Source organism: Anomaloglossus baeobatrachus, chromosome 2, assembly GCF_048569485.1.
Source record: "Anomaloglossus baeobatrachus isolate aAnoBae1 chromosome 2, aAnoBae1.hap1, whole genome shotgun sequence".
Taxonomy (NCBI): Eukaryota; Metazoa; Chordata; class Amphibia; order Anura; family Aromobatidae; genus Anomaloglossus; species Anomaloglossus baeobatrachus.
In genome coordinates, this window is record NC_134354.1 from 799,516,139 (window position 1) to 799,660,317 (window position 144,179).

Consider the following 144,179-nt stretch of genomic DNA (forward strand, 5'->3'; position numbering starts at 1 on the left):
ATTCCAGGTGGGTCTGACCAGGGCAGAATATAAGAAAATAACAACCTCCCTTGATCTAGATTCAATGCTGGTCTTGATACATCCCAGCATTTTTTTTTTTCCTTTTTAGCTGCAGCACCGCACTGCTGGCTCCTTGTTCAATCTGGGATCTACTATTATGCTCCAGTCCTTTTCCCCAGTGGTATCACTTAATTTTATGCCCCGGTCCTTTGCCCTGATGCGATTGTTGAGTCAGACCTTAAGAGACCCATTGTAGTCTCACCTCAACACGATCACTTAGTTTTATTCCGCAGTCCTTTTCCTGGTGCTGTTGGTTAGTTTTATCCTCCAGTAATTTTCCCTGGTGTAATTAGTTTTATGCTCCGGTCCTTTTCCCTGGTGTTATCACTTAGTTTTATATCCCAGTCCTTTTCCCGGTGCTAACTCTTAAGGGTGCTTTACACGCTGCGACATCGCTAGCGATGTCGAGCGCGATTGCACCCGCCCCCGTCATTCGAGCGACATTTGTTGCTCGCTGCCATAGCGAACATCATCGCTACGGCAGCGTCACACGCACATACCTGTGTAGCGACGTCGCTGTGACCGCCGAACAATCCCTCCCTCAAGGGGGAGGTGCGTTCGGCGTCAAAGTGACGTCACTGCGGCGTCACTAAGCGGCCGGCCAATAGCAGCGGAGGGCGGAGATGAGCGGGACGTAACATCCCGCCCACCTCCTATCTTCCGCATTGCCGGTGGACGCAGGTAAGGAGATGTTCGTTGTTCCTGCGGTGTCAAACACAGTGATGTGTGGTGCTGCAGGACTGACGAACAACATTGTACCTGTGGCAGCAGCGATATTAAGGAAAGGAGTGACGTGTCAACGATCACCGTTTTTGAACGATTTTGCGATCGTTGATCGTTGCTCCTTGGTGACACACGCTGCGATGCCGCTACCGGCGCCGGATGTGCGTTACTAACGACGTGACCCCGACAATATATCGGTAGCGATGTCGCAGCGTGTAAAGCACCCTTTAGTTTTATGCTCCAGTCCTTTTCTCAGATGCTATCTCTTAGTTTTATGCTCGGGTCCTTTTCCCTGGTGCTCTCCCTTAGTTTTATGCTCCGGTCCCTTTCCTGGTGCTCTCCCTTAGTTTTATGCTCCGGTCCTTTTCTCTGGTGCTCTCTCTTAGTTTTATACCGCTTAGTTTTATGCTCTAGTCCTTTTCCCCGGTGCCATCTTTTAGTGTTATGCTCCAGTCCTTTTCCCCGGTGCCATCTTTTAGTTTTATGCTCCAGTCCTTTTCCCCGATGCCATCTTTTAGTTTTATGCTCCAGTCCTTTTCTCCGGTGCTATCTATTCGTTTTATGCCCCAGTCCTTTTCCATGGTGCTATCGCCTAGTTTAATGCTGCAGTCGTTTTCCCCGGTGCTCTTAGTTTTATGCTCCAGTACCTTTCCCCGGTGCCATCTTTATGTTCCAGTCCTTTTCTCCGGTGCTATCTCTTAGTTTTATGCTCCAGTCCTTTTCCCTGGTGCCATCTTTTAGTTTTATGCTCCAGTCCTTTGCTCCAGTGCCATCTCTTAAGGCTGCTTTACACCAGACAATCTATCGTGCGATAGATCGTCGGGGTCACGGTTTTTGTGACGCACATCCGGCATCGCTGGCGATGCCGGCCTGTGTGACACCTCCTAGCGACGCAGTATCGCTCACAAATCGTGAGTCATGTACTGCTCGCTAGGTTCCATAATATCGTTTAATTTAGTTGTTCATCATTTCCGGGGTAGCACACGCCGCTCCGTGTGACACCCCGGGAACGATGAACAGCAGCTCACCTGCGTCACGCGGCCGCCGCTGGCTATGTGAAGGAAGGAGGTGGGCGGGATGTTTACGTCCCGCTTATCTCCGCCCCTCCGCTTCCATTGGCCGGCGGCCGTGTGACGTCGCTGTGACGCCGAACGTCCCTCCCACGCCAGGAAGTGGACGTTCGACGCCCACAGCGTGGTCGCACGAGAGGTAAGTACGTGTGACGGGGGTTACCGACTTTGTGCGCCACGGGCAGCGATTTGCCCGTGACGCAAAAAAGACGGGGGCGGGTACGATCGATTGTGGAATTGCACAATCGGTCGTAACGTGTAAAGCCCCCTTTAGTGTTATGCTCTAGTCCTTTTCCCCGTGCCATCTTTATGTTCCAGTCCTTTTCCCCGGTGCTATCTATTCGTTTTATGCCCCAGTCCTTTTCCATGGTGCTATCGCCTAGTTTCATGCTGCAGTCGTTTTCCCCAGTGCTCTTAGTTTTATGCTGTTGTTGTGCAGGATTTCCTTATGGAAGATTTTCCATCCTTCTTGTGCAGTTTTGTGGTTAAACTTTAGATGCCATGGATTTCTACCAACCCATGCCTTTAGGGTCTTGAAGTCGCTCTGCTAAAATTGAGCTTTGAAATTTGTGTCTTCTCAGATCTTCCTCCTCTTAGAACCCCAAATTCAAGGATAGCATGATCGCTGAGTCCCACTGTCCCTGCTAGCCTGAAGGCCGCTTTACACACTGCGATATCGATACTGATATCGCCAGCGTGCGTACCCGCCCCCATCGGTTGTGCGTCACGGGCAAATCGCTGCCCGTGTTGCACAACATCGCCCAGAGCCGTCACACATACTTACCTTCCCTGCGACGTCGCTGTGACTGGCGAACCGCCTCCTTTCTAATGGGGCAGTTTGTTCAGCGTCACAGCGACGTCACAGCAGCGTCACTGAACCACCGCCCAATAGAAGCGGAGGGGCGGAGATGAGCGGGACGTAACATCCCGCCCACCTCCTTCCTTCCGCATTGCGGGCAAGAGGCAGGTAAGGGGAGCTTCCTCGTTCCTGCGGTATCACACGGATTGATGTTTGCTGCCGCAGGAACGAGGAACAACTTCGTTACTGCTGCAGTAACGATAATTGAGAATGGACCCCCATGTCACCGATGAGCGATTTTGCACGTTTTTGCGACGATGCAAAATCGCTCATCGGTGTCACATGCAACAACATCGCTAATGCGGCCGGATGTGCGGCACAAATTCCGTGACCCCCAACGACTCCGCATTAGCGATGTCGTACTGTGTAAAGCCCCCTTTAGTCCCTTATCCATACCCTCGTTGTTTGTTAGTACTAGGTCCAAGATGGTTGTTCCCCTCATAATTTCTTCTATCAGTTGGGAGATGAAGTTGCCTACAAGGGAGGATAAAAATTGGATGGAGCCTTTCCTCTTACCTGTGAGGGTTTCCCAATGAATGTCTGGGTAGGTGAAATCTCCATGATCTCCATGATCACTCTTTCATGTTTTCTTGAGAATCTGGCCATATGATGTGAAATAATCTCCTCCATCTCCTCTGTGTGACCAGCTGGTCTTTACTAAACACCTATCATCATATTCTTTCTGTTGATTTCTTCATTAATTCTTAACCAAATATCTTCTTAAAGATTCTCCTTCTCTGAAACTTTAATTTCTGTGGAAATGTGTTCTTTTTTTAACATACATCACCAAGGCCCCGCCACATTACACTGTAGTTGTGATGGTGGGATATTGTGGGTCATGTACCATTTTGTGTGGTTTCATGTTTTGGGCGTGGTGGTCTGTCTATTCGATGTATTGTTTATCCTGCCTGCATGGTTATAACACCTTGAAGCACTTCTGTCCCTAGGTGTGGGGGAGGGGGCCTGGGATCCACCAAAACTCTCTGCTTACCTGAAGAATAGGGCAGTCTGTTTGAGAACTTGAAGAGAGAAGGAAGAAGATTGATCCTCTGGAAGGGAAAAGCTGAGGTTGCGGCAAGCATGCCAGAGAGACTGTGAGAAAACCCCATTTGCCTGGAAAAGGGCTGCTGGAGATTGTGACTGATCCCCTGGGACATTTATGCCATTACTGGACAATTTTTACCCTTCGCATGGTGGATTATTTGATGAACATTCTGGATTGTATGGAATAAATATTCTTTGGATGGTTCATCCATCTCTCGCTCTGTTGATTGTGTGATATTGGAGAAGGACCCCGTCACAGTAGTCATCACTGAGCCCCAGCCATGATTCACTGTAGGTAATAACGAGCCCCCGTATGCTTCTCTGTAGGCATCACCAACCCCTCACCATGCTATACTGTAGACATCAGAGAGCCACTGATATGCTTCACTGTAGATATCAGAGTACTGCCATGCCTAACTGTAGATATCACCAAGTCTCTACCGTACTTCACTTGACATCACTGAGCTCCTGCTATGCTTCACAGTAGACAATGAGCTCCCACCTTTAGCATCACCAAGACTTCACTGTGCTTCACTGTAGGATCACCAAGTGCCCTTCTTGCTTCACTGTAAATATCCCTGTGCCCCCGCCACACTTCAATGTAGACATCACAGAGCCCCCGCCATGATTCACTGTAGACATCAACGAGCCATCACCATGCTTCTCTGTAGACATCAAGTTCCCATTGTGCTTAACTGTAGATATCACCGAGCCCCTGTCGTGCTTCACTGTAGACATCACCAAGTCCCCACCATGCTCCACTGTAGACATTGAGTCCCCTCCATGCTTCACTCTAGATATCACAGAGCCCCCGCCATGCTTCACTGTAGACATCCCTAAGCTCCCATCAAGCTTCACTGTAGAGATCACTGAGCCCCCACCATACTTCAGTGTAGACCTCACCGAACCCCCACCGTACTTCAGAGTAGTCATCACCAAGCCCACGATGTGGTTCACTATAGATATCTCCAAGCCCCTGCTACACTTCACTTTAGATATCACTGAGCCCCCACCATGCTTCACTTTAGACAGCAAAGCACCTAAGGTGCTTCACTGTAGACATCACCGAGCCGCTGTCATACTTCATTGTAGATATCACACAGCTCCACTATTGATATCTGCAAGCCCCTGCTACACTTCACTTTAATCATCATTGAGCCCTCACCATGCTACGCTGTAGACAACAGAGCCCCTAAGATGATTCACTGTAGATATTACCGAGCCTACACCGGGCCTCAATGTAGGCATAGTGCAAACTGAAACCTCAGCGCCCACTGCCACCAAATCTTCTGCAATCACTTGAGGATTCTTGAGCACTTGTCTGCTCAGGAATCGGGCGGCAGCCGGTGACATCTTCCTCCTTCAGCCACATCCAAGTAGTGTAGTCAGTGTTCCTGTAACTGAACTTGTGACCTTACTTCCAGCTGATTCTCTAGGATATTCAATGCCTTTGGATGATTTTGTATCCGATTTAACTGTTAAGCATTTCCTGACAATCCAAGAATATTAGTGACTTGGAGGCAATTGCCCATGTGGACTGGGCCAAGATTGATCGGGAGCTGCCAGAAGCCGGTGTCTGGTAATGCATCACGTCTGCAGCAGATTACAACAGCAAGAAGAGCTCTGCGAAGTGAAAAGAGGCTGCGTATGAAAGGGGGAATATTCAAACAGCAGTCAATAAGTGGCACGTCGAGCTAAATTTGAAGAAACTGTTATATTAGTTGTTATATTAGTTGTGTTCAGTTCTTTTATTCTTCTTATGTCATTGGTTGAGGGATCTCAATGGAGGTGTATATTGTGAATTCAGCTGTATCTGTGTCAAGCATTAGTATGTGTGTATATACTGTACATGTACATACTGTACACTACTTACAAAAAGCTGGGAATATTTGGCTCTCGGGTGAAATCTATGGAAAACATAAAAAGTTCACGGTACAGTGATATTTTATCATGAAAGTAGGGTTATTGAAGTAGAAGCAGCAATGGAGATTTCCTCATCTCAGACAATATATTGAAATAAAAGGTAACACCAGTGGTGGGTATACCCCCACCCCCCCAAAAATGTCACTGTCTCAATAACTTGTCCTGTGGCCTTGAGCATCAATTCCAGCTGACAACGGCGCTTCCTGCTGGTCACCAGTGGAGTTATTGTGTGTGGAGGCGGCGTCCCACTCTTCTGGAAGGGCGGCCATCAGGTCATTGAGGTTCTGGGGTACAGAGTTACGGCCTCTACCTGGCGACTTAGCTGATCCCATAGATTTTTTGTGGGCTTTAGGTCTGGAGAAAGTGCAGCTGTGACGCCCTGGCAAAACCAGGTGGTCACAAAAGTTGTCCACCCTCTTTGTTACCACCAAAAACCCACACCCAGTTACAACACACAGCCATTAAAGCCTAGCCACCCCCTCATGATAATAAGGACACACCAGTGGGCGGGACCAGGCGGATGGGAGCGCCCACCTAGGGGTCCTGAGGTGTCAGGGGAGGGAACCAGTTAATAAAGTGGAGGAGGTGAAAGATCAGTTTTGACAGTAGTCAAGTGTAGACCGTTGACAGCAGTGGAGTCAGGGATAGGGGCCCCTGGACTACCCGGCTAGGTGGCAGACAGTGAACAGGGCCACAGGTGACGGAGATCAGTCGCGGGAGACCTTACGTGGACCAGGGCAGGATCGTAGCCCGCCGGTGCCGACAGCGAGAATCTGGTCCAGAGGCCGTGCACAGACGGGTTGCCTGGACCCTAGGACGAGGAAGGTTGCATGCCCCTTGTTAATCAACCAGCAGAGGACGAGGTTTCAGGCCTTGTTCTCCAGGAGCCCAGAGAGCGAAACGGAAGCCCAACGCAGGGGATAGGGTGTCCGTCAGAAGCCACAGAAATCCCAAGGGTCAGATTTCATGGGGCACAGCTCCCAAACACAAACAGTACCGGGAGTGGACTTCTCCGTTCCATGCAAAGTCGTCCGACAGAAGAGACAAACACAGAGTGCAGGAGGAAGGGACACCTGTTCACTAACCCGGGTGTGGGACCCGAATACACCCTCCAACGGCAGCCGGTCACTGGCAACTTGGTTTACCACTGGACTTGTGTGAGATTACTGAACTGTGAGTACACCATTGACCCCCGGTCAAACCCTGCGCGCCACCTCCAGCAGCCATTACTCCCGTGTACCGACCTCGGGCCCTGGGACTACGCCTCCCCTACCCGTGGAGGGGATCCCATCTTGCTGCCTCACTACACCAGCCCCGGGCGCCCCATCACCAGGCAGCGGCAGTGTCACCATTCCTCACCGCAACCCACGGGTGGCGTCACCGACACAACAAACCCCCTGTAAATATTCCCCCTTTCCGACGGTTGTGAGGACAGACGGCTGTGCGAGCCCGGGTCCGGTCACCACTCGAGCCACAGTAGCGAACCTGGATCCAAGCGGGCCCCCGAGAGAGAGAAGCTGCAGCGGCCCCCGCCTACAACACAGCCACTCTATTTAAGATCCCCCAGTCTCAAGCAGCCGTTCTCTAATGATGCGACCTCCTTGAGCTGGAGCATTGTCATCCATGAAGATGAAATTAGGCTGCTGCTGCTCGTCCAGAGGCACAATGACTGCATTAATGATGTTATTCCAGTAGTAGGGACTGTCACTGTACCAGTCACATACTGTAGGGCCATTCTGTACTGACCAGACACACCAGCCCACACTAACACCTCAATCATCTGGTGACAGCAGTGGCTGATGCACAGCGCTCTCCTGGATGTCTCCAGCAATCATTTCTGCTGAGTGTGAATCAACTTTCATCAGTGACCAGCACAGAGGCCACTGGTCCGTCGTCCAGAATAGATGAGGCCTGTCCCTGGTGGTGCGGTCAGGTACCTTGCAGGTCGTTTAGCACGCAGACAAAGCTGATATAAATGGATTTGAACAGTCTCATGTGACACTTTGGCACCTCCTTACATGTGCCTGGAGATGTGTGGTGTCCCGCCCCAGGGTAGCCGGGTTGCTCAGATCCAGACGGTCCGTGGCTCGAGGGGTTCCGGATCCGGGGACACCGTCGGCCAGTTTTAAATTAAAAAAAAATAAATAAAAATATAGTCCGACTACACCACTAGTGATGTGTGACCTGGGATGGTAGGGCAGCCATTGCGGGTTCCCGTTGGGGATGATGGATGGGGGCAGCGTGGATGGTGGAGCCCTCCGCGAGCAGGGCTTTCCCCAGGAGCAGGTGAAGGGTTAATGTGGAGGCGCACGGCAATAAATCAGTCCAGACAGGGAGTGCAGTTTGGTTGTCTTTAAGTACTGGCTTCACGCCCAGGGGATGTACTGGATCTCAGGTGCGCTCGTGTCCCTGATGGCTGTGCCTGCCAGCCTGGTGCCACTCTCCCACCGATGCACTCTGGTGTATTTGTTGGTCCTCCCTGGTGTGGAGCTCCTGGAGTTTAGTCTGGTGTCTGGGTCCTGCCGCAGGCAGCTTGGACTATTTAAGGGAGTATGTCCCAGTCCTCCCTTTGTTGCTGCTGCCTTGGACGTTAGTGGTGGCAGATGAGTCCTGGAAACCCACCCGCCTGGCAGAGTTACCAGATGGCTTGAAGTCCTGGTCTGTTCTGAGATCTGCACCCAGTGCATGCAAAGTACTGGGAGCCCTGGATGTCCGCCCCACAGGATCCCTCTGTCCTTGGAGCTTGCTGTCTCGCTCTCCAGCTACTTTCTTCTCTGAATGGCTGATCTTTCTCCCCAGGACTTTGCGTGGTCTTTGCTACTTTCACTGTGTCTCAAGATTCTGTTGTCTGTCTTGACACCTGTATTTTTACTACTGCTCACTTCTCACTCCTTTCCCTCTCACTGACGTCCGTTGACTAGCCACACTTCCCAGGTACCTCGCTCCTCCCCCAGGTCTGGTCCCTCCCGACCCAGTTCGCTGCCTGTTAGCTCACAGTGCCCAGCCTTGTCACCTGGTTATAAGGGGGGTCTCCCCCCTGGTTGTGAGTGTATGTGTCCTGGTGTACTAGTGTGTGTTCTGAGTGGCACAGTCATGTAGGACCCAAGCTGTTACCTTATTATTGTGACACCTGGTTACCACAGGGGCGTTACATTCCCCCTTAGTTAAACCCAGCACGTCCGCGAGCTTCAATTCAAACAGGTCATACTGCAGTTTTTACATGCATAACTAACATTTTCAAACATTTCTTCCCTTGCAGGAGGCACATTTCCTTAAATGTTGCAACCTGGTTTCACCTTCCTTACCACCCGCCACCCAGAGTCTCTAGCACAACTGCTCAGTGGTTTCCCACCCAAAGTCCCTGGTGCTCTTTTGTTCCTGGATAAACAAACAAGTGGTAAAGTCCTGGTAGAGCGTCACTGGTTCCTGTGGTGACGGGGTCCTGGCCTGCTCCGCCACGGACCCTTCCTGTGCCTGCCACTCTTCTGGGAACAGTCCTGTACAGCAGGCTGCAGGCTTAACCAGGTTTAGCACACAATAGTGCAACTTATTTACATTGAAAGTTTGTGTCACTTCCAGTCCTGTGATTCCGTTCCATAATTAACTTTTTCAAAGCATAACCTTTGCAAAATATCTCGAAGTTCAATGCATTTGGCAAAATTTTGACTTTTCAAAGCATTAAAACATTTTACTGAAAACATTAACTGATAACTGGAACAGGTTGCAGTCACTGAAATAACTGGACACAGTTACCTTATTGTGGTGTTGCTGAAGGGTTTGCGGGGCTGGGTGCTTCTTCAACAAGCCTAGCTGGTTGCGGCTCTACATCTAGAGCATAGCAGCCCCGCTCCCAAGGGTGCCTGGTATAGGACACCACGTCGCCCACTTTTAGGTCTCGACCAGGGTGGTCCCTGGGAAGGTGGTGTGGAGACACGGGGATCAGTGGGTGGTCTCGTCCGCTGGCCCAGCCGCCTTTAGAAAGACAGCATGGCCCAGGGCTCATACTAACTGAACGCCCAACCTCCTTAACCGTTGATGGAACACTACTCAGACAACACAGGGTGAGGGAATCAAAATATTAAGACTTTATTGGATCCCCAAACAATTAACGGCACATAACACATAACCAGCAAAACACACAAATGTAACAGGCAACAGTCTCTCACCCTTCCGCTGGCTCACCAGGGATTTAGAATGTCCGTGTCTCAGAGCGTCCAAGGCTACTTACTCCAATCCAGCAGCACCCCACTTTCAGCCGGCACCCACCGAGAATGGAATAACGCCAGATTTAGGAAGCTGGCTGAGGACTGCAAAGTCTGTAGCCAGGTGACCAAATTGTCCCAACCTGGGTTTCTTCCTTAAGTAGTCTCTGGTATAATGATATGATATAATCCTGGCAGCCAGAGTCGAAATCCCTAGACTGTGGTTATGGTCTCCAATCGGAATCGGAGTCCCTAGATTGAAGCCATGCAGCCAAGTGATCCTCTAGTCGGAGCCAAAGTCCCTAGACCGAGTCCACAAGGCATCCTGGTTCTGATCCCCTAGCCAGCTCCTAAGAGCTTAGACTGAATCATGCAAAATCCATCAACCACCTGGTGACTCCAAGAAGTCACCTTTTATAGCCATAGCCTTCCCTTAGTATATACTGTGCCCTTATCGGATTGGTTGTACAAGGTTGCTTCTCTTATTGGATGAATTTCAAGCTGCATGGATAATGTTCATATAAATGATGTGGACAGAAAGACTGAGGATATTTACATGTAGTCTGCAATCCACAGACTAGACAATGGCCACTGAGGTAATTTACATTAGATTAGCAATACACAACTACATTACAATGAATGCTCAGAAGGGTCTGGCAGAAACAATAGTTTAGCAAGCATGAGTTAACACACAGAAGAACAATACGTCTGGCTAATGTAAGAAATTTAACCCACGACACACATTGAAAAAGTTCGTGTCGTCACAGGTGTTTCCTCACGTCTCGCCGGGACATAAACATGCCCACACTATGGCCCGGTTCAGAAATTAATCCCAAACCTTTCTTTTGGTGGAACCAGTCCAGTACTCCCATGTAGCGGGCCCCACAGGCTCCCCAAGTGGCTAGCCAGAGGGTCTGCTTTTCTTGCAGGTCACGAGCCTCCGTTTGGGCCCTCCGGGTCTCCCTTTCCTCCCGCTACTGGGACAGCTTTAAAGCCATGGCCTGGCATGCCTCTTCAGCCTCCAGTGACAGGGCAGCACCCAAGCCAGCTGCCTGGACAATCCGAGGCAAGGAACGGGTCGGGATCCCGGGCAGGGCAAGTTGGCTCACCTCCGGGAGTTCCGTTGCCAGGGCCCCAGCAACGGCAACTGATAGGGCCTCCAAGGCAGGATCGGCAGCATCTTTCTCCTCCATGATGACAGGTGAGGTTGTCACAGGTGGGGCATCAGGAGTCTTTGTAGCGTCCTCGGCTGGTGAAGGCAGCGGTGCGGCCTCGTCTGGTCTGGCCGTTGGGACTGGGGTTGCAGCCTGGTCCGCGGCTGAGGTAGGCATCAGGTCACTGCTAGTGGTCAGCTCCAACTGGTGCTCTCTGGTGGTGTGGCACTCTCGCTCCACCTCCACCTCAAGCAGCATCAGCAAAGGGGTCTGGGTAGCTACCTCCCGGAGCCGCACTGGTCGAGCGGCTCGGCGTTCATGGGCCCGCACCGCCACAGCTAAGTTCCGCAGCTCTGCACGCTACTCTATCAGTTGCCATTGTGACTGCGTCCGGACACAGAACTGGGTTAGCTGCCAGTCCAGCCAGGCGGCAGTGCCTGGTTCCAGGCCGTCGGACTCCTGCTCCCCTGGGCAGACATCCTTTCCCTATGGCATTCAGAAAACTTGTTTTTGCAGAGTTCCGGTGTCTCTGCCTTGGGCCGTCCTCTTACATCTTGGACACACCCTAGGGGCGGAGAGTTCAGGTTTCGCGCCTTTTACTGATGGAGCAGCAGTTTTACAGTCCAGAAAATGGCGGCAAGTTGAAATTTTGGCAGTAAAGTCCAAAAAGGCGCGCTTGTCACCAGTTTTGGCAGGTCTAGTCTGAATGCTGCCAACTACGCCAGTTTTTAAAAGCTGTCGAGCCCCGGGGCAGCCGGGCTGCTCTGATCCGGACGGTCTGTGTCTCGAGGGGTTCCAGATCCGGGGGCACCATCAACCAGTTTTAAATAAAATGAAAGTAAAAATATAGTCTGACTACGATACTCGCGGTGTGCGGCCAGAGACGGTAGGGCCGCCGCTGCGGGTTCCCGCTGGGGATGATAGATGGGGGCAGCGTGGATGGTGGAGCCCTCCGCGAGCAGGGCTTTCCCCAGGGGCAGGTGAAGGGTTAACGTGGAGGCGCATGGCAATAAATCAGTCCAGACAGAGAGTCCAGTTTTGTTGTCTTTACTTACTGGGTTCGCATCCTGGAGACGTGCTGGATCCCAGATGCGCCCGAGTCCTCTATAGCTGTGCCAGCCAACCTGGTACCACTCTCCCACCGATGTACTCTGCTATATTTGTCGGTCCTCCCTGGCGTGGAGCTCCTGGAGGTCAGTCTGGTGTCTGGGTCCTGCCGCAGGCAGCTTGGACTATTTAAGGGAATATGTCCCGGTCTTCCCTTTGCTGCTGTTGCCTTGGATGTTAGTGGTGGCAGATGAGTCCTGGAAACCCACCCGCCTTGCAGAGTTAACAGATGGCTTGAAGTCCTGGTCTGTTCTGCTAAGATCTGCAGCCCGTGCGTGCAAAGTACTGGGAGCCCTGGATGTCCATCCCACAGGATCCCTCTGTCCTTGGAGCTTGCTCTCTCGCTCTCCAGCTACTTTTCTCCTCTGAGTGGCTGATCTTTCTCCTCAGGTCTTTGCTACTTTCACTGTGTCTCAAGATTCCGTTGTCTGTCTTAACATCTGTCCTTTTACTACTGCTCACTTCTCACTCCTTTCTCACTGTCTTCCGCTGACTAGCCACACTTCCCAGGTCACTCTCTCCTCCCCCAGGTCTGGTCCCTCCTTTCCCAGTTGGCTGCCTGTTAGCTCACAGTGCCCAGCCCTGTCACCTGGTTCTAAGGGGGTCTCCCACCCTGGTTGTGAGTGTAAATGTCCTGGTGTGCTAGTGTGTGTGTTTACTGACTCAGAGTCATGTGGGACCCGAGCGGTTACCTTGTTGTTACCTTGCTTTTGTGACACCTGGTTGCCGCAGGGGCGTCACACGTGATATTCATCATTCTGCTCCGCAGGGCATTGTTCACAATGAAGTGGTCATCAGTGTAGGATGTGGCAGAAGATGTCCACTTCTCTGCCTTTGTGTGACTCTTCCAGTCTCTCTGTACATCCTGCTAGCGACATTCTATGATGCTCTTAGCTCAGGGGCCACTTCTCTGCCGTTCTGTGACTCTTCCAGTCTCTCTGTATCTCTGTACAACCTGTTGGTGACACTTTGTGACACTCTAAGCTCAGTGGTCTCTTCTGTCTGAGAACTTCCTGCTTGAAGCCTCACAATGGAACGGTGCTGCTGATCACTTGTTAGGTGTCGTCTTGGTCTCATGAGGAGGTTTACTACCAATTCTAACTGAACCTCGAAATGTATTGGGCAATTGACTCGCTCACCCCAGGGACACCTGGTGTCGGGCCGGACTAGTCTGGGGGTAGTCAGTGGTGGCGGGGCCCGACTCCGTGACCCTGGCGGGGTCAACTAATATGGCAGTGATGGTGGTGGTGATGTTAATTAAAGTTTGTGGGAATATTCGTGACGCCACCTGTGGATTGCGGCTATGGAGCCACCACTGCTGGATGGGACCCCCGGGGCTGATGGATTGGCAGCTGGGATGGTTCTGCTCCCCACAGGTGGAGCGGGGCCCCGGAGCAACCGTTGGTGCTTATTAAAGTCTATGGTGCTTTTGTGGATGGTGCAGTGCAGGGCAGAATAAAGGAGGCAACAGCAGGGGGTGCAGTTTCAAGATGTTTACTCACAGTTCCAGGGCTGCAGCACACTGGTGCCTTTGGATTGCTGAAATTCACTGTCAGGGACCTCCGCCGCTCCCGGGTAGTTCTTAAGGCAAATGCCGGAGCACCCTTGGTTGTGTCTCTTTCCTAGTCTGACTTCAAAGCCTTGACCTTTACAGATAAACTCGTCTCGGCCTCCACCATAGGTTCTGGTCAAGAAGGCTTGCCTGGCTGGAATCTTGCCTTCTTCCCAGGGGATCTACGGTGGGTTGTGGCCCTGGGCGCTTGCAACTACCCTGGGCCTTCGGTGTTTACTTTTGGAAATGTTTTTCTTTCCTTAGTTTCTAGGGACTGTCCCTGGATGCAGTCTGATCCCTCCACCCGATGTTCTAGTGGAACAGCCCACGAGCTTGAAAGCCTTTCGTGGCCCTGGAATCCTTTCTTCACAGTCTGTGGTGTCACCTGGGCCTAGCTAGGCCCCAGGGTCTCCACCAGGAAGCTTCACTCTGTCACTTTTCTGAGGTATCAACCTCTCTCTCCTTCTCCAACTCCTCACTCTCCAACTCTCCACTTCAAACTAAACTTGACCTTCCTGTAGCTGCTCTCACTTTCTGTTGGCTCCTCCCACTTTCCCAGTTGCTAGGCCCCACCCTATGGGAGAAGAGATGGGTCTTACGGCCCCCAGCATGCAGCATGGGGGTAGCTGCCACTATCTCCGGTCCCAATATATGCCTAACAATAGGTGTAGTGTGAATTTGCCTGTGCACCGGCATGTACCCTTGTCCTTACCCAGGATGGGACATGACACCTCTGGCTGAGGTGCAATGTCTCTGTGGCGACGGAAGCCTCAAGGGCGCCACACAATTCATGGATCAAACACCTGCTGTTAATTTTCCCAGTAATCTCTTTGTTGGAGAATACTAAGTTGTACAAAAAGTTTGGAAACATTGACCAGTTGGAGTTGCTTTTTAAGAGCATTAAAAAGTTTAGAAAAGGTCACATTAAGGTCACCTGAAAGGTCAGAGGGCATTGTAAGGTCATCCTGAAATATCATCTGAAAGCCAAGCATCCCTAACTTTTGTGAGTAGAGTAGTTGTATGAATGTGCACATTAGCCCGTCTATAGGCAATGTCTTATGTCTACACAGAAGGTTATTTCCTTTATGTGTATTGGAACAACACAAAAAAACTGAGAAAAAGATAAATTGGACAGAATTTCACACAAAAATCCAAAAATGTTCCGGACAGAATTGTTGTCCCCTCCTCTTAATATTTGGTTGCGTCCTTTACCCTCTGGAATAAATCCCTTCCATCAGTCGCCTCCTATCCCCGTCCACAGCTTCCTCCTCCTCTCACCTGGAGTCTCGGACTCTTCGTCTTTATAAATGTCTCCAGGTCTCTCATATCTGAAGGCGTCTTCTCTTCTCCCAATCTTCAGGACTCTGCAGCACTTTGTTTCCATCCATTTCTGGAGCTTCTTGAAGTCATTGTCCTGCTGGAGACCCCGACCTAGGACTATACCCAGCTTTCTGACACCGTTCACTACATTGCCACCCAGAATCCTCTGGTAATCTTCAGCCTTTATGATGCCGTGCACACAGTTGTAGCAGGTGGTCGCGCCTTCCCCACACTGTTTTATGCCATTTGTCTGTGTTCTGTAGATGATGTGTTTCAGGTACCCAGTACGCTGTTAATGTATTTAGTGAAATTACTGATGCTACTGAAGTGTGGGTCCCCAATGTAGCAGAGCCGGGACCGTGTAGCAGAGCCGGGACCGTGTAGCAGACGGTGCCCCCTAGTGGTCTGGCTAGAGCAGTAGTAGATTAGATGTTAGATAAGATGGAGGAGGAGTGACACATGGCCAGTGGGTTGGTTAGAGAGACGGGCCTGCTGAGGGAAGATCTGCAGAAGGGTTTGAGGAGTAAAGATGTGGCACTGTGTCAGGACCAAATCAGGGAACCTCGAGGTAATCTCAAAGGTTCGGAACCTACGGCTCACCCTGGCGGGCTCAGGGAAGCCATGAGACTAGAGAGCTGTCAGCGCCCACAAGCGGACAGCAGTGAGAAGAAGAGTGGGGGGAATGGAGACACAGGTGCCTTGCGGACTAGATCCAAGATAGCGGGGATAGGTGGAGTGAGAGTACCCCAAAAATATATCAACCACAGAACCATCAGAAGTGACGCCATGTCTGTCATAGTGTGGAAAGAATAAACTATTCAAGCTTTTATTTGCCCAGAGATCTCTGTGTCACCGACTGTAGGGTGATCAATGCCAACCAGAAGAAAACCGTAAGTGTCACACACCCCACCCGCAGTCACACACATCTTGTCTCATCTGTCCACACGACACTTTCCCAGAAGGATTTTGGTTGCTCGCGTACATTGTGGCTTTTCTCTGTCTGTGTCAGCAGTGGGGTCTCTTGGGTCTCCATGTAGACAGATAGCGCTGACACTGATGCCCCCTGAGCCTGCAGGACAGCTTGAATTTCAATGGGATTGGAATGGGGTGGCTTATCTTATTTTTCAACAATTTTGGTTCTTAAGTCGTCAGACAGTTCTCTTCTCAACTTTCTGTTCTTCATGCTTAGTGCGACACATACAACTTCTCCCCTTTTTATCTGGTTTCTGGTGTTATTTCCATATTGCCCACGCCTGTTACTTGCCACAGGACAGTTTGAACGAGCATCACATGCTGGAAACAGAGCTGTTTACCAACAATTTTGAAAAGGTGCCAACAATTTTATCCGGACCATTTTTGGAGTTTTGAGTGAAATTACGTGCAATTTGTCTTTTTTCTCTGTTTTTTTTTTTGTGTTGTTCCAATACACACAGAGGAAATAAACGTGTGTATAACAAAGCGAGTAATTGTGATGACTTTCTGGGAGAAATGCTTAATTGTCTGGAACAATTTCAAGGGTGCTAACACTTTCGTCCATGACTGTAGATGTAATTGTGTGTGTATTGTCATTGTGTGTGTATTGTCATTGTGTGTGTGCACAGCGGCTCCTGTTCCACAGTGGCGCTCATATGTGTGTTGCAGGTTTGTATAGAGCTGTATGTGTGCGCACAGGAGCCCCTCTCTACAGACGTGTGTGTCAGTGCACAGGCAGGGTCTCTCCCCCAGTTTCCATGTTGTGAGCTGGGTCTGGTCCTGGAATTCAGCATAAATTACCAGATGAGAAGAGAGGGGGGGGCACACTAGTGGAAGGGGGCGCAACGGTGAAGGGGGATGCACTAGTGGAGGGGTTTGCATTGGTGGAGGGGGGCACACTGGTGGAGTGGGGTACACTGGTGGAGGGGGGCGCACTGGTGGAGGGGGGCGCACTGGTGGAGGGGGGATACACTGATGCAGAGGGTGCACTGGTAGAGGGGGTGCATTGGCGGAGGAGGGGGCACTGGTGGAGGAGGTGTGTGGGGGCTGATGCTGGAGGAGGAGGTAGAGGAGAGTCATGTTTCAGTCCAGGCTCTCAGTCCTTCTGAGCCCAGGGTTGGCTGCGCTCTCTCTCACATCCACAGCTGTCTCAATCCATTGTCCCAGTCAGAGAGACAGAGTGAGACTGCAGGGAGTGCGCACAGAGCTGAGGGCCAGCATCCTGGAGAGAGCGCGCTCCCATAGACTGCACTCAGGAAAAGAGACATCCATCTGACACAGAACAATAGCAGACCCTGCGCAGAGGGACCGCCCTGAATATCTGCACAAAGGGGATGAAAGAGACAGCCCAGGGATGAGAACAAAGCGGTGAGACTGCCGGCCTGAGAGAAGAGACCGGGGGAGAGACTACCGGGGAGAGACTGCCGGACTGAGGGAAGAGAGAGGAGAGACTGCCAGCCTGAGAAGAGACCGGGGAGAGACTACCGGCCTGAGGGAAGAGACCGGGGAGAGACTGCCGGACTGAGGGAAGAGACCGGGGAGAGACTGCCGGCCTGAGAGAAGAGACCGGGGAGAGACTGCCGGCCTGAGAGAAGAGACCGGGGAGAGACTGCCGGACTGAGGGAAGAGACCGGGGAGAGACTGCCGGACTGAGGGAAGAGACCGGGGAGAGACTGCCGGCCTGAGAAGAGACCGGGGAGAGACTACCGGCCTGAGAGAAGAGACCTGGGAGAGACTGCCGGACTGAGGGAAGAGACTGCCGGCCTGAGAGAAGAGACAGGGGAGAGACTGCCGGACTGAGGGAAGAGACTGCCGGCCTGAGAGAAGAGACAGGGGAGAGACTGCCGGCTTGAGAGAAGAGACCTGGGAGAGACTGCCGGACTGAGGGAAGAGACTGCCGGCCTGAGGAAAGAGACAGCGGAGAGACTGCCGGCGTGAGAAGAGACAGGGGAGAGACTGCCGGCCTGAGAGAAGAGACAGGGGAGAGACTGCCGGCCTTAGAGAAGAGACTGGGGAGAGACTACCGGGGAGAGACTGCCGGACTGAGGGAAGAGAGAGGAGAGACTGCCAGCCTGAGAAGAGACCGGGGAGAGACTACCGGCCTGAGAGAAGAGACCTGGGAGAGACTGCCGGACTGAGGGAAGAGACTGCCGGCCTGAGAGAAGAGACAGGGGAGAGACTGCCGGCCTGAGAGAAGAGACCTGGGAGAGACTGCCGGACTGAGGGAAGAGACTGCCGGCCTGAGGAAAGAGACAGCGGAGAGACTGCCGGCGTGAGAAGAGACAGGGGAGAGACTGCCGGCCTGAGAGAAGAGACAGAGGAGAGACTGCCGGACTGAGAGAAGAGACAGAGGAGAGACTGTCAGAGATCGGCCTAAGCCTGGAGCGAGAAGAATGGAAAGAGGATTAACACCAAGTGTGACCGACGAGCGGCCGAGACAGCGGTCACCTGAGCTGACAATCGAATGGTGAGTGGACTACGTGTCTGCGAGACCGCCAATAACCACCGCATTATATGGGGAGACCTCAGCTGACGCTCTAATTTCACCATTAACCATTTCATGACCCCACGGATCCATCCGTACCACACAGCTGACGCTCTAATTTCACCATTAACCATTTCATGACCCCACGGATCCATCCGTACCACACAGCTGACGCTCTAATTTCACCAGTAACCATTTCATGACCCCACGGATCCATCTGTACCACACAGCTGACGCTCTATTTTCACCATTAACCATTTCATGACCCCACGGGTCCATCCGTACCACACAGCTGACGCTCTAATTTCACCATTAACCATTTCATGACCCCACGGATCCATCCGTACCACACAGCTGACGCTCTAATTTCACCAGTAACCATTTCATGACCCCACGGATCCATCCGTACCACACAGCTGACGCTCTATTTTCACCATTAACCATTTCATGACCCCACGGGTCCATCCGTACCACACAGCTGACGCTCTAATTTCACCATTAACCATTTCATGACCCCACGGATCCATCCGTACCACACAGCTGACGCTCTAATTTCACCATTAACCATTTCATGACCCCACGGATCCATCCGTACCACACAGCTGACGCTCTAATTTCACCAGTAACCATTTCATGACCCCACGGATCCATCCGTACCACACAGCTGACGCTCTAATTTCACCAGTAACCATTTCATGACCCCACGGGTCCATCCGTACCACACAGCTGACACTCTATTTTCACCATTAACCATTTCATGACCCCACGGATCCATCCGTACCACACAGCTGACGCTCTAATTTCACCAGTAACCATTTCATGACCCCACGGATCCATCCGTACCACACAGCTGACGCTCTATTTTCACCATTAACCATTTCATGACCCCACGGATCCATCCGTGCCACACAGCTGACGCTCTAATTTCACCATTAACCATTTCATGACCCCACGGATCCATCCGTGCCACACAGCTGACACTCTAATTTCACCATTAACCATTTCATGACACCACGGATCCATCCGTACCACAGAGCTGATGCTCTACATTCACCATTAACCATTTCATGACTGGACAGATCTCTCCATACCACAGGGCTGACGCTCTAATTTCGCCATTAACCATTTCATGACATCTCAGATGTAGCTATACCACAGATCTGGCGCTCTAATCGTGGCATTAGCTAGCCATGACCTTTCAGAACTCTCTGACCACAGAGCTGACGCTCTATCACAGCCATTAACCATTTGGTGACATCCTAGATTTGCTGTTTGTAAACACTTCCATGTTCCACACTGGACATTGGACACTCGTCCGTCCTGCAGGAAGGATGTGGGGGCTGGGCTGGGGATAGGAGGGTCTCAGCCACACTTATCTGACGCCTTTCCAGACTTTCTAGCAGCTGTAAATGACCCTTAGCTGGATCCAGTCACCAGGGAATCTTCCAGATAAACATCCCATAACCAAATGCTTCCTAGAAGGAAGATGCGGAGAGGACAGGGACATGACCCAGGGTCTGACAGGCGGGAGCCCGGGGGCCCACATACCACAGCCTGGGCCCCTGAATCCGGCTGACCAGAAGCAAACCATGGATGATAAGTACCATGGATGATCATCTGCTCTTCTCACATCTTGTGTTATATGATAAATGTACATTACAGAAACTGATAACCCAACAGTCTGATGATTACAGGAGATCCTGACAGGTCCCAGTACATGGTCCATGGATCCTCGGAATCTGCTCCTGACAGGTCCCAGTACATGGTCCATGGGTCCTCGGAATCTGCTCCTGACAGGTCAATAGTAAATAGTCTATGGATCCTCAGAATCTGCTCCCGACAGGTCCCAGTTGATAGTCCATGGATCCTCGGAATCTGCTCCTGACAGGTCCCAGTACATGGTCCATGGGTCCTCGGAATCTGCTCCTGACAGGTCAATAGTAAATAGTCTATGGATCCTCAGAATCTGCTCCCGACAGGTCCCAGTTGATAGTCCATGGATCCTCGGAATCTGCTCCTGACAGGTCCCAGTACATGGTCCATGGGTCCTCGGAATCTGCTCCTGACAGGTCAATAGTAAATAGTCTATGGATCCTCAGAATCTGCTCCCAACAGGTCCCAGTTGATAGTCCATGGATCCTCGGAATCTGCTCCTGACAGGTCCCAGTACATGGTCCATGGATCCTCAGAATCTGCTCCCGACAGGTCCCAGTACATGGTCCATGGATCCTCGGAATCTGCTCCTGACAGGTCCCAGTACATGGTCCATGGATCCTCGGAATCTGCTCCTGACAGGTCCCAGTACATGGTCCATGGATCCTCAGAATCTGCTCCTGACAGGTCCCAGTACATGGTCCATGGATCCTCAGAATCTGCTCCCGACAGGTCCCAGTACATGGTCCATGGATCCTCGGAATCTGCTCCTGACAGGTCCCAGTACATGGTCCATGGATCCTCGGAATCTGCTCCTGACAGGTCATAGTAAATAGTCCATGGATCCTCAGAATCTGCTCCTGACAGGTCCCAGTACATGGTCCATGGATCCTCAGAATCTGCTCCTGACAGGTCCCAGTACATGGTCCATGGATCCTCGGAATCTGCTCCTGACAGGTCATAGTAAATAGTCCATGGATCCTCAGAATCTGCTCCTGACAGGTCATAGTAAATAGTCCATGGATCCTCAGAATCTCCTCCCGATAGGTCCCAGTACATGGTCCATGGATCCTCGGAATCTGCTCCTGACAGGTCCCAGTACATGGTCCATGGATCCTCGGAATCTGCTCCTGACAGGTCCCAGTACATGGTCCATAGATCCTCGGACTCTGCTCCTGACAGTTCATAGTAAATAGACCACGGATCCTCAGAATCTGCTCCCAACAGGTCCCAGTGCATGGTCCATGGATCCTCGAAATCTGCTCCTGAGAGGTCATAGTAAATAGTCCATGGATCCTCGGAATCTGCTCCAGACAGGTCCCAGTAGACAGTCCATGGATCCTCAGAATCTGCTCCTGACAGGTACCAGTAGATGGTCCATGGATCCTCAAAATCTGCTCCTGACAGTTCATAGTAAATAGTCCACGGATCCTCGGAATCTGCTCCCGACAGGTCCCAGTACATGTCCATGGATCCTCGAAATCTGCTCCTGAGAGGTCATAGTAAATAGTCCATGGATCCTCGGAATCTGCTCCCGACAGGTCCCAGTAGATAGTCCATGGATCCTCGAAATCTGCTCCTGAGAGGTCATAGTAAATAGTCCATGGATCCTCGGAATCTGCTCCTGACAGTTCATAGTAAATAGTCCACGGATCCTCGGAATCTGCTCCAGACAGGTCCCAGTAGATAGTCCATGGATCCTCAGAATCTGCTCCTGACAGGTACCAGTACATGGTCCATGGATCCTCAAAATCTGCTCCTGACAGTTCATAGTAAATAGTCCACGGATCCTCGGAATCTGCTCCCGACAGGTCCCAGTACATGTCCATGGATCCTCGAAATCTGCTCCTGAGAGGTCATAGTAAATAGTCCATGGATCCTCGGAATCTGCTCCCGACAGGTCCCAGTAGATAGTCCATGGATCCTCGAAATCTGCTCCTGAGAGGTCATAGTAAATAGTCCATGGATCCTCGGAATCTGCTCCAGACAGGTCCCAGTAGATAGTCCATGGATCCTCGGAATCTGCTCCTGACAGGTCCCAGTACATGGTCTATGGATCCTCGGAATCTGCTCCCGACAGGTCCCAGTACATGGTCCATGGATCCTCGGAATCTGCTCCAGACAGGTCCCAGTAGATAGTCCATGGATCCTCAGAATCTGCTCCTGACAGGTCATAGTAAATTGTCCACGGATCCTCAGAATCTGCTCCCGACAGGTCCCAGTACATGGTCCATGGATCCTCAGAATCTGCTCCTGACAGGTCATAGTAAATAGTCCACGGATCCTCGGAATCTGGTCCCGACAGGTCCCAGTACATGGTCCATGGATCCTCAGAATCTGCTCCCGACAGGTCCCAGTAGATAGTTCATGGATCCTCAGAATCTGCTCCTGACAGGTCATAGTAAATAGTCCATGAGTCTTGGTAATCTGCTTCTAATAGTCTATGGATCCTTGGAATCTGCTCCTGACAAATACAAGTAGATAGTCTATGGGTCCTGATAATCTGCTAGATGCAACACAGACTGAGGGGGAGGAGCCAGAGGCAACACATACTGAGGGGGAGGAGCCAGAGGCAACACATACTGAGGGGGAGGAGCCAGAGGCAACACATACTGAGGGGGAGGAGCCAGAGGCAACACATACTGAGGGGGAGGAGCCAGAGGCAACACATACTGAGGGGGAGGAGCCAGAGGCAACACAGACTGAGGGGGAGGAGCCAGAGGCAACACATACTGAGGGGGAGGAGCCAGAGGCAACACATACTGAGGGGGAGGAGCCAGAGGCAACACAGACTGAGGGGGAGGAGCCAGAGGCAACACAGACTGAGGGGGAGGAGCCAGAGGCAACACAGACTGAGGGGGAGGAGCCAGACGCAACACAGGCAGGGGGAGGAGCCAGAGGCAACACAGGTGGAGGAGCCAGAGGCAAAACAGACAGAGGGAAAGGAGCTAGAGGCAACATGAGGAGCTAGATGCAACGCAGAGGAGGAGGAGCTAGAGGCAAACCACAGGGGGAGCTAGAAGCAACACAGACAGAGGTGGAGGAGCTAGAGGCCCATTCCCACATCTCATCCAGATCCTTCTGTAATATTGTATCACGGTCAGTATTTAATATCCTACATAGTTTGGTGTCATCAACAAAGACTGACACTTTGGTCCCCACTGCTCCCAGTACAGACCCCTGCGGCCCCCACTGCTCCCAGTACAGATCCCTGCGGCCCCCACTGCTCCCAGTACAGATCCCTGCGGCCCCCACTGCTCCCAGTACAGATCCCTGCGGCCCCCACTGCTGACTGTTGCCCATTTAGAGAATGTACCCTTTATGACGACTCTTTGTTTCCTATCTTTTAGCCAATTCCTTACCCAGTTGCATATAGTTTCCCCCAGTCCTTGCTTCTGGAGCTTTAGTATAAGGCTATTGTGTGGTACTGGAGCAAATGCCTTTACAAAGTCCAAATAAATCCCATCAGCTGCATTCCCAATATCCAGATCTGCACTTACCCCCTCATAGAACCCCAACAGGTTGGTCAGATACGACTTATCTTTCATGAATCCATGCTGTCTGTCAGTTATTAGATTATTCTCTCTAATATATCGCTGCAGGTCAGCTCTTAAAACGCCCTCAGACACCTCGCACACCCCTGATGTCAGACTTACCAAATGGTAGTTGAATGGATCCACCCTCTTACCTTTTCTTAAATATCGGTACCATACATGACTTGTTGTACCCTCTAGATCAGAGCTCCCAGTAGATGATACATGGCTTGTGGTACCCTCTAGATCACAGCTCCCAGTAGATTATACATGGCTTTTAGTACCCTCTAGATCAGAGCTCCCAGTAGATGATACATGGCTTGTGGTACCCTCTAGATCAGAGCTCCCAGTAGATGATACATGGCTTTTAGTACCCTCTAGATCAGAGCTCCCAGTAGATGATACATGGCTTGTGGTACCCTCTAGATCAGAACTCCCAGTAGATGATACATGGCTTTTAGTACCCTCTAGATCAGAGCTCCCAGTAGATGATACATGGCTTGTGGTACCCTCTAGATCAGAACTCCCAGTAGATGATACATGGCTTGTGGTATCTTCTAGATCAGAGCTCCCAGTAGATTATACATGGCTTTTAGTACCCTCTAGATCAGAGCTCCCAGTAGATGATACATGGCTTGTGGTACCCTCTAGATCAGAACTCCCAGTAGATGATACATGGTTTGTGGTACCCTCTAGATCAGAGCTCCCAGTAGATGATACATGGCTTGTGGTATCTTCTAGATCAGAGCTCCCAGTAGATTATACATGGTCTTGTGGTATCTTCTAGATCAGAGCTCCCAGTAGATGATACATGGCTTGTGGTATCTTCTAGATCAGAGCTCCCAGTAGATGATACATGGCTTGTGGTATCTTCTAGATCAGAGCTCCCAGTAGATGATACATGGCTTGTGGTACCCTCTAGATCAGAGCTCCCAGTAGATGATACATGGTTTGTGGTACCCTCTAGATCAGAGCTCCCAGTAGATGATACATGGTTTGTGGTACCCTCTAGATCAGAGCTCCCAGTAGATGATACATGGCTTGTGGTATCTTCTAGATCAGAGCTCCCAGTAGATGATACATAGCTTGTGGTATCTTCTAGATCAGAGCTCCCAGTAGATGATACATGGCTTGTGGTACCCTCTACATCAGAGCTCCCAGTAGATGATACATGGATTTTAGTACCCTCTAGAGCTCCCAGTAAATGATACATTGCTTGTGGTACCCTCTAGATCAGAGCTCCCAGTAGATGATACATGGTTTGTGGTACCCTCTAGATCAGAGCTCCCAGTAGATGATACATGGTTTGTGGTACCCTCTAGATCAGAGCTCCCAGTAGATGATACATGGTTTGTGGTACCCTCTAGATCAGAGCTCCCAGTAGATGATACATGGCTTGTGGTACCCTCTAGATCAGAGCTCCCAGTAGATGATACATGGCTTGTGGTATCTTCTAGATCAGAGCTCCCAGTAGATGATACATGGCTTGTGGTATTGTCTAGATCAGATCTCCCAGTAGATAATACATGACTTTTAGTACCCTCTAGATCAGAGCTCCCAGTAAATGATACATGGCTTGTGGTACCCTCTAGATCAGAGCTCCCAGTAGATGATACATGGCTTGTGGTACCCTCTAGATCAGAGCTCCCAGTAGATGATACATGGCTTGTGGTATCTTCTAGATCAGAGCTCCCAGTAGATGATACATGGCTTGTGGTATCTTCTAGATCAGAGCTCCCAGTAGATGATACATGGCTTGTGGTATCTTCTAGATCAGAGCTCCCAGTAGATGATACATGGCTTGTGGTACCCTCTAGATCAGAGCTCCCAGTAGATGATACATGGCTTGTGGTATCTTCTAGATCAGAGCTCCCAGTAGATGATACATGGCTTGTGGTATCTTCTAGATCAGAGCTCCCAGTAGATGATACATGGCTTGTGGTATCTTCTAGATCAGAGCTCCCAGTAGATGATACATGGCTTGTGGTATCTTCTAGATCAGAGCTCCCAGTAGATGATACATGGCTTGTGGAATTGTCTAGATCAGAGCTCCCAGTAGATGATACATGGCTTGTGGTATCTTCTAGATCAGAGCTCTCATAGATGATACATGGCTTGTGGTATCTTCTAGATCAGAGCTCCCAGTAGATGATACATGGGCTTGTGGTACCCTCTAGATCAGAGCTCCCAGTAGATGATACATGGCTTGTGGTATCTTCTAGATCAGAGCTCCCAGTAGATGATACATGGCTTGTGGTATTGTCTAGATCAGAGCTCCCAGTAGATGATACATGGCTTGTGGTATCGTCTAGATCAGAGCTCCCAGTAGATGATACATGGCTTGTGGTATCGTCTAGATCAGAGCTCCCAGTAGATGATACATGGCTTGTGGTACCCTCTAGATCAGAGCTCCCAGTAGATGATACATGGCTTGTGGTATCGTCTAGATCAGAGCTCCCAGTAGATGATACATGGCTTGTGGTACCCTCTAGATCAGAGCTCCCAGTAGATGATACATGGTTTGTGGTATCGTCTAGATCAGAGCTCGCAGTAGATGATACATGGCTTGTGGTATCGTCTAGCTCAGAGCTCCCAGTAGATGATACATGGCTTGTGGTACCCTCTAGATCAGAGCTCCCAGTAGATGATACATGGCTTGTGGTATTGTCTAGATCAGAGCTCCCAGTAGATGATACATGGCTTGTGGTATTGTCTAGATCAGAGCTCCCAGTAGATGATACATGGCTTGTGGTATCGTCTAGATCAGAGCTCCCAGTAGATGATACATGGCTTGTGGTATCGTCTAGATCAGAGCTCCCAGTAGATGATACATGGCTTGTGGTACCCTCTAGATCAGAGCTCCCAGTAGATGATACATGGCTTGTGGTATCCTCTAGATTAGAGCTCCCAGTAGATGATACATGGCTTGTGGTATCCTCTAGATCAGAGCTACCAGTAGATAATGCAGAGATTGTGGTACCTTCTAGGTTAGACCTACCAGGAACTGTAGGATATTTCCACTGTTACATGGCTCATGGATCCCAGTACATAATAAAGGTTTGTGATACTTAGTTGTAGCCCTAAAACTTGTATTTCAGCCGCAGCTTTTGCAAGATTTCGGTCTGCTTTTTCAGTGTTGGCCATTTGAGGACTTGGTTCTGACCAGTGACTAGCTTAGTTGCACTGGCTGATGATGTCTGACATCTGAGGTGGATCTTTCTAATCATCCCAGGCATAGGTGGCTGTTCTATTCTCCTTAATACTTTACATTGCATCTCTGCTCGCCTGGCGTAGATAGTTGAGTAGATGCGCAGGTCCTACCAGCTGCTCACCAAGATGTTTGCACATAGAAAGTTTACAGCAATGACAGAATAATTATGAACTGTCAGTAACTAAGACACCAGAGCGCCCCATGGAGGCGTCTGCAGGACCTGCAGCATGTGTTGGGCTGCAGTATTTTCTTCTTTTGAGTTCAGTTGGTGTGAAGGGGTTAACAATGGCAGATGTAAAGCGTGGAGAGTAGGAGTTACTACATTAGGCGCAGTAATTCTATCAGGACGAGGACAAAAAATAGAAAATGTTTTTTCTTTACACATCTAGAAAAAGCAGCTGCAAACCGAAGATAGCTAAGACTATGCAGTCCTCCGGAGGAATGCGGCTCCCAAACCTCCAGAGGAACCATAGGGTCACCTCATCCAGTCCAGAGGCAAAGAATCTATGATGTAACGGGTCTACGTCAACCAGAGTGGGGCACAACCAATAGTAGCATGAACTATTGAGATGGTCCATCAGCTCTAAAGTGGTCACCGCAGGAGGACGTCCTCATGAAGGATTGCTTATTGGTGTAAAGGGGGCTTTACACGCTACTATATCGCTAATGCGGAGTCGTTGGGGTCACGGAATTGGTGACGCACATCCGGCCGCATTAGCGATGTTGCTGCGTGTGACACCGATGAGCGATTTTGCATCGTTGCAAAAACGTGCAAAATCGCTCATCGGTGACATGGGGGTCCATTCTCGATTATCGTTACTGCAGCAGTAACGATGTAGTTTGTCGCTCCTGCGGCAGCACACATCGCTATGTGTGACGCCGCAGGAACGAGGAACCTCTCCTTACCTGCCTCCCGGCCGCTATGAGGAAGGAAGGAGGTGGGCGGGATGTTCCGGCCGCTCATCTCCGCCCCTCCGCTTCTATTGGGCGGTCGCTCAGTAACGTCGCTGTGACGCCGCACGGACCGCCCCCTTAGAAAGGAGGCGGTTCGCTGGTCACAGCGACGCCGCAGGGCAGGTAAGTATGTGTGACGGGTCTGCGCGATGTTGTGCGGCACGGGCAGCGATTTGCCCGTGTCGCACAACAGATGGGGCGGGTACCCACGCTAGCGATATCGGGACCAATATCGCAGCATGTAAAGTAGCCTTAACTTGTTCTCTCTTTTCTCTGCAGAGTGAAGAGCTGTAACCGACAGCTGTGGATGCAGGAAGGATGCTGCCGCTGGGGGTCTACCTGCCGCTGGGGGTCTACCTGCTGCTTGCTTGTTCCCCATCTTATGCCTCTCTGGGGACACTGGAGCTCCATATTGATGAAGAGCAGCCAGCTGGAACCATCATTGGGGATATCAGTGCAGGTCTTCCACCAGACTCCTCTGGGCACATGTTCTTTATTTCGGCACAGGAGGGGAGCGGAGTAACTAGTGATTTAGAGATAGATGAGCATACCGGAATAATTAAAACTGCTCGAATCCTTGATCGGGAGCAGAGGAACCATTATAGCTTCATAGCAGTAACTCCAGAAGGTGTTACTGTGGAAGTGGATATTCATGTGGATGATATCAATGACCACACACCTACATTTGCTAAAGGTCGTGTAGAAATTGGCATTCCAGAGCACACGCCCCGAGGTACGAGTTACCCTCTAGAGCCAGCGGTTGATTTGGACAGCGGAGCATTGGGCACTCAAGGTTATCTTATCAAAAGGGGGGATCCCATGCAAGCATTCCAACTAGAAACTCGCCATGCGTCCAGTGGTACATTGTCTGTAGAACTAGTAGTCAATGCCGATCTAGACCGAGAGAATCGCTCGTCATATTCTTTAACTTTGGAGGCATATGATGGGGGATCTCCAAGTCGTAGCTCTCAGATGAAACTGGACATAGCTATCCTGGACATCAACGACCACGCTCCGGCATTCAATCAGAGCCGCTACCAGGCACTAATTTCAGAAAGTCTGTTGCCAGGATCTAGTGTCCTTCAGGTCTATGCCACCGATGCCGATCTGGGTCATAATGGGGACATCACTTATGAGATCAACCGCAGGCAAAGTGACCCAGAGGGTTTCTTTGCCATCAATCCGCATTCTGGACTTATACAGCTTAGCAAACCATTGGATTACGAGACTCGGAAAGCTCATGAACTGGTTGTGCAAGCAAAGGATGGAGCCGCTCAGCCAGAGGTGGGCACAGCATTTGTGTCCATACAGGTACGAGACTCCAATGACAACCAGCCCAGCATGACCATTATCTTTCTTAGTGAGGATGGGGCCCCTAAAGTGTCAGAGGGGGCCACACCAGGCCAATATGTAGCTCGAATCTCCGTATCTGATCCGGACTATGGCGAGCACCCTGATGTGGATGTGACTCTGGAGGGTGGGGAGGGAAAGTTTGCTTTGACCACAAAAGATAGCATCATCTACCTCATTTGTGTGGACAAGTTACTAGACCGCGAGGAGCGAGATTCTTATCGCCTGAGGGTTCTGGCTACAGATTCGGGGACTCCTCCATTAAGGGCAGAATCTTCATTTGTTCTTGAAGTTACGGATATAAATGATAACCCTCCAGTCTTTGACCGTCAAGAGTACAGCCACAGTGTACCAGAGGCTGTCCATCCCGGGAGCTTCCTTCTCCAAGTCACAGCTCGGGATAAAGATCAAGGTGTTAATGGAGAAATTAGATACAGTCTTCTAGAAACACCATGGTTCCATATCCATCCAGAGACCGGGGTCATCACCACAGCTGCCCCACTAGATTATGAGAAAGACCCACTGCCACACATGACAGTGGTGGCTTCAGACCGTGGCACGCCACCACTGACCTCCACCGCTATTGTAAGAGTCCAACTGCTGGATGTTAATGACAATGATCCCGTCTTTGCCAGTGCAATTTACAATGCCACGCTGAGTGAAGGCTCTCCACGGGGCATCTGCTTCCTAAAGGTGAGAAACATTTTCTAAACCTACAATTTACTGTAAAATTGTGAACGGCTCATCTCTCCACAAATCTTGCGTACACATTAAATGGGCATCAGGACCACTGCACACACATAGGACCCCCACATATCTGGGCATACCAAGAATCACCTTACAAATGAGTATACCAAAAGGACCATCGCACACATAGGGGCATACCACACCAAACTCTATAATTTTAAGTAAAGTAAGCTTGTACAATCCTACAACAAGGACCTACTGCTATAGATGGAGGGAGGCAGTTTTTTCCTAGAGCACAGACCTACTGCTCCCTACAATTGGTAGAAGGTACTGATTGCCTGTAACAGAAATACAGAGAGTAGCTGGACTTCAGTCACAGGGTTCCTTGGTTATGCATGGCCTCCACAGAGTCAGGAGAGGAGTTGGACACTAGTTGAAGGCAGTTATTAGTCATCCATGAACTTCACAGAGTCAGGAGAGGAGATTGACTCCAGTCACAGGGGTCATTGGTTCTCCATGGCCTCTGCAGTGTCAGGAGAGCAACTGGCTCCAGTCGCAAAGGTCATTGCTCACCCATGGCCTCCGCAGTCAGGAAAGAAGCTGGAGACTATTTGAAGGCAGCCATTGGTTATCCACGGCCTACATAGTGTCAGAAGACAAGCTGGACTCCACTTACAGGGATCATTGGTCATCCATGACCTCCGCAAAGTCAGGAGAGCAGCTGGACTCTACTGTAGTTGGAGAGGGTAATTAGTAATCCATGGCCTCCACAGTCAGGAGAGGAGCTGGACTCCAGTCATAGGGGTCATTGGTCATCCATGGCCTCCACAGAGTCAGGAGAGTAGCTGGACACTAGTTGAAGGCAGTCATTGGTCATCCATGGCCTCTGCAGTGTCAGGAAAACAGCTTGACTCTAGTTGAAGGGGGTCATTTGTAATCCATGGCCTACAAAGTGTCAGGAGAGGAGCTGGACTCCAGTCACAGGGGTCATTGGTCATCCATGGCTTCCACAGAGTCAGCAGAAGAGCTGGACTCCAGTTGGAGGGTTCAATGGTTCTCCATGGTTCTCCATCGCCTCTGCTGTGTCAGGAGAGCAGTTGGACTACTTTCATAGGTCTAATTGGTTACTGGGGTGCACATACTTCCTGGCCTGCAGTCTCCTGTGGATACTAGTCCATATATCTCTGTAGTTCAGTATACACCTGGTTCTTATTTGTCCATTGCCACATTATCTGGTGGGGGAGGGGGAGCCCAAGGCCCAAGACAGGAGGGAGCGAACACTGTGAGTGTGAGTCCAAGAAGATGAGTGTAGCATTAGGCGCCATGTCTGCACAGTGTGACTCACATAGGCGAACACCAGGGGAAAGCTGGATCCTGTGCAATGAGCCAGACAGACGGATTACATGGAGGCAGAAAGATTATTACAATATTACCAGCCCTACCTGAGACTATCATGAAAGCCCCAGGGCATCCTCTAATAATCCCTATACAAGAATTACCTGGGATTACAATGCATCATCGTGACCCCGGGAAACAATCTCTGGTGGTTCTTGCCCCTATTATAGTCCCTATACTGTATATACTAGAATAATCTGCATACGACTGTACCTGAGATTAAAATAGTTCCATCTTCATATCCCTTATAGGTGACCTGAGATTGTAATGAGTCGGTGATCAGGACCCTACTGCACATACAGTGGGGAAAAAAGTCACTAGTCAGCCCCCAATGGTGCAAGTTCTCCCACCTAAAAAGAGGAGGTCGGCCTATAACTGACATCATAGGTGACCATAACTTTGAGAGACAAAATGAGAAAACAAATCCAGAAAATCATCTAGTCTGATTTGGAAGATTTTATTTGCAAATTCTGGTGGAAAATAAGTATTTGGTCAACAACAAATATTGATCTCAATATTTTGTTCTATATCCTTTGTTGGCAATGACAGAGGTCAGATGTTTTCTGTCTTTACAAGGTTGGCACACACTGTTGGTGGTATGTTGGCCCATTCCTCCGGTTGGAACACACTGTTGGTGGTATCTTGGACCATTCTTCCATGCAGATCTCCTCTAGAGCAGTGATGTTTCGGGCCTGTCGCTGGACAACACAGACTTTCATCTCCCTCCAAAGGATTTCTATTGGGTTGAGATCTGGAGACTGGCTAGGCCAGTCCAGTCCAGGACCTTCGTATGTTTCTTATGAAGCCACTCCTTTGTTGCCTTGGCGGTGTGCTTGGGATCATTATCATGCTGAAAGACCCAGCCACGTTTCATCTTCAATGCCCTTGCTGATGGAAGGAGGTTTGCACTAAAAATCTCACGATACATGGCCCCATTCATTCTTCCATGTACACGGATCAGTCATCCTGGTCCCTTTGCAGAGAAAAAGGCCCAAAGCATGATGTTGCTACCCCCATGCTTCACAGTAGGAATGTTGTTCTTTGGATGCAACTCAGCATTCTGTCTCCTCCAAACACAACAAGTTGTGTTTCTACCAAACATTTCTACTTTGGTTTCATCAGACCATATGACATTCTCCCAATACTCTTCTGGATAATCCAAATGCTCTATAGCAAACTTCAGATGAGCCCAGACATGTACTGGTTTAAGCAGTGGGACAGTCTGGCACTGCAGGATCTGCGGCGTAGTGTGTTAAGGATGTAGCCTTTGTTATAGTAGTCCCAGCTCTATGCAGGTCATTCACGAGGTCCCCCCGTGTGGTTCTGGGATTTTTGCTCACTGTTGCGGTGATCATTTTAACCCCACGGTGTGAGATCTTGTGTGGAGCTCCAGATTGAGAGAGATTATCAGTGGTCTTGTATGTCTTCCATTTTCTTATTATTGCTCCCACAGTTGATTTCATCACACCAAGCTGCTTGCCTACTGCAGATTCAGTCTTCCCAGCTTGGTGCAGGGCTACAATTTTGTTTCTGGTGTCCTTCGACAGCTCTTTGGTTTTCATCATAGTGGAGTTTGGAGTTTGACTGTTTGAGATTGTGGACAGGTGTCTTTTATACTGATAAGTTACAACAGGTGCCATTACTACAGGTAATGAGTGGAGGACAGAGGAGCCTCTTAAAGAATAAGTTACATGTCTGTGAGAGCCAGAAATCTTGCATGTTTTTAGGTGACTAAATACTTATTTTCCACCATAAATTGCAAAACAAATCTTCGAAATCAGACGCGGTGATTTTCTGGACTTGTTTTCTCATTTTGTCTCTCATAGTTGTGGTCACCTATGATGGCAATTACAGGCCAACCTCATCTTTATAAGGGGGAGAACTTGCACAATTGGGGGCTGACAATACTTTTTTTCCCCACTGTACTACTATAATCCCTATACAAAACCTACAGACTATTATAATCTGCCTACATGAAAATTATCCCTAAACAAGACCCAATCTCTGTAAGCCCCTGATCACACCACAATAAACCACTGCCCATCAGGGCGATCAGTATTTTATTAAATCCTGTCCCTAGATTAAAAATTATCAGCTAATAATCCCTGTTCACATTAGGATATTTTATGGAGCCACCATGATAATCCAGGACGATAAGAATCCCTATAACAACTGTGTGGGTTCTTCAGTATCAGTTTCTGGAGCGATCCAGAGCAGTCTAGTTTTTTCCATCTGTGACAGTGTCAGAGTGCTCCATCAGTGCAGCACTTACCTCTGGAGCAGTGTAGTTTTTTCCATCTGTGACGGTGTCAGAGTTTTCCGTCAGTGCAGCACTTAGTGTCCGTGACTTGTAGCCGTGTATTCCGTTTCTGTATCTGGGACGGACTTATTACTGGAGTACTAGCGTTGGCGTCTGGTTTTTGTGTCCCGTGTAATGATCAGTATTGGTCGGGAGCAGCTCCAGGTTTCCGCTGGCCCTCGGGTCACACAGCTTCAGGGGCCCCTGCTTCTCTTAGGATTTTCCTCCTTGCCCTCCATGAGTTATGAGATTTTCACTTTCTGAATGCCATTTTTGGGTTTCTACGACCTTTTGGCCTTTTTTGTTACGATTTTTGGAAAGGCAAGTCACTAAACAATTATTTTCCCATGCCAATGTTTTTCTCATTTTGGCGTTGATCATATGGGACAAATATCAGATTTTATTAGTCTGGACAGTTATGAATGCAGGGATACTTTGTTTTGCAGATTTTATTTACTTTTGGGAAAATGAACGATTTAAACTTTTATATGTATAGATTTTTTTTCTAAATTTAGCCTTCAGTATGGCCCTGGGCACTGCCATCAGCAGCCCAAAATTGCACTTCAGGGACACGCACCCTTATTTTTAGCCTCTGGACCCCGCTGTCAGAATTACCAGCGGCATCTGAGAGCCTGGAGCTAGCTGTGGGCGCAGCAATTAGACTCCTGTGCCAGCTGTATTGCACAGCCGGTATCTGTGCTGTATGGTGCATGTTCAGGTACTCTATACGCTCCACATATCAAGTGCATACAGATGGCACGTAGTGGGTCCCTCAGGCTCAGTGCCCCCTGACTGATGGCCCACCAGGTTCAGCGGCCCCCCAGGCAGAGTGACCTCACAGGCTCAGTGGTCACTCAGTTTTTCCATCTGTGTCTCTTGCAGAGAGCTCCACCTGTGTAATGATGGTTATCCGTGTCCAGCGATTACAGGATTTTCGTTTTTTCCATCTGTGACTGGCAGAGAGCTCCACCTTTGCAATGATGGGTATTCGTGTTTGGTAATTATAGGATTCTAGGTTTTTCCATCTGTGACTGGCAGAGAGCTCCACCTGGGTAATGATGGTTATCCGTGTCTGGTGATTATAGGATTCTGATTCTAGGTTTTTCCATCTATGTCTCTGGCAGAGTGCTCCACCTGTGTAATGATGGTTATCCATGTCCAGTGATTACAGGAGTCTAGGTTTTTCCATCTGTGTCTCTACACAGGTGGCGCACTCTGCCAATGATGGTTATCCGTGTCTGGTGAGTACAGTGTTCTAGGTTTTTCCATCTGTGACTCTGGCAGAGAGCTCCACCTGGGTAATGATGGTTATCCGTGTCTGGTGATTACAGGATTCTAGGTTTTTCCATCTGTGTCTCTGGCAGAGAGCTCCACCTGGGTAATGATGGTTATCCGTGTCTGGTGATTATAGGAGTCTAGGTTTTTCCATCTGTGTCTCTGGCAGAGAGCTCCACCTGGGTAATGATGATTATCCGTGTCTGGTGATTACAGGATTCTCGGTTTTGCCATCTGTGTCTCTGGCAGAGAGCTCCACCTGTGTAATGATGGTTATCCGTGTCTGGTGATTACAGGATTCTAGGTTTTCCATCTGTGTCTCTGGCAGAGAGCTCCACCTGTGTAATGATGGTTATCCGTGTCTGGTGATTACAGGATTCTAGGTTTTTCCATCTGTGTCTCTGGCAGAGAGCGCCACCTGGGTAATGATGGTTATCCGTGTCTGGTGATTATAGTATTCTGATTCTAGGTTTTTCCATCTATGTCTCTGGCAGAGTGCTCCCCCTGTGTAATGATGGTTATCCATATCCAGTGATTACAGGAGTCTAGGTTTTTCCATCTGTGTCTCTACACAGGTGGCGCACTCTGCCAATGATGGTTATCCATGTCTGGTGAGTACAGTATTCTAGGTTTTTCCATCTGTGACTCTGGCAGAGAGCTCCACCTGGGTAATGATGGTTATCCGTGTCTGGTGATTACAGGATTCTAGGTTTTCCATCTGTGTCTCTGGCAGAGAGCTCCACCTGGGTAATGATGGTTATCCGTGTCTGGTGATTACAGGATTCTAGGTTTTTCCATCTGTGTCTCTGGCAGAGAGCGCCACCTGGGTAATGATGGTTATCCGTGTCTGGTGATTATAGGATTCTGATTCTAGGTTTTTCCATCTATGTCTCTGGCAGAGTGCTCCCCCTGTATAATGATGGTTATCCATGTCCAGTGATTACAGGAGTCTAGGTTTTTCCATCTGTGTCTCTACACAGGTGGCGCACTCTGCCAATGATGGTTATCCGTGTCTGGTGAGTACAGTATTCTAGGTTTTTCCATCTGTGACTCTGGCAGAGAGCTCCACCTGGGTAATGATGGTTATCCGTGTCTGGTGATTACAGGATTCTAGGTTTTTCCATCTGTGTCTCTGGCAGAGAGCTCCACCTTGGTAATGATGGTTATCCGTGTCTGGTGATTACAGGATTCTCGGTTTTTCCATCTGTGTCTCTGGCAGAGAGCTCCACCTGGGTAATGATGGTTATCCGTGTCTGGTGATTACAGGATTCTAGGTTTTGCCATCTGTGTCTCTGGCAGAGAGCTCCACCTGGGTAATGATGGTTATCCGTGTCTGGTGATTACAGGATTCTCGGTTTTGCCATCTGTGTCTCTGGCAGAGAGCTCCACCTGTGTAATGATGGTTATCCGTGTCTGGTGATTACAGGATTCTAGGTTTTGCCATCCGTGACATAAGTTGTGTCATTATAACATGATCTCCACAGCTTCCTCCTCTACATGCTTTTTTGAGCTGCCTCAGAATATGCATTACGATTTTGGGGATTTGGTGCCACCTCACACACTGGCGGGCAGTCAGACGGGAATGTAGGGTGTGGTGGCAGAAGGAAATGAATTGAAGAGGATTTGTAAATTCCAACACCAAAGGAATGTAAAACCAAGAAGATTTATTCAATTACTTACAATTCATGGCGGACTCCAGTTACGCGTTTTGAGCCGTGCTGATGTTTTCTCATTTCTTTGACTAACTATAATCAGTCATGACTAAGCCAGAATGGCTGAAAACCAGCAGATTACTATAAGGTGTTGTGCTTTTACGCTTCTAGTGCAGCTTCCTACATCTTCGGCCTCCACTTATACAGTGGGGGGAAAAAAGTATTTAGTCATCCCCCAATTGTTCACGTTCTACCACTTAAAAAGATGAGCTTTGCCTGTAATTGACGTCATAGGTGACCACAACTATGAGACAAAGTGAGAAAACAAATCCAGAAAATCACCGCGTCTGATTTGGAAGATTTTATTTGAAAATGAAGGTGGAAAATAAGTATTTAGTCACCTAAAAACATGTAAGATTTCTGTCTCTCACAGACCTGTAACTTCTTCTTTAAGAGGCTCCTCTGTCCTCCACTCATTACCTGTAGTAATGGCACCTGTTGTAACTTATCAGTATAAAAGACACCTGTCCACAACCTCAAACAGTCACACTCCATACTCCACTATGGTGAAGACCAAAGAGCTGTCGAAGGACACCACAAACAAAATTGTAGCCCTGCACCAGGCTTGGAAGACCAAACCTCCAATAGGCAAGCAGCTTGGTGTGATGATTGTTGTGTTTGGAGGAGACAATGCTGAGTTGCATCCAAAGAACACCATACCTACTGTGAAGCATGGAGGTGGCAACATCATGCTTTTGGACTGTTTCTCTACAAAGTATCGTGAGATTTTGAGTGCAAACCCCCTTCCATCAGCAACGGCATTGAAGATGAAATGTAGTTGGGTTTTTTAGCATGATAATGAACCCAAGCGCACCGCCAGGGCAATGAAGGAGTGGCTTCATAAGAAGCATATGAAGGTCCTGGAGTGGCCTAGCCATAGAAAACCTTTGGAGGGAGTTGAAAGTCCATGTTGTCCAGAGACAGGCCCAAAACATCACTGCTCTAGAGGAGATCTGCATGGAGGAATGGGCCAACACACCAACAGTGTGTGCCAACCGGAGGAATGGGCCATTACACCACCAACAGTGTGTGCCAACCTTGTGAAGACAGAAAACGTCTGACCTCTGTCATTGCCAACAAAGGATATAGAACAAAATATTGAGATGAACTTCTATTATTGACCAAATAATTATTTTCCACCAGAATGTGCAAATAAAATCTTGTAAATCAGACGCGGTGATTTTCTGGATTTTCTTGTTTTGTCTCATAGTTGTGGTCACCTATGATGTCAGTTACAGGCAAATCTCATCTTTATGGGGAGAACCAGCACAATTGGGGGCTGACTATATACTTTTTTTCCTTACTGTAAATACCGGGCTCAGGGGAGCTGTGGGGGCAGATTCATGGCATTCACTCCAGGTGGAGGATCCTACAATCCTGCTTTCCGGTTACATTATGAGGACTATGAAGAGAAGCATGGATTTCTCCATCAGTGGAGCATCAAGACAGACGGGTCAACTTGTGTTGTATCTTCTGAGGCGTCTGGCGCTGCTGCCATTTATCTTCCGCACACACCCAAATAGTCCATAAGGTGGACAATACCCTCATTACAGTGGGGAAAATAAGTATTTGGTCCTCTGCCGATTTTGCAGTTTCCCCCTACACAGAATGGAGAGATCTGTAATTCTTATCGTAGGTACTGTAACTTCACCTGTGACAGAAATTATATATATATATATATATATATATATATATATATATATATATATATATATATATATATATATATATAAAAATCCCATTGTATTGTTTATAAATAAACAATTTGCATTTTATTGCATGAAATGTGTTTTATCACTGACCGACCAGCAGGAATTCTGCTCACAGACCTGGTAATTTCTCCTACTCTGCTTTCATTACCTGGATTACTTGCTCCTGTTTGACCTCATTACCTGTATAATAGACACCTAAATCACACTCCAACCTGTCCATCATGGCCAAAACCAAAGAGCTGTCTAAGGACACCAGGCACAACATTGTAGACCTGCACAAGCCTGGCTGGGATGAGCTACAGGACAATAGGCAAGAAGCTTGTGAAAAGGCAACAACTGTTTGTACAATTATTAGAAAATGGAAGAAACACAAGATGACTCAATCTTGCTCAGTCTGGGGCTCCATGCAAGATCTCGCCTCGTGGGGTTAGGATGATTCTGAGAAAGGTCAGGAATCAGCCCAGAACTACACAGGAGGACCTGGTCAATGATCTGAAGAGAGCTGGGACCACAGTCTCAAATATTACCATTAGTAACACACTACGCTGTCATGGATAAAAATCTCGCAGAGCATGTAAGGTCCCCCTGCTCACACCAGCACATGTCCGGGCCCATTTAAAGTTCGCCAATGACCATCTGGATGATCCAGAGGAGGCATAGGAGAAGGTCATGTGGTCAGGCGAGACCAAAATAGAACCTTTTGGTGTCAACTCCATTCACAATCTTTGGCAGAAGGACGAGTACAACGCAAAGAACACTGTCCCAACCGTGAAGCATGGGGGTGGAATCATCATACTTTGGGGGTGAGTTTCTGCCAAGGGGACAGGACGACTGCACCATATTGAAGGGAGGACGGATGGGGTCATGTATCGCGAGCAATGAAGATGGGTCGTGGCTGGGTCTTCCAGCATGACAATGACCCGAACCACACAGCCAGGGCAACTAATGAGTGGCTCTGTAAGAAGTATTTCAAGGTCTTGGAGTGGCCAAGCCAGTCTCGAGACCCGAGCCCAATAGAAAATCTCCGGAGGAGCTGAAACTCAATGTTGTCCGGTGACAGCCCCGAAACTTGAAAGATCTGGAAAAGATCTGTATGGTGGAGTGACCTGAAAGATCTGGAGAAGATCTGTATGGAGGAGTGACCTGAAAGATCTGGAGAAGATCTGTATGGAGGAGTGACCTGAAAGATCTGGAGAAGATCTGTATGGAGGAGTGACCTGAAAGATCTGGAGAAGATCTGTATGGAGGAGTGACCTGAAAGATCTGGAGAAGATCTGTATGGAGGAGTGACCTGAAAGATCTGGAGAAGATCTGTATGGAAGAGTGACCTGAAAGATCTGGAGAAGATCTGTATAGAGGAGTGACCTGAAAGATCTGGAGATCTGTATGTAGGAGTGACCTGAAAGATCTGGAGAAGATCTGTATGGAGGAGTGACCTGAAAGATCTGGAGAAGATCTGTATGGAGGAGTGACCTGAAAGATCTGGAGAAGATCTGTATGGAGGAGTGGGCAGAAATCCCTGCTTCTTTGTGTGCGAACCCGTTCAAGATCTACGAGAAACGTCCGACCTCTGTAACTGCAAACAAAGTTTCTACCAAATATTAAATTCTGTTTTTCTATTGTATAAATACTTATTTCATCCAATAAAATGCAAATTATTTATAAATCATACAATGGGATTTTGTGGATTTTTTTATTCTGTCACAGGTGCAGATCTCTCCATTCTGTGTAGGAGGGAAAACTACAAAATCAGCAGAGGATCAAATCCTTATTTTCTCCCGCTGTATATGTATTAATGGCATGATATCCTGGGCTCTGACTGAGTCACCTCTCACCTGTCATCCTGGTGATTTGAGCTCACCTGGTGAGGAGGCACACAGGAGCTGCAGAGGCATCTTTATACTGTAGAGATGGAAGTACAGTTATTCATGGACAGCAGTACAGACAAGACACTCGGACCTTGGCTGCACTTGAATTGGACAATACGTGGGTAGATTCCAGGATAGCATGTGATGGTGGTAGTATGCACTATTACCTGAACAATCAGGGAGCACACAGCTGCCTGAGATGACCTTAAAAAGCCGTGGATGATGACATCAGAGGGAAACTCCTTATATGGATAGGTATCTGCAATAAGAGCCCTGATCAGACTGCAGCACTGGTTCTGCAGAAGGTATCCCGCTCAGTTTAGAAGCCATAGAACAAGCTACCCAGGGAAAAGTCACCCGAGACCCACAGAGAAGGTGGCTCTTATTGACCATGTTGCAGAGATGTTTTGTTGTAGGCGCCGATAGCTCTGAATCGGGAGCCAGGGCTCATGATTGTCCTCTGCTGTTTTCCAGGTCTCGGCATCAGATGCAGATAGCGGGTCTCTGGGACATGTGTTGTACTCTCTCAGCCCCACATCTCCTCCACAGTTCCAGATCCACTCAGAGAGCGGAGAGATCTGCCTCTCCGACACCCTGGACAGCGATGATGGAGAGCGCTTCTTCCTGCTTCATGTGACAGCTACAGATGGGGTGAGACCTCACAATTCAGAAATGTACAAATGTCTATTAGCATGTAATCCTACCAGAAAAAAAAACAACCCTGCACCTCAGTCCCAGGATCTAGAGGGAGAGATCAGCAGTCGCGGGATCTAGAGGGAGGGATCAGCAGTCGCGGGATCTAGAGGAAGAGATCATCAGTCACGGGATCTAGAGGGAGAGATCATCAGTCGAGGGATCTAGAGGGAGAGATCATCAGTCGCGGGATCTAGAGGGAGAGATCAGTCGCGGGATCTAGAGGGAGAGATCATCAGTCGCGGGATCTAGAGGGAAAGATCATCAGTCGCGGGATCTAGAGGGAGAGATCATCAGTCGCAGGATCTAGAGGGAGAGATCATCAGTCGCAGGATCTAGAGGGAGAGATCATCAGTCAAGGGATCTAAAGGGAGAGATCATCAGTCGAGGGATCTAGAGGGAGAGATCATCAGTAGAGGGATCTAGAGTGAGAGATCATCAGTTGCGGGATCTAGAGGGAGAGATCATCAATCGCAGGATCTAGAGGGAGAGATCAGTCTTATTACTGTGAAGGTTGCAGAAATCAATTAGAACAGAGTTTAGAATCCTCCATCAGTGCTGAGACTGATCCATTTCAGGATCTAGAAATGTAAAGTTTCCATCAGTCACTGAAGGGTAGACTCTCCGGAGGGCAGGAGTCGGGATATGTGGACGGTGGGATCCGGAGCTCGCAGTGTGAGAGGAGAATAGCAGGAAACCTCTCAATCCACCCTTCCTCTGTTCCCACAGGGAGGCCTGAGCTCTGGTTGCCTCGTCCGGGTCTCGGTAGAAGATGTGAATGATAACCGACCGGTCTTTTATCCTTTGGAGTATGGCGCTAGTGTGAGTGCCCTCAGCCCACCAGGAACACCCATCATTAGTGTGACTGCCCGAGATAAGGACGACGGGCTGCACGGCACCCTGACCTACCACATATTGTCAGGAAACAGCCCTCCGCTTCTGCGTATCCAGCCCGACACAGGTAAGCCCACCCAACAACAACACAAGGGGCATGAGACCACCCTCCCATCAAACAGCACCCACATACGTTTAATGATCCTCAACCATTGTATGAACCAGCAGGAAAGACGGAAAAGACAATGCAAGGTCTGCAGGAAAGGACGGCCAATACCGGGGAGCGGTATTCATGGTATAGTAGGGTGGCGGCACCTCATTCAACCTATGGTGGTGGTAGTAATCTGTTTCCTTAGAGCCTATGGTGGTGGTAGTCATCTGTTTCCTTAGAGCCTATGGTGGTGGTAGTCGTGTGTTTCCTTAGAGCCTATGGTGGTGGTAGTCGTGTGTTTCCTTAGAGCCTATGGTGGTGGTAGTCATGTGTTTCCTTAGAGCCTATGGTGGTGGTAGTCAGCACTGGAGTGCGATGAACACTTACTAGAGACCAGCAGCTACATGGAAGACATTATACAGCAGTACTGAACAATGAATCTGTGATTATAATTAAAGGTAACATCTATACAGAATTTAGCTCAATCAGATCACAGCACATGCCCGTTACACTCAGCCCAATCTGAGAGCATGGATCTCTCTTCTTTTATTTCCTATGGTCCCTGTGCTTGCAGTAAAATTATTCTCTAAATGCTGAAAATAGTGGCTTAGGAAAGATGTCCGCCCATCATCATCATCATCATCATGGGGGAAGAGAATAAATAATTATGTACACAAATAAAAGTATCCATGTCTGGTGCTGTTTAACGGGAACCTGATATGTGATACCTGATCCGACCCACGAGCCACACATATCAGGCAGCGGCTGGATGATCTCAGGTCTGCTGCAGATGGTAGCATGGCCGCCTGGGAGTGAGACGCAGACTCATCGGACAAGTGGGTCCCCGGCGTGAGGCCTGCTACATTGCTCCATTACGTGTAGGAGATACATTCCCTTTGTGATGTGGTGGTCGTGTATTTTGAGGATCTGGTGGTGAATCTATGTTCTGTAACTTGCTCCTGCTCTTGTAGGTACCCTGTTGGTGGCCCGTTCTATGTCGGCCCGGGCCGGCTCTGTGCTCCATCTTGAGGTGGGAGCACAGGATGGTGGTGGGGTCAGAGCGGAGTTGAACGCCTGGGTAAACGTCAGCATCTTAGCGAGCTCGGCCCACATCCCAACGTTTCTCCAGCCTCAGTATGACTTTGTGGTGCCTGAAGACACTCCACCGGGGACTATGGTGGGCAGTGTGAAGGCAAACAACCCCCTAGGTATGTTCGACACATCAGACCACTCTGTCACTGCATGTCCAGGCCGGTATCGGTCATGGTTTTAACAGTGAGAGTGTATTGTGATGGTTGTTTTTTCTTCTAGGTGCCCCTGGCATAATCATTTACTCCTTGGCATATGGAGACCCCCGTGGACTTTTATCCCTGGACCCTCATTCTGGGACATTGTCCACATGCCGGCAGCTGGATCGGGAGCAGGACTCCGAGCTTCTCCTGGAGGTTCAGGCCCGTAGTGGGTCTCCCCCAGCCTACACACGAGCGGGAGTCACTCTGCGAATCACAGATGTGAATGATAATCCCCCCACGTTCTTGTCATCTTCACACACCCTGAGAATCCAGGGGTCCACCCCCACCGACTCTATCATATTCACTGCTAAGGCAGTAGACCCCGATCTAGGTGCCAATGGTCACGTGCATTACCAGCTGGTTTCTCAGGGGCCCTTCAGCATTGACAATTCAGGACAGATCCAGATCAACGGGGCCCTGAGCCAGGAGAGCTACGAGCTCCGTGTGCTGGCGCTTGATGCCGGCTTCCCACAGCTTTCGTCGGAGTTAGAGATCACTGTCCTCGTCATGGAGCAGGACTCTGAGCCGGCGTGTGGAGCCTCTGATTATCGTGTGGAGGTCCGGGAAGGAAGCCCTCCGATGAGTAGACTATTACAGGTCCAGGCATTACTCCCTGGTGGGAAGGAGAACCCCTTACGTTACCGGCTGAGAACAGACGCAGATGCAGTAGGATTTAGTGTGGAACCGGACACAGGATGGTTGTACGTCCGAGGGGCACTGGACAGGGAAAGCCGAGAGGTGTATGTCCTGGCAGTGCTGGCATCAGGGGGTTCAGGCAGCCGCACTGCTACATGCACCGTACGTGTCCGGGTCACTGATGAGAATGACAATGCTCCGCGACTGAGCGAGGAGAGGTACTTCATGAGCATCTCTGAGAACCGACCACCGGGGGAGATGGTGGGAAGAGTCAGCGCCAGCGACCGAGACGCAGGGCAGAATGGACGCATTACATACAGATTGCCCGTACAAGAAAACGACTTCACCATACATCCACACACAGGTAAACCCCGATATCACCGTGCAACCACATACGAGACCCCGGCACCACCGTACATCCCCACACAGGATCCCAGCATCCCTGTGCATCCACACACGGGACCCCAACATCACTGTACATCCACATATTGGACCCCAATATCACTGTACACCCAAACATGGGATCCAGACATCACAAAACAACCACACCCAGCACTCTGGTATCTCTTTTTATCCACACATGGGAACCCAGCATCACCTTACAGCGGTTCACAGTGATGACATACATGTGATGTGATGTTATTCTAGACATTGGGTCCACCTCATGTTATTCTCTGTAGGGGAGTTATCAGTAAGACGGAGTTTGGACCGAGAGCTTCAGGCCACATATCAGCTACTGGTCATAGCTCAGGATGGCGGAGCACCTCCCCGCAGTGTGACTGGCACCATCCACATCTCTGTGCTGGATGAGAATGACAACCATCCAGTGTTCCTACACCCCGGCCCTGGGAGGGAGACGACGGTGCAGGTAATTGAGAAGAGGATTCCTCTGCCTCCACCTCCTTCTCCATCTTCTCTTCCACCTTGTCTGTCCTCTCCACATTGTTCACTGCTTTCTATTTATCCTCTTCCACCTTTTCTGTCCTCTGGTCATTGTCCACCTCCTTCTCTTACATCTTGTCCATCTTGTCCACTTCCTTCTCTATGTTCTCTTGCACCTTGTCAATCCTCTCCACATTGTTCACTGCCTTCTAATTTTCCTCCCACCATGTCCGTCCGCTCATTGTCCACCTCCTTCTCTTACATCTGGTCCGTCTTCTCCACAATGATCACCTCCTTCTTTTTCTCTTCCACCTTGTCCATCCTCTCTATATTGTCCACCTATGTCTCAATCTTCTCTTGCAACTTGTCTGTCCCTTCTACATTGTCTACCGGCTTCTCCTTTTTCTCTTCCACGTTGTCAGTCTTCTCCATGTTGTCCACCTCCATCTCCATCTTCTCTTGCACCTTGTCCATCCTCTACATTTTCCACCACCTTCTCCTTTTTCTCTTTAACGTTGTCCGTCCTCTCCACATTGTCCACTTCCTTCCCTTTCTCAGAGTCCTCAGCTACTTCTTATTTCCGATGTTGTCTATATCTCTTCTCCTACAGATCATGGAAGGGAAACTCTCCGGGGCCTTTGTGACGTCCATCTCAGCCAAAGATGCTGATGAAGGCGAGAACGGGACAGTGAGTTACAGTCTGTCAGGTACAACCACGTGCAGCTCATAGAAGTTGCAGAGAATATAGAGGAGTATTGCTGTGCGCACCATGGGCATATCGTGAGATTGATTGCTGTAACCAATGACTGGGGATGCATGTTAAGGACATTATGGAGGTTAGAGAGCTGGTAGCTCAGGGATGATTAATAGAAAACTGGGTGATTGATGAGAACATGGCCATCTGATGATACTGGGTGTGATCAATGGGTGATTGATAATGTTGCAGATGACTGATAACATGGTTTATAAATGACAGATGAGTGATGATGATGTTGCAGATGATCAATGACATCATGAGCTGAGATCATGTTTTGTATTTGTGGCTTTATCAGAGTCATAATGTCTGTGAAGATCTGACCTTGTGGGTTGTATTCATCACCTAGGCAGGTAGCCATGCAATTATTTTTATTTCTTCCATCCACGGTCTTACAGCAATTTTGGGTAGATGGTCAAAACGAGATGCCCACACTCCATGAGATCCCAAACCAGGACTGGTCGCTCCATGACCCCGTACCAGGCGATACCCACTGTTATAAAATCTGTGGGCCAACCAAACTTTGTGAATGTCCCTCAGGCACGGTCTGCAGTCTCAGCCTTTGCTCCTCCAGCGATGGCTAGCACGACTGTAGCGCGAGTATCCAGTTCCAGCATGTGAGACCCCATGTGGTGATGGCCCACTGGGTTTACCATCACCATCCACACAATGGGACTAGTGGCTGGAGAACAATGGATTAATTGAGGCCCCTGTGACACTAACAAGAGTAATGGAATGATTTCTTTATTCTAATTACCAATCTCGTGCCTGGTCTTCTGTGTTATACTGACAAGCAACAAAATATCTAATAAAACACAACATTGAGAACATCAATAAGATCTACATTAACTGCGCTCCGCGCTGGAAAACGTCTGCATCCCATAGAGCTGTGACCTCCGCTCTACGTCCAATGGTCCATTAGTGTTTAGTCCGCAGCCAGCTCCTCACACTGACGTGGAGAGCACATCTCAATGGCGCAGGATCGACGTAGACTTGTATAGTAAGTTGTGATGTCAGGACATGGACATTAGACAGCTGTAGACTGAATCATTCGGGGACAGCCATCTCCTCACACTGACGTGGAGAGCACATCTCAATGGCGCAGGATCGACGTAGACTTGTATAGTAAGTTGTGATGTCAGGACATGGACATTAGACAGCTGTAGACTGAATCATTCGGGGACAGCCATCTCCTCACACTGACGTGGAGAGCACATCTCAATGGCGCAGGATCGACGTAGACTTGTATAGTAAGTTGTGATGTCAGGACATGGACATTAGACAGCTGTAGACTGAATCATTCGGGGACAGCCATCTCCTCACACTGACGTGGAGAGCACATCTCAATGGCGCAGGATCGACGTAGACATGCATAGTAAGTTGTGATGTCAGGACATGGATGACACTTTGGCTGACCATGCACATTAGACAGCTGTGGACTGAATCATTCGGGGACAGCCATCTCCTCCAATCCTCCGGTGTTCTCTATGATAAAGCTGCCGGCTGACATGCACAATGCGATCGACAGTCTGAAATCAGTCTTGCCCCCATACACATTAGCTGTTTGGTTAAACACATCAACATCGGCAGGTTCAGTCAGGATTCTAATGTGTATGGGGGCTTATGTCTACATGGCACCAGGTCCATGGCAAAACTAGAACAAAACATCTGCCTATCCCGGCCTATTGCCACATTCCTGGCTTACAGAATATAAACCCTACGGCATGAGCACCCCTACTAAACCCAGATCACCCCAATATTTTGCGTAGTGACTTTCACAGTGTAGTTTACATCTTTCTATGATCCTGGGGTCTGATGTAATTGGTACCCCCATCTTGGCAGGTCCATGGGCAGAGCGGTTCACCCTGCACCCTCACACCGGAGAGCTGCGTACTGCTGCCCCTATACACCACATAGAGCGATCCCTCTACACAATGACCATCCAGGCCCGGGATTCTGGATCTTCTCCCAAAAGTGCAGAGGCCACGCTCCGCATACAGGTATGGGCTATATACAGGGGGTCTTCTCTGTTACATTAAAGGTCCAGTGTGCGAATCATATATGTGTGAAATATTTTACAGATTTTACCATCCGCCAGATACCCAGCAAAGCCAAACCCCAGTGCTCTCATCCTTACACCAATGGAGGGATTACCCCCGGGATCACTTCTGGGCACTGTTTCCTCCAAGACTTCTCATAGCTCAGCAATCTACACCCTACAGGATGACCCAAATGGGACCTTTATGGTGGATGGACGGACCGGTAACATCTTCCTGGTGAAAGACCTGGACTTTGAATCTCAGCCCCGGCACAGCCTGCGGGTGAGCGTAGAGGAGGCGAGAGAAGTGACTGGCTTGTATTTACCTCCTCGAGTAATACAAGTCGAGATTGAGGTCCAGGACAGAAATGATCACTCCCCGGTGTTTCCTGAGGACCCGCTGACATTAGTGGTGGCAGAGGATGCTCAGGTGGGTTCTTCAGTGTTCACTTTCGAAGCTTTGGACCGAGATGGACCAGGACCGAACAGTCAGGTCCGATACTCCTTACTACATCAGGAGCCAGAGCTGGCAGACCGTATATTTCGCCTGGATGCAGAAACGGGTGTAATGAGTATTGCTCAGCAGCTGGATCGGGAAAAAGTGTCTTCATATCTGCTGATGGTGGAGGCCCGAGACTGTGCACTGAATGCCAGTCAGCGCCGCTCCACCTCTGTGACTGCCAGAATCTTCCTCAGTGATCGCAACGATAATTCACCCAATTTCATCACACCCTCCATCATATGGTTGTCGGAGGACCTTCCGATAGGATCTACAGCCCTCTATCTGGTGGCACAAGACCCAGACCTGGGAGAGAACGGGCGGATCGGTTATCAACTCACTGGGGGCAATGAAGAGGGCAGATTCCAGATACATCCGAGCACAGGTAAGCGATGGTGTACGGGGACAGGGCACATGACGGAGGGAAGGCTGCTGCCGCGTACGGGGACAGGGCACATGGCGGAGGGAAGGCTGCGGCCGCGTACGGGGACAGGGCACATGGTGGAGGGAAGGCTGCGTACGGGGACAGGGCACATGGCGGAGGGAAGGCTGCGTCCGCATACGGGGACAGGGCACATGGCGGAGGGAAGGCCGCGTACGGGGACAGGGCACATGGCGGAGGGAAGGCCGCGTACGGGGACAGGGCACATGGCGGAGGGAAGGCCGCGTACGGGGACAGGGCACATGGCGGAGGGAAGGCCGCGTACGGGGACAGGGCACATGGCGGAGGGAAGGCCGCGTACGGGGACAGGGCACATGGCGGAGGGAAGGCCGCGTACGGGGACAGGGCACATGGCGGAGGGAAGGCCGCGTACGGGGACAGGGCACATGGCGGAGGGAAGGCCGCGTACGGGGACAGGGCACATGGCGGAGGGAAGGCTGCGTACGGGGACAGGGCACATGGCGGAGGGAAGGCTGCGTACGGGGACAGGGCACATGGCGGAGGGAAGGCTGCGTACGGGGACAGGGCACATGGCGGAGAGAAGGCCGCGTACGGGGACAGGGCACATGGCGGAGAGAAGGCCGCGTACGGGGACAGGGCACATGGCGGAGAGAAGGCCGTGTACAGGGAGAGGGCACATGGCGGAGTGAAGGCTGCGGCCGCGTACGGGGACAGGGCACATGGCGGAGGGAAGGCTGTGTACGGGGACAGGGCACATGACGGAGGGAAGGCTGTGGCTGTGTACAGGGAGAGGGCACATGACGGAGGGAAGGCTGCGGCTGTGTACAGGGAGAGGGCACATGACGGAGGGAAGGCTGTGGCTGTGTACGGGGACAGGGCACATGGCGGAGGGAAGGCTGCGTACGGGGACAGGGCACATGGCGGAGGGAAGGCTGCGTACGGGGACAGGGCACATGGCGGAGGGAAGGCTGCGTACGGGGACAGGGCACATGGCGGAGAGAAGGCCGCGTACGGGGACAGGGCACATGGCGGAGAGAAGGCCGCGTACGGGGACAGGGCACATGGCGGAGAGAAGGCCGTGTACAGGGAGAGGGCACATGGCGGAGTGAAGGCTGCGGCCGCGTACGGGGACAGGGCACATGGCGGAGGGAAGGCTGTGTACGGGGACAGGGCACATGACGGAGGGAAGGCTGTGGCTGTGTACAGGGAGAGGGCACATGACGGAGGGAAGGCTGCGGCTGTGTACAGGGAGAGGGCACATGACGGAGGGAAGGCTGTGGCTGTGTACGGGGACAGGGCACATGGCGGAGGGAAGGCTGTGTACAGGGAGAGGGCACATGACGGAGGGAAGGCTGCGGCTGTGTACAGGGAGAGGGCACATGACGGAGGGAAGGCTGTGGCTGTGTACGGGGACAGGGCACATGGCGGAGGGAAGGCTGTGTACAGGGAGAGGGCACATGACGGAGGGAAGGCTGTGTACGGGGACAGGGCACATGACGGAGGGAAGGCTGTGGCTGTGTACAGGGAGAGGGCACATGACAGAGGAAAGGCTGCAGCCGTGTACGGGGATAGGGCACATGGCGGAGGGAAGGCTGCGGCTGTGTACGGGGACAGGGCACAAGGCGGAGGGAAGGTGTAAACCTTGTACGCAGTTGTATGCCTGCCCCTCCCCCTCCATAGGGTCCTGTGCAGGAATATATCTGCCCCTTCCCCAATTTGTCTGCCCACGCTCAGTCTTCCAGTCTCATACTGGGAGGTGCTGGCTTTCTGCAGCTGTTTCCAATAATTGCTCAGGTTTTTAGCTTAGTTTATCCCAGTGCACTGCCGGTCTTCGCATTCTGCTCAGTGGTGCTTGCTCTTGTATCTGTGTTCTGGGAATTGTTCTTTTGCCTTGTCCCTCTGCTCTGCTGCCTCCAGGTTCTGTCTCCGGACTGTGACCTGACTACGCCTCTGTCTATCCACTTACTCTTGACTATTCTGGTACCTGACCCCAAAAGTTTGACTATTCTGCGACTGGTCCTGTAGGGACTAGCATCATAATTACATACCGCAGCCCCCCGCACTGACACCGCCACCCGCCGCACTGAACCCCAGGCTTCACTCCATGAAGCAGCGATGTTCTGGGTCTACCGGCGCCCGGTTTCTGGGGGTCAGAAGCTGCCATGGTGGTGAAGCACGATGCTGGTCTGCATCTGACATCCTGTCACAGGGTAGTCCGGCTCCGCACAGGTGCGGACCCCCGAGAATGTGCCTGGAACCCAGGACTGACCAGACGTAACAAGCAGCAAATATATCTAAATGACCCCACCCCCAATATTACATATACTGCGTAACATATACACACTGTCATGCACACTATATACCACTATATAAGGTTAGCTTGGGGGCTCAGTGGTCACCACCAAACGGTGGCTCAGTGGTCAGCACTTTGGCTTTGTAGCACTGGGGTCCTAGATACAAACCCTTCCAAGGACAACATCTGCCTGTTCTCATGTCCTCCCCGTGTTTTCTGGCCTTCGGTTTCCTCCCACACGCCAAAGACTGAAGGAAATGTAGATTGTGAGCCCCAATGGGGACAGTGATGATGTCTGTACAGCGCCGCGGAATATGATGGTGCTACATAAGCAATACGTAATAAATATACTCTATACTGTGCACACACACTAAATACTACAGATACGCACCATTATATATATACACACACACACTGTAAACACATTATACACTGTATACTACATATACACAGTATTATGCACACTATATACACTATATATTACATATACACTATATACCATATACACATTATACACCATATACACACTATATACTACATATGCACAGTATTATGCACACTATATACACTATATATTACATATACACTATATACCATATACACATTATACACCATATACACACTATATACTACATATGCACAGTATTATGCACACTATATACACTATATATTACATATACACTATATACCATATACACATTATACACCATATACACACTATATACTACATATGCACAGTATTATGCACACTATATACACTATATATTACATATACACTATATACCATATACACATTATACACCATATACACACTATATACTACATATGCACAGTATTGTACACACTATATACCATATACAAACATCACTATAGAGTAGACCACAGACACTATATACTACAGATACGCACCATTTTTTATATTATATACACACACACACACACACTGTAAACACCAATGTATACATTATACACTGTATACTACATATACACATTATATACACTGTATACTACATATACCGTATACACACTATATACTACATATACACAATATATACACTGTATACTACATATACACACTATATACTACATATACACAATATTGTGCACACTATATACTACATATACACATTATATACACTGTATACACCATATACAGTATACACACTATATACACATCATTATACACCATATACAGTATACACACTATATACACTGATGTCCGCACCTTCTCTGACCCCCGGCTCCGGACACTGAGGCCTCCGCCATTTGCCCCATCCAGGGCCGCAGCCGTGAGGAGAGGGAAATGGAGTAGAGAAGCCTCTGCCGCCGGCTCTGCAGACACCACAGCCGCCATGTCCTCCTCCCTCTCCTCTCCATCCCGACTGCCTCCCTCCACTAGGGACAACAGGACGGAAGGGAGAGGAAGGGCTGGATACAGCAGCAGTGGGGGAGGGACAGACAAGGCCTTCATGGCGGGGAGGAGGGGCTGTATGCTCAGGAGCTGGGGCCCCTTCCTGCACCCCCATACTGCAGGCAGCTGTGGAGGAGGGACAGGGCTATCCTGGTGGTGGGGGCTGTGTAATCTGGAGCTGGGGCCCCTTCCTGCACCCCCATACTACAGGCAGCTGTGGAGGAAGGACAGGGCTATACTGGTGGTGGGGGGCTGTGTACTCTGGAGCTGGGGCCCCTTCCTGCACCCCCATACTGCAGGCAGCTGTGGAGGAGGGACAGGGCTATACTGGTGGTGGGGGGGCTGTGTACTCTGGAGCTGGGGCCCCTTCCTGCACCCCCATACTACAGGCAGCTGTGGAGGAAGGACAGGGCTATACTGGTGGTGGGGGGGTCTGTGTACTCTGGAGCTGGGGCCCCTTCCTGCACCCCCATACTGCAGGCAGCTGTGGAGGAGGGACAGGGCTATACTGGTGGTGGGGGGCTGTGTACTCTGGAGCTGGGGCCCCTTCCTGCACCCCCATACTGCAGGCAGCTGTGGAGGAGGGACAGGGCTACACTGGTGGTGGGGGGGTCTGTGTACTCTGGAGCTGGGGCCCCTTCCTGCACCCCCATACTGCAGGCAGCTGTGGAGGAAGGACAGGGCTATCCTGGTGGTGGGGGGCTGTGTACTCTGGAGCTGGGGCCCCTTCCTGCACCCCCATACTGCAGGCAGCTGTGGAGGAGGGACAGGGCTATACTGGTGGTGGGGGGCTGTGTACTCTGGAGCTGGGGCCCCTTCCTGCACCCCCATACTGCAGGCAGCTGTGGAGGAAGGACAGGGCTATCCTGGTGGTGGGGGGCTGTGTACTCTGGAGCTGGGGCCCCTTCCTGCACCCCCATACTGCAGGCAGCTGTGGAGGAGGGACAGGGCTACACTGGTGGTGGGGGGCTGTGTACTCTGGAGCTGGGGCCCCTTCCTGCACCCCCATACTGCAGGCAGCTGTGGAGGAAGGACAGGGCTATACTGGTGGTGGGGGGCTGTGTACTCTGGAGCTGGGGCCCCTTCCTGCACCCCCATACTGCAGGCAGCTGTGGAGGAGGGACAGGGCTACACTGGTGGTGGGGGGCTGTGTAATCTGGAGCTGGGGCCCCTTCCTGCACCCCCATACTGCAGGCAGCTGTGGAGGAGGGACAGGGCTATACTGGTGGTGGGGGGCTGTGTACTCTGGAGCTGGGGCCCCTTCCTGCACCCCCATACTGCAGGCAGCTGTGGAGGAGGGACAGGGCTATACTGGTGGTGGGGGGCTGTGTACTCTGGAGCTGGGGCCCCTTCCTGCACCCCCATACTGCAGGCAGCTGTGGAGGAGGGACAGGGCTATACTGGTGGTGGGGGCTGTGTACTCTGGAGCTGGGGCCCCTTCCTGCACCCCCATACTGCAGGCAGCTGTGGAGGAGGGACAGGGCTATACTGGTGGTGGGGGGCTGTGTACTCAGGAGCTGGGGCCCCTTCCTGCACCCCCATACTGCAGGCAGCTGTGGAGGAAGGACAGGGCTACACTGGTGGTGGGGGGTCTGTGTACTCTGGAGCTGGGGCCCCTTCCTGCACCCCCATACTGCAGGCAGCTGTGGAGGAAGGACAGGGCTACACTGGTGGTGGGGGGCTGTGTACTCTGGAGCTGGGGCCCCTTCCTGCACCCCATACTGCAGGCAGCTGTGGAGGAGGGACAGGGCTATACTGGTGGTGGGAGGCTGTATGCTCAGGAGCTGGGGCCCCTTCCTGCACCCCCATACTGCAGGCAGCTGTGGAGGAGGGACAGGGCTACACTGGTGGTGGGGGCTGTGTACTCTGGAGCTGGGGCCCCTTCCTGCACCCCCATACTGCAGGCAGCTGTGGAGGAGGGACAGGGCTATCCTGGTGGTGGGGGCTGTGTACTCTGGAGCTGGGGCCCCTTCCTGCACCCCCATACTGCAGGCAGCTGTGGAGGAGGGACAGGGCTATCCTGGTGGTGGGGGCCTGTGTACTCAGGAGCTGGGGCCCCTTCCTGCACCCCCATACTGCAGGCAGCTGTGGAGGAGGGACAGGGCTATCCTGGTGGTGGGGGGCTGTGTACTCTGGAGCTGGGGCCCCTTCCTGCACCCCCATACTGCAGGCAGCTGTGGAGGAGGGACAGGGCTATCCTGGTGGTGGGGGCTGTATGCTCAGGAGCTGGGGCCCCTTCCTGCACCCCCATACTGCAGGCAGCTGTGGAGGAGGGACAGGGCTATCCTGGTGGTGGGGGGCTGTGTACTCTGGAGCTGGGGCCCCTTCCTGCACCCCCATACTGCAGGCAGCTGTGGAGGAGGGACAGGGCTATCCTGGTGGTGGGAGGCTGTATGCTCAGGAGCTGGGGCCCCTTCCTGCCCCCCATACTGCAGGCAGCTGTGGAGGAGGGACAGGGCTATCCTGGTGGTGGGGGCTGTGTACTCTGGAGCTGGGGCCCCTTCCTGCACCCCCATACTGCAGGCAGCTGTGGAGGAGGGACAGGGCTATACTGGTGGTGGGGGGCTGTGTACTCTGGAGCTGGGGCCCCTTCCTGCACCCCCATACTGCAGGCAGCTGTGGAGGAGGGACAGGGCTATCCTGGTGGTGGGGGGCTGTATGCTCAGGAGCTGGGGCCCCTTCCTGCACCCCCATACTGCAGGCAGCTGTGGAGGAGGGACAGGGCTATCCTGGTGGTGGGGGGCTGTGTACTCTGGAGCTGGGGCCCCTTCCTGCACCCCCATACTGCAGGCAGCTGTGGAGGAGGGACAGGGCTACACTGGTGGTGGGGGGCCTGTGTACTCTGGAGCTGAGGCCCCTTCCTGCACCCCCATACTGCAGGCAGCTGTGGAGGAGGGACAGGGCTATCCTGGTGGTGGGGGCTGTGTACTCTGGAGCTGGGGCCCCTTCCTGCACCCCCATACTGCAGGCAGCTGTGGAGGAGGGACAGGGCTATACTGGTGGTGGGGGGCTGTGTACTCTGGAGCTGGGGCCCCTTCCTGCACCCCCATACTGCAGGCAGCTGTGGAGGAGGGACAGGGCTATCCTGGTGGTGGGGGGCTGTATGCTCAGGAGCTGGGGCCCCTTCCTGCACCCCCATACTGCAGGCAGCTGTGGAGGAGGGACAGGGCTATACTGGTGGTGGGGGCTGTGTACTCTGGAGCTGGGGCCCCTTCCTGCACCCCCATACTGCAGGCAGCTGTGGAGGAGGGACAGGGCTACACTGGTGGTGGGGGAGCCTGTGTACTCTGGAGCTGGGGCCCCTTCCTGCACCCCCATACTGCAGGCAGCTGTGGAGGAGGGACAGGGCTATCCTGGTGGTGGGGGCTGTATAATCAGGAGCTGGGGCCCCTTCCTGCACCCCCATACTGCAGGCAGCTGTGGAGGAGGGACAGGGCTACACTGGTGGTGGGGGGGGCTGTGTACTCTGGAGCTGGGGCCCCTTCCTGCACCCCCATACTGCAGGCAGCTGTGGAGGAGGGACAGGGCTATACTGGTGGTGGGGGGGCTGTGTACTCTGGAGCTGGGGCCCCTTCCTGCACCCCCATACTGCAGGCAGCTGTGGAGGAGGGACAGGGTTATCCTGGTGGGGGGGGGGGGCTGTGTACTCTGGAGCTGGGACCCCTTCCTGCACCCCCATACTGCAGGCAGCTGTGGAGGAGGGACAGGGCTACACTGGTGGTGGGGGGCTGTGTAATCTGGAGCTGGGGCCCCTTCCTGCACCCCCATACTGCAGGCAGCTGTGGAGGAGGGACAGGGTTATCCTGGTGGGGGGGGGGCTGTGTACTCTGGAGCTGGGACCCCTTCCTGCACCCCCATACTGCAGGCAGCTGTGGAGGAGGGACAGGGCTACACTGGTGGTGGGGGGCTGTGTAATCTGGAGCTGGGGCCCCTTCCTGCACCCCCATACTGCAGGCAGCTGTGGAGGAGGGACAGGGCTACACTGGTGGTGGGGGGGCTGTGTACTCTGGAGCTGGGACCCCTTCCTGCACCCCCATACTGCAGGCAGCTGTGGAGGAGGGACAGGGCTACACTGGTGGTGGGGGGCTGTGTACTCTGGAGCTGGGGCCCCTTCCTGCACCCCCATACTGCAGGCAGCTGTGGAGGAGGGACAGGGCTATACTGGTGGTGGGGGGGCTGTGTACTCTGGAGCTGGGGCCGCTTCCTGCACCCCCATACTGCAGGCAGCTGTGGAGGAGGGACAGGGCTACACTGGTGGTGGGGGGGCTGTGTACTCTGGAGCTGGGACCCCTTCCTGCACCCCCATACTGCAGGCAGCTGTGGAGGAGGGACAGGGCTACACTGGTGGTGGGGGGCTGTGTACTCTGGAGCTGGGGCCCCTTCCTGCACCCCCATACTGCAGGCAGCTGTGGAGGAGGGACAGGGCTATACTGGTGGTGGGGGGCTGTGTACTCTGGAGCTGAGGCCCCTTCCTGCACCCCCATACTGCAGGCAGCTCTGGAGGAGGGACAGGGCTACACTGGTGGTGGGGGCTGTGTACTCTGGAGCTGGGGCCCCTTCCTGCCCCCCATACTGCAGGCAGCTGTGGAGGAAGGACAGGGCTATCCTGGTGGTGGGGGCTGTGTAATCAGGAGCTGGGGCCCCTTCCTGCCCCCCATACTGCAGGCAGCTGTGGAGGAGGGACAGGGATATACTGGTGGTGGGGGGCTGTGTAATCAGGAGCTGGGGCCCCTTCCTGCACCCCCATACTGCAGGCAGCTGTGGAGGAGGACAGGGCTACACTGGTGGTGGGGGGCTGTGTACTCTGGAGCTGGGACCCCTTCCTGCACCCCCATACTGCAGGCAGCTGTGGAGGAAGGACAGGGCTACACTGGTGGTGGGGGGGGCTGTGTACTCTGGAGCTGGGGCCCCTTCCTGCACCCCCATACTACAGGCAGCTGTGGAGGAGGGACAGGGCTATACTGGTGGTGGAGGGACTGTGTGCTCTGGAGCTGGGGCCCCTTCCTGCACCCCCATACTGCAGGCAGCTGTGGAGGAGGGACAGGGCTACACTGGTGGTGGGGGGCTGTGTAATCTGGAGCTGGGGCCCCTTCCTGCACCCCCATACTGCAGGCAGCTGTGGAGGAGGGACAGGGCTATCCTGGTGGTGGGGGGCTGTGTACTCAGGAGCTGGGGCCCCTTCATGCACCCCCATACTGCAGGCAGCTGTGGAGGAGGGACAGGGCTACACTGGTGGTGGGGGGCTGTGTACTCTGGAGCTGGGGCCCCTTCCTGCACCCCCATACTGCAGGCAGCTGTGGAGGAGGGACAGGGCTACACTGGTGGTGGGGGGAGCCTGTGTACTCTGGAGCTGGGGCCCCTTCCTGCACCCCCATACTACAGGCAGCTGTGGAGGAGGGACAGGGCTATACTGGTGGTGGGGGGCTGTGTACTCTGGAGCTGAGGCCCCTTCCTGCACCCCCATACTGCAGGCAGCTGTGGAGGAGGGACAGGGCTATACTGGTGGGGGGGGGGCTGTGTACTCTGGAGCTGGGGCCCCTTCCTGCACCCCCATACTGCAGGCAGCTGTGGAGGAAGGACAGGGCTATACTGGTGGTGGGGGGCCTGTGTACTCTGGAGCTGGGGCCCCTTCCTGCACCCCCATACTGCAGGCAGCTGTGGAGGAAGGACAGGGCTACACTGGTGGTGGGGGGCTGTGTAATCTGGAGCTGGGGCCCCTTCCTGCACCCCCATACTGCAGGCAGCTGTGGAGGAGGGACAGGGCTACACTGGTGGTGGGGGGCTGTGTACTCTGGAGCTGGGGCCCCTTCCTGCACCCCCATACTGCAGGCAGCTGTGGAGGAGGGACAGGGCTATCCTGGTGGTGGGGGGGCTGTGTACTCTGGAGCTGGGGCCCCTTCCTGCACCCCCATACTGCAGGCAGCTGTGGAGGAGGGACAGGGCTATACTGGTGGTGGGGGGCTGTGTACTCTGGAGCTGGGGCCCCTTCCTGCACCCCCATACTACAGGCAGCTGTGGAGGAGGGACAGGGCTATACTGGTGGTGGGGGCTGTGTACTCTGGAGCTGGGGCCCCTTCCTGCACCCCCATACTGCAGGCAGCTGTGGAGGAGGGACAGGGCTATACTGGTGGTGGGGGGGCCTGTGTACTCTGGAGCTGGGGCCCCTTCCTGCACCCCCATACTGCAGGCAGCTGTGGAGGAGGGACAGGGCTACACTGGTGGTGGGGGCTGTGTACTCAGGAGCTGGGACCCCTTCCTGCACCCCCATACTGCAGGCAGCTGTGGAGGAGGGACAGGGCTACACTGGTGGTGGGGGTCTGTGTACTCTGGAGCTGGGGCCCCTTCCTGCACCCCCATACTGCAGGCAGCTGTGGAGGAGGGACAGGGCTACACTGGTGGTGGGGGCTGTGTACTCAGGAGCTGGGGCCCCTTCCTGCCCCCCCATACTACAGGCAGCTGTGGAGGAGGGACAGGGCTATCCTGGTGGTGGGGGCCTGTGTACTCTGGAGCTGGGGCCCCTTCCTGCACCCCCATACTGCAGGCAGCTGTGGAGGAGGGACAGGGATATACTGGTGGTGGGGGGCTGTGTACTCAGGAGCTGGGGCCCCTTCCTGCACCCCCATACTGCAGGCAGCTGTGGAGGAGGGACAGGACTATCCTGGTGGTGGGGGCTGTGTACTCAGGAGCTGGGGCCCCTTCCTGCACCCCCATACTGCAGGCAGCTGTGGAGGAGGGACAGGGCTATACTGGTGGTGGGGGCTGTGTACTCAGGAGCTGGGGCCCCCTCCTGCACCCCCATACTGCAGGCAGCTGTGGAGGAGGGACAGGGCTACACTGGTGGTGGGGGGCTGTGTACTCAGGAGCTGGGGCCCCTTCCTGCACCCCCATACTGCAGGCAGCTGTGGAGGAGGGACAGGGCTACACTGGTGGTGGGGGCTGTGTAATCTGGAGCTGGGGCCCCTTCCTGCACCCCCATACTGCAGGCAGCTGTGGAGGAGGGACAGGGCTATACTGGTGGTGGGGGCTGTGTACTCTGGAGCTGGGGCCCCTTCCTGCACCCCCATACTGCAGGCAGCTGTGGAGGAGGGACAGGGCTACACTGGTGGTGGGGGGCTGTGTACTCTGGAGCTGGGGTCCCTTCCTGCACCCCCATACTGCAGGCAGCTGTGGAGGAAGGACAGGGCTATACTGGTGGTGGGGGGGCTGTGTACTCTGGAGCTGGGCCCTTCCTGCACCCCCATACTGCAGGCAGCTGTGGAGGAAGGACAGGGCTATACTGGTGGGGGGGTTGTGTACTCTGGAGCTGGGGCCCTTCCTGCACCCCCATACTGCAGGCAGCTGTGGAGGAGGGACAGGGCTATACTGGTGGTGGGGGGTCTGTGTACTCTGGAGCTGGGGCCCCTTCCTGCCCCCCATACTGCAGGCAGCTGTGGAGGAGGGACAGGGCTACACTGGTGGTGGGGGGTCTGTGTACTCTGGAGCTGGGGCCCCTTCCTGCACCCCCATACTGCAGGCAGCTGTGGAGGAAGGACAGGGCTATACTGGTGGTGGGGGCTGTGTACTCTGGAGCTGGGGCCCCTTCCTGCCCCCCCATACTGCAGGCAGCTGTGGAGGAGGGACAGGGCTACACTGGTGGTGGGGGGTCTGTGTACTCTGGAGCTGGGGCCCCTTCCTGCCCCCCCATACTGCAGGCAGCTGTGGAGGAGGGACAGGGCTATACTGGTGGTGGGGGGGGCTGTGTACTCTGGAGCTGGGGCCCCTTCCTGCACCCCCATACTGCAGGCAGCTGTGGAGGAGGGACAGGGCTACACTGGTGGAGGGGGCTGTGTACTCAGGAGCTGGGGCCCCTTCCTGCACCCCCATACTGCAGGCAGCTGTGGAGGAGGGACAGGGCTATACTGGTGGTGGGGGGCCTGTGTACTCAGGAGCTGGGACCCCTTCCTGCACCCCCATACTGCAGGCAGCTGTGGAGGAGGGACAGGGCTATACTGGTGGTGGGGGCTGTGTACTCTGGAGCTGGGGCCCCTTCCTGCCCCCCCATACTGCAGGCAGCTGTGGAGGAGGGACAGGGCTATACTGGTGGTGGGGGGGGCTGTGTACTCTGGAGCTGGGGCCCCTTCCTGCACCCCCATACTGCAGGCAGCTGTGGAGGAGGGACAGGGCTACACTGGTGGTGGGGGGCTGTGTACTCTGGAGCTGGGGCCCCTTCCTGCACCCCCATACTGCAGGCAGCTGTGGAGGAGGGACAGGGCTATCCTGGTGGTGGGGGGGGGGGCCTGTGTGCTCAGGAGCTGGGGCCCCTTCCTGCCCCCCCATACTGCAGGCAGCTGTGGAGGAGGGACAGGGCTATACTGGTGGTGGGGGGGGCTGTGTACTCTGGAGCTGGGGCCCCTTCCTGCACCCCCATACTGCAGGCAGCAGTGGAGGAGGGACAGGGCTACACTGGTGGTGGGGGGCTGTGTACTCAGGAGCTGGGACCCCTTCCTGCACCCCCATACTGCAGGCAGCTGTGGAGGAGGGACAGGGCTACACTGGTGGTGGGGGGCTGTGTACTCTGGAGCTGGGGCCCCTTCCTGCACCCCCATACTGCAGGCAGCTGTGGAGGAGGGACAGGGCTATACTGGTGGTGGGGGGCTGTGTACTCTGGAGCTGGGGCCCCTTCCTGCCCCCCCATACTACAGGCAGCTGTGGAGGAGGGACAGGGCTACACTGGTGGTGGGGGGTCTGTGTACTCAGGAGCTGGGGCCCCTTCCTGCACCCCCATACTGCAGGCAGCTGTGGAGGAGGGACAGGGCTATACTGGTGGTGGGGGGCCTGTGTACTCAGGAGCTGGGACCCCTTCCTGCACCCCCATACTGCAGGCAGCTGTGGAGGAGGGACAGGGCTATACTGGTGGTGGGGGCTGTGTACTCTGGAGCTGGGGCCCCTTCCTGCCCCCCCATACTGCAGGCAGCTGTGGAGGAGGGACAGGGCTATACTGGTGGTGGGGGCTGTGTACTCTGGAGCTGGGGCCCCTTCCTGCACCCCCATACTGCAGGCAGCTGTGGAGGAAGGACAGGGCTACACTGGTGGTGGGGGGTCTGTGTACTCTGGAGCTGGGGCCCCTTCCTGCACCCCCATACTGCAGGCAGCTGTGGAGGAGGGACAGGGCTACACTGGTGGTGGGGGGCTGTGTACTCTGGAGCTGGGACCCCTTCCTGCACCCCCATACTGCAGGCAGCTGTGGAGGAGGGACAAGGCTATACTGGTGGTGGGGGGCCTGTGTAATCAGGAGCTGGGGCCCCTTCCTGCACCCCCATACTGCAGACAGCTGTGGAGGAGGGACAGGGCTACACTGGTGGTGGGGGGTCTGTGTACTCTGGAGCTGGGGCCCCTTCCTGCACCCCCATACTGCAGGCAGCTGTGGAGGAGGGACAGGGCTACACTGGTGGTGGGGGGTCTGTGTACTCAGGAGCTGGGGCCCCTTCCTGCCCCCCCATACTGCAGGCAGCTGTGGAGGAGGGACAGGGATATACTGGTGGTGGGGGGCTGTGTACTCTGGAGCTGGGGCGCCTTCCTGCACCCCCATACTGCAGGCAGCAGTGGAGGAGGGACAGGGCTACACTGGTGGTGGAGGGGGCTGTGTACTCAGGAGCTGGGGCCCCTTCCTGCCCCCCCATACTGCAGGCAGCTGTGGAGGAGGGACAGGGCTATCCTGGTGGTGGGGGCTGTGTACTCTGGAGCTGGGGCCCCTTCCTGCACCCCCATACTGCAGGCAGCTGTGGAGGAGGGACAGAGCTATACTGGTGGGGGGGGGGGGGGGCTGTGTAATCTGGAGCTGGGGCCCCTTCCTGCACCCCCATACTGCAGGCAGCTGTGGAGGAAGGACAGGGCTATACTGGTGGGGGGGGGGGGGCTGTGTACTCTGGAGCTGGGGCCCCTTCCTGCACCCCCATACTGCAGGCAGCTGTGGAGGAGGGACAGGGCTATACTGGTGGGGGGGTTGTGTACTCTGGAGCTGGGGTCCCTTCCTGCACCCCCATACTGCAGGCAGCTGTGGAGGAGGGACAGGGATATACTGGTGGTGGGGGGCTGTGTACTCTGGAGCTGGGGCCCCTTCCTGCACCCCCATACTGCAGGCAGCTGTGGAGGAGGGACAGGGCTATACTGGTGGTGGGGGCTGTATAATCAGGAGCTGGGGCCCCTTCCTGCACCCCCATACTGCAGGCAGCTGTGGAGGAGGGACAGGGCTATACTGGTGGTGGAGGGGGCTGTGTACTCAGGAGCTGGGGCCCCTTCCTGCCCCCCCATACTGCAGGCAGCTGTGGAGGAGGGACAGGGCTACACTGGTGGTGGGGGCTGTGTACTCTGGAGCTGGGGCCCCTTCCTGCACCCCCATACTGCAGGCAGCTGTGGAGGAGGGACAGGGCTATCCTGGGGGGGGGGGGGCTGTGTACTCTGGAGCTGGGGCCCCTTCCTGCACCCCCATACTGCAGGCAGCAGTGGAGGAGGGACAGGGCTATCCTGGTGGGGGGGGGGGCCTGTGTACTCTGGAGCTGGGGCCCCTTCCTGCACCCCCATACTGCAGGCAGCTGTGGAGGAGGGACAGGGCTATACTGGTGGTGGGGGCTGTGTACTCTGGAGCTGGGGCCCCTTCCTGCCCCCCATACTGCAGGCAGCTGTGGAGGAGGGACAGGGCTATACTGGTGGTGGGGGCTGTATAATCAGGAGCTGGGGCCCCTTCCTGCACCCCCATACTGCAGGCAGCTGTGGAGGAGGGACAGGGCTATCCTGGTGGTGGAGGGACTGTGTGCTCAGGAGCTGGGGCCCCTTCCTGCACCCCCATACTGCAGGCAGCTGTGGAGGAGGGACAGGGCTATACTGGTGGGGGGGGGCTGTGTACTCAGGAGCTGGGACCCCTTCCTGCACCCCCATACTGCAGGCAGCAGTGGAGGAGGGACAGGGCTATACTGGTGGTGGGGGGGTCTGTGTACTCAGGAGCTGGGGCCCCTTCCTGCACCCCCATACTGCAGGCAGCTGTGGAGGAGGGACAGGGCTACACTGGTGGTGGGGGGCTGTGTACTCTGGAGCTGGGGCCCCTTCCTGCACCCCCATACTGCAGGCAGCAGTGGAGGAGGGACAGGGCTATACTGGTGGTGGGGGGGTCTGTGTACTCAGGAGCTGGGGCCCCTTCATGCACCCCCATACTGCAGGCAGCTGTGGAGGAGGGACAGGGCTATACTGGTGGTGGGGGGGGCTGTGTACTCAGGAGCTGGGGCCCCTTCATGCACCCCCATACTGCAGGCAGCTGTGGAGGAGGGACAGGGCTACACTGGTGGTGGGGGCTGTGTACTCTGGAGCTGGGGCCCCTTCCTGCACCCCCATACTGCAGGCAGCTGTGGAGGAGGGACAGGGCTATCCTGGTGGTGGGGGGCTGTGTGCTCAGGAGCTGGGGCCCCTTCCTGCACCCCCATACTGCAGGCAGCTGTGGAGGAGGGACAGGGCTATACTGGTGGTGGGGGCTGTGTACTCAGGAGCTGGGACCCCTTCCTGCACCCCCATACTGCAGGCAGCTGTGGAGGAGGGATAGGGCTACACTGGTGGTGGGGGGCTGTGTACTCTGGAGCTGGGACCCCTTCCTGCACCCCCATACTGCAGGCAGCTGTGGAGGAGGGACAGGGCTATCCTGGTGGTGGGGGCTGTGTAATCAGGAGCTGGGGCCCCTTCCTGCCCCCCCATACTGCAGGCAGCTGTGGAGGAGGGACAGGGCTACACTGGTGGTGGGGGGTCTGTGTACTCTGGAGCTGGGGCCCCTTCCTGCACCCCCATACTACAGGCAGCTGTGGAGGAGGGACAGGGCTACACTGGTGGTGGGGGCTGTGTACTCTGGAGCTAGGGCCCCTTCCTGCACCCCCATACTGCAGGCAGCTGTGGAGGAGGGATAGGGCTACACTGGTGGTGGGGGGCTGTGTGCTCAGGAGCTGGGGCCCCTTCCTGCACCCCCATACTGCAGGCAGCTGTGGAGGAGGGACAGGGCTATACTGGTGGGGGGGTTGTGTACTCTGGAGCTGGGGCCCTTCCTGCACCCCCATACTGCAGGCAGCTGTGGAGGAGGGACAGGGCTACACTGGTGGGGGGGGGCCTGTGTACTCTGGAGCTGGGGCCCCTTCCTGCACCCCCATACTGCAGGCAGCTGTGGAGGAGGGACAGGGCTATCCTGGTGGTGGAGGGACTGTGTGCTCAGGAGCTGAGGCCCCTTCCTGCACCCCCATACTGCAGGCAGCTGTGGAGGAGGGACAGGGCTATACTGGTGGTGGGGGGCTGTGTACTCTGGAGCTGGGGCCCCTTCCTGCACCCCCATACTGCAGGCAGCTGTGGAGGAAGGACAGGGCTATACTGGTGGTGGGGGGCTGTGTGCTCAGGAGCTGGGGCCCCTTCCTGCACCCCCATACTGCAGGCAGCTGTGGGGGAGGGACAGGGCTATACTGGTGGTGGGGGCTGTGTACTCAGGAGCTGGGACCCCTTCCTGCACCCCCATACTGCAGGCAGCTGTGGAGGAGGGACAGGGCTATACTGGTGGTGGGGGCCTGTGTACTCAGGAGCTGGGGCCCCTTCCTGCACCCCCATACTGCAGGCAGCAGTGGAGGAGGGACAGGGCTATCCTGGTGGTGGGGGCCTGTGTACTATGGAGCTGGGGCCCCCTCCTGCACCCCCATACTGCAGGCAGCTGTGGAGGAGGGACAGGGCTATACTGGTGGTGGGGGTCTGTGTACTCTGGAGCTGGGGCCCCTTCCTGCACCCCCATACTACAGGCAGCTGTGGAGGAGGGACAGGGCTATCCTGGTGGTGGGGGCCTGTGTACTATGGAGCTGGGGCCCCTTCCTGCACCCCCATACTGCAGGCAGCTGTGGAGGAGGGACAGGGCTATCCTGGTGGTGGGGGGGCTGTGTACTCTGGAGCTGGGGCCCCTTCCTGCCCCCCCATACTACAGGCAGCTGTGGGGGAGGGACAGGGATATACTGGTGGTGGGGGGCTGTGTAATCTGGAGCTGGGGCCCCTTCCTGCACCCCCATACTGCAGGCAGCAGTGGAGGAGGGACAGGGCTATCCTGGTGGTGGGGGCCTGTGTACTCTGGAGCTGGGGCCCCTTCCTGCCCCCCATACTGCAGGCAGCTGTGGAGGAGGGACAGGGCTATACTGGTGGTGGGGGGGCTGTGTACTCTGGAGCTGGGGCCCCTTCCTGCACCCCCATACTGCAGGCAGCTGTGGAGGAGGGACAGGGCTACACTGGTGGTGGGGGGGGGGCTGTGTACTCTGGAGCTGGGGCCCCTTCCTGCACCCCCATACTGCAGGCAGCTGTGGAGGAGGGACAGGGCTACACTGGTGGTGGGGGGTCTGTGTACTCTGGAGCTGGGGCCCCTTCCTGCACCCCCATACTACAGGCAGCTGTGGAGGAGGGACAGGGCTATCCTGGTGGTGGGGGCTGTGTACTCTGGAGCTGGGACCCCTTCCTGCCCCCCCATACTGCAGGCAGCTGTGGAGGAGGGACAGGGCTACACTGGTGGTGGGGGCTGTGTACTCTGGAGCTGGGGCCCCTTCCTGCACCCCCATACTGCAGGCAGCTGTGGAGGAGGGACAGGGCTATCCTGGTGGTGGGGGTTGTGTACTCTGGAGCTGGGGCCCCTTCCTGCACCCCCATACTGCAGGCAGCTGTGGAGGAGGGACAGGGCTATACTGGTGGTGGGGGGCTGTGTACTCTGGAGCTGAGACCCCTTCCTGCACCCCCATACTGCAGGCAGCTGTGGAGGAGGGACAGGGCTATACTGGTGGTGGGGGCTGTGTACTCTGGAGCTGGGGCCCCTTCCTGCACCCCCATACTGCAGGCAGCTGTGGAGGAGGGACAGGGCTACACTGGTGGTGGGGGCTGTGTACTCTGGAGCTGGGGCCCCTTCCTGCACCCCCATACTGCAGGCAGCTGTGGAGGAGGGACAGGGCTACACTGGTGGTGGGGGCTGTGTACTCTGGAGCTGGGGCCCCTTCCTGCCCCCCATACTGCAGGCAGCTGTGGAGGAGGGACAGGGCTACACTGGTGGTGGGGGGTCTGTGTACTCTGGAGCTGGGGCCCCTTCCTGCCCCCCATACTGCAGGCAGCTGTGGAGGAGGGACAGGGCTACACTGGTGGTGGGGGCTGTGTACTCTGGAGCTGGGGCCCCTTCCTGCACCCCCATACTGCAGGCAGCTGTGGAGGAGGGACAGGGCTACACTGGTGGTGGGGGCCTGTGTACTATGGAGCTGGGGCCCCTTCCTGCCCCCCATACTGCAGGCAGCTGTGGAGGAAGGACAGGGCTATACTGGTGGGGGGGGCCTGTGTACTCTGGAGCTGGGCCCTTCCTGCACCCCCATACTGCAGGCAGCTGTGGAGGAGGGACAGGGCTATCCTGGTGGTGGGGGGCTGTGTACTCTGGAGCTGGGGCCCCTTCCTGCACCCCCATACTGCAGGCAGCTGTGGAGGAGGGACAGGGCTACACTGGTGGTGGGGGCTGTGTACTCTGGAGCTGGGGCCCCTTCCTGCACCCCCATACTGCAGGCAGCTGTGGAGGAGGGACAGGGCTATACTGGTGGTGGGGGGCTGTGTACTCTGGAGCTGGGGCCCCTTCCTGCACCCCCATACTGCAGGCAGCTGTGGAGGAAGGACAGGGCTATACTGGTGGTGGAGGGGGCTGTGTACTCTGGAGCTGGGACCCCTTCCTGCACCCCCATACTGCAGGCAGCTGTGGAGGAGGGACAGGGCTATACTGGTGGTGGGGGCTGTGTAATCAGGAGCTGGGGCCCCTTCCTGCACCCCCATACTGCAGGCAGCTGTGGAGGAGGGACAGGGCTATCCTGGTGGTGGGGGGCTGTGTGCTCAGGAGCTGGGGCCCCTTCCTGCACCCCCATACTGCAGGCAGCTGTGGAGGAGGGACAGGGCTATCCTGGTGGGGGGGGGGCTGTGTAATCTGGAGCTGGGGCCCCTTCCTGCACCCCCATACTGCAGGCAGCTGTGGAGGAGGGACAGGGCTATCCTGGTGGGGGGGGGGCTGTGTAATCTGGAGCTGGGGCCCCTTCCTGCACCCCCATACTGCAGGCAGCTGTGGAGGAGGGACAGGGCTATCCTGGTGGTGGGGGGGGGCCTGTGTGCTCAGGAGCTGGGGCCCCTTCCTGCACCCCCATACTGTAGGCAGCTGTGGAGGAGGGACAGAGCTATACTGGTGGTGGGGGGGGCTGTGTACTCTGGAGCTGGGGCCCCTTCCTGCACCCCCATACTGCAGGCAGCTGTGGAGGAGGGACAGGGCTATACTGGTGGTGGGGGGCTGTGTACTCTGGAGCTGGGGCCCCTTCCTGCACCCCCATACTGCAGGCAGCTGTGGAGGAGGGACAGGGCTATACTGGTGGTGGGGGGCCTGTGTACTCTGGAGCTGGGGCCCCTTCCTGCACCCCCATACTGCAGGCAGCTGTGGAGGAGGGACAGGGCTATCCTGGTGGTGGGGGGGGCTGTGTGCTCAGGAGCTGGGGCCCCTTCCTGCACCCCCATACTGCAGGCAGCTGTGGAGGAGGGACAGGGCTATCCTGGTGGGGGGGGGCTGTGTAATCTGGAGCTGGGGCCCCTTCCTGCACCCCCATACTGCAGGCAGCTGTGGAGGAGGGACAGGGCTATCCTGGTGGGGGGGGGGGGGGCTGTGTAATCTGGAGCTGGGGCCCCTTCCTGCACCCCCATACTGCAGGCAGCTGTGGAGGAGGGACAGGGCTATCCTGGTGGTGGGGGGGGCCTGTGTGCTCAGGAGCTGGGGCCCCTTACTGCACCCCCATACTGTAGGCAGCTGTGGAGGAGGGACAGAGCTATACTGGTGGTGGGGGGGGCTGTGTACTCTGGAGCTGGGGCCCCTTCCTGCACCCCCATACTGCAGGCAGCTGTGGAGGAGGGACAGGGCTATCCTGGTGGTGGGAGGCTGTATGCTCAGGAGCTGGGGCCCCTTCCTGCACCCCCATACTGCAGGCAGCTGTGGAGGAGGGACAGGGCTATCCTGGTGGTGGGGGCTGTGTAATCAGGAGCTGGGGCCCCTTCCTGCACCCCCATACTGCAGGCAGCTGTGGAGGAGGGACAGGGTTATACTGGTGGTGGGGGGCCTGTGTACTCTGGAGCTGGGGCCCCTTCCTGCACCCCCATACTGCAGGCAGCTGTGGAGGAGGGACAGGGCTATCCTGGTGGTGGGAGGCTGTATGCTCAGGAGCTGGGGCCCCTTCCTGCACCCCCATACTGCAGGCAGCTGTGGAGGAGGGACAGGGCTATCCTGGTGGTGGGGGCTGTGTAATCAGGAGCTGGGGCCCCTTCCTGCACCCCCATACTGCAGGCAGCTGTGGAGGAGGGACAGGGCTATACTGGTGGTGGGGGGCCTGTGTACTCTGGAGCTGGGGCCCCTTCCTGCACCCCCATACTGCAGGCAGCTGTGGAGGAAGGACAGGGCTACACTGGTGGTGGGGGGCTGTGTACTCTGGAGCTGGGGCCCCTTCCTGCACCCCCATACTGCAGGCAGCTGTGGAGGAGGGACAGGGCTATACTAGTGGTGGGGGGCCTGTGTACTCTGGAGCTGGGGCCCCTTCCTGCACCCCCATACTGCAGGCAGCTGTGGAGGAAGGACAGGGCTACACTGGTGGTGGGGGGCCTGTGTACTCTGGAGCTGGGGCCCCTTCCTGCACCCCCATACTGCAGGCAGCTGTGGAGGAGGGACAGGGCTATACTGGTGGTGGGGGGCTGTGTACTCTGGAGCTGGGGCCCCTTCCTGCCCCCCATACTGCAGGCAGCTGTGGAGGAGGGACAGGGCTATACTGGTGGTGGGGGGCTGTGTACTCTGGAGCTGGGGCCCCTTCCTGCACCCCCATACTGCAGGCAGCTGTGGAGGAGGGACAGGGCTATACTGGTGGTGGAGGGGTTGTGTGCTCAGGAGCTGGGGCCCCTTCCTGCACCCCCATACTGCAGGCAGCTGTGGAGGAAGGACAGGGCTATACTGGTGGTGGGGGGCCTGTGTACTCTGGAGCTGGGGCCCCTTCCTGCCCCCCATACTGCAGGCAGCTGTGGAGGAGGGACAGGGCTATACTGGTGGGGGGGGCCTGTGTACTCTGGAGCTGGGGCCCCTTCCTGCACCCCCATACTGCAGGCAGCTGTGGAGGAGGGACAGGGCTATACTGGTGGTGGGGGCTGTGTACTCAGGAGCTGGGGCCCCTTCCTGCACCCCCATACTGCAGGCAGCTGTGGAGGAGGGACAGGGCTATACTGGTGGTGGGGGGCTGTGTAATCAGGAGCTGGGGCCCTTCCTGCACCCCCATACTGCAGGCAGCTGTGGGGGAGGGACAGGGCTACACTGGTGGTGGGGGGCTGTGTAATCTGGAGCTGGGGCCCCTTCCTGCACCCCCATACTGCAGGCAGCTGTGGAGGAGGGACAGGGCTACACTGGTGGTGGGGGCTGTGTACTCAGGAGCTGGGACCCCTTCCTGCACCCCCATACTGCAGGCAGCTGTGGGGGAGGGACAGGGCTACACTGGTGGTGGGGGGCTGTGTAATCTGGAGCTGGGGCCCCTTCCTGCACCCCCATACTGCAGGCAGCAGTGGAGGAGGGACAGGGCTACACTGGTGGTGGGGGGCTGTGTAATCTGGAGCTGGGGCCCCTTCCTGCACCCCCATACTGCAGGCAGCTGTGGGGGAGGGACAGGGCTACACTGGTGGTGGGGGGCTGTGTAATCTGGAGCTGGGGCCCCTTCCTGCACCCCCATACTACAGGCAGCTGTGGGGGAGGGACAGGGCTACACTGGTGGTGGGGGGCTGTGTAATCTGGAGCTGGGGCCCCTTCCTGCACCCCCATACTGCAGGCAGCTGTGGAGGAAGGACAGGGCTATACTGGTGGTGGGGGGGGCTGTGTACTCAGGAGCTGGTGCCCCTTCCTGCACCCCCATACTGCAGGCAGCTGTGGAGGAGGGACAGGGCTATCCTGGTGGGGGGGGGCTGTGTAATCAGGAGCTGGGGCCCCTTCATGCACCCCCATACTGCAGGCAGCTGTGGAGGAGGGACAGGGCTATACTGGTGGGGGGAGCCTGTGTACTCTGGAGCTGGGGCCCCTTCCTGCACCCCCATACTGTAGGCAGCTGTGGAGGAGGGACAGGGCTACACTGGTGGTGGGGGGGCTGTGTACTCAGGAGCTGGGGCCCCTTCCTGCACCCCCATACTGCAGACAGATGTGGAGGAGGGACAGGGCTATCCTGGGGGGGGGGGGGTCTGTGTACTCAGGAGATGGTGCCCCTTCCTGCACCCCCATACTGCAGGCAGCTGTGGAAAAGGGACAGGGCTATCCTGGTGGTGGGGGCCTGTGTACTCTGGAGCTGGGGCCCCTTCCTGCACCCCCATACTGTAGGCAGCTGTGGAGGAGGGACAGAGCTATACTGGTGGTGGGGGGCTGTGTACTCAGGAGCTGGGCCCCCTTCCTGCACCCCCATACTGCAGGCAGCTGTGGAGGAGGGACAGGGTTATCCTGGTGGGGGGTCTGTGTACTCAGGAGCTGGGGCCCTTCCTGCACCCCTATACTGCAGGCAGCTGTGGAGGAGGGACAGGGCTATCCTGGTGGGGGGGGGGCTGTGTAATCAGGAGCTGGGGCCCCTTCCTGCACCCCCATACTGCAGGCAGCTGTGGAGGAGGGACAGGGCTATCCTGGTGGGGGGGGGGGGCTGTGTAATCAGGAGCTGGGGCCCCTTCCTGCAGCCCCCATACTGCAGGCAGCTGTGGAGGAGGGACAGGACTATCCTGGGGGGGGTGGCTGTGTGCTCTGGAGCTGGGGCCCCTTCCTGCACCCCCATACTGCAGGCAGCAGTGGGGGAGGGACAGGGCTATCCTGGTGGTGGGGGCCTGTGTACTCTGGAGCTGGGGCCCCTTCCTGCACCCCCATATTGCAGGCAGCTGTGGAGGAGGGACAGGGCTATCCTGGAGGAGGGGGGGGCTGTGTGCTCTGGAGCCGGGGCTCCTTCCTGCACCCCCATACTGCAGGCAGCTGTGGAGGAGGGACAGGGCTATCCTGGGGGAGGGGGGGGCTGTGTGCTCTGGAGCCGGGGCTCCTTCCTGCACCCCCATACTGCAGGCAGCAGTGGGGGAGGGACAGGGCTATCCGGGTGGGGGGGGCTGTGTGCTCAGGGGCACCAATATGGCCCTAATTACGGTGTTCTGTGCCTCATGATGAGGGGTGCTACTTTTCTGGATAGTGGGTGCCACGTGTGTGTGCTCGGGTGGAGCGCAGATCTCCGGTGAGCGGTACTGTAAGTCACCAGGCACGCCGCAGGATTCTCCGTGGAAGACGTGTCTGGACATGCGCACTCTGTGGCACTGTGCTCCAGCGTGGATTGCCGGCCTGTGCACATGCGCGGTGTTCATCCAGCGCTACATGGCGACCTCTACAGGCTGTGGCGAAAGCGCCCATTATCCGCTTAGGCACCTGTGACTATTGGAGGTAATGGGGGGGGCGCGCTAACAAGGGGAACTGGCGCTGGATTTGAATGCAGCCGCCATCTTGCTACATCACATACCATCAGGCTGTGACCATCAGCTGTAACCGCCCGTCTTGCTGCTATACCCTGATGATATTTATATTGGCCTCCTGAGGAAGCGTATGAATGGAAACGCATCGAGGCGAAACGTTAGGTGAGACACCAGACATCCGAAAAGGAGGGTGATACGTGCAATGACTGACGTCTGCTCTGCAGCTGCCGGGGAGTGCTGTCGTGTGCACGCTGCACTTTATCTTATTAGGCACTAGCACTTTTTCTGGCAGGGCCACGCATTGCATTAGAGGTCCACGCAGTGCAGTACAGGGCCACGCAGCGCAGTACAGGGCCACGCATTGCATTAGAGGGCCACGCAGCGCAGTACAGGGCCACGCAGCGCAGTACAGGGCCACGCAGCGCAGTACAGGGCCACGCAGCGCAGTACAGGGCCACGCAGCGCAGTGCCACGCAGCGCAGTACAGGTCCACGCAGCGCAGTACAGGGCCACGCAGCGCAGTACAGGGCCACGCAGTACAGGGCCACGCAGTACAGGGCCATGCAGTACAGGTCCACGCAGCACAGTACAGGTCCACGCAGCGCAGTACAGGTCCACGCAGCGCAGTACAGGTCCACGCAGCACAGTACAGGTCCACGCAGCACAGTACAGGTCCACGCAGCGCAGTACAGGTCCACGCAGCGCAGTACAGGGCCACGCAGCGCAGTACAGGGCCACGCAGCGCATTACAGGGCCACGCAGCGCATTACAGGGCCACGCAGCACAGTACAGGGCCACGCAGCACATTAGAGGTCCACGCAGCTCAGTACAGGGCCACACAGTACAGGGCCACACAGTACAGGGCCATGCAGCTCGGTACAGGGTCACGCAGCGCATTAGAGGTCCACACAGCTAAGTACAGGGCCACGAGGGGGCGCCATAACACAGGGCAGAACAGGGCCAGGGCGGCGGTGAGTGTGGGCTCCATAAAGCTGCGCAGTACAGGGCCAGGCGATGGTGAGTGGGGGCGCCATAACACAGCGCAGTATAGGGCCAGGCGGCGGTGAGTGGAGGTGCCATAAGCAGCGCAGTACAGGGCCAGGCGACGGTGAGTGGAGGCTCCATAAGCAGCGCAGTACAGGGCCAGGCGGCGGTGAGTGGAGGCGCCATAACACAGCTCAGTACAGGGCCAGGCAACGGTGAGTGGAGGCGCCATAATGCAGCGCAGTACAGGGCCAGGCGACGGTGAGTGGAGGCGCCATAACAGCGCAGTACAGGGCCAGGTGACGGTGAGTGGGGGCGCCATAACACAGCGCAGTACAGGGCCAGGCAACGGTGAGTGGAGGCGCCATAATGCAGCGCAGTACAGGGCCAGGCAGCGGTGAGTGGAGGCTCCATAACACAGCGTAGTACAGGGCCAGATGGCGGTGAGTGGGGGTACCATAACGCAGCGCAGTACAGGGCCAGGCGACGGTGAGTGGAGGCGCCATAACAGCGCAGTACAGGGCCAGGTGACGGTGAGTGGGGGCGCCATAACACAGCGCAGTACAGGGCCAGGCGACGGTGAGTGGAGGCGCCATAACGCAGCAGAGTACAGGGCCAGGCGACGGTGAGTGGGGGCTCCATAATGCAGCGCACTACAGGGCCAGGTGGCGGTGAGTGGGGGCGTCATAACACAGCGCAGTACAGGGCCAGGCGACGGTGAGTGGAGGCGCCATAATGCAGCGCAGTACAGGGCCAGGCGGCGGTGAGTGGGGGCGCCATAATGCAGTGCAGTAGAGGGCCAGCCGGCGGTGAGTGGGGGTTCCATAACGCAGCGCAGTACAGGGCCAGGCGGCGGTGAGTGGGGGCGCCATAACACAGCGCAGTACAGGGCCAGGCGGCGGTGAGTGGGGGTGCCATAACGCAGCGCAGTACAGGGCCAGGCGACGGTGAGTGGGGGCTCCATAACACAGGGCAGAACAGGGCCAGGCAGCGGTGAGTGGGGGAGCCATAACGCAGCGCAGTACAGGGCCAGGCGGCAGTGAGTGGGGGTGCCATAAAGCTGCGCAGTACAGGGCTAGGCGACGGTGAGTGGGGGAGCCATAACGCAGCGCAGTACAGGGCTAGGCGGCAGTGAGTGGGGGCGCCATAACCCAGCGCAGTACAGGGCTAGGCGTCAGTGAGTGGGGGCGCCATAACGCAGCGCAGTACAGGGCCAGGCGACGGTGAGTGGGGGCGCCATAACGCAGCGCAGTACAAGGCTAGGCGGCGGTGAGTGGGGGCGCCATAACACAGCGCAGTACAGGGCCAGGCGGCGGTGAGTGGGGGTGCCATAACGCAGCGCAGTACAGGGCCAGGCGACGGTGAGTGGGGGCTCCATAACACAGGGCAGAACAGGGCCAGGCAGCGGTGAGTGGGGGAGCCATAACGCAGCGCAGTACAGGGCCAGGCGGCAGTGAGTGGGGGTGCCATAAAGCTGCGCAGTACAGGGCCAGGCGGCGGTGAGTGGGGGCGCCATAACGCAGCGCAGTACAGGGCCAGGCGGCGGTGAGTGGGGGTGCCATAACGCAGCGCAGTACAGGGCCAGGCGACGGTGAGTGTGGGCTCCATAACACAGGGCAGAACAGGGCCAGGCAGCGGTGAGTGGGGGAGCCATAACGCAGCGCAGTACAGGGCCAGGCGGCAGTGAGTGGGGGTGCCATAAAGCTGCGCAGTACAGGGCTAGGCGACGGTGAGTGGGTGAGCCATAACACAGCGCAGTACAGGGCCAGGCGGCGGTGAGTGGGGGTGCCATAAAGCTGCGCAGTACAGGGCCAGGCGGCGGTGAGTGGGGGCGCCATAACGCAGCGCAGTACAGGGCTAGGCGGCAGTGAGTGGGGGCGCCATAACACAGCGCAGTACAGGGCCAGGCGACGGTGAGTGGGGGCGCCATAACGCAGCGCAGTACAAGGCTAGGCGGCGGTGAGTGGGGGCGCCATAACACAGCGCAGTACAGGGCCAGGCGACGGTGAGTGGGGGCGCCATAACGCAGCGCAGTACAGGGCTAGGCGGCAGTGAGTGGGGGTGCCATAACACAGCGCAGTACAGGGCTAGGCGGCGGTGAGTGGGGGCGCCATAACACAGTGCAGTACAGGGCCAGGTGGCGGTGAGTGGGGGTGTCATAACGCAGCGCAGTACAGGGCTAGGCGGCGGTGAGTGGGGGCGCCATAACACAGCGCAGCACAGGGCCAGGTGGCGGTGAGTGGGGGTGCCATAACGCAGCTCAGTACAGGGCCAGGCGACGGTGAGTGGGGGCGCCATAACGCAGCGCAGTACAGGGCCAGGCGACGGTGAGTGGGGGTGCCATAACGCAGCGCAGTACAGGGCCAGGTGGCGGTGAGTGGGGGTGCCATAACGCAGCGCAGTACAGGGCCAGGCGACGGTGAATGGGGGCGCCATAACGCAGCGCAGTACAGGGCCAGGTGGCGGTGAGTGGGGGTGCCATAACACAGCGCAGTACAGGGCCAGGTGGCGGTGAGTGGGGGTGCCATAACGCAGCGCAGTACAGGGCTAGGCGGCGGTGAGTGGGGGTGCCATAACGCAGCGCAGTACAGGGCCAGGCGACGGTGAATGGGGGCGCCATAACGCAGCGCAGTACAGGGCCAGGTGGCGGTGAGTGGGGGTGCCATAACACAGCGCAGTACAGGGCCAGGTGGCGGTGAGTGGGGGTGCCATAACGCAGCGCAGTACAGGGCCAGGCGACGGTGAGTGGGGGTGCCATAACGCAGCGCAGTACAGGGCCAGGCGACGGTGAGTGGGGGCGCCATAACACAGCACAGTACAGGGCCAGGTGGCGGTGAGTGGGGGCGCCATAACACAGCGCAGTACAGGGCCAGGTGGCGGTGAGTGGGGGCGCCATAATGCAGTGCAGTAGAGGGCCAGCCGGCGGTGAGTGGGGGTTCCATAACGCAGCGCAGTACAGGGCCAGGCGGCGGTGAGTGGGGGTGCCATAACGCAGCGCAGTACAGGGCCAGGTGGCGGTGAGTGGGGGTGCCATAACGCAGCGCAGTACAGGGCCAGGCGACGGTGAATGGGGGCGCCATAACGCAGCGCAGTACAGGGCCAGGCGACGGTGAGTGGGGGCGCCATAACGCAGTGCAGTACAAGGCCAGGTGGCGGTGAATGGGGGCGCCATAACGCAGCGCAGTACAGGGCCAGGCGACGGTGACTGCGTGCGCCATAACGCAGCGCAGTACAGGGCTAGGCGGCGATGAGTGGGGGCGCCATAACGCAGCGCAGTACAGGGCTAGGCGGCGGTGAGTGGGGGCGCCATAACGCAGCGCAGTACAGGGCTAGGCGGCGGTGAGTGGGGGCGCCATAATGCAGTGCAGTAGAGGGCCAGCCGGCGGTGAGTGGGGGTTCCATAACGCAGCGCAGTACAGGGCCAGGCGGCGGTGAGTGGGGGTGCCATAACGCAGCGCAGTACAGGGCCAGGTGGCGGTGAGTGGGGGTGCCATAACGCAGCGCAGTACAGGGCCAGGCGACGGTGAATGGGGGCGCCATAACGCAGCGCAGTACAAGGCCAGGTGGCGGTGAATGGGGGCGCCATAACGCAGCGCAGTACAGGGCCAGGCGACGGTGAGTGGGGGCGCCATAACGCAGTGCAGTACAAGGCCAGGTGGCGGTGAGTGGGGGCGCCATAACGCAGCGCAGTACAGGGCCAGGCGACGGTGACTGGGGGCGCCATAACGCAGCGCAGTACAGGGCTAGGCAGCGGTGAGTGGGGGCGCCATAACGCAGCGCAGTACAGGGCTAGGCGGCGGTGAGTGGGGGCGCCATAACGCAGCGCAGTACAGGGCTAGGCGGCGGTGAGTGGGGGCGCCATAACGCAGTGCAGTACAAGGCCAGGTGGCGGTGAGTGGGGGCGCCATAACGCAGCGCAGTACAGGGCCAGGCGACGGTGAGTGGGGGCGCCATAACGCAGTGCAGTACAAGGCCAGGTGGCGGTGAGTGGGGGCGCCATAACGCAGCGCAGTACAGGGCCAGGCGACGGTGACTGGGGGCGCCATAACGCAGCGCAGTACAGGGCTAGGCAGCGGTGAGTGGGGGCGCCATAACGCAGCGCAGTACAGGGCTAGGCGGCGGTGAGTGGGGGCGCCATAACGCAGCGCAGTACAGGGCTAGGCGGCGGTGAGTGGGGGCGCCATAACGCAGCGCAGTACAGGGCTAGGCGGCGGTGAGTGGGGGCGCCATAACGCAGCGCAGTACAGGGCTAGGCGGCGGTGAGTGGGGGCGCCATAACGCAGCGCAGTACAGGGCTAGGCGGCGGTGAGTGGGGGCGCCATAACGCAGCGCAGTACAGGGCTAGGCGGCGGTGAGTGGGGGTGCCATAACGCAGCGCAGTACAGGGCTAGGCGGCGGTGAGTGGGGGTGCCATAACGCAGCGCAGTACAGGGCTAGGCGGCGGTGAGTGGGGGTGCCGACCTCCGCTGCCAGGTAGTGACTGGAGGCAGAGCCGTATATAGGACAGGAACTCTCCCTTCTCTGTGCACCGGGCAGAGGGGGGAGGTTGTAAGAGATCTAGTAAAATATTTTTTTTTAAGGGTTTTTTGTTTACCTTCTCACCCAATGTATATAGAGAACCTGGAGGAAACCCCCACAACACGGGGAGGACATGCAAACGCCTGCAGACGTCAACCCGGGACCCCAGCGCTGCAAGACTGCAGTGCTAACCACTGAGCCGCCCCAAGACTGCAGTGCTAGCCACTGAGCCACCATGAGGCACTAGTCCCTGAGCCACAGTGTGGTGCTAGTCCCTAAGTCATTATGCGGCCCTACCCCATGAGCCACTGTGTGGCGCTAGCTCCGCAGGCACGGTGTTGTCCTATCCAATGAGCCACGGTGTGGCACTAGCTCCCCAGCCACGGCGTGGCCCTATCCCATGAGCCACAGTGTTGCGCTAGCTCCCCAGCCACGGCGTGGCCCTATCTTATGAGCCACGGTGTGGCACTAGCTCTCCACCCACAGCTGCCCAGAATGATTTTTTTCTCAGACACCGAGTACAATGGCTGCCGCCCCCCACACGGACCCGGGCACATAGTGCAGCTGGAGTGCACAGAACAGTGGCCCATTGAGAATCTGCCCACTCGGGCCTTATGTGGATCCATGGCTTCATTAAGTGTCAGCCAATCACAGGCGTGCGCATAAAGCGGAGTCTGTGATTGATTGACGAGATGAGGCACCAGTGTCACTACAGTGCGGACTGTATAAGGGGGTCCTCTCCGGTCTCCCCCTGATATTGGCTGAGGATAATGTCTACACCATGCACAACTATCTCCCCTCTGTAGAATCCCCCCTAGCAGCAGGACGCATGGAGGCTGGTGTCCAGGGAGCAGCCCCAACTCCACAGGACCCCCCTCACTGTACAAAGCTCAGCCCCTCCGTCCCTGCACAGATCCTGTCAGTAGAAGATGCTGGGGCCCTTGATGGGGTCATTTGCAGAGCAGGCCCCTGCATCTCCTTCTGGACCAATCGTCTTCAGCAGTTATTTGGGCCTCCTTCTTCAGGACCCCTGTGCAGCTGCAGTTTGTCCGCCCCGTACATCCTAATCTATATGGCCATCTTGTGGCCGGTCATATTCCATTAGTCGTGGCGATGTAGGGTCTCAGGATTTCGGGACGTTAATGATATTACTAGATTTATTGGTGCTCACTCCATTATCTGCTCCTTGCAGGTGCGCTCTCGGTAGTCCGGGCTTTGGACCGTGAAGAGACGGCTGGCTATAACCTGACTGTGGTAGTCATGGATTACGGCTCTCCGCGTCTCTCCAGCACACAGACACTCTCCATCTCCATTCTTGATGTGAATGATGAGATTCCTGTCTTTGAGAAAACGCAGTATGAAGGCAATGTCCAGGAGAATCAGGCGGCCGGCACCACTGTCCTCAGACTACAGGCGGTGGACCGGGATCTCGGTGAGTAGAAGGCATGCAAGAGCGACATGAATGGACGTCATTGAGCATCTCAATGTAACCTGTTCTGACAATCTTATGTACTATTCAGGTTCCGGAGGACAAGTCACATATGGAGGGGTCACGGGCGATGAATTCTCACTGGATCCTCAAACTGGAATCCTCACCACCAAGAAGCCACTTGACCGGGAGAAAAGAGATGTCTACAAGCTGACAGGTAGATATAAAATGACCAGGACATCACTATATGTACATGTATACTGACGGCCCATCATGTGTTCTAGCATATGCCCGGGACGGAGGGTCCCCACCAAAGGTGTCTGAGGTCAGGATTCACCTCACTGTTGGAGATGAGAATGACAACGCTCCCATATTCCAGACTGACAACATCTTCCTTGAAGTTCCTGAGAATCAGGAGCCAATGACACTGGGTGTCCTCCGAGCCTGGGACCTGGATATGGGAAGTAATGGGCAGCTGCGATATCGCCTGATCGGTGAGTGTCCCTCACATCAGCAGATGTCTGAGGTATGAGGATAAGACTATGGGATCACGACTAGTGCAGGCTGGACATATAGCCATGGGATCTTAGCTCCATGGCACCATGTTACTTCTTAACCAATCCTTTCTCAGCTTCCTGACCCCTCATTCACTTCAAAGCTATCTTAGGTTCCTCCAATCACGCTTTTCCTTGAGTTCCATGATGGTATCTTAGGTTCCTGATACCATGTTTGTCATTGACTGCGATAATAGTATCTTACATTTCTGACGCTACGTTTGTTATTGACTTACATAATTGCTTCTTGGCGCCTTGTTTCTCATTGACATCCATTATAATATTATCGATTTCCACATTTCTCATTGATGTCCATGATGGTATCTTAGGTTCCTGACACCATGTTTCTCTTTGACTTCCATGACAATATCTCAGGTTCCTGACACCATGTTTCTCTTTGACTCCATGACAATATCTCAGGTTCCTGACACCATGTTTCTCTTTAACTTCCATGACAATATCTCAGGTTCCTGACACCATGTTTCTCTTTAACTTCCATGACAATATCTCAGGTTCCTGACACCATGTTTCTCTTTGACTTCCATGACAATATCTCAGGTTCCTGACACCATGTTTCTCTTTGACTCCATGACAATATCTCAGGTTCCTGACACCATGTTTCTCTTTAACTTCCATGACAATATCTCAGGTTCCTGACACCATGTTTCTCTTTGACTTCCATGTCAATATATCAGGTTCCTGACACCATGTTTCTCTTTGACTTCCATGACAATATCTAAGGTTCCTGACACCATGTTTCTCTTTAACTTCCATGACAATATCTCAGGTTCCTGACACCATGTTTCTCTTTGACTTCCATGACAATATCTCAGGTTCCTGACACCATGTTTCTCTTTGACTTCCATGACAATATCTCAGGTTCCTGACACCATGTTTCTCTTTGACTCCATGACAATATCTCAGGTTCCTGACACCATGTTTCTCTTTGACTCCATGACAATATCTCAGGTTCCTGACACCATGTTTCTCTTTGACTCCATGACAATATCTCAGGTTCCTGACACCATGTTTCTCTTTGACTTCCATGACAATATCTCAGGTTCCTGACACCATGTTTCTCTTTGACTCCATGACAATATCTCAGGTTCCTGACACCATGTTTCTCTTTGACTTCCATGACAATATCTCAGGTTCCTGACACCATGTTTCTCTTTGACTCCATGACAATATCTCAGGTTCCTGACACCATGTTTCTCTTTGACTCCATGGCAATATCTTAGGTTCCTGACACCATGTTTCTCTTTGACTTCCATGACAATATCTCAGGTTCCTGACTCTATGTTTCTCCTTGACTTCTATAATAATATCTTAAGGCCGCTTTACACGCTGCAATCTCGCTAGCAAGATCGCTAGCGTGCGTACCCGCCCCCATCGGTTGTGCGACACGGGCATATCGCTGCCCGTGGCGCACAACATCGCGCGGACCTGTCACACTACTTACCTGCCTAGCGACGTCGCTGTGACCGGCGAGCCGCCTCCTTTCTAAGGGGGCGGTTCGTTCGGCGTCAGTGACGTCACTAAGCGGCTGCCCAATCAAAGCGGAGGGGCGGAGATGAGCGGGACGAACATCCCGCCCACCTCCTTTCTTCCTCATTGCGGGCGGGACGCAGGTAAGGTGAGGTTCCTTGTTCCTGCGGTGTTACACGTAGCAATGTGTGCTGCCGCAGGAACTACGAACTACATCGTACATGCAGCAGCAACGATAATTGAGTTTAGGGGGGATGTCACCGATTAGCGATTTTGAACGTTTTTTTGCAACGATTCAAAATCGGTAATAGGTGTCACACGCAACGACACCGCTAAAGCGGCCGGATGTGCGTGACAAATTCCGTGACCCCCAACGAGACCGCTTTAGCAATCTCGTAGCGTGTAAAGCCACCTTTAGGTTCCTGACACCATGTTTCTCCTTGACGTCCATGACAATATCTCAGGTTCCTGACACCATGTTTCTCCTTGACGTCCATGAGAATATCTTAGGTTCCTGACACCATGTTTCTCCTTGACTTCCATGAGAATATCTCAGGTTCCTGACTCCATGCTTCTCATTCATTTCATAAGTTCCTGATACAATGTTTCTTGTTGACTTTCATGATGGTGTTTTAGGTTTCTGATGACATTTCTTGTTGACTTCATGACATCCATAACTTTTTTTGCAGATGGTGATCCATTACAAGACTTCCTCTTAGATCCTTCATCAGGAACTCTGTCAACAACTAGAGCATTGGACCGGGAGTCTGTGTCAGACTACCAGCTTACTGTGATAGTCCGTGATTGTGGAGATCCATCCCTCAGTGCTTCCACCACCATCTCCGTCTCTGTTGTAGACCTGAATGACAATGCCCCCACCTTCTCCGCATCATCATTCAACGCTGAGGTTCCCGAAGATGCTCCAGTGGGTAGCTTGGTTCTGAAGTTGACTGCCCTAGATCCTGATTATGGCCACAATGGGAGAACCACTTTCCATCTCTCTAATGGGACACAAGGCGCATTCCACATTGACACACTGACTGGACATATCACTACAGCGATTCAGCTGGATCGAGAGCGCCGGGCTGCATACACCTTCTTGGCATGGGTGATGGATTCTGACCCGTCTGGACCACGCAGTGCAGAAGCTAGCGTGACAGTTATAGTCAAGGACGTCAATGATAATCCTCCAACATTTCTACGTAGTCCGTTTCACCTGAATCTGTCTCGTAACACCCCCATCAAGAGGACCTTGGCCGCAATGAGAGCAGAAGATAAGGATGCTGGTGCCAATGCTTCCATCTTATACAGGTTGGCACCGCTCTCTGGAACTGGACGCTTTTCTGTAGACCCTTATACCGGTGAAGTGCGCCTGCTGGAACCTCTGGATGGCATGAGCCCACGAGACCGCACTGTGTTTGTACAAGCCTCGGATCTAGGCGAGCCACCATTGTCCACCACAGCCGTTCTGGTCATTCATGTCCGAGAGGAGGCCGCACGGGGGCCGAGGTTCCCGAGGGATGGCAACGAGTTCAGCTTGTCAGAAAACAGTCAGCAAGGTGAGCGAATATCAGAAACCCGCACTGTGGTGCCAGTGAGACCGCGCCTCTTCATCAAGGGTCAGTGACACAAGGCTCCCGCGTATCCACCAAGTGAGGGGTCTCTACACAGGGAAGGCAGGGGGACACGGCTGGCACTATAGACACGTTACATATACACTAGCTCTGGAGCCCATTCCACGCCCGGGGCTAATGATGAAGCGTCGGGGCTGATGATGAAGCGTCAGGGCAGGACTTTGTGGTCGGGGTCTTATTTATCTACTCCTCCCCTGGCTGCTTTTCTCCCCTTTATTTACATTTTGACCCCTGTCATCATCCCTAAGGCCGGTGTGTTCATGCAGTATAGCGCCAGAGTCAGCGCATGCGCATACCGCCAACTCCAGCTCCATTTTATTGAAGACACTGTCTGCGAATAACATCTGAAACAGACTGATGATATCCACAGAGACAGAGGCCTCGAGAAATGGCGGATTTTATTGAAGAATTCTACTACAAGATGAACACGTCACTGCGCATGCGCCGGCCAAACGGTTCACTGCCGGCTTGTGTCAGAAGGACGTGTTCACCATTATTTAGTGAATAAATATATATGTGTATTGGCAGCTATCAGACAGCAGCAGCGTGCGGTGGTCGGCGCAGGTGACATCAGTGAATAGGCTGAACGTGTGTATTTGCAGATAACAGAGAGCAGCAGCACACGAACTTGTGGTCAGTGCAGTGACATCAGTGAATAGGCCACGAGTGTGCGTATTGGCAGATAACAGAGGGCAGCAGCGCGCATCCTTGTGGTCGGTGCAGTGACATCAGGGAATTTGCCACGTGTGTGTGTATTGGCAGATAATAGAAAGCAGCAGCGCGCACCCTTGTGGATGGTACAGTGATGTCAGTGACCTCGACTTCAGCAGCTCCTCCACCTTCTGCTCGGAGACACCACACAGCACCGTGCACTCAGACGCTACACCCCCCACTGCAAAAGCAAAACCGCTGCATCCTACACCCCGCACAGCCCTGCACCCCACCACCCCGACCCGCACAGCCCTGCACCCCACCACCCCGCACAGCCCTGCACCCCACCACCCCGACCCGCACAGCCCTGCACCCCGACCCGCACAGCCCTGCACCCCGACCCGCACAGCCCTGCACCCCACCACCCGGGCCCGCACAGCCCTGCACCCCGGCGCTCAGGTCGGCAGCCTGCGTGCAAAAGCAGCCATCCTCAGGTCACACGATGTCCGCACACTACTGAACTCCCTCTCCATGACGTTTGATGTGGGTAGGTGGTTCACTGCCTCTCCCCTCCCTCACAATGACGGCATGCAGCTGTGCGGGCAGCGTCCCCTGTGTGTAGCCGCGTCCCCTGTGTGTAGCCGCGTCCCCTGTGTGTAGCCGCGTCCCCTGTGTGTAGCCGCGTCCCCTGTGTGTAGCGCCGTCCCCTGTGTGTAGCCCCGTCCCCTGTGTGTAGCCCCGTCCCCTGTGTGTAGCCCCGTCCCCTGTGTGTAGCCCCGTCCCCTGTGTGTAGCCCCGTCCCCTGTGTGTAGCCCCGTCCCCTGTGTGTAGCCGCGTCCCCTGTGTGTAGCCGTGCAGGCGGCGTCCCCTGTGTGTAGCCGTGCAGGCGGCGTCCCCTGTGTGTAGCCGTGCAGGCAGCATCCCCTGTGTGTAGCCCCGTCCCCTGTGTGTAGCCGCGTCCCCTGTGTTTAGCCGCGTGCCCTGTGTGTAGGCGTGCAGGCGGCGTTCCCTGTGTGTAGCCGTGCAGGCGGCGTCCCCTGTGTGTAGCCATGCAGGCGGCGTCCCCTGTGTGTAGATCCGTCCCCTGTGTGTAGCCGCGTCCCCTGTGTTTAGCCGCGTCCCCTGTGTGTAGGCGTGCAGGCGGCGTCCCCTGTGTGTAGCCGTGCAGGCGGCGTCCCCTGTGTGTATCCGTGCAGGCGGCGTCCCTTGTGTGTAGCCGTGCAGGCGGCGTCCCCTGTGTGTAGCCGTGCAGGCGGCATCCCCTGTGTGTAGCCATGCAGGCGGCGTCCCCTGTGTGTAGCCATGCAGGCGGCGTCCCCTGTGTGTAGCCGCGTCCCCTGTGTGTAGCCGTGCAGGCGGCGTCCCCTGTGTGTAGCCATGCAAGCGGCGTCCCCTGTGTTTAGCCGTGCAGGCGGCGTCCCCTGTGTTTAGCCGTGCAGGCAGCGTCCCCTGTGTGTAGCCGTGCAGGCGGCGTCCCCTGTGTGTAGCCCCGTCCCCTGTGTGTAGCCGCATCCCCTGTGATTAGCCGCGTCCCCTGTGTGTAGGCGTGCATGCGGCGTTCCCTGTGTGTAGCCGTGCAGGCGGCGTCCCCTTTGTGTAGGCGTGCAGGCGGCGTTCCCTGTGTGTAGCCGTGCAGGCGGCGTCCCCTGTGTGTAGCCGTGCAGGCGGCGTCCCCTGTGTGTAGCCGTGCAGGCGGCGTCCCCTGTGTGTAGCCGTGCAGGCGGCGTCCCCTGTGTGTAGCCGTGCAGGCGGCGTCCCCTGTGTGTAGCCGTGCAGGCGGCGTCCCCTGTGTGTAGCCGTGCAGGCGGCGTCCCCTGTGTGTATCCGTGCAGGCGGCATCCCCTGTGTATAGCCGTGCAGGCGGCATCCCCTGTGTATAGCCGTGCAGGCGGCATCCCCTGTGTATAGCCGTGCCGGCGGCGTCCCCTGTGTGTAGCCTTGTAGGCGTCCCCTGTGTGTAGCCCCGTCCCCTGTGTGTAGCCCCGTCCCCTGTGTGTAGCCCCGTCCCCTGTGTGTAGCCATGCAGGCGGCGTCCCCTGTGTGTAGCCTCGTCCCCTGTGTGTAACCGCGTCCCCTGTGTATAGCCGTGCCAGCAGCGTCCCCTGTGTGTAGCCTTGTAGGCAGCGTCTCCTGTGTGTAGCCCGTCCCCTGTGTGTAGCCGCGTCCCCTGTGTTTAGCCGCATCCCCTGTGTGTAGCCGTGCAGGCGGCGTCCCCTGTGTGTAGCCTTGTAGGCAGCGTCCCCTGTGTATAGCCGTGCAGGCGGCATCCCCTGTGTATAGCCGTGCAGGCGGCGTCCCCTGTGTGTAGCCGTGTCCCCTGTGTGTAGCCGCGTCCCCTGTGTGTAGCCGTGCAGGCGGCGTCCCCTGTGTATAGCCGTGCAGGCGGCATCACCTGTGTGTAGCCGTGCGGGCAGCGTCCCCTGTGTGTAGCCCCGTCCCCTGTGTGTGGCCCCGTCCCCTGTGTGTAGCCACGTCCCCTGTGTTTAGCCGCGTCCCCTGTGTGTAGCCGTGCAGGCGGCGTCCCCTGTGTGTAGCCGTGCAGGCGGAGTCCCCTGTGTATAGCCGTGCAGGCGGCATCCCCTGTGTATAGCCGTGCAGGCGGCATCCCCTGTGTATAGCCGTGCAGGCGGCATCCCCTGTGTATAGCCGTGCCGGCGGCGTCCCCTGTGTGTAGCCTTGTAGGCGTCCCCTGTGTGTAGCCCCGTCCCCTGTGTGTAGCCCCGTCCCCTGTGTGTAGCCCCGTCCCCTGTGTGTAGCCCCGTCCCCTGTGTGTAGCCGCGTCCGCTGTGTGTAGCCGCGTCCCCTGTGTAGCCATGCAGGCGGCGTCCCCTGTGTGTAGCCCCGTCCCCTGTGTGTAACCGCGTCCCCTGTGTATAGCCGTGCCGGCGGCGTCCCCTGTGTGTAGCCTTGTAGGCAGCGTCCCCTGTGTGTAGCCCCGTCCCCTGTGTGTAGCCGCGTCCCCTGTGTTTAGCCGCGTCCCCTGTGTGTAGCCGTGCAGGCGGCGTCCCCTGTGTGTAGCCATGCAGGCGGCATCCCCTGTGTGTAGCCGTGCCGGCGGCGTCCCCTGTGTGTAGCCGTGTAGGCAGCGTCCCCTGTGTGTAGCCGTGCAGGCGGCGTCCCCTGTGTGTAGCCGTGCAGGCGGCGTCCCCTGTGTGTAGCCGTGTAGGCGGCGTCCCCTGTGTGTAGGCGTGGAGGCGGCGTCCCCTGTGTGTAGCCGTGCAGGCGGCGTCCCCTGTGTGTAGCCGTGCAGACGGCGTCCCCCGTGTGTAGCCGTGCAGGCGGCGTCCCCCGTGTGTAGCCGTGCAGGCGGCGTCCCCCGTGTGTAGCCGTGCAGGCGTCGTCCCCCGTGTGTAGCCGTGCAGGCGTCGTCCCCCGTGTGTAGCCGTGTAGGCGGCGTCCCCTGTGTGTAGCCGTGCAGGCGGCGTCCCCTGTGTGTAGCCGTGCAGGCGGCGTCCCCTGTGTGTAGACGTGCAGGCGGCGTCCCCTGTGTGTAGCCGTGCAGGCGGCGTCCCCTGTGTGTAGCCGTGCAGGCGGCGTCCCCTTTGTGTAGGCGTGCAGGCGGCGTTCCCTGTGTGTAGCCGTGCAGGCGGCGTTCCCTGTGTGTAGCCGTGCAGGCGGCGTCCCCTGTGTGTAGCCGTGCAGGCGGCGTCCCCTGTGTGTAGCCGTGCAGGCGGCGTCCCGTGTGTAGCCGTGCAGGCGGCGTCCCCTGTGTGTAGCCGTGCAGGCGGCGTCCCCTGTGTGTAGCCGTGCGGGCGGCATCCCCTGTGTGTAGCCGTGCAGGCGGCGTCCCCTGTGTGTAGCCGTGCAGGCGGCGTCCCCTGTGTGTAGCCGTGCAGGCGGCGTCCCCTGTGTGTATCCGTGCAGGCGGCATCCCCTGTGTGTAGCCGTGCAGGCGGCATCCCCTGTGTATAGCCGTGCAGGCGGCATCCCCTGTGTATAGCCGTGCCGGCGGCGTCCCCTGTGTGTAGCCCCGTCCCCTGTGTGTAGCCCCGTCCCCTGTGTGTAGCCCCGTCCCCTGTGTGTAGCCCCGTCCCCTGTGTGTAGCCCCGTCCCCTGTGTGTAGCCATGCAGGCGGCGTCCCCTGTGTGTAGCCTCGTCCCCTGTGTGTAACCGCGTCCCCTGTGTATAGCCGTGCCAGCGGCGTCCCCTGTGTGTAGCCTTGTAGGCAGCGTCTCCTGTGTGTAGCCCGTCCCCTGTGTGTAGCCGCGTCCCCTGTGTTTAGCCGCATCCCCTGTGTGTAGCCGTGCAGGCGGCGTCCCCTGTGTGTAGCCTTGTAGGCAGCGTCCCCTGTGTATAGCCGTGCAGGCGGCATCCCCTGTGTATAGCCGTGCAGGCGGCGTCCCCTGTGTGTAGCCGTGTCCCCTGTGTGTAGCCGCGTCCCCTGTGTGTAGCCGTGCAGGCGGCGTCCCCTGTGTATAGCCCTGCAGGCGGCATCCCCTGTGTGTAGCCGTGCCGGCGGCGTCCCCTGTGTGTAGCCGTGTAGGCAGCGTCCCCTGTGTGTAGCCCCGTCCCCTGTGTGTAGCCCCGTCCCCTGTGTGTAGCCGCGTCCCCTGTGTTTAGCCGCGTCCCCTGTGTGTAGCCGTGCAGGCGGCGTCCCCTGTGTGTAGCCGTGCAGGCGGAGTCCCCTGTGTATAGCCGTGCAGGCGGCATCCCCTGTGTATAGCCGTGCAGGCGGCATCCCCTGTGTATAGCCGTGCAGGCGGCATCCCCTGTGTATAGCCGTGCCGGCGGCGTCCCCTGTGTGTAGCCCCGTCCCCTGTGTGTAGCCCCGTCCCCTGTGTGTAGCCCCGTCCCCTGTGTGTAGCCCCGCCCCCTGTGTGTAGCCCCGTCCCCTGTGTGTAACCGCGTCCCCTGTGTATAGCCGTGCCGGCGGCGTCCCCTGTGTGTAGCCTTGTAGGCAGCGTCCCCTGTGTGTAGCCCCGTCCCCTGTGTGTAGCCGCGTCCCCTGTGTTTAGCCGCGTCCCCTGTGTGTAGCCGTGCAGGCGGCGTCCCCTGTGTGTAGCCATGCAGGCGGCATCCCCTGTGTGTAGCCGTGCCGGCGGCGTCCCCTGTGTGTAGCCGTGTAGGCAGCGTCCCCTGTGTGTAGCCGTGCAGGCGGCGTCCCCTGTGTGTAGCCGTGCAGGCGGCGTCCCCTGTGTGTAGCCGTGTAGGCGGCGTCCCCTGTGTGTAGGCGTGGAGGCGGCGTCCCCTGTGTGTAGCCGTGCAGGCGGCGTCCCCTGTGTGTAGCCGTGCAGACGGCGTCCCCCGTGTGTAGCCGTGCAGGCGGCGTCCCCCGTGTGTAGCCGTGCAGGCGGCGTCCCCCGTGTGTAGCCGTGCAGGCGGCGTCCCCCGTGTGTAGCCGTGCAGGCGGCGTCCCCCGTGTGTAGCCGTGCAGGCGGCGTCCCCCGTGTGTAGCCGTGCAGGCGTCGTCCCCCGTGTGTAGCCGTGTAGGCGGCGTCCCCTGTGTGTAGCCGTGCAGGCGGCGTCCCCTGTGTGTAGCCGTGCAGGCGGCGTCCCCTGTGTGTAGACGTGTAGGCGGCGTCCCCTGTGTGTAGCCGTGCAGGCGGCGTCCCCTGTATGTAGCCGTGCAGGCGGCGTCCCCTGTGTGTAGGCGGCGTCCCCTGTGTGTAGCCGTGCAGGCGGCGTCCCCTGTGTGTAGCCGTGCAGGCGGCGTCCCCTGTGTGTAGCCGTGCAGGCGGCGTCCCCTGTGTGTAGCCGTGCAGGCGGCGTCCCCTGTGTGTAGCCGTGCAGGCGGCATCCCCTGTGTGTAGCCGTGCAGGCGGCATCCCCTGTGTGTAGCCGTGCAGGCGGCGTCCCCTGTGTGTAGCCGTGCAGGCAGCGTCCCCTGTGTGTATCCGTGCAGGCGGCATCCCCTCTATGTAGCCGTGCAGGCGGCGTCCCCTGTGTGTAGCCATGCAGGCAGCGTCCCCTGTGTGTAGCCGTGCAGGCGGCGTCCCCTGTGTGTAGCCGTGTAGGCAGCGTCCCCTGTGTGTAGCCGTGCAGGCGGCATCCCCTGTGTGTAGCCGTGCAGGCGGCGTCCCCTGTGTGTAGCCGTGTAGGCGGCATCCCCTGTGTGTAGCCGTGCAGGCGGCGTCCCCTGTGTGTAGCCGTGCAGGCGGCGTCCCCTGTGTGTAGCCGTGCAGGCGGCATCCCCTGTGTGTAGCCGTGCAGGCGGCATCCCCTGTGTATAGCCGTGCAGGCGGCATCCCCTGTGTATAGCCGTGCAGGCGGCATCCCCTGTGTATAGCCGTGCCGGCGGCGTCCCCTGTGTGTAGCCCCGTCCCCTGTGTGTAGCCCCGTCCCCTGTGTGTAGCCGCGTCCCCTGTGTGTAGCCGCGTCCCCTGTGTGTAGCCCCGTCCCCTGTGTGTAACCGCGTCCCCTGTGTGTAGCCGTGCCGGCGGCGTGCCCTGTGTGTAGCCGTGCAGGCGGCGTCTCCTGTGTGTAGCCGTGCAGGCGGCGTCCCCTGTGTGTAGCCGTGCAGGCGGCGTCCCCTGTGTGTAGCCGTGCAGACGGCGTCCCCTGTGTGTAGCCGTGCAGGCGGCGTCCCCTGTGTGTAGCCGTGCAGACGGCGTCCCCTGTGTGTAGCCGTGCAGGCGGCATCCCCTGTGTATAGCCGTGCAGGCGGCATCCCCTGTGTATAGCCGTGCAGGCGGCATCCCCTGTGTATAGCCGTGCCGGCGGCGTCCCCTGTGTGTAGCCGCGTCCCCTGTGTGTAGCCGCGTCCCCTGTGTGTAGCCCCGTCCCCTGTGTGTAACCGCGTCCCCTGTGTGTAGCCGTGCAGGCGGCGTCCCCTGTGTGTAGCCGTGCAGGCGGCGTCCCCTGTGTGTAGCCGTGCAGGCGGCGTCCCCTGTGTGTAGCCGTGCAGGCGGCGTCCCCTGTGTGTAGCCGTGCAGGCGGCGTCCCCTGTGTGTAGCCGTGCAGGTGGCGTCCCCTGTGTGTAGCCGTGCCGGCGTCGTCCCCTATGTGTAGGCGTGCAGGCGGCATCCCCTGTGTGGAGCCCCGTCCTCTGTGTGTAGCCATGCAGGCGGCGTCCCCTGTGTGTAGCCCCATGCCCTGTGTGTAGCCGCATCCCCTGTGTTTAGCCGCGTCCCCTGTGTGTAGCCGTGCAGGCGGCGTCCCCTGTGTGTAGCCGTGCAGGCGGCGTCCCCTGTGTGTAGCCGTGCAGGTGGCGTCCCCTGTGTGTAGGCGTGGAGGCGGCGTCCCCTTTGTGTAGGCGTGCAGGCGGCGTCCCCTGTGTGTAGGCGTTCAGGCGGCGTCCCCTGTGTGTAGGCGTTCAGGCGGCGTCCCCTGTGTGTAGCCCCATGCCCTGTGTGTAGCCGCATCCCCTGTGTTTAGCCGCGTCCCCTGTGTGTAGCCGTGCAGGCGGCGTCCCCTGTGTGTAGCCGTGCAGGCGGCGTCCCCTGTGTGTAGCCGTGCAGGCGGCGTCCCCTGTGTGTAGGCATGGAGGCGGCGTCCCCTTTGTGTAGGCGTGCAGGCGGCGTCCCCTGTGTGTAGGCGTTCAGGCGGCGTCCCCTGTGTGTAGGCGTTCAGGCGGCGTCCCCTGTGTGTAAGCGTTCAGGCGGCGTCCCCTGTGTGTAGGCGTTCAGGCGGCGTCCCCTGTGTGTAGCCGTGCAGGCGGCGTCCGCCGTGTGTAGTCGTGCAGGCGGCGTCCCCTGTGTGCAGCCGTGCAGGCGGCGTCCCCTGTAGCCGTGCCGGCGGCGTCCCCTGTGTGTAGGCGTGCAGGCGACATCTCCTGTATGTAGCTGTGCGGGTGGTGCCCCCTGTATGTAGCTGTGCGGGTGGTGCCCCCTGTATGTAGCTGTGCGGGTGGTGCCCCCTGTATGTAGCTGTGCGGGCGGTGCCCCCTGTATCTCTCCGTGCGGGCGGTGCCCCCTGAGTTTCTCGCTATCAGTAATCCCCTCGCTCCGCTCGCTCTGACTCTTCTGGTCGTCTCTTCTAGGCTCCGTGGTCGGGTCGGTGAAGGCCGCGCACAGTGGAGGCTCCAGCGGGAAAATCACCTACAGTATCCTGAGCGGAAATGAAAATGGCGCCTTTATCATCAGCCCAAATACAGGTACAAACTGGGCCCCACTGATGTATGATAATCTATATAGTGGAGACCCCCGCACTGATGTATAATCTGCATAGTGGAGACCCCCGCACTGATGTATTATAATCTGCATAGTGGAGACCCCCGCACTGATGTATGATCGCCCCCCCATAGTAATCTGCACCTTTCTCTGCGGTGTTAACCCCTTACATGCCTTGTGATTTCCCTCCAGGGCAGCTCACCGTTTTGCGGTCGGACTCTCTGGACTTTGAGTCGACTCCTCGCCATAAGTTGGTGATTCAGGCGGAGACCGCGCAGCATTTCGCCTTCACCACAGTCACCGTCGCGCTCCAGGATGCCAATGACAATGCTCCGCGCTTCCAGCTTCCCTCCTATACGGCGTATATCCGGGAGGGTCAGGCTGACGGGAGCCGCATTATCCAGGTATATGGCGGCCCCTGTGACCCCCCTCCCCCTCCCCGCGTGGGAGGCAAGCACTGATGATACCACGGCTTTGTCTCTAGGTTCTCGCTGAAGATCCTGATCAGGGAATGAACGGGCAGATCACCTACACGTTCCAGCCGTTCCAGCCCATGAGGGATCTGTTTCGCATTGATCCTCACACAGGCATTGTTACTACGGCCGTTATATTAGATCGTGAGATCTGGTCCGAGGCGCGGTGAGTGTGGGAGGAGAACAAATACTTTTACTGGAACAAAACAAATATCAGAGTAAAAAAGGCAAATTGCTCGTAATTTCAATGAAAGTAATAGAAGTGGGCAATATGGAAATCACACCGGAAAACAGAGAAAAAGGGGAGAAGCTGCCTCAATCTCTGCACTAAGCATGGAGGACAAAGAGGGGAGAAGCTGCCTCAATCTCTGCATTGTGTGTGTGTGTGTGTGTGTGTGTGTGTGTGTGTGTGTGTGTGTGTGTGTGTGTGTGTGTGTGTGCTGCACCAAGTATGGAGGACAGAGGGGGGAGAAGCTGCCTCAATCTCTGCATTGTGTGTGTGTGTGTGTGTGCTGCACCAAGTATGGAGGACAGAGAGGGGAGAAGCTGCCTCAATCTCTGCATTATGTGTGTGCGCGTACTGCACTAAGCATGGAGGACAGAGAGGGGAGAAGCTGCCTCAATCTCTGCATTATGTGTGTGTGTGTGTGTGTGTGTGTGCTGCACCAAGTATGGAGGACAGAGAGGGGAGAAGCTGCCTCAATCTCTGCATTGTGTGTGTGTGTGTGTGTGTGTGTGCTGCACCAAGTATGGAGGACAGAGAGGGGAGAAGCTGCCTCAATCTCTGCATTGTGTGTGTGTGTGTGTGTGTGTGTGTGTGTGTGTGTGTGTGTGTGTGTGTGTGTGTGTTTGTGTGCTGCACCAAGTATGGAGGACAGAGAGGGGAGAAGCTGCCTCAATCGCTGCACTAAGCATGGAGGACAGAGAGAGGAGAAGAAAACGAGGACTGGAGAACCAATAATATATCAACAATCTCACAGCTATAAGTCCATCTCCAGAGATCTTGATGTTCCTTTCTCCACAATGTGTAACATAATGAAGACGTTTAGCACTAGTGATGAGCGAGCGGTAAGATGCTCATGTGCTCGTTGCTCGAATCAAGCAATGTCTAACGCTCGGCTGCTCGTCTCAAGTAACCACTATAATAGAAGCGCAGGCATTTTATGGGCAGATCCCCGGGGAGGGCTGAGGGGGCCGGAAACAGCACGGGGAAGACACCCGGACAGATCTCTGACTCCCAGATCACTGCTGGGAACAATGGTGTCAGAGGATTACGCCACTATTACTGACTGACAAGAAAACATGCAAAACCGAGGATAACATGGCTATTACAGAAATAATGTTCAGAAACATTCTATATAACTTGCATATAAAGCAAATTTAACTGCAGAGAAAAAACCGCCTCCTGCACCCGTTTGGCCGTGTTCACAACTCACGTTTTGGCTTTCAACGGTGAAACAAACACTGCAAAACACTGAAAGCAGCGACAGGCTCCTTCTTCTAAAAATGTAGCAGCTTTCTATTACAGTCAGGAAAAACAGAAATCCTGTCCATGAGATGTCTCATATTTTTCCCCATTTGTAAGGAGTGGGACTCCTAGCCTGGTGAAGCCTATGTACTAAGTGCCAGGGATGCCAAAACGTAGGGGGGACTGCAATACTCCCTGGCAGAAATGTAGAGGAGGCCTCAGAAAACATGCAGAAGGAGTGGGACTTCTGTAGCCAATAACAAGGAATCCCAGAGGCTCACAGTATATCTAACAATAACAACCTTCAGGCAGTCTGACTCTGACTTTGCTCCCACTTAGGTGGGCGGCAGGTCCTCCTGTGCCGGCTCTGGGCATCAGGCAGCCCCTAGGCTTGAAATAGATTGAATCAGGGGTTTCCAAACTTTTATTTTTTAATTATCTCTTTTAAGACCTTTGCCAATGAAAATTCATGAACCATGAGGGGGAAACTTCTCCATCCATCCATCCAAGGGGGAACTTCTTGTTCCATTACGGGACGTACTATGTTTTATACCCTGATCTTCTGTGCATGATCAGCATTGGTTCCCTCTGATAGGGGATTTAACTACGCCTTGTAAGTCTGACCTGCACTGCCAGCATTTTTAGCACACTCTTGTCCCCCCCCCCCCCCCCTTCCCCCTTTTGATGGGACTACTGTATTAGGGGTAGTGGGTGAGAGTGTGTCTTATTATTGTCATACATCCTCTAGGCACCTATCGGGTGGTTCCTGGATGGTTCCTAGTCTAGAGGATACCACTGTGATATTGACCTAGGAATGGTGGTTTGACTTGGGCTTTGTCTGATGCCCTTTTGCAGCGTGAGTAATATCATTGCTTCACTGGTTTTATTCACCTTTTGAGTGTATACTCCTTTATTGGTACTTTATTAAAAGTTATGTTTTAGGTCTTTTTTTGGTGTGCAGACCATTGTTTGCTCCTCTTGGATCCAGCTATTTACCTCTGTGGAAACTTCTCCAACCCATCCGGGGGAAAGAAACCACAAGTCCTTTGTCCATTTACTCACACAAGAGGTGCACTCGGGTCTTTCTCCCATTGTATGAAGGCTTCCTTATTTATTTTTTATGCAGAGTTGAGGAAAATCAGAGTCTTGCAGGCCGCAGTCACTGCTCCCTCCCTGCTAAAGGTCATTCCGTAGGTTTTTAGTGCCGCCGGGTCATAATAACTAATAGGCTCATACGCCTGTCAACTAACAAAGCTGACCATCTTACTGTGCTCAAAATGAACAAGGCCTGGATTAGCCCCGATTTCTCAACCCCACCGGATGACAACAGCAGAACGTAAAGCCAAGTCAAATGTGTTTGTTTTCTGGTATATTCCCATGCACCCCTTCCCACCCCAAAAAAAGCTATACAGTTCATGGTTTAGTTTCCTGGACCTCTTCCTCAAGTCATCAAGCGGCCCTCACTCACAATCTTTAGAGGGCCATCACCTGACCCTCACTGCAGATATTTAGAGGGCCAGTGGTCGTCCCTCACTCAACTGACAACACTTTGAGGAACCGACCAAGATGGTAACAGCTATGATGCCATAACAAGTGTCACCATCCCACTTCTGTGTCTACTTAAACGATCGATGCTCACAGTTAAAGAGGAAGCTTCGCATATGGACAAGGTGGAGATGGATGAAGAACAGGGTGCTACGTGCTTGCATATCATGACTGCTTGCCGTGGAAATGTTCCCGTTTAGGCTTGTAGGTGCTAAGGCTTTCCATAATCTGAGGGTGGCGGCCATCCTGTGGTACTTGGTGTTCAGCCGCCAATATATTTCCTGGTATGCAGTCCCTGCCTTACACTGCACGTGTCTCATAACATCACCCATGCCCTGACCAACGTAGTTAGGTGGCAGCAGTGAACATATAGAAGGACTGTAAACCAATATAACCTGACTATATGCCTCTAATCCAAAACTATCCCTCCTCCAGCAGCTATCCCCACACTGAATGCAGATAATAGTGGTATTAACCCTTTCACGACCGGCCGATTTTTCGCTTTCCGTTTTTTTTTTTCGCCATTCTTTTTCTGAGAGACGTAACTTTTTTATTTTTCAGTCAATATGGTCATGTGAGGGCTCATTTTTTGCGGAACGAGCTGTACTTTTAAATGAAACCATCAGTTTTACCATATTGTGTACTAGAAAATGGCAAAAAAATTCCAAATGCTGAAAAATTGCAAAAAAAGTGCGATAGCACTATGGTTTTTGAGATATTTTATTCACTGTGTTCACTATATGGTAAAACTGATGTGTGGGTGTGATGCCTCAGGTCAGTGTGAGTTCGTAGACACCAAACATGTATAGGTTTACTTTTATATAAGGGGTTAAAAAAAAATCGGAAGTTTGTCCGAAAAAAGTGGCGCACGTTTTACGCCATATTCCGTGACCCGTAGCGTTCTCATTTTTCGGGATCTTAGGCTCAATGACGGCTTATTTTTAGTGTCTCGAGCTGACGTTTTTAACGGTATCATTTTTGCGCAGATGCTACGTTTTGATCGCCTCTTATTGCATTTTGCGCAAAAGTTGTGGCGACAAAAAAACGTCGTTTTGGCGTTTGGAATTTTTTTGCCGCTACGCCGTTTACTGATCAGATTAATTGATTTTATATTTTGATAGATCGGGCGTTTCTGAACGCGGCGATACCAAATGTGTGTATATTTTTTATTTTTTTAACCCTTTAATTTTCAATGGGGCGAATGGGGGGTGATTTGAACTTTTAGGTTTTTTTGTTTTTTTTTAATTTTTTAAAACTTTTTTTTTTACTTTTTTTTTTTATTTTACTAGTCCCCCTAGGGGGCTATTGCGATCAGCATTCCGATCGCTCTGCAGTATCTGCTGATCACAGCTGGAAGGCTGTAAACAGCAGATACGCTGTCTTTCTCTTTTGCTGTGCCCCGGGCACAGCGAAAGTGAAACCAATTCATGTGTAGTAGAGGAGTCATCACATGACCCTGTGCTACCATGACAACTATCGGGAGTCACGTGATCGCGTCACGTGACTTCCGGTTTTGGCGGTAAGTAAAACTTTACCGCGATCGCGCTTATAATGGCGCTGTCATGTATTGACAGCGCCATATAAGGGGTTAATCGGCACGAGCAGATAACGACTCTGCTCGTGCCTAGCAGGCACACATCTCAGCTGTGAAAATCAGCTGAGATGTGTGCCGATCGCGGCATGCTGCCGCCGGAGGACCGCGGGCAGTAAGATTATGTCATTTAGGACGTAATTTTACGGCCCGCGGTCGTTAAGGGGTTAATAGGGAATAGAATTGATTTAGGCCTGAAAAGGACTTTTGGTTTTAGGTTTCAGCAGCGAGGACTGTAAGGCTGTAATCCCTACTTACAGGTTTCTAATACACTATCCCTTCTCCAGCAGCTTGTCCTACACTAAATGCTGACTACAATCGGTATTATTAGACAATAGAATAGCTTTCAATTAGCCCTGAACAGGTCTGTTGGTTCAGTTTGTTCCAGCAGGTTCTGTCACCCTATCCCTTTTCCAGCAGAATCTCTCCCTAGTCCCTACACTATTTCCGGGTAGAGTGTTTCGAACATGGTGTCATCGGGTCTTATATAGACTCATTGCAGCCAACCAATCACAGTAATGCCATTAGCCAATATAGGTATTGCATTATCATGATTGGCAGGCAATCCCACATATTTAGGGGCTGAAAAAAAACCCAGGAAATATGTGGGTAGGAACTCGAGCATTGCGTCTGACTACCATGATACTCGATTGAGTGTCAAGTATTCTCTCTCATCAGTATTTATAACCCACTGCAGCTAATCTTCCTGGATGTGGACGGCAGAGAAAAATTGATAAAAGGTTGTAATAGTGCGGATGTAGGATAAGCCCCAATCAAGATCCAAAGAAATTAAAGTCGTCCTGCAGCTCAGGGGCATCAGTGTCAGCGCAAACTATCCGTCCACATCTGAATGACATGAAACGCTATGGAGGAGACCCAGGAGGACCCCACTGCTGACACAGAGACAGAAAAAAGCCAAAATGTAAGGGAGTAACCAAAATCCTTCTGGGAAAGCGTCTGGTTGACAGATGAGAGCTTTTTAGTAAAGCGCATCATTCTACTGTTTACTGAAAACAGAATGAGGCCTACAAAGAAAAGACCACAGAACCTACAGGCACATCTGGTGGAGGACAGAGATGTTTCGGGGATGTTTTGCTGCTTCTGGCACTGGGTGCAGTGACTGTGTGCAAGACATCATGAAACCTGAGGATACCAGAGGATTTTAGGTAGCAATGTAGTGCCTACTGTAAGAAAGCTGGGTCTGCGCCTAGGTCAGGGGTCTCCACCAGGACAATGACCCCAAACACTTCAAGAATTCCCAGAAATGGATGGAAACAAAGTACTGGAGAGTCCTGAAGAGGCCGCAATGAGTCCGGATCTAAACCCCATTCACTTGTGTGGAGAGATCTGAAGATTGGAGGAGGAGATAAGAAGATAAGAAGAAGAGAAGACATCTTCAGATATGAGAGACCTGGAGACGTTTATTAAAACGAAGAGTCCAAGACTCCAGGTGCCAGGAGGAAGAAGCTTGTGGACGGGGATAAGAGGCGACTGATGGAAGGGATTTATTCCAGAGGGTAAAGGACGCAACTAAATATTAAGAGGAGGGGACAACAATTCTGTCCGGAACATCTTTGGAGTTTTGTAGGAAATCCTGTCCAATTTGCCTTTTTTTACTCATGTGTATAACGAAGCATGTAATTGTAATAATTATCTGGGAGAAATACGTCATGATGTAGAGTAATTTCAAGGTGCCGACACTTTCATCCACTACTAATAGATATATATATATATATATATATATATATATATATATATATATATATATATATATATATATATATATACATACACACATTACAGACCGAAAGTTTGGACACACCTTCTCATTCAAAGAGTTTTCTTTATCTTCAGGACTCTGAAAATTGTAGATTCACATTGAAGGCATCAAAACTATGAATTATCACATGTGGAATGAAATACTTAATAAAAAAGTGTGAAACAACTGAAAATATGTCTTATATTCTAGGTTCTTCACAGTAGCCGCCTTTTGCTTTGATTACTGCTTTGCACACTCTTGGCATTCTCTTGATGAGCTTCAAGAGGTAGTCACCGGAAATGGTCTTCCAACAGTCTTGAAGGAGTTCCCAGAGATGCTTAGCACTTGTTTTCCCTTTTGCCTTCACTCTGCGGTCCACCTCACCCCAAACCATCTCGACTGGGTTCAGGTCTGGTGATTGTGGGGGCCAGGTCATCTGGCGTAGCACCCCTCACTCTCTTTCTTAGGCAAATAGCCCTTACACAGCCTGGAGGTGTGTTTGGGGTCATTGTCCTGTTGAAAAATAAATGATGGTCCAACTAAACGCAAACCGGATGGAATAGCATGCTGCTGCAAGATGCCGTGGTAGCCATGCTGGTTCATTATGCCTTCAATTTTGAATAAATCCCCAACAGTGTCACCAGCAAAGCACCCCCACACCATCACACCTCCTCCTCCATTTCACGGTGGGAACCAGGCATATAGAGTCCATCCGTTCACCTTTTCTGCGTCGCACAAAGACACGGTGGATGGATCCAAAGATCTCAAATTTGGACTCATCAGACCAAAGCACAGATTTCCACTGGTCTAATGTCCATTCCTTGTGTTCTTTAGCCCAAACAAGTCTCTTCTGCTTGCTGCCTGTCCTTAGCAGTGGTTTCCTACCAGCTGTTTTACCATGAAGGCCTGCTGCACAAAGTCTCCTCTTAACAGTTGTTCTAGAGAGGTGTCTGCTGCTAGAACTCTGTGTGGCATTGACCTGGTCTCTCATCTGAGCTGCTGTTAACCTGTGATTTCTGAGGCTGGTGACTTGGATAAACTTATCCTCCGCAGCAGAGGGGACTCTTGGTCTTCCTTTCCTGGGGCGTTCCTCATGTGAGCCAGTTTCTTTGTAGCATTTGATGGTTTTTGCCACTGCACTTGGGGACACTTTCAAAGTTTTCCCAATTTTTCGGACTGACTGACCTTCATTTCTTAAAGTAATGATGGCCACTCGTTTTTCTTTACTTAGCTGCTTTTTTCTTGCCATAATACAAATTATAACAGTCTATTCAGTAGGACTATCAGCTGTGTATCCACCATCCACTGTGTGTCTGCACAACACAACTGATGGTCCCAACCCCATTTATAAGGCAAGAAATCCCACTTATTAAACCTGACAGGGCACACCTGTGAAGTGAAAACCATTTCCGGTGACTACCTCTTGAAGCTCATCAACAGAATGGCAAGAGTGTGCAAAGCAGGAATCAAAGCAAAAGGAGGCTACTTTGAAGAACCTAGAATATAAGACATATTTTCAGTTGTGTCACACTTTATTGTTAAGTATTTCATTCCACATGTGATAATTCATAGTTTTGATGGCTTCAATGTGAATCTGCAATTTTCAGAGTCATGAAAATAAAGAAAACTCTTTGAATGAGAAGGTGTGTCCAAACCTTTGGTCTGTACTGTGTATATATATATCGCTCTGCAGCACGATGTGTGTTTGAATGCTTAATTCACCGGGGGTCTGCTAAGTTTACATTGCCTTTGTCTCTGTCCAGGTTGGTGGTCACAGCGACTGATCGCGGCTCCCCCCCTCTGACCGGATCGGCTACATTAACCCTGGTGGTGATGGATGTAAATGATAACAGTCCAACCATCCCGCTCCAGCTAGAGCTCAGTATCCGGGAGGGTAGGTATTTGTAGATGAGAAACTCTTCTACGATGTCATCTTCATAATAGTCCTTATCATCTTAAATATAGTGACTATATTTTTGGTTGCTATTTGAATAGTACAATCCAGAAACTTGCCAACTAGAAAACAATAATCTAGACGACCACTGACTAAAAAAACATTCCTTAGAATACCACTTACCTGACCAGATCCCCTAGAAGAACACACTCTAATAGACCATCCACTAGAAATCCACTGCTGAGAAGACCATCCCTAGAAGACCAAGTAGAAAACCATCCAGTATGCAACATCCCATTGAAGACCACAACCTAATACACCACCCACTAGAAAAGCACCACTAAAAAGACTAACCCCTAAAAAACCACACAGTAGAAGTCCACTGACTACAAAACTACTCATTAGGAAACATCCCCTATAAAACCAGCCACTAGGACACTACCCACTAGATGTCCATCAACTAGAAGACAAACTGACTAAACAGCCACCTGGAGACCAACCACTAGAAGACCATGAACTAGAAGACCACTAACTTAAAGACCATCCCCTATAAAACCAACAACTAGGAAACCACTGACTAGAAGCCCACCCACTAGTAGACATACCCTAGAAGACCTCACCCTAATAGACCATCCACTAGAAAACCACTTTTCAGTGCAATTTGTAATGGTGGTCCCAATCTGTTTCCCTGCTTTTACCAACAATGCAGGAGTAGTAGATGGCACTGATGTCCGGCCCGAGTTGCGCAGCAGTGGCCATGTCTGAACTGTCCGTCAAGTCACAATTACCAATCCTCTCATCTACAGATGCTCTGATTGGCTCAGAAATTGCTCAGGTGACAGCCAATGATGTGGACTCTGGCCCTCCCTTGTGGTACCTGCTGACCATTGATGGCTCCCCAGGGAGCACATTCAGCATCTTCCGTTACGGTGGGCACATATGGCTTACGGAGCCCCTGGACTACGAGGAGCGGGCATCATACACTCTAACGATACAGACGTCCGATGGAAAGCACCAGACTCGTGCGGATGTGAGACTCACCCTACAGGACATCAACGATAATGCTCCCGAGTTCAGACAGAGCCTGTACCAGGTCAGCCTCTGTCGCGCGGTCCCCCGCACCAGGGTTTGTCCTCTGAGGACCTTATCACTCCTGCAAAATGACAGGAAGGAACAAATTTACCCTTTCCTGCAATTTTGTTCATTGAATTGTCACTTTGTGATTAGTAAAGGATGACTTTCTCCCCGCCAGGTCGCTGTCATGGAGCACACTCCGGCGTGGACCCCGCTGGTGACTATTTCTGCCACCGATCGAGACTCCGGGGAGATGGGCAGAGTCACATACAAAGTGTTGTCCTTTGATACCGGCTCCTTTCACATCGACCCCAATAATGGTAAGTCCAGGTATACACTACCCAACTTGTAGCGTTAGGCGACCACTCATCTATAGTAGCCTGATGACCCGCTAACGATGTGCACACAACGATCAGTATTAGATCAATAGCAGATCGCTTTGTCTGCATTGACTCTGCAGCACTTTCCCGATAATTGTACAGTATAAATCCAGCTAAATTTTACTGACTCCCCATCCCTAGCACCAGACGTGAGCAAACAGTCACAAGAGAAGGGACGTACTCTCATCTGAGGGTCATTTATGGCTAAATGCAATGGACTTGTCTTCTTTTAACCCTGAAAACTTTGAACGTTATTTTAATATTTATACCGTCTCATGAAAAAAATCTCAAACGCGCCTCCCCCTTGAAAGAGGGATAGTTCGGCAGTCACAGCGACGTCGCTGAGCAGGTATGTGCGTGTGACACTGCCGTAGCGATAATGTTCACTACGGCAGCAATCACCACATATCGCATGTGCGACGGGGGCGGATACTATCGCGCTCGGCATCGCTAGCCGATGCTAGCAATGTCGCAACGTGTAAAGCCCGTCTAAGTATACCCATATTGGTGGGATGAACAGGTTGGAGGTGGGAAGCGGGTCGGAGGTGGGAAGGGGGTTGCTGGGAAGCGGGTCTGTGTGGGAAGGGGGTTGCTGGGAAGCGGGTCGTTGGTGGGAAGCGGGTCAGAGATTGGAAGGAGGTTGGTGGGAAGCGGGTCGTTGGTGGGAAGTGGGTCGTTGGTGGGAAGCGGGTCGTTGGTGGGAAGCGGGTCATTGGTGGGAAGCGGGTCGAAGATGGGAAATGGGTCATTGGTGGGAAGCGGGTCGGAGATGGGAAGCGGGTCATTGGTGGGAAGCGGGTTAGGGTTAGGGTTAGGGTTAATAACTGGTACATTCTGCAGAAAAAGAGTGCACTGGTGAGCCGGGAACACTAAAAAGCCTTGCTGTCCACAACAGACAACAGTGATGGCTGATCACAGAACCACAAGGGGCAAATACAGAGGAGTCACCACAAGGTGCAAATACAGAGGGGTCACCACAAGGAGCAGATACAGAGGAGACACCACAAGGTGCAAATACAGAGGGGTCACCACAAGGAGCAGATACAGAGGGGTCACCACAAGGAGCAAATACAGAGGGGTCACCACAAGGAACAAATACAAAGGAGACACCACAAGGGGCAAATACAGAGGAGTCACCACAAGGTGCAAATACAGAGGAGTCACCACAAGGTGCAAATACAGAGGAGTCACCACAAGGAGTAAATACAGAGGGGTCACCATAAGGAGGAAATACAGAGGAGTCACCGCAAGGAGCAAATACAGAAGAGACACCACAAGGAGCAAATACAGAGGGGACACCACAAGGTGCAAATACAGAGGAGACACCACAAGGAGGAAATACAGAGGAGTCACCACAAGGAGGAAATACAGAGGAGTCACCACAAGGAGCAAATACAGAGGGGTCACCACAAGGAGGAAATACAGAGGAGTCACCACAAGGAGCAAATACAGAGGGGACACCACAAGGTGCAAATACAGAGGGGTCACCACAAGGAGCAAATACAGAGGAGACACCACAAGGAGGAAATACAGAGGAGTCACCACAAGGAGGAAATACAGAGGAGTCACCACAAGGAGCAAATACAGAGGGGACACCACAAGGTGCAAATACAGAGGGGTCACCACAAGGTGCAAATACAGAGGAGACACCACAAGGAGGAAATACAGAGGAGTCACCACAAGGAGGAAATACAGAGGAGTCACCACAAGGAGCAAATACAGAGGAGACACCACAAGGAGGAAATACAGAGGAGTCACCACAAGGAGCAAATACAGAGGGGACACCACAAGGTGCAAATACAGAGGGGTCACCACAAGGAGCAAATACAGAGGAATCACCACAAGGAGGAAATACAGAGGAGTCACCACAAGGAGCAAATACAGAGGAGACACCACAAGGAAGACATACAGAGGAGTCACCACAAGGAGCAAATACAGAGGGGACACCACAAGGTGCAAATACAGAGGAGTCACCACAAGGAGCAAATACAGAGGGGACACCACAAGGTGCAAATACAGAGGGGTCACCACAAGGAGCAAATACAGAGGAGTCACCACAAGGAGCAAATACAGAGGGGTCACCACAAGGACCAAATACAGAGGAGTCACCACAAGGAGCAAATACAGAGGAGTCACCACAAAGAGCAAATACAGAGGGGTCACCACAAGGAGCAAATACAGAGGAGTCACCACAAAGTGCAAATACAGAGGAGTCACCACAAGGAGCAAATACAGAGGAGACACCACAAGGAGCAAATACAGAGGAGACACCACAAGGAGCAAATACAGAGGGGTCACCACAAGGAGCAAATACAGAGGAGTCACCACAAGGAGCAAATACAGAGGGGTCACCACAAGGAGCAAATACAGAGGGGTCACCACAAGGAGCAAATACAGAGGAGACACCACAAGGAGCAAATACAGAGGAGTCACCACAAAGAGCAAATACAGAGGGGTCACCACAAGGAGGAAATACAGAGGGGTCACCACAAGGAGCAAATACAGAGGAGACACCACAAGGAGGAAATACAGAGGAGACACCACAAGGTGCAAATATAGAGGAGTCACCACAAGGAGCAAATACAGAGGAGTCACCACAAGGTGCAAATACAGAGGAGTCACGACAAGGTGCAAATACAGAGGAGTCACCACAAGGTGCAAATACAGAGGGGACACCACAAGGAACAAATACAGAGGAGTCACCACAAGGAGTAAATACAGAGGGGTCACCACAAGGAGGAAATACAGAGGAGTCACCGCAAGGAGCAAATACAGAAGAGACACCACAAGGAGCAAATACAAAGGAGACACCACAAGGAGCAAATACAGAGGGGACACCACAAGGAGCAAATACAAGGAGCAAATACAGAGGAGTCACCACAAGGTGCAAATACAGAGGAGTCACCACAAGGTGCAAATACAGAGGAGTCACCACAAGGTGCAAATACAGAGGGGACACCACAAGGTGCAAATACAGAGGAGACACCACAAGGAGCAAATACAGAGGAGTCACCACAAGGAGGAAATACAGAGGAGTCACCACAAGGAGCAAATACAGAGGGGTCACCACAAGGAGCAAATACAGAGGAGTCACCACAAGGAGCAAATACAGAGGAGACACCACAAGGAGCAAATACAGAGGAGACACCACAAGGTGCAAATATCGAGGAGTCACCACAAGGAGCAAATACAGAGGGGTCACATCAAGCAGCAAATACAGAGGAATCACCACAAGGTGCAAATACAGAGGAGACACCACAAGGAGCAAATACAGAGGAGACACCACAAGGTGCAAATACAGAAGAGTCACCACAAGGTGCAAATACAGAAGAGTCACCACAAGGTGCAAATACAGAGGAGTCACCACAAGGAGAAAATACAGAGGAGTCACCACAAGATGCAAATACAGAAGAGTCACCACAAGGTGCAAATACAGAGGGGTCACCACAAGGAGAAAATACAGAGGAGTCACCACAAGATGCAAATACAGAAGAGTCACCACAAGGTGCAAATACAGAGGAGACACCACAAGGAGCAAATACAGAGGAGACACCACAAGGTGCAAATACAGAGGAGTCACCACAAGGAGCAAATACAGAGGAGTCACCACAAGGAGCAAATACAGAGGAGTCACCACAAGGAGCAAATACAGAGGAGTCACCACAAGGAGCAAATACAGAGGGGACACCACAAGGAACAAATACAGAGGAGTCACCACAAGGAGTAAATACAGAGGGGTCACCACAAGGAGGAAATACAGAGGAGTCACCGCAAGGAGCAAATACAGAAGAGACACCACAAGGAGCAAATACAAAGGAGACACCACAAGGAGCAAATACAGAGGAGTCACCACAAGGAGCAAATACAGAGGAGTCACCACAAGGAGCAAATACAGAGGAGTCACCACAAGGAGCAAATACAGAGGGGTCACCACAAGGAGCAAATACAGAGGAGTCACCACAAGGAGCAAATACAGAGGGGACACCACAAGGAGCAAATACAAGGAGCAAATACAGAGGAGTCACCACAAGGTGCAAATACAGAGGAGTCACCACAAGGTGCAAATACAGAGGAGTCACCACAAGGTGCAAATACAGAGGGGACACCACAAGGTGCAAATACAGAGGAGACACCACAAGGAGCAAATACAGAGGAGTCACCACAAGGAGGAAATACAGAGGAGTCACCACAAGGAGCAAATACAGAGGGGTCACCACAAGGAGCAAATACAGAGGAGTCACCACAAGGAGCAAATACAGAGGAGACACCACAAGGAGCAAATACAGAGGAGACACCACAAGGTGCAAATATCGAGGAGTCACCACAAGGAGCAAATACAGAGGGGTCACATCAAGCAGCAAATACAGAGGAATCACCACAAGGTGCAAATACAGAGGAGACACCACAAGGAGCAAATACAGAGGAGACACCACAAGGTGCAAATACAGAAGAGTCACCACAAGGTGCAAATACAGAAGAGTCACCACAAGGTGCAAATACAGAGGAGTCACCACAAGGAGCAAATACAGAGGGGACACCACAAGGAACAAATACAGAGGAGTCACCACAAGGAGTAAATACAGAGGGGTCACCACAAGGAGGAAATACAGAGGAGTCACCGCAAGGAGCAAATACAGAAGAGACACCACAAGGAGCAAATACAAAGGAGACACCACAAGGAGCAAATACAGAGGAGTCACCACAAGGAGCAAATACAGAGGAGTCACCACAAGGAGCAAATACAGAGGAGTCACCACAAGGAGCAAATACAGAGGGGTCACCACAAGGAGCAAATACAGAGGGGTCACCACAAGGAGCAAATACAGAGGAGTCACCACAAGGAGCAAATACAGAGGGGACACCACAAGGAGCAAATACAAGGAGCAAATACAGAGGAGTCACCACAAGGTGCAAATACAGAGGAGTCACCACAAGGTGCAAATACAGAGGAGTCACCACAAGGTGCAAATACAGAGGGGACACCACAAGGTGCAAATACAGAGGAGACACCACAAGGAGCAAATACAGAGGAGTCACCACAAGGAGGAAATACAGAGGAGTCACCACAAGGAGCAAATACAGAGGGGTCACCACAAGGAGCAAATACAGGGGAGTCACCACAAGGAGCAAATACAGAGGAGACACCACAAGGAGCAAATACAGAGGAGACACCACAAGGTGCAAATATCGAGGAGTCACCACAAGGAGCAAATACAGAGGGGTCACATCAAGCAGCAAATACAGAGGAATCACCACAAGGTGCAAATACAGAGGAGACACCACAAGGAGCAAATACAGAGGAGACACCACAAGGTGCAAATACAGAAGAGTCACCACAAGGTGCAAATACAGAAGAGTCACCACAAGGTGCAAATACAGAGGAGTCACCACAAGGAGAAAATACAGAGGAGTCACCACAAGATGCAAATACAGAAGAGTCACCACAAGGTGCAAATACAGAGGGGTCACCACAAGGAGAAAATACAGAGGAGTCACCACAAGATGCAAATACAGAAGAGTCACCACAAGGTGCAAATACAGAGGAGACACCACAAGGAGCAAATACAGAGGAGACACCACAAGGTGCAAATACAGAGGAGTCACCACAAGGAGCAAATACAGAGGAGTCACCACAAGGAGCAAATACAGAGGAGTCACCACAAGGAGCAAATACAGAGGGGTCACCACAAGGACCAAATACAGAGGAGTCACCACAAGGACCAAATACAGAGGAGTCACCACAAGGAGCAAATACAGAGGAGTCACCACAAGGAGCAAATACAGAGGGGTCACCACAAGGAGCAAATACAGAGGAGTCACCACAAGGAGCAAATACAGAGGAGTCACCACAAGGAGCAAATACAGAGGGGTCACCACAAGGAGCAAATACAGAGGGGTCACCACAAGGAGCAAATACAGAGGAGTCACCACAAAGAGCAAATACAGAGGAGTCACCACAAGGAGCAAATACAGAGGAGACACCACAAGGAGCAAATACAGAGGAGTCGCCACAAGGAGCAAATACAGAGGGGTCACCACAAGGAGGAAATACAGAGGGGTCACCACAAGGAGGAAATACAGAGGGGTCACCACAAGGGGCAAATACAGAGGGGTCACCACAAGGAGGAAATACAGAGGGGTCACCACAAGGAGGAAATACAGAGGGGACACCACAAGGAGGAAATACAGAGGAGTCACCACAAGGAGCAAATACAGAGGAGACACCACAAGGAGCAAATACAGAGGAGACACCACAAGGAGCAAATTCAGAGGAGTCACCACAAGGAGGAAATACAGAGGAGTCACCACAAGGAGGAAATACAGAGGAGTCACCACAAGGTGCAAATACAGAGGAGTCACCACAAGGAGCAAATACAGAGGAGTCACCACAAGAGGCAAATACAGAGGAGTCACCACAAGGAGCAAATACAGAGGGGTCACCACAAGGAGCAAATACAGAGGAATCACCACAAGGAGCAAATACAGAGGGGTCACCACAAGGAGCAAATACAGAGGAGACACCACAAGGAGCAAATACAGAGGAGTCACCACAAGGAGGAAATACAGAGGAGTCACCACAAGGAGCAAATACAGAGGGGTCACCACAAGGAGAAAATACAGAGGAGTCACCACAAGATGCAAATACAGAAGAGTCACCACAAGGTGCAAATACAGAGGAGACACCACAAGGAGCAAATACAGAGGAGACACCACAAGGTGCAAATACAGAGGGGTCACCACAAGGAGCAAATACAGAGGAGTCACCACAAGGAGCAAATACAGAGGAGTCACCACAAGGAGCAAATACAGAGGAGACACCACAAGGAGCAAATACAGAGGGGTCACCACAAGGACCAAATACAGAGGAGTCACCACAAGGAGCAAATACAGAGGAGTCACCACAAGGAGCAAATACAGAGGAGTCACCACAAGGAGCAAATACAGAGGAGTCACCACAAGGAGCAAATACAGAGGGGTCACCACAAGGAGCAAATACAGAGGAGTCCCCACAAGGAGCAAATACAGAGGAGACACCACAAGGAGCAAATACAGAGGGGTCACCACAAGGACCAAATACAGAGGAGTCACCACAAGGAGCAAATACAGAGGAGTCACCACAAGGACCAAATACAGAGGAGTCACCACAAGGAGCAAATACAGAGGAGTCACCACAAGGAGCAAATACAGAGGAGTCACCACAAGGAGCAAATACAGAGGAGACACCACAAGGAGCAAATACAGAGGGGTCACCACAAGGACCAAATACAGAGGAGTCACCACAAGGAGCAAATACAGAGGAGTCACCACAAGGAGCAAATACAGAGGAGTCACCACAAGGAGCAAATACAGAGGAGTCACCACAAGGAGCAAATACAGAGGGGTCACCACAAGGAGCAAATACAGAGGAGTCCCCACAAGGAGCAAATACAGAGGAGACACCACAAGGAGCAAATACAGAGGGGTCACCACAAGGACCAAATACAGAGGAGTCACCACAAGGAGCAAATACAGAGGAGTCACCACAAGGAGCAAATACAGAGGAGTCACCACAAGGAGCAAATACAGAGGGGTCACCACAAGCAGCAAATACAGAGGAGTCACCACAAGGAGCAAATACAGAGGAGTCACCACAAGGTGCAAATACAGAGGAGACACCACAAGGAGCAAATACAGAGGGGTCACCACAAGGAGCAAATACAGAGGGGTCACCACAAGGAGCAAATACAGAGGAGTCACCACAAGGGGCAAATACAGAGGGGTCACCACAAGGAGCAAATAGCGAGGAGTCACCACAAGGAGCAAATACAGAGGGGTCACCACAAGGAGCAAATACAGAGGGGTCACCACAAGGAGCAAATACAGAGGAGTCACCACAAGGAGCAAATACAGAGGAGTCACCACAAGGAGCAAATACAGAGGCGTCACCACAAGGAGCAAATACAGAGGAGTCACCACAAGGTGCAAATACAGAGGAGTCACCACAAGGAGCAAATACAGAGGAGTCACCACAAGGAGCAAATACAGAGGGGTCACCACAAGGAGCAAATACAGAGGGGTCACCACAAGGAGCAAATACAGAGGAGTCACCACAAGGAGCAAATACAGAGGGGTCACCACAAGGAGCAAATACAGAGGGGTCACCACAAGGAGCAAATACAGAGGAGTCACCACAAAGAGCAAATACAGAGGAGTCACCACAAGGAGCAAATACAGAGGAGTCACCACAAGGAGGAAATACAGAGGCGTCACCACAAGGGGCAAATACAGAGGAGACACCACAAGGAGGAAATACAGAGGCGTCACCACAAGGGGCAAATACAGAGGAGACACCACAAGGAGCAAATACAGAGGAGTCACCACAAGGAGCAAATACAGAGGAGACACCACAAGGAGCAAATACAGAGGAGTCACCACAAGGAGCAAATACAGAGGGGTCACCACAAGGTGCAAATACAGAGGGGTCACCACAAGGTGCAAATACAGAGGGGTCACCACAAGGTGCAAATACAGAGGAATCACCACAAGGAGCAAATACAGAGGAGTCACCACAAGGAGGAAATACAGAGGGGTCACCACAAGGAGCAAATACAGAGGAGTCACCACAAGGGGCAAATACAGAGGAGTCACCACAAGGAGGAAATACAGAGGGGTCACCACAAGGAGCAAATACAGAGGAGTCACCACAAGGGGCAAATACAGAGGGGTCACCACAAGGAGCAAATACAGAGGAGTCACCATCAGGAACTCGCCAGGCCACCTGCAGAGCACAACGTGGAGCACAGCAAAATTTAGCGGACTGGTGGATGGAGCAATGTTCAGATCTAGGACTTGTGTGTAACAAAAGCATCTTATTTTTTCTATAGCTGTCTTAAGGCTGCTTTACACACTACGACATCGCTAATGTGGGATGTCGTTGGGGTCACGGAATTTGTGACGCACATCCGGCTGCATTAGCGGTGTCGTTGCGTGTGACACCTATGAGCGATTTTTAATTGTCGCAAAAACGTTCAAAATCGCTCATCGGTGACATGGGGTCCCTTCTCAAATATCGCTGCTGCAGCGTGTACGATGTAATTCGTCGCTCCTGCGGCAGCACACATCGCTCCGTGTGACGCCGCAGGAACGAGGAACCTCACCTTACCTGCCACCACCCGCAATGCGGAAGGAAGAAGGTGGGCGGGATGTTACGTCCCGCTCATCTCCGCCCCTCCGCTTTGATTGGGCTGCCGCTTAGTGACGTCGCTGTGACGCCGCATGGACTGCCCCCTTAGAAAGGAGGCGGTTCGCCGGTGACAGCGACGTCGCAGGGCAGGTAAGTAGTGTGACGGGTCCGGGCGATGTTGTGTGCCACGGGCAGCGATTTGCCCGTGTTGCACAACCGATGGGGGCGGGTACCCACGCTAGCGATATCGGTACCGATATCCCAGCGTGTAAAGTGGCCTTAAGACTTTTGCTCAGTCCTGTATTAGAGCATAAGACCTGAAGATATATGAGAACCAGCATATTATTAGAAATCCAACTCCTGCTGTGTAAAGCAGTGGAGATGTTCTGGCTGGGGAGGTCAATGTGCCAGAAGTGGCTGTGAATAAGGCTACATGCGCACGCTGCATATTTTTGTGTTCACAAAATGCAGCCAAAACTGCAGCCAAAACTGCATATTGTCAGAGAGAGCCTGCAAATGTCACAAGAAATGCTTGTAATTGTAGGTGCGTTTTCGGTGCGCTTTTAGTGTATTTTTCGTGTGGTTTTCACAACATGCGTTTTTGTGACAAATGTTGACAAAAATGCAGGGAGAATGAACATGCTGCATCTTTTGTCACAAACTTTTGACAAAACGCTGACAAACTGCAATGTGCGCAGCAAATCTGACTTCTCATAGACTTTGCTGGGAAGTCAAATGTCTGAAAGTTCTGACAAGAAAAACTGCAGCCAAAAACGCAGCAAAAAACGCAGCGTGTGCATGTAGCCTAAATGTGCCTCCGTCAATCAAAAGAAGAACCTCAGGTCAAGATTACATGACTATAGCTCTCATTTAGAGTTGGCTGAAGAAAAAATAGAAGTAACCTGAAAGTCCCAGCTCAGATCTACAATTCATGGAGGCGCACTGAAGGGCCATTTACACGCTGCGACATCACTAACGATATAGCGTCGGGGTCACGGTGTTTGTGACGCACATCCAGCGCCGTTAGCGACATCGCAGCGTCAGACAGCCAGGAGCGACCTTAAACAATCGCAAAAGAGACAAAAATCGTTGGTATATGAGAGGTCGTTCATTTACCAAAAATCGTTGTCTAGTCAGTAGCGATGTTGTTCCTCGTTCCTGCAGCAGCATATATCGCTGTGTGTGACACCGCAGGAGCGATGATCATCTCCTTACATCCGTTCACCGGCAATGCGGAAGGAAGGAGGTGGGCGGCATGTTCCAGCCGCTCATCTCCGCCCCTCCTCTGCTATTGGATGGCTGCCGTGTGATGTCGCTGTGACGCCGCACGAACCGCCCCCTTAGAAAGTAGGCGGATCGCCAGCCAGAGTGCGCCACAGGGAGCGATTTGCCCGTGACGCACAACCGACGGGGGCGGGTACGCTCGCTAGTGATATCAGTACCAATATCGCAGCGTGTAAAGTACCCTGTACTGTAGATGATGGGGAGCGCACCACTAATTCTCTCAGACATGACAGCTGCAAACATTCTTCATGGAGACTGCTGGAAGTTGTGTTCCCCAAAGAGCTCAAAACCTAAGATTAGGGGCACTTATATCAGATGTGGGTAATAAATTACTGTGCCGTCAGCGTATTCTTGGTCACTTCCATGCCTTTTAGTTCTGTGTGACTGATCGGTAGATATGACTATGTCCTCATATGTTTCATGTACTCACCCTGGGGTGTACTTGCATGATTGTACTGGGTGTGGGTTTTGGTGGCCACAAGACCACTCACTTTCCTGTGACACATGGCCAATCTCATTGACTTTCCCGGCATTTCTTCCCTCTGGTTTTGGTTTTCGGTCTGGTCAGTAACTGTTCCTTTTTCTCCATTTCAGGCACCCTCTTCACGAAGCAACTGATGGAGCTGGACACATCGCGGCCTCTGGTGGATGTGCTCGTTGAGGCTCGAGATCAAGGTTCTCCAAGTCTGGCTTCTCTCGTTACAGTGCAGATCCTAGTTCTGGATATTAATGATAATGTGCCCACGTTCCCTCAGGCACAGTACACGGCTGCCGTACCCGAGGACTTGCCGCTCGGTAGTACCATCCTGATATTAGAGGCCACGGATGCCGACTTGACTCCAGAGAATTCAGTCCTGGATTACACCATACTAAGCGGGAACGTGGGTAATGTGTTCCAGGTACAGAGTGGACTACACTACTGGAATGGACAATATCAGCAGATTGGTTCTATCATCATAACAGATCCTCTAGATTTTGAGAGCACTCATTCTTATAATCTTACCCTAGGGGCATCGGATAGAGGTGTTCCCCAGAGAAGTCACTCAGTCCATGTACTCATCACTGTCCTGGATGTAAATGATAACCCTCCAGTGTTTCCGCGGCCAGACTACAGTGTCCTTCTTAGTGAGGCTGCGCCAGTTGGCTCCGAGGTGCTGCGGGTATTGGCACAAGATTCCGACTCTGGACAAAATGGTGTGGTGCATTACAGAATCACATCTGGGGACGAGAGTCGACTCTTTCAGATCAATGAGGCGACTGGCGCCATTAGGCTGGTGCGTCAGTTGGACAGGGAGCGGCAGGCCATGCATACCTTAGTAGTCCTAGCTTTTGATGGCAACAGCGGCCTGGTAAATTTTGCACTTGCTCCTGTGACTGTGGAAGTTCGTGACATCAATGACAACAAGCCTTACTTTCCAGTACAAATTCTGACCACCAGTATTAGGGAAAACCAGCCAGCAAACACCTTACTCACCATTATTCACGCCATTGACCTGGACACAGGAATGTTTGGCCAGTTGTTGTATACAGTAGTGGAGCTTCCAGCCACGGAGCCCGGACTTATTACTGGGAGAGATGTATTTTCTGTGAATCGGACTTCAGGAGAACTTCTGTCCCGGCAGAGCTTTGATTATGAGCGAAGCAAAACCTTCAATATGGTGATCAAAGCTACAGACGCAGGAAACTTTTCCGCTACGGTCACTGTCCAAGTCTTTGTGACCGGGGAAGATGAGTATGACCCTGTATTTGTCGCCCCATACTTCAATTTTGAGGTGCCAGAAGGTGCTAACAAAGGGCAGATTATCGGCCGAGTCCAGGCCACAGATGAGGATGAAGGGGCTGATGGTGTTGTGCTGTATTCCTTCTCTAAACCGTCACCCTACTTTGGCGTTAATGAAACAACGGGTCAGGTGTATTTGAAGGTGGATGGTCAGAGACATCGCTCTGGACGCTCCAAGAGAGAGACCAGGGAAATGACTCTAGAGGTCCATGCCCACAGTCCTCTACCATCCTCGCGGGTGGCCATGGCTCAGCTGACAGTGGACATTACACACACATCTTTTGGTTTGGCCCCAGATCTGAATTTACTGCTAATAGTATCTGTAGCTTCATCATTGGCAGTTGTCGTGGTTTTAGCTGCAGTTGCTATTATTCTGGTAGTCTGCAGGTCTCGTGGAATGCAGAAAAAAAGTGAAGAAACTGATGCCCAACTGGACAGTTTACAAGGCAGCACCCTGCAAAGGATGGGTCATGATAAATCAGGACTTGGTAGCGGAGATCGAATTTATCACCAAACTCTTCCAGGTTACTCTATGGACTCTTCTGCCGTGGATGGACCTTACACTAGAGGGGGATCTCTAGATCCCTCACACTCCAGTGGCCGAGGCTCTGCCGAAGCTGCAGAAGATGATGAGATCCGTATGATTAATGAATATCCACGTGTGGCAAGCATTACATCTTCTATGCAGGAGCACATCTCTGCACGTGGTCCAGATTCTGGGATACAACAAGATGCTGATCAGCTGTCTGATATCTCCTGTGACCCCTCTATGGACAGTGGACAATGGTTCAAGAACAAGAAGGGTTCTGGACAAACAACACTCTATCGAGATGATAGTGGGGGAGGAGGCGCTTTTATGGGGGTGGGGTGTGGGTTAAATATGTCACACCCAAAGGACTATTCTTTTCCTGAAGATGGCAAACCATCTGTAGAAGGATCTTTGACAGCTATTGTTGCTAGTGATGAGGAATTACGTGGCAGCTACAACTGGGATTATTTGCTGAACTGGTGTCCACAATTTCAGCCATTGGCCAGTGTCTTCATGGAGATTGCTCGCCTCAAAGATGAGTCAGCATTAAGAAAACCCTTCCAGCCTAAACCAAAAGCAATTCCTCAACCTCGTATCGATCCACCTCCTCTCATCACGTCTGTAGCTCATCCTGGTGCTAAAACCGTGCCTCCGAAGCCTGCGGTGGCCAGAACCTTCCCTAATTTCTCATCCCTACGCCGCTCTCCTATAACCCATGAAGCTTCTCTTTCCTCATCGATTATAGCCCCCAGCTTCTCCCCATCTTTGTCTCCTCTCGCAGCACGCTCACCCGTCGTCTCCCCATTTGGGATATCCCAGGGCCCATCCACCTCCATCCTGAGTACAGAACATACTCTTGATCCTTCAGGTGATGGGGAACTAAGAATTTAAAAAAAATCAGTAACTATGGAGGATACAGATACATGGGAAAAAGTAAAGTCTGAACTGGTGAGAAAGTTTCTTGTGATAAGAGACTAAAAGTTTAACGACTGCAGAGTATGAAGTGAATATTGCAAAGGATTCAGACAGATCCATCTTAGTTACATCTGAGGACAAATCGATGGGTATTCCCTCTATGATGAGATTCATTCGAGGTTCCCTCTGTTGACCAGGGGTAGGCAGCTTCATGTCTCTGCAGCGTGGGACAATATGCTTAAGAAGAAAGACTTGTAGTGTCCATGCTCCACTCAGCTATTATGTTGACCATCGTGCAGTCCTGCCCCAGAATGGCAGCTAATTTCTGTTTTTCAGCATTTTTCACATATCAGGCGGGACCTGCTCACCAGCAACTGCATCCAATCTGCAAGGACTGTGACACATCCAGGCTCCACACCGGGATCATGAGACTTTCACATATAATGAAGGTCATGAGGGCTCCACAAAACCCTGGACCAGATATGTGCCCTAGGACAGGACTTTGGACCACAGATATAACCTAGGACCGGGTTCTGGACCCCATATGTTACCTAGGACAGGACTCTGGACTACATATGTGACCTAGGACAGGACTGTAGACTTGATAGATGACCTAGAACAGGACTCTGGACCACATATGTGACCTAGAACAGATCTCTAGACCACATATGTAATTTAGGACAAGACTCTGGACCACATATGTAACCCAGCACAGAATTCTGGATCACATATGTGACTTAAGACAGGTTTCTGGACCATAAATTAGACATTGGACATGACTTTGGGCCAAGATGAGACCTAATAGAGAACTCTGAACCACATATGTCATCTACGAGAGGACTATGAATTACATATATGATCTAAGACAGGACTATGGACCACATATGTGACTTAGGACAAGATTCTGGACCACATATGCGACTTTAGACATGTTTCTGGATCATTAATGAGACATTTGACATGACTTTGAACCAAAATGAGACCTAAAACAGAACTTTGGCCAAATATGTAACTTACGACACAACGATGGACCACATATGTGACCCCCAACAGGACTATGGACCACGTATGTGGCCTAGGACTGGACTTTGGATCATACATGTTGTCTAGGACAGAACTCTGGACTGAGATAAGACGTAGAGCAGGACTCTGGATCACATATGTGGCCTACGACAGGACTCTGAACCACCTATGTGGCCTAGTGCAGGATTCTGGGCTGAGATGAGACCTAAGACAGGACTCAGGACTGAGATGAGATTGAGAACAAGACCCTGGTTCACATATGTGGCCTAGGACAGGACTCTGGATCACATATGTGGCTTAAGACAGGATTCTGGACTGAGATGAGACCTAGGACAGAAGATGGGATAAGGAATGTTTGCTTCAATGAAGAGTGTAGTGAAGAGATTGGTGACAAGGTGGATCTAATATAAGTATATTGAATGTTACATCAGCACTTCAAAGTCTTATGTGGCAGAGACTATTGGTTGTAATTGGGATATGTTATCTATACAGGAAGTGAGATGTTGGGGGTTGTTGTCCATGGTAACTGGGATGGTAATGTATTCAGATTTGTGATATTCGTCATGTCAGCTTTTCCCCATAAACTCAATCGAGCCACAGACTGACGGGGGACGAATCTGAGGGGCCACAATATGCAGCTAACAATCTCATTCTGACATCGCTTCTGCACAACTACAACCTCCAGCATGACCCGACCGCTGGACGTGAACATAACAATCTACACACAGAACTACAACCCCCAGCATGACCCGACCGCTGGACGTGAACATAACAATCTACACACAGAACTACAACCCCCAGCATGACCCGACCGCTGGACGTGAACATAACAATCTACACACAGAACTACAACCTCCAGCATGACCCGACCGCTGGACACGACCATAACAATCTACACACAGAACTACAACCCCCAGCATGACCCGACCGCTGGACGTGACCATAACAATCTACACACAGAACTACAACCCCCAGCATGACCCGACCGCTGGACGTGAACATAACAATGTACACACAGAACTACAACCCCCAGCATGACCCGACCGCTGGACGTGAACATAACAATCTACACAGAACTACAACCTCCAGCATGACCCGACCGCTGGACATGAACATAACAATCTACACACAGAACTACAACCCCCAGCATGACCCGACCGCTGGACGTGAACATAACAATCTACACACAGAACTACAACCCCCAGCATGACCCGACCGCTGGACGTGAACATAACAATCTACACACAGAACTACAACCTCCAGCATGACCCGACCGCTGGACGTGAACATAACAATCTACACACAGAACTACAACCCCCAGCATGACCCGACCGCTGGACGTGAACATAACAATCTACACACAGAACTACAACCTTCAGCATGACCCGACCGCTGGACGTGAACATAACAATCTACACACAGAACTACAACCCCCAGCATGACCCGACCGCTGGACGTGAACATAACAATCTACACACAGAACTACAACCTCCAGCATGACCCGACCGCTGGACGTGAACATAACAATCTACACACAGAACTACAACCTCCAGCATGACCCGACCGCTGGACGTGAACATAACAATCTACACACAGAACTACAACCTCCAGCATGACCCGACCGCTGGACGTGACCATAACAATCTACACACAGAACTACAACCTCCAGCATGACCCGACCGCTGGACGTGAACATAACAATCTACACACAGAACTACAACCCCCAGCATGACCCGACCGCTGGACGTGAACATAACAATCTACACACAGAACTACAACCCCCAGCATGACCCGACCGCTGGACGTGAACATAACAATCTACACACAGAACTACAACCTCCAGCATGACCCGACCGCTGGACACGACCATAACAATCTACACACAGAACTACAACCCCCAGCATGACCCGACCGCTGGACGTGACCATAACAATCTACACACAGAACTACAACCCCCAGCATGACCCGACCGCTGGACGTGAACATAACAATGTACACACAGAACTACAACCCCCAGCATGACCCGACCGCTGGACGTGAACATAACAATCTACACAGAACTACAACCTCCAGCATGACCCGACCGCTGGACGTGAACATAACAATCTACACACAGAACTACAACCCCCAGCATGACCCGACCGCTGGACGTGAACATAACAATCTACACACAGAACTACAACCTCCAGCATGACCCGACCGCTGGACGTGAACATAACAATCTACACACAGAACTACAACCCCCAGCATGACCCGACCGCTGGACGTGAACATAACAATCTACACACAGAACTACAACCTTCAGCATGACCCGACCGCTGGACGTGAACATAACAATCTACACACAGAACTACAACCCCCAGCATGACCCGACCGCTGGACGTGAACATAACAATCTACACACAGAACTACAACCTCCAGCATGACCCGACCGCTGGACGTGAACATAACAATCTACACACAGAACTACAACCTCCAGCATGACCCGACCGCTGGACACGACCATAACAATGTACACACAGAACTACAACCTCCAGCATGACCCGACCGCTGGACACGACCATAACAATCTACACACAGAACTACAACCTCCAGCATGACCCGACCGCTGGACGTGAACATAACAATCTACACACAGAACTACAACCTCCAGCATGACCCGACCGCTGGACACGACCATAACAATCTACACACAGAACTACAACCCCCAGCATGACCCGACCGCTGGACGTGAACATAACAATCTACACACAGAACTACAACCTCCAGCATGACCCGACCGCTGGACGTGAACATAACAATCTACACACAGAACTACAACCTCCAGCATGACCCGACCGCTGGACGTGAACATAACAATCTACACACAGAACTACAACCTCCAGCATGACCCGACCGCTGGACGTGAACATAACAATCTACACACAGAACTACAACCTCCAGCATGACCCGACCGCTGGACGTGAACATAACAATCTACACACAGAACTACAACCCCCAGCATGACCCGACCGCTGGACGTGACCATAACAATCTACACACAGAACTACAACCTCCAGCATGACCCGACCGCTGGACGTGACCATAACAATCTACACACAGAACTACAACCTCCAGCATGACCCGACCGCTGGACGTGAACATAACAATCTACACACAGAACTACAACCTCCAGCATGACCCGACCGCTGGACGTGAACATAACAATCTACACACAGAACTACAACCTCCAGCATGACCCGACCGCTGGACGTGAACATAACAATCTACACACAGAACTACAACCCCCAGCATGACCCGACCGCTGGACGTGAACATAACAATCTACACACAGAACTACAACCCCCAGCATGACCCGACCGCTGGACGTGAACATAACAATCTACACACAGAACTACAACCCCCAGCATGACCCGACCGCTGGACGTGACCATAACAATCTACACACAGAACTACAACCCCCAGCATGACCCGACCGCTGGACGTGAACATAACAATGTACACACAGAACTACAACCTCCAGCATGACCCGACCGCTGGACGTGAACATAACAATCTACACACAGAACTACAACCCCCAGCATGACCCGACCGCTGGACGTGAACATAACAATCTACACACAGAACTACAACCTCCAGCATGACCCGACCGCTGGACACGACCATAACAATCTACACACAGAACTACAACCCCCAGCATGACCCGACCGCTGGACGTGAACATAACAATCTACACACAGAACTACAACCTCCAGCATGACCCGACCGCTGGACGTGAACATAACAATCTACACACAGAACTACAACCTCCAGCATGACCCGACCGCTGGACGTGAACATAACAATCTACACACAGAACTACAACCCCCAGCATGACCCGACCGCTGGACACGACCATAACAATCTACACAGAACTACAACCCCCAGCATGACCCGACCGCTGGACGTGAACATAACAATCTACACACAGAACTACAACCTCCAGCATGACCCGACCGCTGGACACGACCATAACAATCTACACAGAACTACAACCCCCAGCATGACCCGACCGCTGGACGTGAACATAACAATCTACACACAGAACTACAACCCCCAGCATGACCCGACCGCTGGACACGACCATAACAATCTACACAGAACTACAACCCCCAGCATGACCCGACCGCTGGACACGACCATAACAATCTACACAGAACTACAACCCCCAGCATGACCCGACCGCTGGACACGACCATAACAATCTACACAGAACTACAACCCCCAGCATGGCATGGGCACTACACCTGTTCTCTCTCAGCAGTACAAATCCTGGTTCAGGCTCTTCGCATATGGAGAAGCCTTCTTTTAGGTTTGGGCCACTGCCTCGTACTTCTTCCTTTCTATATAGAGTAACTCTGCTCTACCGTAATGGACACGTGATCATGGAGACCTCTAGATCGGACGAGACCTCTAGAACTTACGAGACCTGTAAAACTCACGAGACCTCTAGAACTTACGAGACCTGTAAAACTCACGAGACCTCTAGAACTAACAAGACCTCCAGAACTCATTCAGACCTCCAGAACTAAAAAGCCCTGGTGTTAGCATATGGGGATGGGTGACGTACATGAGGATGGTCTAACATACGACAACCCAAGTGATGGCCATCCACACAAAGCCTTGTCTGCTCATGGTGACTTACCTCTGACCTTGCACTGTTGCTCGTCTCAACTCCTCCATAAACAATAAGAAGGATGAGATAGATTTGGTGAAATTTCATGATGGCAGCTCAAACCTGGAGGTCCTGTGCTCATGGAGACGCTTTTCTCACTATGCAATGTCATGTTGGTTCCTGTGGTGCCATCAACAGTCCTATAATCGAGGGCCACAGACCTTATTGTCCTGCTTCTTCAGGCTGAAGGATGGCTCATCCCAGAATAAGCAATAAATCCTGTCCCCATAGATGAGTTGTCCAGCGCTATTTGCTCATGTCTATGATGTTGGGGTTTTGTTATGTGAAGAGTCAGTCCCCGTCATTGCATGTAGGGTACTATCCACCTTGTGTGGGGTGCTGGGGTCACGTGTGGAATGGTCTTGTGTGTCTTCGCCCCGCTCATTAGCTGTGACCTCCTCATCTGCCTTCCGCTTTTCTTTTTTCTTCCTCTCACCATGTGACGTTGAGGGAACCTTCTCTCATATCACAGACCTGTGCTATGACTGCTCCATCATGTGGCATCGCCACCTTGAAGATGCCATAAGGAATGCCGTGATCAGTCGCGATTGGCTGATATCCCTCACAGAGCACCTGTATCCTGCGGATGACCGCAGACTGCTCGCTCTTATGAAGATGCTGCTTGTTAGTAGATGATGAGACTCATAAGCTACCTGTAACTTATAACGCCGCACCAGGTCATTATTAGCCCGACCCTTAATAGTGCTGTCACTATTCGTCTCGCCAGGTCAGTATTATCCCTCACCCCCGATCCTGGATGAAGGTACTGCTACGTGTACAATTGAGGAATAGATGTAGACAAAGGTCTATGGCGTCCACTCTTCCATGTTGTATCCTGATTAGAGGATAGACGTTTCCTCAGTTGTTATATCCGAGTGTTCGGCCTCCTGAGGATGTCACTTGTCAGTATTACTGTGGGATCTGCTCATCTTCTTCCAGTACGGACTCCATTTTCTCGCACACTTCCAGCCTTTCCGCACTTCTGCCAGCAGCCATGTCTATGTGTATCTCAGAAACGTATTTATTATACTCCAGAAACCAGCGGTGGCTTTGTGTGTATTTCAGACGATGTTGGGGGAGGGGGTTTGGAGGATTATTGTATTACAGGGTGGATTCTGGGCACAGGGGACTCTGCTATTTACTCGACCTCCCTTCGTGTCACCAGTTCACAAGTGCCAACTTTTATACAAGACTCCTTTTTAACAAGTGGAAATCTCTTTGTAATAAAATAAATGAGAATTGATGACTGCGGAGCCTCGTTGTAGTGGTTTGTACATAATCCGTCATGGCGGCAATGTGCACAGAACATATAACATCCGGCCCCCCCACCCTTGGTGTATATCATCCGGCTCCAGTGTGTATCATCCGGCCCCCCCACCCTTGGTGTATATCATCCGGCCCCATCACCCCCCCAGTGTATAACATCCGGCCCCATCACCCCCCAGTATATAACATCCTGCTCCAGTGTGTATCATCTGACCCCATCACCCCCCGGTGTATAACATCCGACCCCATCACCCCCGGTGTATAATATTCAGCCCCATCACCCCCCAGTGTATAACATCCGGCCCCACCACCCTTGCTGTATATCATCCGGCTCCAGTGTGTATCATCCGGCCCCCCCACCCTTGGTGTATATCATCCGGCTCCCGTGTGTATCATCCAACCCCATCACCCCCCCCAGTGTATAATATCCGGCCCCATCACCCCCCAGTGTATAACATCCTGCTCCAGTGTGTATCATCTGACCCCATCACCCCCCCCGGTGTATAACATCCGACCCCATCACCCCCGGTGTATAATATTCAGCCCCATCACCCCCCAGTGTATATCATCCGGCTCCAGTGTGTATCATCCAACCCCATCACCCCCTCCAGTGTATAACATCCGGCCCCATCACCCCCCAGTGTATAACATCCTGCTCCAGTGTGTATCATCTGACCCCATCACCCCCCCCCAGTGTATAACATCCAGCCCCATCACCCCCGGTGTATAATATTCAGCCCCATCACCCCCCAGTGTATAACATCCGGCTCCAGTGTGTATCATCCAACCCCATCACCCCCCCAGTGTATAACATCCGGCCCCATCACCCCCCAGTGTATAACATCCGGCTCCAGTGTGTATCATCCAACCCCATCACCCCCTCCAGTGTATAACATCCGGCCCCATCACCCCCCAGTGTATAACATCCTGCTCCAGTGAGTATCATCCGACCCCATCACCCCCCAATGTATAACATCCGGCTCCATCACCCCCCAGTGTATAACATCCGGCCCCATCACCCCCCAGTGTATATCATCCGGCTCCAGTGTGTATCATCCAACCCCATCACCCCCCAGTGTATAACATCCGGCCCCATCACCCCCCAGTGTATATCATCCGGCTCCAGTGTGTATCATCCAACCCCATCACCCCCCAGTGTATAACATCCGGCTCCATCACCCCCCAGTGTATATCATCCGGCTCCAGTGTGTATCATCCAACCCCATCACCCCCCAATGTATAACATCCGGCCCCATCACCCCCCAGTGTATATCATCCGGCTCCAGTGTGTATCATCCGACCCCATCACCCCCCAATGTATAACATCCGGCTCCATCCCCCCCCAGTGTATAACATCCGGCCCCATCACCCCCCAGTGTATATCATCCGGCTCCAGTGTGTATCATCCAACCCCATCACCCCCCAGTGTATAACATCCGGCCCCATCACCCTCCAGTGTATAACATCCGGCCCCATCACCCCCCAGTGTATAACATCCGGCCCCATCATCCCCCAGTGTATAACATCCGGCCCCATCATCCCCCAGTGTATAACATCCGGCCCCATCATCCCCCAGTGTATAACATCCGGCCCCATCATCCCCCAGTGTATAACATCCGGCTCCAGTGTGTATCATCCAACCCCATCACCCCCCAGTGTATAACACCCGGCTCCTGTGTGTATCATCCGACCCCATCATCCCCCAGTGTATAACATCCGGCTCCAGTGTGTATCATCCAACCCCATCACCCCCCAGTGTATAACATCCGGCTCCAGTGTGTATCATCCGACCCCATCACCCCCCAGTGTAAAACATCCGGCCCCATCACCCCCCAGTGTATAACATCCGGCCCCATCATCCCCCAGTGTATAACATCCGGCCCCATCATCCCCCAGTGTATAACATCCGGCTCCAGTGTGTATCATCCAACCCCATCACCCCCCAGTGTATAACACCCGGCTCCTGTGTGTATCATCCGGCCCCATCACCCCCCAGTGTATAACATCCGCCTCCAGTGTGTATCATCCAACCCCATCACCCCCCAGTGTATATCATCCGGCTCCAGTGTGTATCATCCGGCCCCATCACCCCCCCAGTGTATATCATACGACCCCATCACCCCCCAATGTATAACATCCGGCCCCACCACCCTTGGTGTATATCATCCGGCTCCAGTGTGTATCATCCAACCCCATCACCCCCCCCCAGTGTATAACATCCGGCCCCATCACCCCCCAATGTATAACATCCGGCCCATCACCCCCCAGTGTATAACATCCGGCTCCAGTGTGTATCATCCAACTCCATCACCCCCCAGTGTATAACATCCGGCCCCATCACCCCCCCAGTGTATATCATCCGGCTCCAGTGTATATCATCCGACCCCATCACCCCCCAATGTATAACATCCGGCCCCACCACCCTTGGTGTATGTCATCCGGCTCCAGTGTGTATCATCCAACCCCATCACCCCCCCCAGTGTATAACATCCGGCCCCATCACCCCCCAATGTATAACATCCGGCCCATCACCCCCCACTGTATAACATCCCTCCGGTGTATAACATCCAACCCCATCACCCCCGGTGTATAACATCCAACCCCATCACCCCCCAGTGTATAACATCCAGCCCCATCACCCCCCATTGTATAACATCCGACCCCATCACCCCCCGGTGTATAACATCCGACCCCATCACCCCCGGTGTATAATATTCGGCCCCATCACCCCCGGTGTATAACATCCGGCTCCAGTGTGTATCATCCGACCCCATCACCCCCCAGTGTATAACATCCGGCCCCATCAACCCCCCAGTGTATAACACCCGGCTCCAGTGTGTATCATCCGACCCCATCACCCCCCCAGTGTATAACATCCGGCCCCATCACCCCCCAATGTATAACATCCGGCTCCAGTGTGTATCATCCGGCCCCATCACCCCCAGTGTACAACATCCGGCTCCAGTGTGTATCATCCGAACTCATCACCCCCCCGGTGTATAATATCCGGCCCCATCACCCCCCATTGTATAACATCCGGCTCCAGTGTGTATCATCCGACCCCATCACCCCCCAGTGTATAACATCCGACCCCATCACCCCCGGTGTATAATATTCGGCCCCATCACCCCCCGTGTATAACATCCGGCTCCAGTGTATAACATCCGACCCCATCACCCCACGGTGTATAATATCCGGCCCCATCACCCCCCGGTGTATAATATCCGGCCCCATCACCCCCCGGTGTATAATATCCGGCCCCATCACCCCCCGGTGTATAATATCCGGCCCCATCACACCCCAGTGTATAATATCCGGCCCCATCACACCCCAGTGTATAACATCCGGCTCCAGTGTGTATCATCCAACCCCATCCCCCCCTCAGTGTAAAACATCCGGCCCCATCACCCCCCCAGTGTATAAAATCCGGCTCCAGTGTGTATCATCCGACCCCATCACCCCCCGGTGTATAATATCCGGCCCCATCACCCCCCAGTGTATAATATCCGGCCCCATCACCCACCAGTGTATAATATCCGGCCCCATCACCCCCGTGTATAATATCCAGCCCCATCACCCCCGGTGTATAATATTCGGCCCCATCACCCCCGGTGTATAACATCCGACCCCATCACCCCCGGTGTATAACATCCGACCCCCATCACCCCCCGGTGTATAATATCCGGCCCCATCACCCCCCGGTGTATAATGTCCAGCCCCATCACCCCCGGTGTATAATATCCAGCCCCATCACCCCCGGTGTATAATATCCGGCCCCATCACCCCCGGTGTATAACATCCGACCCCCATCACCCCCCGGTGTATAATATCCGGCCCCATCACCCCCCGGTGTATAATGTCCGGCCCCATCATACCCAAGTGTATAATATCCGGCTCCAGTGTATCATTTGACCCCATCACTCCCCGGTGTATAAAATCCGGCCCCATCACCCCCCAGTGTATAACATCCGGCTCCAGTGTGTATCATTCGGCCCCATCACCCCCGGTGTATAACATCCGACCCCATCACCCCCCGGTGTATAACATCCGACCCCATCACCCCCCGGTGTATAATATCTGGCCCCATCACCCCCGGTGTATAACATCGGACTCCAGTGTATAACATCCGACCCCATCACCCCCCGGTGTATAATATCCGGCCCCATCAACCCCCCAGTGTATAACACCCGGCTCCAGTGTGTATCATCCGACCCCATCACCCCCCCAGTGTATAACATCCGGCCCCATCACCCCCCAGTGTATAACATCCGGCTCCATCACCCCCCAGTGTATAACATCCGGCTCCAGTGTGTATCATCCGACCTCATCACCCCCCAGTGTATAATATCCGGCTCCATCACCCCCCATTGTATAACATCCGGCTCCAGTGTGTATCATCCGACCCCATCACCCCCCCCGGTGTATAACATCCGACCCCATCACCCCCGGTGTATAATATTCGGCCCCATCACCCCCGGTGTATAATATCCGGCTCCATTACCCCCGGTGTATAGCATCCGGCTCCAGTGTGTATCATCCAACCCCATCACCCCCCGGTGTATAATATCCGGCCCCATCACACCCCACTGTATAATATCCGGCTCCATTACCCCCAGTGTATAACATCCGGCCCCATCACCCCCCCAGTGTATAACATCCGGCTCCAGTGTATATCATCCGACCCCATCACCCCCCGGTGTATAATATCCGGCCCCATCACCCCCCAGTGTATAATATCCGGCCCCATCACCCCCCAATGTATAATATCCAGCCCCATCACCGCCGGTGTATAACATCCGACCCCATCACCCCCCGGTGTATAATATCCGGCCCCATCACCCTCGGTGTATAACATCCGACCCCATCACCCCCCGGTGTATAATATCCGGCCCCATCACCCCCCGGTGTATAATATCCGGCCCCATCACCCCCCGGTGTATAATATCCGGCCCCATCACGCCCCAGTGTATAACATCCGGCTCCATTACCCCCGGTGTATAACATCCGGCTCCAGTGTATAACATCCGGCTCCAGTGTGTATCATCCAACCCCATCACCCCCCCCAGTGTATAACATCCGGCCCCATCACCCCCCCAGTGTATAACATCCGGCTCCACTGTATATCATCCGACCCCATCACCCCCCGGTGTATAATATCCGGCCCCATCACCCCCCGGTGTATAATATCCGGCCCCATCACCCCCCGGTGTATAATATCCGGCCCCATCACCCCCCAGTGTATAATATCCGGCCCCATCACCCCCGGTGTATAATATTCGGCCCCATCCCCCCCGGTGTATAACATCCGACCCCATCACCCCACGGTGTATAATATCCGGCCCCATCACCCCCCGGTGTATAATATCCGGCCCCATCACCCCCCGGTGTATAATATCCGGCCCCATCACCCCCCGGTGTATAATATCCGGCCCCATCACCCCCCGGTGTATAATATCCGGCTCCAGTGTATAACATCCGACACCATCACCCCCCGGTGTATAATATCTGTCCCCATCACCCCCCAGTGTATAACATCCGGCTCCAGTGTGTATCATTCGGCCCCATCACCCCCGGTGTATAACATCCGACCCCATCACCCCCCGGTGTATAACATCCGGCTCCAGTGTATAACATCCGACCCCATCACCCCCCAGTGTATAATATCCGGCCCCATCACCCCCCATTGTATAACATCCGGCTCCAGTGTGTATCATCCGATCCCATCACCCCCCGTTGTATAATATTCGGCCCCATCACCCCCCCAGTGTATAACATCCGACTCCAGTGTATAACATCCGACCCCATCACCCCCCAGTGTATATCATCCGGCTCCAGTGTGTATCATCCAACCCCATCACCCCCCAGTGTATAACATCCGGCCCCATCACCCCCCAGTGTATAACATCCGGCCCCATCATCCCCCAGTGTATAACATCCGGCCCCATCATCCCCCAGTGTATAACATCCGGCCCCATCATCCCCCAGTGTATAACATCCGGCTCCAGTGTGTATCATCCAACCCCATCACCCCCCAGTGTATAACACCCGGCTCCTGTGTGTATCATCCGGCCCCATCACCCCCCAGTGTATATCATACGACCCCATCACCCCCCAATGTATAACATCCGGCCCCACCACCCCCCAGTGTATAACATCCGGCCCCATCACCCCCCAGTGTATAACATCCGGCTCCAGTGTGTATCATCCAACCCCATCACCCCCCAGTGTATATCATCCGGCTCCAGTGTGTATCATCCGGCCCCATCACCCCCCTAGTGTATATCATACGACCCCATCACCCCCCAATGTATAACATCCGGCCCCACCACCCTTGGTGTATATCATCCGGCTCCAGTGTGTATCATCCAACCCATCACCCCCCCCCCAGTGTATAACATCCGGCCCCATCACCCCCCAATGTATAACATCCGGCCCATCACCCCCCAGTGTATAACATCCGGCTCCAGTGTGTATCATCCAACTCCATCACCCCCCAGTGTATAACATCCGGCCCCATCACCCCCCCAGTGTATATCATCCGGCTCCAGTGTGTATCATCCGGCCCCATCACCCCCCAGTGTATATCATCCGGCTCCAGTGTATATCATCCGACCCCATCACCCCCCAATGTATAACATCCGGCCCCACCACCCTTGGTGTATATCATCCGGCTCCAGTGTGTATCATCCAACCCCATCACCCCCCCCAGTGTATAACATCCGGCCCCATCACCCCCCAATGTATAACATCCGGCCCATCACCCCCCACTGTATAACATCCGACCCCATCACCCTCCGGTGTATAACATCCAACCCCATCACCCCCGGTGTATAACATCCAACCCCATCACCCCCCAGTGTATAACATCCAGCCCCATCACCCCCCATTGTATAACATCCGACCCCATCACCCCCCGGTGTATAACATCCGACCCCCATCACCCCCGGTGTATAATATTCGGCCCCATCACCCCCGGTGTATAACATCCGGCTCCAGTGTGTATCATCCGACCCCATCAACCCCCCAGTGTATAACACCCGGCTCCAGTGTGTATCATCCGACCCCATCACCCCCCCAGTGTATAACATCCGGCCCCATCACCCCCCAATGTATAACATCCGGCTCCAGTGTGTATCATCCGACCCCATCACCCCTCAGTGTATAATATCCGGCCCCATCACCCCCAGTGTACAACATCCGGCTCCAGTGTGTATCATCCGAACTCATCACCCCCCGGTGTATAATATCCGGCCCCATCACCCCCCATTGTATAACATCCGGCTCCAGTGTGTATCATCCGACCCCATCACCCCCCAGTGTATAACATCCGACCCCATCACCCCCGGTGTATAATATTCGGCCCCATCACCCCCCGTGTATAACATCCGGCTCCAGTGTATAACATCCGACCCCATCACCCCACGGTGTATAATATCCGGCCCCATCACCCCCGGTGTATAATATCCGGCCCCATCACCCCCCGGTGTATAATATCCGGCCCCATCACCCCCCGGTGTATAATATCCGGCCCCATCATACCCCAGTGTATAATATCCGGCCCCATCACACCCCAGTGTATAACATCCGGCTCCAGTGTGTATCATCCAACCCCATCCCCCCCTCAGTGTAAAACATCCGGCCCATCACCCCCCCAGTGTATAACATCCGGCTCCAGTGTGTATCATCCGACCCCATCACCCCCCGGTGTATAATATCCGGCCCCATCACCCCCCAGTGTATAATATCCGGCCCATCACCCCCCAGTGTATAATATCCGGCCCCATCACCCCCGTGTATAATATCCAGCCCCATCACCCCCGGTGTATAATATTCGGCCCCATCACCCCCGGTGTATAACATCCGACCCCATCACCCCACGGTGTATAATATCGGCCCCATCACCCCGGTGTATAACATCCGACCCCCATCACCCCCGGTGTATAATATCCGGCCCCATCACCCCCCGGTGTATAATGTCCGGCCCCATCATACCCAAGTGTATAATATCCGGCTCCAGTGTATCATTTGACCCCATCACTCCCCGGTGTATAAAATCCGGCCCCATCACCCCCCAGTGTATAACATCCGGCTCCAGTGTGTATCATTCGGCCCCATCACCCCCGGTGTATAACATCCGACCCCATCACCCCCCGGTGTATAACATCCGACCCCATCACCCCCGGTGTATAATATCTGGCCCCATCACCCCGGTGTATAACATCGGACTCCAGTGTATAACATCCGACCCCATCACCCCCCGGTGTATAATATCCGGCCCCATCAACCCCCCAGTGTATAACACCCGGCTCCAGTGTGTATCATCCGACCCCATCACCCCCCCAGTGTATAACATCCGGCCCCATCACCCCCCAGTGTATAACATCCGGCTCCAGTGTGTATCATCCGACCTCATCACCCCCCAGTGTATAATATCCGGCTCCATCACCCCCCATTGTATAACATCCGGCTCCAGTGTGTATCATCCGACCCCATCACCCCCCGGTGTATAACATCCGACCCCATCACCCCCGGTGTATAATATTCGGCCCCATCACCCCCGGTGTATAATATCCGGCTCCATTACCCCCGGTGTATAGCATCCGGCTCCAGTGTGTATCATCCAACCCCATCACCCCCCGGTGTATAATATCCGGCCCCATCACACCCCACTGTATAATATCCGGCTCCATTACCCCCAGTGTATAACATCCGGCCCCATCACCCCCCCAGTGTATAACATCCGGCTCCAGTGTATATCATCCGACCCCATCACCCCCCGGTGTATAATATCCGGCCCCATCACCCCCCAGTGTATAATATCCGGCCCCATCACCCCCCAATGTATAATATCCAGCCCCATCACCGCCGGTGTATAACATCTGACCCCATCACCCCCCGGTGTATAATATCCGGCCCCATCACCCCCCGGTGTATAATATCCGGCCCCATCACCCCCCGGTGTATAATATCCGGCCCCATCACCCCCCGGTGTATAATATCCGGCCCCATCACGCCCCAGTGTATAACATCCGGCTCCATTACCCCCGGTGTATAACATCCGGCTCCAGTGTATAACATCCGGCTCCAGTGTGTATCATCCAACCCCATCACCCCCCCCAGTGTATAACATCCGGCCCCATCACCCCCCCAGTGTATAACATCCGGCTCCACTGTGTATCATCCGACCCCATCACCCCCCGGTGTATAATATCCGGCCCCATCACCCCCCGGTGTATAATATCCGGCCCCATCACCCCCCGGTGTATAATATCCGGCCCCATCACCCCCCGGTGTATAATATCCGGCCCCATCACCCCCGGTGTATAATATTCGGCCCCATCACCCCCGGTGTATAATATTCGGCCCCATCACCCCCGGTGTATAACATCCGACCCCATCACCCCACGGTGTATAATATCCGGCCCCATCACCCCCGGTGTATAACATCCGACCCCCATCACCCCCCGGTGTATAATATCCGGCCCCATCACCCCCCGGTGTATAATATCCGGCCCCATCACCCCCCGGTGTATAATATCCGGCCCCATCACCCCCCGGTGTATAATATCCGGCTCCAGTGTATAACATCCGACACCATCACCCCCCGGTGTATAATATCTGTCCCCATCACCCCCCAGTGTATAACATCCGGCTCCAGTGTGTATCATTCGGCCCCATCACCCCCGGTGTATAACATCCGACCCCATCACCCCCCGGTGTATAACATCCGGCTCCAGTGTATAACATCCGACCCCATCACCCCCCAGTGTATAATATCCGGCCCCATCAACCCCCCAGTGTATAACACCCAGCTCCAGTGTGTATCATCCGACCCCATCACCCCCCCAGTGTATAACATCCGGCCCCATCACCCCAGGTGTATAACATCCGGCTCCAGTGTGTATCATCCGACCCCATCACCCCTCAATGTATAATATCCGGCCCCATCACCCCCCATTGTATAACATCCGGCTCCAGTGTGTATCATCCGACCCCATCACCCCCCGTTGTATAATATTCGGCCCCATCACCCCCCGGTGTATAACATCCGGCTCCAGTGTATAACATCCGACCCCATCACCCCACGGTGTATAATATCCGGCCCCATCACCCCCCGGTGTATAATATCCGGCCCCATCACCCCCCGGTGTATAATATCCGGCCCCATCACCCCCCGGTGTATAATATCCGGCCCCATCACACCCCAGTGTATAACATCCGACCCCATCACCCCCCGGTGTATAATATCCGACCCCATCACCCCCCGGTGTATAACGTCCGACCCCATCACCCCCCGGTGTATAACATCCGACCCCATCACCCCCCGGTGTATAATATCTGGCCCCATCACCCCCGGTGTATAACATCCGACTCCAGTGTATAACATCCGAGCCCATCACCCCCCGGTGTATAACACCCGGCTCCAGTGTGTATCATCCGACCCCATCACCCCCCCAGTGTATAACATCCGGCCCCATCACCCCAGGTGTATAACATCCGGCTCCAGTGTGTATCATCCGACCTCATCACCCCCCAGTGTATAATATCCGGCCCCATCACCCCAGGTGTATAACATCCGGCTCCAGTGTGTATCATCCGACCCCATCACCCCCCGGGGTATAACATCCGACCCCATCACCCCCCGGTGTATAATATTCGGCCCCATCACCCCCAGTGTATAACATCCGACCCCATCACCCCACGGTGTATAATATCCGGCCCCATCACCCCCGGTGTATAATATCCGGCCCCATCACCCCCCGGTGTATAATATCCGGCCCCATCACCCCCCGGTGTATGATATCCGGCCCCATCACACCCCAGTGTATAATATCCGGCTCCATCACCCCCCGGTGTATAATATCCGGCCCCATCACCCCCCCGGTGTATGATATCCGGCCCCATCACACCCCAGTGTATAATATCCGGCTCCATCACCCCCCGGTGTATAACATCCGGCTCCATCACCCCCCCAGTGTATAATATCCGGCCCCATCACCCCCCAATGTATAATATCCGGCCCCATCACCCCCCGGTGTATAATATCCGGCCCCATCACCCCCCAATGTATAACATCCGACCCCATCACCCCACAGTGTATAATATCCGGCTCCAGTGTATAACATCCGGCTCCAGTGTGTATCATCCAACCCCATCACCCCCCCAGTGTATAACATCCGGCCCCATCACCCCCCCAGTGTATAACATCCGGCTCCAGTGTGTATCATCCGACCCCATCACCCCCCGGTGTATAATATCCGGCCCCATCACCCCCCAGTGTATAATATCCGGCCCCATCACCCCCCAGTGTATAATATCCAGCCCCATCACCCCCGGTGTATAATATTCGGCCCCATCACCCCCGGTGTATAACATCCGACCCCATCACCCCCCGGTGTATAATATCCGGCCCCATCACCCCTGGTGTATAACATCCGACCCCCATCACCCCCCGGTGTATAATATCCGGCCCCATCACCCCCCAGTGTATAATATCCGGCCCCATCACCCCCCAGTGTATAATATCCAGCCCCATCACCCCCGGTGTATAATATTCGGCCCCATCACCCCCGGTGTATAACATCCGACCCCATCACCCCCCGGTGTATAATATCCGGCCCCATCACCCCTGGTGTATAACATCCGACCCCCATCACCCCCCGGTGTATAATATCCGGCCCCATCACCCCCCGGTGTATAATATCCGGCCCCATCACCCCCCAGTGTATAACATCCTGCTCCAGTGTGTATCATCTGACCCCATCACCCCCCGGTGTATAACATCCGACCCCATCACCCCCGGTGTATAATATTCGGCCCCATCACCCCCGGTGTATAACATCCGGCTCCAGTGTATAACATCCGGCCCCATCACCCCCCAGTGTATAACATCCGGCTCCAGTGTGTATCATTCGGCCCCATCACTCCCCGGTGTATAAAATCCGGCCCCATCACCCCCCAGTGTATAACATCCGGCTCCAGTGTGTATCATTCGGCCCCATCACCCCCCGGTGTATAACATCCGACCCCATCACCCCCTGGTGTATAATATCTGGCCCTATCACCCCCGGTGTATAACATCCGACTCCAGTGTATAACATCCGACCCCATCACCCCCCGGTGTATAATATCCGGCCCCATCACCCCCCGGTGTATAATATCCGGCCCCATCACCCCCCGGTGTATAATATCCGGCTCCATTACCCCCAGTGTATAACATCCGGCTCCAGTGTGTATCATCCAACCCCATCACCCCCCCCAGTGTATAACATCCGGCCCCATCACCCCCCCAGTGTATAACATCCGGCTCCAGTGTATATCATACGACCCCATCACCCCCCGGTGTATAATATCCGGCCCCATCACCCCCCGGTGTATAATATCTGGCCCCATCACCCCCCAATGTATAATATCCAGCCCCATCACCGCCGGTGTATAACATCCGACCCCATCACCCCACGGTGTATAATATCCGGCCCCATCACCCCCCGGTGTATAATATCCGGCCCCATCACACCCCAGTGTATAATATCCGGCTCCAGTGTATAACATCCGGCTCCAGTGTGTATCATCCAACCCCATCACCCCCCCCAGTGTATAACATCCGGCCCCATCACCCCCCCCAGTGTATAACATCCGGCTCCAGTGTGTATCATCCGACCCCATCACCCCCCGGTGTATAATATCCGGCCCCATCACCCCCAGTGTATAATATCCGGCCCCATCACCCCCCAGTGTATAATATCCAGCCCCATCACCCCCGGTGTATAACATCCGACCCCATCACCCCACGGTGTATAATATCCGGCCCCATCATACCCAAGTGTATAATATCCGGCTCCAGTGTATAACATCCGACCCCATCACTCCCCGGTGTATAAAATCCGGCCCCATCACCCCCCGGTGTATAATATCCGGCCCCATCACCCCCCGGTGTATAATATCCGGCCCCATCATACCCAAGTGTATAACATCCGGCTCCAGTGTATAACATCCGACCCCATCACCCCCGGTGTATAACATCCGACCCCATCACCCCCCGGTGTATAACATCCGACCCCATCACCCCCCGGTGTATAACATCCGACCCCATCACCCCCCGGTGTATAACATCCGACCCCATCACTCCCCGGTGTATAACATCCGACCCCATCACTCCCCGGTGTATAAAATCCGGCCCCATCACCCCCCAGTGTATAACATCCGGCTCCAGTGTGTATCATTCGGCCCCATCACCCCCCAGTGTATAATATCCGGCCCTATCACCCTCGGTGTATAACATCCGACCCCATCACCCCCCGGTGTATAATATCCGGCCCTATCACCCTCGGTGTATAACATCCGACCCCATCACCCCCCGGTGTATAATATCCGGCCCCATCACCCCCCGGTGTATGATATCCGGCCCCATCACTTCTCGGTGTATAATATCCAGCCCCATCGCACCCCAGTGTATAACATCCGGCTCCAGTGTGTATCATTTGACCCCATCACTCCTCGGTGTATAAAATCCGGCCCCATCACCCCCCCGTGTATAACATCCGACCCCATCACCCCCCAGTGTATAATATCCGGCCCCATCACCTACGGTATATAATATTCTGCCCCATCACCCCCGGTGTATAACATCCGACCCCATCACCCCCCGGTGTATAATATCTGTCCCCATCACCCCCCGGTGTATAACATCCGGCTCCAGTGTATAACATCCAACCCCATCACCCCCCGGTGTATAACATCCGGCCCCATCACCCCCCGGTGTATAATATCCGGCCCCATCACACCCTAGTGTATAATATCCGGCCCCATCACCCCCCAGTGTATAACATCCTGCTCCAGTGTGTATCATCTGACCCCATCACCCCCCGGTGTATAACATCCGACCCCATCACCCCCGGTGTATAATATTCGGCCCCATCACCCCCGGTGTATAACATCCGGCCCCATCACCCCCCAGTGTATAACATCCGGCTCCAGTGTGTATCATTCGGCCCCATCACTCCCCGGTGTATAAAATCCGGCCCCATCACCCCCCAGTGTATAACATCCGGCTCCAGTGTGTATCATTCGGCCCCATCACCCCCCGGTGTATAACATCCGACCCCATCACCCCCTGGTGTATAATATCTGGCCCTATCACCCCCGGTGTATAACATCCGACTCCAGTGTATAACATCCGACCCCATCACCCCCCGGTGTATAATATCCGGCCCCATCACCCCCCGGTGTATAATATCCGGCCCTATCACCCTCGGTGTATAACATCCGACCCCATCACCCCCCGGTGTATAATATCCGGCCCCATCACCCCCCGGTGTATGATATCCGGCCCCATCACTTCTCGGTGTATAATATCCAGCCCCATCGCACCCCAGTGTATAACATCCGGCTCCAGTGTGTATCATTTGACCCCATCACTCCTCGGTGTATAACATCCGGCTCCAGTGTATAACATCCGACTCCAGTGTGTATCATTTGACCCCATCACTCCCCGGTGTATAAAATCCGGCCCCATCACCCCCTAGTGTGTAATATCCGGCCCCATCACCCCCCAATGTATAACATCCAGCCCCATCACCTACGGTGTATAATATTCGGCCCCATCACCCCCCGGTGTATAATATCCGGCCCTATCACCCTCGGTGTATAACATCCGACCCCATCACCCCCCGGTGTATAATATCCGGCCCCATCACCCCCCGGTGTATGATATCCGGCCCCATCACTTCTCGGTGTATAATATCCAGCCCCATCGCACCCCAGTGTATAACATCCGGCTCCAGTGTGTATCATTTGACCCCATCACCCCCCGGTGTATAACATCCGGCTCCAGTGTATAACATCCGACTCCAGTGTGTATCATTTGACCCCATCACTCCCCGGTGTATAAAATCCGGCCCCATCACCCCCTAGTGTGTAATATCCGGCCCCATCACCCCCCAATGTATAACATCCAGCCCCATCACCTACGGTGTATAATATTCGGCCCCATCACCCCCGGTGTATAACATCCGACCCCATCACCCCGGTGTATAATATCTGGCCCCATCACCCCCGGTGTATAATATCCGGCCCAATCTTACCCTAGTGTATAATATCCGGCCCCATTACCCCCGGTGTATAATATCCGATCCCATCACCCCCCGGTGTATAACACCCGGCTCCAGTGTGTATCATCCGACCCCATCACCCCCCAGTGTATAATATCCGGCCCCATTACCCCCGGTGTATAATATCCGATCCCATCACCCCCCGGTGTATAATATCCGATCCCATCACCCCCCGGTGTATAACACCCGGCTCCAGTGTGTATCATCCGACCCCATCACCCCCCAGTGTATAATATCCGGCCTCATCACCCCCCAGTGTATAACATCCGGCTCCAGTGTGTATCATCTGACCCCATCACCCCCCCGTGTATAACATCCGACCCAATCACCCCACGGTGTATAATATCCGGCCCCATTACCCCCGGTGTATAACATCCGGCTCCAGTGTATAACATCCGGCTCCAGTGTGTATCATCCAACCCCATCACCCCCCCAGTGTATAACATCCGGCCCCATCACTCCCCCAGTGTATAACATCCGGCTCCACTGTGTATCATCCGACCCCATCACCCCCCCCCCCAGTGTATAACATCCGGCCCCATCACCCCCCATTGTATAACATCCGGCTCCAGTGTGTATCATCCGACCCCATCACCCCCCGGTGTATAACATCCGACCCCATCACCCCACGGTGTATAATATCCGGCCCCATCACCCCCCGGTGTATAATATCTGGGCCCATCACACCCCAATGTATAATATCCGGCCCCATTACCCCCGGTGTATAACATCCGGCTCCAGTGTATAACATCCGGCTCCAGTGTGTATCATCCGACCCCATCACCCCCCCCCCAGTGTATAACATCCGGCCCCATCACCCCCCCAGTGTATAACATCCGGCTCCAGTGTGTATCATCCGACCCCATCACCCCCCCCAGTGTATAACATCCGGCCCCATCACCCCCCCAGTGTATAACATCCGGCTCCAGTGTGTATCATCCGACCCCATCACCCCCCCCAGTGTATAACATCCGGCCCCATCACCCCCCCAGTGTATAACATCCGGCTCCATCACCCCCAGTGTATAATATCCGGCCCCATCACCCCCCCCCAGTGTATATCATCCGGCCCCATCACCCCCCACTGTATAACATCCGGCTCCATCACCCCCAGTGTATAATATCCGGCTCCATCACCCCCAGTGTATAATATCCAGCCCCATCACCCCCGGTGTATAACATCCGGCCCCATCACCCCCGGTGTATAACATCCGGCTCCAGTGTATAACATCCGACCCCATCACCCCCCGGTGTATAATATCCGGCCCCATCACCCCCCGGTGTATAATATCCAGCCCCATCACCCCCGGTGTATAACATCCGGCTCCAGTGTATAACATCCGACCCCATCACCCCCCGGTGTATAATATCCGGCCCCATCACCCCCGGTGTATAACATCCGGCTCCAGTGTGTATCATCCGACCCCATCACCCCCCGGTGTATAACATCCGACCCCATCACCCCCCAGTGTATAACATCCGGCTCCAGTGTATAACATCCGACCCCATCACCCCCCGGTGTATAATATCCGTCCCCATCACCCCCCAGTGTATAACATCCGGCTCCAGTGTGTATCATTTGACCCCATCACCCCCCGGTGTATAAAATCCGGCCCCATCACCCCCCCGGTGTATAACATCTGACCCCATCACCCCCCGGTGTATAATTTCCGGCCCCATCACCCCCCGGTGTATAATTTCCGGCCCCATCACCCCCCGGTGTATAATATCCAGCCCCATCACACCCTTGGGTATAATATCCGGCCCCATTACCCCCGGTGTATAATATCCGATCCCATCACCCCCGGTGTATACCATCTGACCCCATCACCCCCCGGTGTATACCATCCGGCCCCATCACCCCCCGGTGTATACCATCCGGCCCCATCACCCCCCGGTGTATAACATCCGGCCCCATCATCCCTCATTGTATAACCTCTGGCCCCTCACCTCCCAGTGTATAACATCCGGAGCCTCACCACCTGTGTATAACATGTGGCGCCCCAGGATCTGGTTGCCACAACAGTGTTGCCCCTCCAAAGGGTTAATGCTGAGCCTGGAGGTAATTGGGGAAGTCTATTGGCCAGTAAGTACCAACATTCAGCACCGTTTCTCCCTCAGGCCAGCAGAGGGAGCACTAAACCTGGAGTTCCAGGGAGCACTTCCTTAAGCCTGACCTGGGGGAGGAGTTAGTTAGTCTGTTAGGGAAGTTCAAGGAGAGAGGAGCTGAGTAGACGGACTTGTGAGCTGGGGTTTGGAGATAGGCTAGCTCAACCCAGAAGAAGCAGGAGCCGTAGCGAGGCACGGAGAGAAGATTCTAGGGGAGAACTGGTCAGAACCTGTTCGCCTCAGAAGAACACACTAAAAATTAGACAACGGAGTCTGTGGTTGCCAGGGTGTTAGATCCCCCAGTTACTTCGAATCCGAAGGGCAGGAGGACTGACCGGATCCCCTTCACCACCTGTGACAGTCTCCCAGGACTGGACTGTTCCAAAGTAAAAGAAAAGAAGGTAAAGAGACTGTTGTTTGTGTCGGTTCTTTTCACTGTCCTGGTTAGCCCTGCACCATTTCCAAAGCACCATACACTTTAATAAGCACCAACGGCTGCCCCGGGGTACCGCTCCACCTGTGGGAAGCAGAACCATCCCAGCTGCTAATCCATCAGCCCCGGAGGTCTCATCCAGCAGCGGTGGCTCCATAGTCGCAATCCACAGGTGGCGTCACGAATATTTCCACAAAGTATAATTAAAGTTACCACCCCCACAACTGCCATATTAATTTTGACCCCGCCAGGGTCACGGAGTCGGGCCCCACTACCACTGACTACCCCCGGACTAGTCCGGCCCGACACCGAGTATCCCAAAGCCCAGGGGTGGGCGAGTCAACCTTGGCGTCACGAACAGGATTTCGTGCCCGGTCCCACCGGGATTTGTTCGCCTTACAGAACTGTGCTTTATAGACTGTTTCACTTGTGTGTAAAAACTGCTGCCGCCATTAGCCTCGCTGAGCGCAGGAAGAAGAGGGGCGTGCCCGAAAAAGCGCACCATCAGAGCGGAGGTTCGTTAACCCCGCGCGACTCAGAAGAGATTTTGAAAAGGGAGCGGAGCCTGGTAAGGTCCACTAAGGGGGAAGGAAGATGTCCGACACCGAGAGAGAACAGGGGGCTGCTATAGCCCAAGACGCAGCAGCACCGGCCAATGTAATCCCAGTCGCCGTCGCCCAGGCTCCCGCTGCAGCGCCTGTAATGCCGCTCATAATGCCATACCTCCCGGGAGCGGACTGGCTACCGCAGTACTCCGGAGAGTCACATACCCTGAGCGACTTCAGAGAAAGGCTGCATAGCTTGTTTAAGGTGTATCCTCTATCTGAGAGCCAGAAAGTGGGCATAATAATAGGACAGTTAACCGGCGCAGCCCAGCGTGAAGTAAAGTCCTGGCCTGATACTGATAAAGGGACAGTAACCCAGATACTGGCCAAGTTGAAGAGTACTTTTGACACCCGCACTGCAGCAGAAATAAAAATGAAATTCTTTGGGTGGAAACAAAGAACTAAAGACAGCATACGGGACTATGCCTTAGGCCCCCTTCACACGTCCGTGATACACGTGCGTGTTTGGTCCGTTTCCGTATATACCGGAGACACGGCCAAACGTGCACCAATGTTATTTAATGTTTGAGGACACGTGCGTTTTTCATTAAAGTCCGTGTGTCCGTGTGCGTGCTACGTTTGTGTCTCCGTTTTGCACGGAAGCATGTCCGTTTTCAGCACGCAACACGCAGCACGGACCCAATGAAAGTCAATGGGTCTGTGCGCACGTCCGAGTGACACGGACGCATCTCTGTTTGCTCCCTTTACGTTTTGTGCTTATTTCATGTGATGTCGGTCTTTTTTCTTTTTCTGTTTCGTTCTTTCCCTCAGTCCATCGGTCGGTCGGTCTCTCTCTATGTCTGTCGGTCGGTCTCTCTGTCTTATCTGTCCCTCTCGCTGTCTGTTGGTCAGTCCCCCCCCCCTCTCTCACACCTACCATTCCCCGATCTCCGGTGCGGCGCTGCACTGCTGTTATAAAAGCTCCGGCGGCTTTTCCTCTTTTGAAAAAGCCGGCCGCTCATTAATCAATCTCGTATTCCCTGCTTTCCACGCCCACCGGCAAATATGATTGGTTGCAGTGAGACACGCCCACATGCTGAGTGACAGCTGTGTAACTGCAACCAATCATAGCCGCCGGTGGGCGTGTCACTATGGAGCAGATAAATAATTAAAAAAAACCGGCGTGCGGTGCCCCCCAATTTTAATACCAGCCAGATAAAGCCATACGGCTGCAGGCTGGTATTCTCAGGATGGGGATCCCCACGTTATAGGGAGCCCCCCAGCCTAACAATATCAGCCAGCAGACGCCCAGAATTGCCGCATACATTAGATGCGACAGTTCTGGGACTCTACCCGGCTCTTCCCAATTTGCCCTGGTGTGTTGGCAAATCGGGGTAATAAGGAGTTAATGGCAGCCCATAGCTGCCACTAAATCCTAGATTAATCATGTCAGGCGTCTCCCCGAGATTCCTTCCATGATTAATCTGTAAGTTACAGTAAATAAATACACACACACACCTGAAGAAATCCTTTATTTGCAATAAAAAACACTAACACATACCCTGATTCACCACTTTATTCAGCCCGATAAAGCCCTCCATGTCCGGCATACTCCACGGAGTTCCAGCGTCGCTCCCAGCTCTGCTACATGGAGGTGACAGGAGCTGCAGAATACACCGCCGCTCCTGTCAGCTCCCCCCAGCAAATGAGGTGAGTAGCACGATCAGCTGAGCTGTCACTGAGGTTACCCGCGGCCACCGCTGGATCCAGTGGCGGCCACCGGGTAACCTCAGTGATCAGGCCATTCGGGTACTGTGAGAATCTACACCAAATGACACAGTACCCCTCCGGCCTCTTGCTATCACATACCCTGAGGTGGTGCCTGCAACCCGAGCCACTGCAGGGGCCGAGGCGCAGTCCCTGGATAAGGATCCCACTGCCGAGCACAGACAACAGGTCCAAGAACTGACCAAGACTGTGGCTGCCCTTGCCAAAACTGTGCAGTCTCTACAAGTGACCCCATCGCCTGCAACAATCGAGTTGGCCTTCAGTCCAGCGGACGTCCCGTGGATGCAACAGAGGAGAATTCCGCCGACCCGAGGAAAAGACACAGACCGGTATGATTCAGCTGGACAACCGATCTGCCGCTGCAGCCAGGCGGGCTACTACGCAAGGCACTGTCCTTTAAACGGGCCGAACCTGAGGTCAGGAGCCAACCCCCAGGTGTAAGAAATCCCGGCTCGACTTCCTGGCGCAACAAGTATGTGGGAGGACGACCGGTCCTTCCTATTGTGCTGGATGGATTCCCTTTGTCTGCCCTACTGGATACAGGGTCCCAGGTGTGAAGATGTAATTTACCCTCTCACTGTATATGCTGTACAGATTCCTATTTCAAGCTGGGTTCATTGTCTTATTTGAACTACTTCTGTGTACATTTCTATTGTTGTAGGTAATCACTCCCTAAAATGCAAGGTTATATCCTCTTGAGGCACTTCCATCCCTGGGAGTAGGGGGAGGTGGGCCTAGAGTCCAACTAGTGTAAACTCTGCTTACCTGGGAGATTCAGTCAGAGTGAGCTGAAACTTGAAGGGAGCAGGAGCTCCAGCCTGTGTGGCTGTGGACACGGACGGAGCTAGGCCTGTGTGGCGGCCCGTGGGATTGTGTGGAACTCTTTGGACTACTGTAAGGACGATTGCTTTGTAATCCGGTCCGAGGATTGTCGGGAAGGGCCCCCGAATCTGTTTTACGTGGACTTATCGTGTGCTGTTCCAGTGTTCTTGTGAATAAACCTGTTGGATCGTTCCTCGGCCTGTTGTCTCTCCTTGCTCTGCTGTACACCCCCGTCACAAACTGGTGGCAGCGGTGGGATCAGAGCAGAAGAAATGGAGGACAACAGCCAATCGACGTCTGAAACCAGAACCTCAGGATACAGGAACTGGACTGTGGCGAGTCTACAAACAAAGGCCCGTGAATTAGGTGTCGGCTACAAAGGACTCTCTAAGGAGCAACTAATTGAGGCATTGGAACACGCTTGCCTGCAAGATGGCACCGAGGAACAATTTCCACAGCAAGGGGAGCAAAGACGGGAGCCGGAGGTGAATACCCAAAAAAGTCAATGGGTTGTGTGGTACAAGGAAAAGATGGCACTGCTTGGAGATGAGGCCACCATAGAAGATAAGAGGGAGGCCATGCGTGGAGCTGAAGAGAAGGAGCGCAGGATGGAGGAGATGGCATTGCTGGATAAGCAGCTCGCTGTGGAAGCCGCGAGAGGTTCCAGACAGACTGTAACCCCAGCACCCATCATGAGGGAACTTCCCAGAGTGTCCCGCAAAGACTTCAAGCAGTTTAATGAGGCTGCTGGTGACATTGAGGGCTTCTTCCAGGACTTTGAGCATCAGTGTCGATTAATGGAAGTCCCAGAAAGAGAGCGAGTCAGACACCTGGTGGGCCTCTTGGAGGGTGGAGCTGCCGACGCCTATAGAGCTATGGACCCTCAGTGGAATTGTGAGTATGGGGAGATAAAACAGACCATTCTGGAACATTATGCCGTGACCCCAGATACTTATAGGACTAAGTTCCGTACATTAGCCTGTGATGGAGAAGTGTCTTTCAAGATGTTTGCCCACAGACTGAAACAAGTGTGCCATCGCTGGCTAGAGGGAGAGGGAGCCTTAACTTGGCAGACCTTCCTCCAGGTCATCCTAAAAGAACAATTCTTTGCCCAGTGCCCCGCTGAGATCCGGGAATGGGTGCGTGAGAGAAAACCAGCGACAGTGGAGGAAGCTGCTGCTCTAGCTGATGAGGTGCTCACTATCAAGCCTCAGTGGAGGGTTTTGTTGGAGGATGGAGAGACGCCTAACAGCTCCACAACACCGGATGCCCCCAGTTATTCTGCCCCCATTGTTCCCCGTTCCTCTAAGCCACCACATGTTGATACCCGTGTTAATGTGCCTTCAGTTGCTTCTACTGCACTTTCTGGAATACGCCGGGGAGAGGAAGTAACAGAGCGCAGGTGTTATGTTTGTAGGCATCCCGGGCATTTGCAGGCCTCATGCCCAGCCAGCCCATGGAGGAATCATCCTCAAACCCCTACAGCACCTTCAGGTGGGAGTCGGCCTCCAAGTTCCCCTACCCCTTACCCAAGAGGACGCCTTGGATGGAGGGAGACCCAGCTCAGATGCTATCAATGTGGACAGCCAGGGCATCGGCAAGTCTCCTGCCCAGCTGTTCAAATGAGGACTGATCCTGCGCCCAATCGGATTGTTAATTATTTACAGCCCAGC

The 144,179-nt window shown here is 53.9% G+C and overlaps 1 protein-coding gene across 1 annotated transcript; it reads left to right on the forward strand.

Annotated features, from left to right (window-relative positions):
- Window positions 1-17,056: 17,056 nt before the first annotated feature.
- DCHS1 (dachsous cadherin-related 1) lies at window positions 17,057-116,838 on the forward strand. The gene is made up of 21 exons (XM_075337718.1): window positions 17,057-18,453; window positions 28,102-29,865; window positions 40,595-40,771; window positions 41,543-41,774; window positions 42,770-43,006; window positions 43,110-44,090; window positions 44,407-44,594; window positions 45,219-45,315; window positions 47,205-47,362; window positions 47,444-48,284; window positions 78,231-78,470; window positions 78,559-78,684; window positions 78,752-78,961; window positions 81,199-82,068; window positions 90,713-90,826; window positions 91,035-91,246; window positions 91,327-91,481; window positions 99,442-99,572; window positions 100,379-100,665; window positions 100,825-100,966; window positions 112,068-116,838. The coding sequence occupies exons 2-21, from the start codon at window positions 28,141-28,143 to the stop codon at window positions 114,671-114,673; spliced, it is 9,729 nt and encodes a 3,242-aa protein (XP_075193833.1). The 5' UTR covers window positions 17,057-18,453; window positions 28,102-28,140; the 3' UTR covers window positions 114,674-116,838.
- The last annotated feature ends 27,341 nt before the right edge of the window (window positions 116,839-144,179 follow it).

What these genes read in the sequence shown, in the direction of transcription:
- DCHS1 (XM_075337718.1), top strand. Translation starts at nt 28,141, where the DNA reads ATGCTGCCGCTGGGGGTCTACCTGCCGCTGGGGGTCTACCTGCTGCTT. An exon ending in GGGGCATCTGCTTCCTAAAG is followed by an intron (nt 29,866 to 40,594) that starts GTGAGAAACATT and finishes GCTGTTTTCCAG; the next exon opens with GTCTCGGCATCAGATGCAGA. An exon ending in GGAGGGAGACGACGGTGCAG is followed by an intron (nt 44,595 to 45,218) that starts GTAATTGAGAAG and finishes CTTCTCCTACAG; the next exon opens with ATCATGGAAGGGAAACTCTC.